This window comes from Dasypus novemcinctus, chromosome 24, assembly GCF_030445035.2.
Source record: "Dasypus novemcinctus isolate mDasNov1 chromosome 24, mDasNov1.1.hap2, whole genome shotgun sequence".
In the NCBI taxonomy this organism is placed as follows: Eukaryota; Metazoa; Chordata; class Mammalia; order Cingulata; family Dasypodidae; genus Dasypus; species Dasypus novemcinctus.
This window is the reverse complement of record NC_080696.1, coordinates 16,603,535-16,734,446: the sequence shown is the minus strand read 5'-3', so window position 1 is coordinate 16,734,446 and position 130,912 is coordinate 16,603,535. Positions and strand designations below refer to the sequence as shown.

Here is a 130,912-nt window from a genome sequence, read left to right as displayed (position 1 = left end):
ATGGCTCATATTTTCTCTTTTATAAAAAAGATTTATTTATCCCCTCCCCTCGTTGTTTACAATTGCTTTCTGCTCTCTGTGCCCATTTGCTCTGTGCTCTCTGTGTCTCCTCATCTTCTATTTAGGAGGCACGGGGTACCAAACCCAGGACCACCCACATGGGAGAGAGGTGCTCAACCACCTGAGCCAACTCGGCTCCCTAGTTTGTTGTGTCTCTCATTGTTTTTCCTTTTTGTGTCTCTTTTGTTGCATCAGCTTGTTGCATCAGCTTGCTGCACCTGCCCACCACACCAGTTTGCCTTCTCCAGGAGGCACCAGGAACCAAACCCAGGACCTACCATGTAGTAGGTGGAAACCCAATACTCGAGCTGCATCTGCTTCCCCATATTTTCTTATCCATTCCACTGGTCTGTGTCTTTTGATTGAAGAGTTTAATCCATTAACATTAAATGTTATTACTGTACAGACAGTTCTTCACCCATTTTGACCTTGGGTTTTATCTGTCTTATTTTATTTTTCATCAATATTTTTATACTTTTGGAAATAATCTTCATTTCTAGACTCTCTTCCAAGCCTCTCTCCTGTCTTTACTTTTCAGGCTGTAGCACTCCCTTTAGTATTTCCTGCAAAGCTGGTTTCTCAGTTTCTGTTTATCTGAGAATATTCTAAACTCACTTTCATTTTTGAAAGACAATCTTGCTGGATATAAGATTCTTGACTGGCAGTTTTTCTCTTGCAGTATCTTAAATATATCATGCCTTGGTTTCTGATGAGAAATCAGCATTTAATTTTATTGGGTGCCCCTTGTATGTGATGAATTGCTTTTCTCCTGCTGCTCTCAGAAGTCTGTCTTTGGCATTTGACATTCTGATTAGTATGTGTCTTGGACTAGGTCTGTTTGGATTTATTCCAATGAGAGTACATTGTACTTCTTGGACATGGATATCTATATCCTTCAATAGGGTTGGAAAAATTTCTACCATAATTTCTTCAAATATTCCTTCTGTCTGTTTTCCCTTATCTTCTCCTTCAGGGACACCCTTGACATGTATATTTGCACATTTCTTGCCTTCATTTAGTTCCCTGAGACCAATTCAATTTTTCCATTCTTTTTTTCATCTGTTCTTTTGTATGTTTGCTTTTGGAGGCCATGTCTTCAAGCCTTCAAAATCTGTTGCCTCCGCAAATCTGCTCTTATATGCCTCCAGTACATTTTTTATTTCATTTACTGACTTTCATTCCCATAAGATCTATTTTTCCATGTATGCTTTCAAATTCTTTGTGCTCACCCAAATTTCTTCTGAATATCCTTAATCTCTTTAGCCATCTCATTGAATTTATTAAGGTGATTTGTTTGAACATCTGTGATTAGTTGTCTTGACTCCTTTATGTCATCTGGGGACTTATCTTTTTCCTTTGACTGGGTCATTCTTTTTGTTTCTTGGTATGGATTGTAATTTTTTGTTGGTGTCTTGGCATCTGGCTTACTAGATGTATTTATTCTGAGTGCAGTTTCTCCGTTTAGTTTAGGGTTTTCGTACCTTTTCTCCCTTACTGGTTGTGTATTAGGAGCCAAGGATGTAGTTGTAAGCAAGAGAAGCTAAAGTTGCCTGCATTGCCCCAGAAATCGATGAAGCTTTTCCCACCTTTCCCCCCTGCTAGGCATAGGGATGGAGCTGCAGCCTTGTGTAGTAATACAAGCTGTGAGGCCAAGAATATCTGTAGTTGCCTGGAGAGGATGATGAAGCTTCACACCTCTTCTTCCCCTGCCTGGGTGGGGATGGAGCTTCAGGTGTGGGTAGCAAACTAAGCCCTTGGGTCAAAATTGACTACAGTTGGCCAAGTAGACTAATGTGGCTCCTGACCCCCTTATTACTTTTTTTTTTTTTTTACTGGCCAATGCCTATTTGTTGAATAAATGTACTACTGGAATAAGAAGTGGCTGAGTCCAGTGTAACATGGGCAGATGGTGGTTATGTGAATGGGTGAAAGGGGAGAACCCAATCCAGGAGCTGGGGCCACGTTGGATGAGGCAGAGCTCTACCCTGCCCTCTGCCATGGACGTCCTTGACGTTCACACCCTCACTGCTCCCATTCTGCAGATGAGAAAACAAAGGCTCAGAAGGGAGAAATCACTGGCCTGAACTCACATACCTCTTCATCTCCCTTGCAGGTGAAGCACAGGGAGGGAAAACCCCAGGATGAGCTTGGTGGGAGGAGGGCGCTCTCCTAAGTTTATTGGGCAACAGGCTGCGGGGGAGGGGGCTGGACAGAGGAGGGTTGGGGTATAAAGATTTAAAAACCTCTAGAGATCTCTGCAGAGGGAGGGTGGGGGATATTTACAAGGAATTGTACAAAGTACCCTGCGCTAGCCTGGAGCAGGAAGCGGGGCTCAAGCATGAGGCAGGGGAATGGCAAGGAAGCTGCCTCTCTGACTCCCACACTCAGCTCCCCCAATTCTCCAGTCTTTAGACCCAGCAACTCCCCCCGCCCCAGCCTAAGGTGTAATTCTCGAGCTATTGTAAGAAATGGAAGGGTTTCCTCAGTTTCCCTCCTGCCCCTGCCCTGCCCCCAAAGTCTCCTCAGTTGTCCCATGGCAGGACGAGTCAGGGGACAAGACCAGCTGGAGGCTCCGGAAGGTGCCAGCTCCCCCTGCCCCCTTATCCCCTCAGTCCTGGAGAAGAGCAGAGGATATTCTCCACCTCCAAATTCTACTTCAAGGAACCAAGGCAATGACAAGGGGAGAATCTCTTCCCTGCCCCTGACCATACTGTAGAAGCAAAGGGGGCAAGAGAGAGGAGGAGACGACCTGGGCCATGGTGCCTCAGAGGTCAAGGTCGTTAGGAATGTGGGTGATGAGGGTACAGAAGGCCAGGGAGGTGCCCTCCATGTGACAGAAGAGAACACCCCCAGGCCCGGCTGGGGCAGCTGGTAGACCTCCACTTTGAAGTGAGACGGGCTCAGACCTGCCCACACCCTCGTGCAGGCAGGCCAGCAGGAATGGCTGTGGGCTGAAGGTGCCTGCAGTTGCCCTGAGAGGCTGAGGAAGTACTGTCCTTTCTGCAAATTAAGGGGTGAAGAGGCACTCAACAAACTAATCTGTGCAGTTGCCCACAGGGGCTAAAGAGCTCCCCTCCTATCCTATTAGGGATCAGGGAAGCTGCTACTGGTGTTTGAGGATCCAGTCTGTGTGGGCTAAAAGTGCCTGCAGTTGCACAGAGAGGCTGAAGAAACACCAGCTCCCTCCTCTCCTATGGGTGGGGGTAGGGATGGAATCAAAGGCACTCAACAAACCAGTCCATGCTGGCTGAGAGCACTTGTAATTGCCCAGAGAGGCCAAGGAAACACAGATCCCCTCCTATACTATTGGGGAGCAAGGATGGAGCCCCAGGTGTCTGGCTTTCCCATCAGTGCTGACTGAAAGCACCTGCAGTTGCCTGGAGAGGCTGGTGCAGATTCCCTCAGCTTCCTCTCTGCTGGAGGTGGGGCTAGGGCCTAGGCTATGGCTGTAATCTGATCTGGGTGAAAAGAAGCCAGTCCCTCCTGTCACTGTGATTTTCAATCAGTCCTGCTTCCCCTCAAGCCAGGGGTGGAGTTAAAATGGTGGCTACCGGCCTCTTTCTGACTTGGACACGTTCCAACTTTAGATGTTCTTAGGGTTATACTTTAGCCAGTCTAATTTATTAATCAGAGCTGAAGTCAGTGCCTGACCATCTCTTCTTCCCCTGTTTTTGGGAAATAGAGTTTCCAACTCCAGCCATGGAATAGCTTCTGAGGTAGCTTGCACCTCCAGTGGAGGATGGGCACTGACTTCCATGGCATGGAGTGCTCTACTCATGAATCTTCACTGCAGATGGTCAGTCTCCTTCTGTTCCTTCAAGGAATTTGCAGTATTCTCTTCTGGTCTCCTGGGCCACCCAAATGGCTGTTTTAGATAGCTCTGTGTGATTGCTATCTGTCCTTAGGACAAGCTGACTCTTGGAGCTTCTCACTCTGCTGCCATCTTGCCCCTTCCTCTTGTTGCATTTCCCTAATGGCTGAAGATGTTGAGCATCTTTTCATGTGCTTATTGTTCATTTGGAGCTTTTCTTTGGAGGAATGTCCACTCAAGTCCTTTGCCCATTTTTCTTCAGTTGTAAGAGTTCTTTTTTTTTTCTGATATAGACCTTCATCAGATATACGATTTGTACCTATTTTCTCCCATTCTTTAGGCTGTTTTCTCACTTTCTTCATAATATATTTTGATGCACAAACGTTTTAAATTTTGATGAAGTTGGATTTATTTTTTGTTGTTGCTTGGGTTTTTGGCATATCTAGGAATCCATTGCCAAATCCAGGGTCATGAAGATTTGCCCCTGTGTTATCTTCTAAGAGTTTTGTGCTTTTAGCTAATATTTAGGTCCTTGATCAATTTTTCATTTTTTATTTATGGTGTGAGGTAGGGGTCCAATCCATCCTTGCTTATGGATATCCACTTTAGCTAGCACAATTTGTTGAAGAGAATATTTTCTCCCTATTGCATGTCCTTAACACCATTGTCAAAAATCAAATGGGTGTAGACATGTGGTCTGCTTCTGGACTTTCAGTTCTATTTCATTGGTCTATATATATCTATCCTTATACAATTACCATACTGTTTTTATTACTGTAGGTTTCTAGTAGGTTTTTAAATCAGGGAGTATGAGTCCTCCAACTTTGTTCTTCTTTTTAAAAATTGTTCGGCTTTTCAAGTCTCCTTGCAACTCTATATGATTTTTTTCCCTTTTAAAAAAAAGACTTATTTATTTATCCTACCCTCCCCACCCCCATTTTCTGCAATCACTGTCTGCTCTCGGGGTCCATTCATCATGTGTTCATCTTTTTAGGATGTACTAGGAACCAATCCTGGGAACTCCCATGTGGGAGGGAGGTGCTCAATAGCTTGAGCCACCTCTGTTCCCTGCTTGTTATGTCTCTCATTGTGTTTCCTCTTTGTGTCTCTTTGTTGAGTCATCTCATTGAATCAGCTTGCCACATCATCGTGTCATGTCAGCTAGCTGTCTTGCTTATCTTCTTTAGGAGGCACCAGGAACTGAACCTGAGACCTCCGTGTGGAAGGTGGGCACCCTTCATGCTTAAGCCATATCTGCTTCTCTCTATATGATTTTGAGGTTAGGTTTTTTAAAATATATTTTTTATTTTTTAAAAACAATACTTAGATTACATAAATGTTACATAAAAAATAAGGGGATTCCCATATACCCTGCTCCCTACACTTCCTACATTTGAGAATAGGTTTTAAATGGAAAATTTTTGAAAACACATTACACATTTGCTTATATCCTTTTTCAGAGCAGTTTTTTTGTTGTTTTGTTTTGTTTTGCTTTGCTTTGCTTTGTTAGGTACTGGAGCTGGGGATTGAACCCAGGACCTCATATGTGGGAAGCCAGTGCTCAACCACTGAGCCACACAGGCTTCTCTGAGGTGGTTTTTTTTTTCTTTTTTCTTTTTTCTTGTTATTTTTTTTTATCTAGGAGGCACCAGGAACCAAACCTGGGACCTCCCATGTGGGAAGCAGGCACTCAACCACTTGAGCCACATCAGCTCTCCTCAGGGCAGTTTTCAAAAATGTATTATTACATAGAATTTTGAAGATATGCAAAAATCATTCAGAGTTGAATGAATTACACCCATCACCCAGTCCTAACAGCCCTCAGCCATGGCCAGTTCTGTCCCTCCACACCACATCCTTCCAGTGTCCCTTACCCCATCTATTTCCACAGCAAATCCCAGACATCACATCACTTCAATTTTAGATGCTTCAGTGGGGAACGGGAGGAAGAGATGAGATGTGGAGGCGTTTTTGGGACGTGGAGTTGTCCTGGATAGTGCTTCATGGACAATTATGGGACACTGTAGATCCCCCCAGGGCCCACTGGATGGAACGTGAGAGAGTCTGGGCTATGATGTGGACCATTGACTATGGGGTGCAGTGATGCTCAGAGATGAACTTACCAGGTGCAATGGATGTATCACGATGATGGGAGAGAGTGTTGCTGTGGGGGGAGTGGGGGGCGGGGGCGGTGGGGTTGAATGGGACCTCATATTTTTTTTTTATTGTAATTAAAAAAATAATAATAAATAAATATTAAAAAAAAATTTTAGATGCTTCAGTATGTTTCTCTAAAAGATAAAATCTTTTTAAACATTAACTACCTACCATTATTACATCTAAAATTAATTTCTTAATATCATCATATATCCAATTGTGTTCAAATTTTTAATTGTATGACAAATTCATATATTTCTAGCAGATTTTTTTTAAAAAATCTAGATTTGAATAAGGACCTCCCATTACCATTATGGTAGGAATTTTAAATGTCCTAGTCTAAAACTTGGCCTTCCATTTCTTTTTTTCTTACAATTTATTTGTTGAAGAATCCTGAATTCTCTTTATCAGAAAAATACATATATATATTTATGCCTTACTTTACAGACAGAGTTCAGAAAAAGGTAACTTTTCCTTGATGCCATGCAATGGTCATTTAAAATATCAGTTACTTCAGTTACTGTTCTCTGCTACAGTCATCCTTTCCATGCCTGACCACATGGAAGTCTTCAGGCTGTTTGAGCTCTGCCCGTGTGCTCTGTCCGTCACTTCTCATGGCCTGCCCATCACAGCCCTCCTCCCCTACCCAGCAATGGGCTGGCAGCTCCCCATCCCGTGAGCCCTCTCCTCGAGCAGGGGTGTGGGGGAGGCTTTCCTTGGGGTCACGCACTGGAGCTTTGGTGCAGGGACTCTGAATCAGTCTTGCTTCTCATGACCTGCTTGCGTTTGCTTTCTCTTGGATGGTGGTTCTGAATAACCCGGATATTTCTCAGAGAGAAATTAGAAAGGAGGCCAACAGCATTGCTTTAATAAATTTCGCGTGTGTTCCATCTTAGATTACGGGCACTGTTTCGTTGTTGTTGTTTTGGAGGTGCCAGGGATTGAACCGAGGACCTCATACATGGTAAGCATGTGTGTCAACCACTTGAGCGGTGTCTGCTCCCTGGGCACTGTTTTGAGACTCTCAAAACCGTAATAGCAAATGTTTATTGAGTGTTTACAGCCTGCCATGCCTGGTTTTAAGTCCTTCACACAGACTCTCTCATTCAATCCCCATATAGAGCCAGACACAAACATACCCTCCAATCCAGCAATTCCTTTCCCAAGCACATCTGTCTAGCCAAGAGAAGCGAGCGCACAGGGCTACGCAGACACGTGCAAGGACGTCCTCAGCAGGTCTGAATGCACTGCAGGCAACCCGGAAACCACCCAACTGCCCGTCAACAGAAGAACGGATAAAGTGGTTCACTCACGCGATGGAATACTTTAGAGCAACGACAACACGTGAAAGAAACGTTCACACCATGAGAATCAGGGTGTGAGGGAATCTCACAGAAGTCACGTTGAGATGAAAGAGGCAGACTCAGCAGGGCGCACACTCGAGGATTCCCTGGGGAATGGCCAGCAGGGGGCAGTCACGCCTGCTCTTGCTCTGGGGTTGATTACGGGGCGTGCTCAGTTGGTGAGATTTCGTTGTGTTGTACACTTTGCTAGGTGCTTATATACCTCAATGAAGTGTCTCAGTGGTAATATATTTAAAACACAAAAAAGGCAGCGGCTACAAAAGACCCGGCATAGCTGTCGTTGGGAGAAGAAGCCAATGGAGTTAGGGGAATACCTCCGGCCCGCTTCTCCAGGGAGGGATCAACCTCCAGGGAGGGTAAGAGCAGGGGAGCACCCCAAGAGTCATCGCGTTCTTGACCCCATCCCGCTCCCCAGAGAGGACCAACCTTCCTTACCACTCAGAGGACAAGGCCTACAAAAGTCGTTGCACTTTTTCACCTAACAAGTGCTCACGCAGCACGACGTGAATATTAATCCCAGCTAATCCTCGTAACAACCCCTCGAGGAAGGTACCAGCCGCATTCCCATTTTTTCAGATGAAGTGACCAAGGCCCAGGGAGGTGGCGACACTTGCCCAAGGCCACCCCCAGTGGGCGGCAGAGGGTCGGAGGGAAGCCAGCCTGGCAGGCGGTCCGGCACCCAGCGGGTAGCGCCCTCCTGCCTCCGAGAGGAGGCCCCAGCAGTCGGGGCGTCCCCGAGCATCTCTGACCTGAGGACACCTCCCGGGTCTCGGCCTGGCTCCAGCCCCTGGCCGCGAGCTGTGGAGGCGCCGCCTGTCGGACTTCGCCCTCTGCGTGTCTAAGCTGGAAATCCTCCCCTTCTCCCTCCCCCGCCACCTCTCCTCCAGAGGGGCGGCTCTCCAAAGCCTGGCGCCGTCCTGACTCCTCGTGCCCCCAGCCCCGTGTAGGGACTTGGCGCACACCCCCAGGGTTCAGTGTGGGCTCCCCGCCTGCAGCTGGGCCACCTCGCAGCACCCGCTGCCTTTCGGAGCCTCAATGCCTTCGTCGTGTTGCTTTTTTTTTAAGATTTATTTTTTATTTTTCTCTCTCCCCTTCCCCGCCCCTGGACCTCCCATGTGGTAGGCGGACGCCCTCACCACTGGGCCGAGTCCGCTTCCCAACGCCTTTGTTTTTAAAATGGGAGAAGCGCTGAGGCTGGCCGGGCGCCTGTGAACCCCTGGCCTGTGGTGAACACTCACTAGACTTGAGGCTCCCCCTGCTCCCCTGCGCAGGCCCTCCGGGTCCCGCTCCTTGGTCTCACTCCCATGGGCCGCTGCCGTCTGTGCCGCTGCTCGGTGCAGGCCACGTTTCCCTCTCCAGGGCGGCTGTGCTCATCTCCAGAGCAGTCTCCTCGGCTCGCCCTTGCCCTCAGGCCACCTCTTCACCCTGCAGCCAGGGGACTTTGAGAATTCCACAAACGGTCCTCTTGCTCCTCGGCTTAACGCTTGTCCGCTAAGTTTTACGCTTCTGGGAAATCAGTCCCTAGGACGCAGAATTGAGAGAATCAGGAGGAGATGGTACATCCCAAATGTAGTGATGGATGCCGAGGACAGGGCTAGGAGCTCCTTGCTCAGCCCTGCAGTGAAATCCTGCAGTCAGAGTAAGCACATAATTAACTTTTAGGTGACAGTAAAATGATTGTTACTTGGGGTGCTGTGATTGGCTACCTGGAAACCCAGGATAATCAACGGGAAAATGAAGATAAATAATAAGATTCAGTCATGTAGCTAATTATAAATTTCATGTACTAGAAAGCAGTGGCTCTTTGATGTGCAAAGAAAATATGATAGAAGAAAAACCCCATTTATAGTACACAGCAACAAGCTACCTAGGAATTAACTCATTAAAAATGAATTTATAGGGAAATGGATGTGACTCAAGTGATAGGGCTTCTGCCTACCATATGGGAGGACCTGGTTTCAATCCCTGGGGCCTCCTGGGGAAAAAGAAGAGAAAGCGTGCCTGCCCAGTGAGCCAGTGCCCACATGGTGAACTGAGTTCCTGGGCATGTGAGTCATGCAGCAAGGTGATGACTCAACAGAAGAGAGACAAAGGGGAGAGTCAAGGTAAAGTGCAGCAGAAACCAGGAACTGAGGTGGCACAGGTGACAGGGAACCTCTCTCCACATCAGAGGTCCCCAGGATCGAATCCCAGTGAATTCTAGAGGAGAGAAAATGAGAATAGAAGACCTAAAGAGAAACATATACAGAATATCACATAGCGAATGGATACAGACAGCAAAAACAGCGGTGGGTGGGGGTAAATCTTTTTTAAAAATGAATTTCTGTGAACCATAACTTTAAAGTGTGAGCAAAAAAAAAAAAAAATCTTAAAAAGACATTTGAATGACTTTCCTGCATATCAGTAGGAAGATCAAATATTCTTTCTCCTTCAATTTATCTAAACGTTTAATGCAATCTCAATGAAAATAACTTTTTAATTAAACAACCTGATTCTAAAGTCCCTATGAACAGTAAAACAATGCAAGAATAGCCAAGAAAATTCTATAAAAGAAAACTAATAAGGGGAACAATATCCCTTCCAAATAATGATATTATAAACTGACTAATGCATTTTAAAAAACAGAAAAGTACCAGAAGATATAATTCCTTCCATTGCTAGAATCACACTAATAGCATGATTCTATAGTAGAATACCAGTAAGTCCATTCTAGTCCATATTTTATTCCCAAATCCTGAGGATTCTGGGATGGTGACTCCACCTCTAATTGAGAGGGGATCTCGATCCCATATGGCTGATGGATGGGACTCTCTTGCTTACAGTTGTAGACTCTCTAGGTTCCTTGGTGTGGTGGTTGTCCACCCTCACCTCCTTGTTAGTTGTCTTGGTTGAGTCCAGTGAACTGGAGAGTAGGTGTTGCAATTCACCTACTCAGGGCCCAGTTGGCACATGGACAGCCCAAAGATTCAAGTCTCTTGGACATACACTTACCAATTCTAGCATCAAGTATAGGTTCAATAAAAGGGACAGAAGAGGCATGTGTAGAGAAGTTACATCTGAGTCCAACTCTGTCACACTTGGGAGCACATCTTCAAAGTAGGGCCTGCTGGCAAGGCACCAAACTCCAGAGCTGTCTGCCTTGACCGTAGGGCCTGGGTGTCTCCATAGCCCTCAGGAACCCCATATGCATATCTACTTTGGCTTTCTATGAGATCCTGCTGAGACGTGCATAAGTGCCACGCCTCTGATAACCTCCCGACTCAGTTTGAAGTCTCTTAGTCATATAAACTCATTTGTCTTTACCACTTCCCCCTTTTATTCGAGATCTTTTTCCAGTTGAGTCACCAGCCCGGCTTGGTAGTAATCCCTCAGTGTCAGGCAGGGAGAGGGAAAAAGAGGTGTAGTATGGGGGCAGTTTGGGGGCTTGGAATTGTCCTGAATGACATTGCAAAGACAGATACAGGACTTTATATATCCCACCATAACCTACAGAATGGAGTGAGAGAGAGTGTGAACTACAAGGTAAACTATAATCCACGCTGTGTGGAAACGCTCCAAAATGTGTTCAGCAATTGCAATGAATGTACCACACTAATGAAAGCAGCTGTTAATGTGGGAAAAGTGGGAGGTGTGGAAAGTGGGGCATATGGGAATCCCCTATATATTTCTATGTAACATTTTATGTAATCTATGTATCTTTTAAAAATAAATAAAAAATATATTTTAAAAAAAGTATCAGAAGAAAATATGATCAATCACCTCCAAAGAGAAGATCTTTCTAAGTATGATGTAATATCCAGAAGACATAAAAGACTGATACATTTGTGTATATAAGATTTATTTAGGGGAAATACCTATTTTTAAAGTTTATAAAAATCACAGACCTGGAAAAACCATTTGCCTCTGGTATAACAATGACCCAATTTTTTTTTTTTTTTTTTTTACTTTACACCAATGTTTATAGCAGTATTATTCACAGTAGCCAAAAGGTGGATGCAACCCACTTGTCCATAGATGATGGCTAAACAGAGTGTGGTATGTGCACACAATGGGAAACTATCCAGCAGTGAAAAAAAGTGAAGTTCTTACACATGCAGCAACGTGAGTGAACTCTGAAAACATTTTTTTAAAAGATTTATTTATTTACTTCTCTCCCCTTCCCCACCCCCCGGTTGTCTGTTCTTTGTATCTATTTGCTGTGTCTTCTTTGTCCGCTTCTGTTGTTGTCAGCAGCACAGGAATCTGTTTCTTTTTGTTGCGTCATCTTGTTGTGTCAGCTCTCTGTGTGCACAGCACCATTCCTGGGCAGGGTGCACTTTCTTTCGCGCTGGGCAGCTCTCCTTTTGGGGCGCACTCCTTGCACGTAGGGCTCCCCTACCCAGGGGACACCCCTGCGTGGCATGGCACTCCTTGCACGCATCAGCACTGCACATGGGCCAGCTGCACACGGGTCAAGGGGGCCCGGGGTTTGAACCACGGACCTCCATGTGGTAGACGGACGCCCTAACCACTGGGCCAAGTCTGCCGCCCCAACTCTGAAAACATTATGCCGAGTGAAATAAGCCAGAGACCAAAGGACAAATATTATAAGATTCCACTTACATGAAATATCTAGAATAAGCAAATCCGTAGAAATAAAGTAGGTTAGAGGTTAGCAGGGACTGGCGTGAGGGGAGAAAAGGGAAGTTATTGCTTAATAGGTACAGAGTTTCCATTTGGGGTAATGAAAAAGTTTTGGTAACAAATGGTGCTGACCGTAGGACAACATTTAAATCACTTAATGCCACTGAACTGTATACTTGAAAATGGTTAAAATGGGAAATTTTGTGTTGTATTTATGTTACCAGATATGGAAAAAAAAAAAAGGTTTAACAAAACAAAACAAAAAAAACCGGATACTCAATATGTCACAGAATCACTGGAACTGTTTAGGGCCTGCAGCCAGGATCGGTGCTCAAAACCCCAGCACAGAACTGCTGCGACTGCGCCTCTCCACGGCCACCTCCATGGGGACCACGTGCCGAGTTTGCCCCGTGGACAAGGCTCCCACGCCGGGTGTGGATGCTGCTACCGGCCCTGGCAGACGTCCGAGGCCCAAGAAGCCCAACGTCTGCACCTTTTGCACGTTAGAGAGAGATCGTTCTGGTCCCTTCCTGGCACCAACAGTTCTATTCCAGATGGCAGTGCCTCTCTCTGGCAGGTCCTAAGTCTTGAAGCTCTCATATTTCCACTTGCTGCCTCCTCTGCAACGGTGTTGCCTTCAACTGGCCTCTTGTGGACTGGAAATGTTTCACGTAACAGCAGCACACCTGTCCAATCTTAACATATAAAGAACTGTTACTTAAAAACAACAAGAGGGAAGTGGTTGTGGTTCAACTGACAGAGCATCCGCCTACCATATGGGAGGCCCAGGGTTCGATCCCCAGGGCCTCATGGCCCATGTGGTGAGCTGGCCCATGCACAGTGCTTCCGCACGCAAGGAGTGTTGTGCCACACAGGGGTGTCCCTGCATAGGGGAGCCCCTGCACAAGGAGGGTACCCCGCAAGGAGAGCCACCCCACGCGAATAAAGCGCAGCCCGCCCAGGAGTGGTGCCGCACACGTGGAGAGCTGATGCAGCAAGGTGATGCAACCAAAAACGCAATACAGTTTCCCAGTGCTGCATGACAAGAGTGCAAGCAGACACAAAAGAATGCACAGTGAATGGACACAGAGAGCAGACAACGGGGGGAAGGGGAGAGAAATAAATAAATCTTAAAAAAAACCAAAAGCAATAACAAGAGCTGGTAAGTATCAATAGTCCAACCATCTGAAAGTAAAATGAGGGAAAGACAGGAACAGGTAGTTTATAAATGAATGAAAAGGTGCTCAACCCAACTTACAATTAAATAAATGGAAATCTAATAAGACAATAAATATATAAAAGGTTGATAATTCATGCTTCTAAAAAGAGTTAAGACCAGTAATTCTTCTTCTAGGGTTTTATCCTACGGATATTCCTGAGGGCAAAAATTGATTAAGAATTTTACAGAGAGTGAAGCAAGTCAGATGCAAACAGACAAATACTGTATGATTGTGCTATTGTGAACAAAAATATTGTGTAAACTCTTGGAGTTAATAACTAGAATATAGGTCACTAGAAAATAGAATGAGGTTAGAGAATGGAACATTGAGGTTTAATCTGTGCAGAATTGATAAAAGGTTTCTCATAAATCTTCGGAAATGGATAGAAATGGTAAAAATGCATCATAGTGCTTGTAATTGGCAGTGCTAATATATGGGTATGATAGTGGTTGAAAGTGAAAGTCTAAAGTACTGTATATTACTAGAAGGAAAGCTAAAAAAAGTAGCATGGTACTGTATAGCATAGCAAAACCTCATATGAAATATAAGTATGGGTAATATTGCATATATAATACTGTTTTTCTTTGAAACAGAACAAATGTATGTTAATGTTCTAAGATATTAATATCAGGCAAAAATACATCAAAGCAAACTATAAGCAGTAATGTGTAGTAATAAGTTAATAATCTTCCATTAAGGGTTAAAAAAAAACTGGAAATATACTAAGTAAAAGAAACTAGACAAAATGTACTACATATTAGACTCCATCAATACAAAATATAAATACAATTAAGAGAGACAGAAACAGAATAGCAGTTATTTATGGCAGGGGAAGGATAGAGAGATTGAGAGGTGGTTATTAAGAAGGAGAGTTTTTTTGGTTTGTTTGTATTTTGGTTTATGTTTATTATTATTATTACTTTTGGAGTAATGAAAGTGCCCTAATATTAATAGTGATGAATGCCCAACTCTGTGATTATACCAAATACCACTGATTGTACCCTTTGGATGGATTGTATATTTTATGAATATGTATCACTATAATGGATTTTTTAAAAAGAATGTTATAGAAACATTGTTTATAATAGCATGATATTGGAAACCATTCAAATGGCCTTTAAAATAAAATTTAGAAAGACTTATTTATTTATTTATTCCCCCCATTGTCTGCTCTCTGTGTCCGTTTACTGTGCATTCTTCTGTGTCTGCTTGTCTTGTCTTTGGGCAACACCAGGATCCAATGCTGGGAGCTTTTGGAGTGGAGAGAGGGGTTCAATCTCTTGCTCCACCTCAGCAACCTGGTCCGCTGCATCTCTTATTATCTCTCCTCTGTGTCCCTTTTTGTTGGGTCATCTTGCTGTGCCAGCTCTCTGCTCGGGCCAGCTTGCCATGCAGGCGGGCCAGCTTGCTTTCACCAGATGGCCCCGGGAACTGAACCCTGGACTTCCCATATGGTAGAAGGGACCCCAATCACTTGAACTACATCTGCTTCCCTCAAATGGCCTTTTAATGGGAGACTGGCCAAGTATACTCCAGAAAAGATGTCATCAAACTTTTTCTTAAAGGTCCAGATAGTAAGTATTTTAGGCTCTGTGGGCCAAGAGGCACAACAGAGGTTATTATGTAGGTACTTAAATAAACCACTTACAATGTGACACTTTAAAAATGTAGAAACTATTCTCAGCTCAGGAACAAAAACAGGCAATGGGTTGGATTTGGATCACAGAATACCAACCTCTGTTCTAGAACATTGACACGAAATGCTCTCCAGGGGATTGTGAAGTATGTCTAAATATTATTGTATGGAAACACGTCCAACACATACATTTTAAAAAGAAAGGGATAGAATAGCAGGCTTCCATTTGCATGAGTTAGTATGGGCATATGTGTATACACAAATATATATGTGTACAGGAAATTTCTGAAGGATACATGAGGAGGGACAGTGGATTTCTTGGATGGCAGGGAAACTTAATTTTTCAATAAAATCACTAGATTTAGAAAGGAAACTAATTTGCCATAATATGGTAAACAGTTTCCAATAATCATGAGTCATCAAAATCCTTTTTGCCACACCAAATTTGTTTCTCCCAAATCCCCTTCCCCCCACCATCACACATAAATATCATACCTACTGATAGAGCCCTATAAACAGGCAGCTTGGGGTGTAGAGAGAAGGATGGATTTCAGCTCCCACTTGCCCCTCAACTGTGCATCTTTGTGTAGTACACGACATGCACAACTGCTCATGGCAGCCCTGCCTGGAGTCACATGTTCCTTACTTAACCATGGACCAAGAAAGAATACATGGCACCTGCTAAAAACAGTTTCCTTAAAAATAAAGGTTTCTTTGAAAATCAATCCCAAAGCTCACAATAGGTAGAAGTAGGCAATATTCAGCTCTTTACAGTCTCTTGGTTTGACTGATTAATGTCCCAAGGTGTTTCATTTCATGGCCGCAATACAGAAGGCTCCATCTCAACTCCCCGCTGTTGGTGGCTGTGATTTTCATAACCATGATGATCTGCAAAGCTTTCTGGCTACCTTAAATGTAATTCTTTCTCTCCAAAGGTCGTAAGAGTTTAGTTAGGTAGGGAGAACTCTTTTGTTCTCCTCTTTCCTTCCTATCAATTGTATCCCCATAACCAAAGCATTGTATTAAGGGCCATAGCCTTTCCAGACCTGATCTGAGGACACTTACATACCAAGATAAGAAGTTATAAGGTCAAAGTGATGTCTGATTTCAAGTAAACAAAGTTCATACCAACTGTTTTTTTTTAAAATGGCCCTGTTTTTTTTTTTTTTTTTAGAATGAAGCATTGTTCAAGCCATTTTACCCCATGCAAAGAATTGCAATTGTTTGTAAGACTCATGGGTTAGGTATTTATTCGTACAAACCTGGAAAACCAAAATGACCTTGCCCTGAATTGGCAAGGGGCGAAGCAAGAAAAAAGTCCTAGTTATCTCAACAGTTGGCTTTCGGTACCTCCCCCAAAGACACATTGGACTGTCTCCCTCGTGGTACAGAGTCCCTGATATGGGTGCTTTATAAAGCCAGGCTATTCTGAAACTCTTTGCCTTTTTCTATGGAATCTAAACAGACCTGTCTTCCCTTTGTAATTAATACATTTTATGTATTAAAAGTGAAAGGAAATGAAATGTAATTAATCTTCTCTTTCTAATTAATAAATATCTTGAGGGACATAGTTGAGACGACGCAAATATCCTGGTTCTCCTCAAACTTTGTTCACTACTTTTCTCTTCCATTAGTGGACCTTGCCTGCAAGAGTTATTACTGTGGTTTTCTCAAGATGATTTTCTATCTTCCCTGTTCCTTCTACATTAACTAACTGGAAGAAAGAGCTGTTCTTTCTCCTGTTTATTTATTTGTTCACTCATTTGCTTGTATCAATATGGACTCATAGGTTTATTTTTATTCTCTAGGTTATAATCCAACATTATTATTTATTGTGTGGCTTAAATTGTTCCAGATTTGACCACTGGGAGCTCTTTCAGGTTGATGCCAGTGGCTTTTGACATGTCCCCACCCTTTTTTAAGGGCTTCCTTACTTTCTAAGACCACAAGATGTTTCAGGTTTATCTTCTGGAAGAGAAGTAAAATTATAATGCTGTCTAATTAATCAGTGAATAAAACAAATTGTGATTATTGCTAGTTACATGACAGAACTAAAATAATACCCCAGACCTCTCAATCACCACAATCTAGAAACTGTAATTAGTTTATTTCTCTCTTTTTTTTTCTTCTTATCTTTCTCCTCTAGGATTCACTGGGATTCGATCCTGGGGACCTCTGATGTGGAGAGATGTTTCCCTGTCAATTGCACCGCCTCAGTTCCTGCTCTCTGCTGCACTTCACTTTGACTCTCCCCTTCGTCTCTCTTTTGCTGCATCATCATCTTGCTGTGTGACTCACTTGCGTGGGCACTGGCCCACCACATGGGGACTCAGTGCTGTGCGGGCACACACATGGGCAGTCAGCTCACCACATGGGCACTCTGCCCACCGTGTGGGCACTTGGCTCACCGCTCGGGCACTCGGCTTGCCACGTGGGCCCTGATTTGCCATGCAGGCATGCTTTCTCTTCTTCTTTTTCACCAGGAGGACCCAGGGATCAAACCTGGGTCATCCCATATGGTAGGTGGAGGCCTTATCACTTGAGCCACAGCCGCTTCCCTGTAATTAGTTTAGATACTACAGTGTTCTTTTACTTTTTTGTTCATTTAAATAATGCCTCCAACGGTACATGGCACATTGTAGGTGCTCAATAAATAAGACTCCTTTGTGCCAATCATGGTGCTCAGTTCTATCTTAGCCCAGTGCATAACTGAACCTCAGTAAATAAAAACCATCACGAAACTTGGCAAAGGAAAAGTCACCTCTCCGAGAAAGCAGGTTCTGCACACTCATGTTTCTTGCTTGGCCTCAGAAGAATTATCCATATGGCCCAATTTGGGTGTCTCTTCTTCTCGGATACTGGAGAAACCAGTTGGAGCACATCTCTGCTCACCTGAGGTCTTAGGCTCAGAACAATCCTGAATTCTGGATCTTAATTACAGAATCAGAATGGGGAAGGTAAGGGAAAAGATGCAGGGCTCAGGGGATTAGAGCAGGAGCCCAAATCTCCACCTCTGGAGGTTGCCCAGCCTGTCCAGCCCATGGGCACAGCCACTCATCTGGCAGGGGTCCCCCCACCGCCAGATCTGCTCAGTCTCAGCCCTAGCATTGTTTCCATCTTAACAGGAAAGAACAAGAAAGCAAAGCAAGGTCCAAGGTCCACAGAGAAAAGGTGGTATTGGAGTGGGAAAAGTGGACATGGTGGCTGATGGGTATGGGGAATGGCAGGAAGAGATGAGATGTGGAGGCGCCTTTGGGACTTGGAGTTGCCCTGGATGGTGCTTTAGGGGCAATCACCGGACATTGTAAATCCTCCCAGGGCCCACTGGATGGAATGGGGGAGAATATGGGCCATGATGTGGACCATTGACCATGGGGTGCAGAGATGCCCAGAGATGTACTTACCAAATGCAATGGATGTGTCATGATGATGGGAGTGAATGTTGCTGGGGGCGGATGGTGGGGTGGGGGTGGTGGGGTTGAATGGGACCTTATATTTTTTTTTAATGTAATATTTTTACAAAATCAATTAAAAAAAAGTGAAAAAAAATGAGTACAAATATACTAAAGAGAAGGAAACAGAATAGCAGCTATCTATGGCAGGGGAAGCATAGCAAGATTCAGAGAGGATGGGTTTTGATTGTTTGTTCTGTTGGCTGGTTTTTTTTTTTTTTAAAAGGTTTATTTTTATTTATTTAATTCCCCTCCCCTCCCCCGGTTGTCTGTTTTCTGTGTCTTTTTGCTGCGTCTTGTTTCTCTGTCTGCTTCTGTTGTCATCAGCGGCACGGGAAGTGTGGGCGGCGCCATTCCTGGGCAGGCTGCTCCCTCCTTCGCGCTGGGCGGCTCTCCTTATGGGTGCGCTCCTTGCGCGTGGGGCTCCCCTACGCGGGGGACACCCCTGCGTGGCAGGGCACTCCTTGCACGCATCAGCACTGCGCATGGGCCAGCTCCACACGGGTCAAGGAGGCCCGGGGCTTGAACCGCGAACCTCCCATGTGGTAGACGGACGCCCTAACCACTGGGCCAAAGTCCGTTTCCCTGTTTTTTGTTTTTTAGTATTGTTGTATTGTTGCTGGAATAATGAAGATACTCTAAGAATGACTGAAGTGTGAATGCACAGCTATGTGACTGTACCAAATACCTTTGATTGTACCCTTTGGATGGATTTATGATTTATTAATATGTATCAATAAAATTGATTTGTTAAAAAGAGAACCTTAAAAAAAAAAAGAAAGCAAAGCAAGGGAACTTAGGTGTTTTTCCCGGCCAGTATTCCCTGGCCCTACAGCCCAGTCAAGGAAAACATATGCTCAAGGAATTGTCTCACTTGGCCAGAATCTGCCACGCTTCAGCTCCGAGGTTTTCTTACTTTGCAAAAAGAGGTGAAGAAGTCAGAGGTCGGTGTAATCCAAGTGCTCAGGGCCCTCGGCCCGCCAACAGCCAGAAGCCAGAAGGTGGAGGCAGGGCACGGTGGGAGCCTGCAGACAAGCCGGGTGGGGTTCAACCAAAAGCAAAGCAAAGGGAAAAAACCCGAAGACTCAGATGAGAGGACTCTCCCCGTGAGTCAGCCTGGGCTTAGGGGTGGCACAAAGCCAGGCAGAGGCAAGATACCACCTACTTCTGGGTCCCTGGAACTGACTGCTTTGGTCCTGTTAGCCAGTAGGAAGCCACAGAGCAAGAACATGAATTCCTAGGATCACGTCACCAAATGTGGTCAAATGTGGAGTTTCTGCTAGGGGTACTATTTTCCCAGTCATCGAGAGAGCCTGCCGCAAAGGAAAGGAAGTATTGTTTTAAATGTTTTGTTGTTCTTTTTCAAATGGAGTTAAAAAGGAGTGTATGAGAACTCGTGTTTCTTTACATCTCTATAATCTTTTATGTCTACAATTCTGGGAAACCGAAACCAGATGAGGTAAATCAATTGAAATCATTGGAGTGTGGGCAGTGCTGGAAGGCTGCAAGCTCACTGTTGTTTGTTGTAAAATTATCTTGGTAAGACAGTCTCCAGGCTCTTTGTGGATACCTTAAAGTCTTCTATTTTCCAAGCAAATTTTCAGGAAGCAATCAGATAAACACATGTGTACATATCCCACCCTCATAATTTATTAGCTATGTGACCTTGGGAAAGTTCCTAAATCTCTCTGAAGCTTTTTTCTTCATCCTTAAAATGAAGCTAATGAAACCTTCCTCCTAGGGCAGTTTAAAGATGAAATGAGATAATGTTTTAAAATGTCTGTTGTGAGTCTCAAACTTGGTGGACCTTCAACAGATGTTGGTTCCTTTCCCAAGAAACATGAAAGAAAACCCTCCCCTTTAACAGACAGCCTGGTATTAGCTTTGACCTGAATCTATTCAGCATAATAAACATTAGGAAGTGTTTAATCTCTGCCCAGATCCCCTGTTTTTGGCCATCCCTCCTTGAGTGTGCTTCCACGGGCTTTCACCTGAGACTCTTCCTTGTAGGACTGCCTTGGGGTTGCTGGAACCACTTTTCCCACACACTCTGGTTACTGGAAGTGTGTGGAAGACTCTGTAGTCCATCCAAGCAGCCCATATCAAAGGCCTGAAGGATGCAGGAATATGACAGACCAATTCCTTTGCCTCAAGTAGGGGAAACTCCAAGCCATGCCTTATTTTCCTTGATCCCCCATGGGATCAAGGTGACGATGGAGGACTTTGCCTGAAATCACACACTTACCTAGCTTCTTTCCTTTCCCTGCTCTGCTTCCTTTGCTCCTATTCCAGACTTCCTAGTGAGCATGTGCTTAATAAATCGCTTGCACTCAAGTCCTAAATTCAGAGTCTGCTTCTGGGGCAACTGAACTAACACACTAAGTGTCTGAATATCTCATGCAGAGATGCCACATGATGAAGAAGTTCTCATGGTCAGAGCTAAAAGAGCTGACCAGACTGTATTCAAATCATTCACTACTTTAACAGCTATAATAATCATAGTAATTACTACTTATTCATGTGCCCAAAATCTGAGTTATGTTCAACTGTAATTCTTATAACTAACCTATAAGTTAGCTAGTTTCATCTTTATGGTAGTTTTAAAAACTGGGAACAAATCATCCTCCCATCAAGAGGTGAGGGCTATGTTCACTTCCCTTGAATCTCACTGCTTTTAGAAAAACCCACTCAATTTTGATAACTTGTCCTTTGATTGCCACGATCTGACCACCCTAGGATACTACTTTCTATGGGAAGCTACCCAACCATGTGTGTTGATTAAACTTAAACTTCATTTCTAGGAGACAGGATTTAGCTAGGTCTTGCTTTTGTATCTAGTCTGACAGTGCCTGCCTTTTGATTGAAGTATTTTTCCATTTACATTTAATGTAATTATTAATATAGTTGGAGTTGGGTCTCCAATTTTAGTATTTTTTGTGTGTCATCTGGCTTTTGTTCCTTGGTTCCTCTTGTCTTGCATTCTTTTGGTTTGATAAAATATTTGATTAGATTTAAATTTTAGGGTCTCATTTTTCTAGGTTATTCCTTGGGTCATTGAGCCCCAAAAGCAAGGCTGTAAATCCTCTTTAATTTTTTTTTAATAGCATGTTTCCTCTACTATCCATGATGATGTTTATGAAGTGAATACCAGGTTGAATTGTATTTTAATCTCAAACAAAATAAGTGAATTTTTCAGAAGTAATTTGTTTGGGAGTTGACTGAAACTAAATTGTGAGTTATTACTATTTAGAAATGCTTCCATTTAATCCACAGAAGGGAGAAGTTACATAAGATAAAACTTTGAGTAAACCTTGGAGAAGGCAACTAAAGCAAATAAAAATGTGGTAAGAACAGGAATTATCACCCACTCTATTGGTACTACAATGTTTTTCAGATTTAATAGCATTTCCCACAATCAGATGGTATATCTATGATATATCTGATTGGGGGAGAGACTGATAAAAATGCTCACTGATACATAACTTGATCTGTTTGCCGTGTATAAAATAAATCAAACTTTGTGACTATGTCTCCCTTACTCTGCCCTCTTACATGGTAGCTGGGACATTGCCACAAAGCTTAGAAGTGTCTAACAAACATTAATTGATTGATCTTTGCAGCTTTAATTTCATTGGATAAAAAGTCAGAATACGTGAAAGAATAATTAATGCAACTTGGTGACTAAGTAAGCATGGAAAAGAAGACAAATGAAAAGAAGGCAATTAGCCTTGCACAGAATTGGTAAAAAGGATGTATGCTAATCTTTGAAATTGAATAGAAAAAGTGAAAGCACAATATAATGTTTGTAACTAGCAGTTCTATTATATGGGTATGACAGTGGTTAAAAGTTCAAGTCTAAGGTCACGTAAATTACTAAAAAGGAAAGCTTACAAATGTAACATGGGACTATGTAGCATAGTAAAACCACATATATAATATGAATATGGGTAATATTGCATATGTAAGACTTTTTCTTTGAAACTGAACAATTGTATGTTAATGTTACAAGACGTTAATATCAGACCAAAAACAACCCCATTATGCTAAGCGAAAGAAACCAGACACAAAGTACAACAAATTGTGTGATTCCATTTATATAAAATGTAAATATAAATCAACTTATAAAGATGAAATTAGACTATTGGTTATGTAGGGCAGAGGAAGTACAGAGGGACTGAGAGATGCCTGCTAAGGGGTGCGGAGTTTTTCTTTTTGGAGTAATGAAATTGCGCTAAAATTTTTTGTGGTGATGAATACACAACACTGTGATTATACTAAAAGCCATTGATTATACACTTTGGGTAGATTGTATGGTGTGTGAATATATCTCAGTAAAACTGCTTTTGGGGAGTGGATGTGGCTCAAGTGGTTGAGGGCACGCTTCCCATACTGGAGGTCCCAGGGTCAGTTCCCAGTGACTCCGCAAAACAAAAACAAACAACAAGCAAACAAACGGGAAAAAAACAACTCAGGAGCCAATGTGGCTCAGTGGTTGGGCACTGTCTTTGAGGTACCAGGGCCGGGGTCAATCCCTGGCCCTGGTACCTCAAAAAAAAAAAAAAAAAACCTGTGTTAAAAAAATAAATAGGGAAATAGATGTGGCCCAAGCAATTGAGCTCCTGCCTACCACATGGGAGATCCCAGGTTCATGTCCTGGCACCTCCTAAAGAAGACGAGCAAGACAGTGAGCTGATGCGATGGGCTGGCATGGCAAGCTGATGCAACAAGAGACACAAGGAGGAAAAACATGATGAGAGACACCACAAAGCAGGGAGTGGAGGTGGCTCAAGTATTAGGTGCCGCTCTCCCACATGTGGGATTCAGGGTTCAGTTCCCAGTGCCTCCTAAAAGGAAGATGAACACACAATGAACAGGCTCAGCAAATGCAAATAACGAGGGAGTGGGGAGAAAGAAATAAATTAAATAAATCTTTGGGAGAAAAAGAACAGAACAGGTATAGTTCAGTGGTTAAGTAACTGCTTTGCATGTTCTGCTTTGCACGTACGAGGTTCTGGGTTCAATCCTGGTACCTCCTAAAATAGATATATAAATAAATAAGCAAGAATAGCCAGAAATAGCAGCTATGTACAGCAGGGGAAGCATAGAGAGATTGAAAGGTGATGAATTTCTTTGTCTGTTTTTTGTTTATTGTTACTATTATTATTGAAATAATGAAAATGCTTTAATAATGACTGAGGTGATGAATGCACAACTATGTGATTATAATAAATACCATTATTGTACACTTAGGAGAGATTGTATGCTTTATTAATATGTACCAATAAAATGGATTTTTTTTTTTTTTAAAGAAGGCAATTAACGTTTATTGGGTTCTGGATACATTCCCAACTAGGTGCTATGAGTCTATAAATTGAGGATAGACACACGGGCCCTGACAGGGAGTTGGGAGTATCAGATGGGAAAGGGCATGTGAAAGCTGTTTGAGAACGATTCATGGGGTAAGTGCTCCATCTTGGTTGGGCCAGAGACTCGGGGAACCGAGTACGCAGGAAACACTGGGGAAAACAGAGAGGCAGGGAAGTACAATGTCTCTATATCCTTATTTGCATTTTGGGCTAAGTACAAGAAATTTTTCACTCACTCAGCAACTGTTTTTGAGCACTATGGCAGTTTGAGATTGTTTTTGTGACTACCAAAAAAAGAGAGAAACATTGTAAACTGGTCTGTTCCTCTAGGTGTGATACCCTTTGATTGTATTGAATTCAAAGGTTTTAAGTTTACTTAATAAAATCAATTTGGGGCTTTGATTCGACTATGTCAGAAGGACATGACTCAAGTTGAGTCCCCGCCCCCTTGGTAGGCTGATATAAATGGACACTCACTCAAGAACACACATGTTTGGGAAGTAGATATGGTTTAAGAGAGTAAGCTCCCACCTACCACATGGGAAGTCCCTAGTTCAGCTTCTGGTGCCTCCTAAAGAAGAAAGCGAGCTGACATGATGGGCAGGTGTGGCAAGCTGATGCAATAAGATAACCCAACAAGAGACACAAGAAGAAAAAACAAAATGAGAGACACAACAAAGCAGGGAATGGAGGTGGCTCAAGCAAGTAGACACCTCCCTCCCACATTGGAAGTCCCAGGTTCAGTTCCTGGTGCCTCCTAAAAAGAAACAATGAAGACAGACACAACAAGTGCAAACAATGAGGGAGTGGGGAGAAATAAATAAATTAAATAAATCCTTAAAAAAAAAAAAGACATGCAGAAGAGGAGAGAACTTGGTCAATTTGGGCCTGCCTTGTGAGAGAAAGAAGACTCAAACAGCTAATGCCCCAGGAAGAGAGATGAGCCATTTGCCTGATAGTTTCAGCCACAGAGAACAGAGCAGCTGAGCAGATGAGAAGGTCCAAGAGCTCAGGCAGAGATCGCCTGCCATCTTGCTTTAACACATGGCAACAGATGTGGCTGAGAAAGCAACCTTGAGTTGGACTCTTTAGGGCCTTGTAACTGGGAGCGTCTACCCTCAATACAAACCCTTTATAAAAGTCAACTGATTTCTGGTAGTTTGAGTCAGCACCCCTTTGGCTAATACAAGCACACTATATGGCAGGCACACTGGTAGGTGCTGGACATGTAACAAGCCCCAAAACTAGCTCTCATGGAGCTGACATTCTGGTGGATTCTTTTATTTCTGGGTATATCCTCCTGTAAAGTCTAGAAACCAGTGTAAACATAGGTCCCTTTCAGACCTTCTTGGGGATTTACTGATTAAAGTATCTTATTCTCAGGTACTCACCCTAGAGCTGGGAAGTCACAGCCTGGCCCCAGCATCTTCCTCTGGGAGGCTCAGTGTCCTTGACCGTGTCCTCAGGGTCAGGTGTTATTTCTGCTTTACAAACAGGGAAATGGTGGTCCCGCAACCTCCCCTGGTCATCCCTGGGATCAATTGGCAGTACCATGCTAAAAATAGTATCTCCTGCTTTCCAGACTGCTTCCATCAGTCTTCAGCAACCAGCATTTTGAAGTAATGATGAATTTAGACTTAATCTTCAAAATCTTGTTGTGGCACTTTGAAAATATAAGAGATGCTGTATTAGTCAGCCAAAGAGGTGCTGATGCAAAATACCAGAAATTGGTTGGTTTTTATATAGGGTATTTATTTGGGGTAGGAGCTTACAGATACCAGGCCATATGGCATAAGTTACTTCCCTCACCAAAGTCCATTTTCATGTGTTGGAGCAAGATGGCTGCCTACATCTGCGAGGGTTCAGGCTTCCTGGGTTCCTCCCTTCCAGGGTCTTACCTCTCTCTGGGTTCAAGGTTCCTTCCTTCCTGGGCTGGATTCTCTTTCCTCTGTGTGCTTACTTCATGGGGCTCCAGCTTAAGGCTACAGCATCAAACTCCAACATCAAAAATCCCAACATCAAAAACCCTCACATCAAAAGCTTCAACTCTGTCCTTGGCTATGGCTTTTATCTGTGAGTCCCCACCAAGCGGTGGGGACTCCATGCCCTAATGACGTGGCCCAATTAAAGCTCTAATGATAACTCAATCACACCCAGTAATAGACCAGATTATAAACATAATCCAATATCTATTTTTGGAATTCATAATGATATCAAACTGCTACAGATGCTAAATTCTTCAGATTCTTTATGAATGCCTGAAGCCCCCATTTCTGTCCAGCCTTGTCATTCCATACTTCCCAGTCCAGGGCTGGGGTCAAGTTGGCCACTTGGGGAGCCAGAGAAGTGAGGCACAGGCAGTGGATCAACATCTGTGACACGTGGCTGCAATGCATATGTGCCCCATAATTTTTTTCTTTTATTTGGCTCACAAATCAGCTCTCTGTTGTATCATATTTTTATATGTCCTGTGTACCTTATATGATGGGTCTCTGAAACCATCATTGTTGTAACCAAGGAGAATGGTTAGTGGCATTATTTGGTCAATTTGTGTTTCTGTGGTTCTGATCATTAGATAACTAAATCCCTTGACAAATGATCACTTGCCAGTTTTCAAAAAGATAGTGGCAGTGAGCTCCTCAAAGTAAGAAAGAATTCGGGCATGATTTTCTTTCTAAACCAGAAGTTGGGTTTAGAAGTTCATTCGCTACTCAGGTGAGGTTGACACTGGACACTTGGTCAACTGTGCAAAGCAAATTCTAGATCTCATCTGATTGCTTTGTCTAGAAAATTCCATAACATTACTGGGGAGTTTGGCATTGGAGCTATTTCTGGATTTGTGTGCGGTTTCCTATGGCACCCCTGTCTTTATAACTTTTTTTTTCAAAGATTTATTTTTTATTTATTTCTCCCCCCCCGCCCCCAGTTGTCTGCTGTGTGTGTCCATTTGTGGTGTGTCCTTCTGTGACCGCTTCTATCCTTATCAGTGGCCAGGGAATCTGTGTTTCTTTTTTTTGCATCACCTTGTTATGTCAGCTCTCCGTGTGTGCAGTGCCATTCCTGGACAGGCTGCTCTTTCTTTCGCGCTGGGCGGCTCTCCTTACGGGGCACACTCCTTGCGCGTGGGGGTCCCCTACGCGGGGGACACCCCTGCATGGCAGGGCACTCCTTGCGCGCATCAGCACTGCGCATGGGCCAGCTGCACATGGGTCAAAGAGGCCCGGGGTTTGAACCGCGGACCTCCCTTGTGGTATACAGACGCCCTAACCACTGGGCCAAGTCCGCTTCCCATGTCCTTATAACTTAAAACAATGTAATGTGGTGTCCTTCCCCAAATCAAAGCTTGGGAGATTAGCAAGATTTCTATGTCAGCTGTGTATTTGTGCATCTCAGGACTCACCTGGTCACTTTGCCTCGAAATATTCTGACTAAAAGTGGTGTGGGGTTTCTGGATTTTCTGGACTTGTGGGAGGATTCTCACAGTATCACTGTCCTTAATGACTTAAGACAATGTCAGTGAGGTGTCCTTCCCCAAGACAGTGTTTCAGGGAAGCAAGATTTACCTTCGAGGTGTGGATTTGTGCTGCTGGCCTTTGAAGACCACATACATGGGCACCCACGCGCACTAACGCTCACACGGGGCAGCGTTTAAAGAATCGCTCTGGCATTTTTGTTTGTTAGTTGGTTTGTTTCTGAAATGTGTATTTGAGGTTTTAGGATTGAGGTTGAGGGGAACTTAAAAAAAAACTTATGTGACAATATAAGCCACCAATACCACATGGATATTTCCCACTTAGCCTAGACTGTGATGAACTTAATGCATGTTTTTAATGATTTATTGCTTGGGGCTTTTTCAGAATTTTCTTCAGCAGTTTTAATTTTCAATTTATTTTTCAATAGATAATAATTGCACATGGTTCTAAGATAAAAGGTATTATCTATGAAACACCTCCTCATCCTGGCCTAAGCCACCCAATTCCCCTCCTGAGAGGTAACCAGTGGTACCACCGTCTTCCCAGAGTTGGGATCGTATCCAGAGATAGTATCATGTTTACATAATTACATGTTGACATGTATGTGTGTGTATGAAATCGTTTCCTACTACTGCTGCTGAAAACAACCCAAGTCTTTTATCCTCCAGTTCCGGAAGTGAGAAATCCAAAATGGGCCCCACTGGGCTAAAGGCCAGGTGTAAGCAGGCTGCTAGCCTCTGGAGGCTCTAGGGAATACCCCGTTTTCTTGCCAATTGTAGCTTCTCAAGACTGCCCATGTTCCTTGACTGATCGCCCCCTTCCACCTTCAAAGCCAGCAACGGCAGGTCCAGGGTTTCTCATGCTTCATCACTGCTCTCCAACCTCCATGCTTGCTTCGCTTGCTCAAGATTACGATTGTGAGGATCATCCTTCTTTTTGTGTATAGCAGTTTGTCCATTCTCATTGCTGAGTATGTTTCATTGTGTGAGTAACTCAATTTATTTACCATTCTCCTTTTGTTGGATGTTCAGGTAGTTTCCAGTTTAGGGTTACTACAGAGCTGTTATGGAGATTCTAGTACGTGTCTTTTGGTGAGTATGTATAATATATACTAGCTACTTGGTGAATATATAGGCAATGTATCTGCTGGATATATATCTAGGAATGTAACTGCAGGGTCATAGGTTTGTGTATGATCAGCTTTGGTAGATACTGCCTCTTTTCCAAAGAGGTTGCACAAATTTATGTTCCCAGTTAGCCGCATGTGAGAGTTCTGGTTGTTCCAATGTCACTTCCTTTTGAAGGATATTTTCATGGGCATAGAATTTTAGATTGAAAGCTATTTTCTTTCAGTACTTAAAGCATTTTCCCATATTTTTATAGACTCTTTTAAAACATAATTGTAAATGATTCCATCTTGTAATATTCACTGTCTCCTGATATTTAGATAATTTTTTCACTGTTATATAGAATGCTGTAATGAAGATCTTAATGCACAAACTTTTACATTATTCATAGTCACAGATTCAATTATTTTTCAGCAAATATTTGCTCCCCTCTCACTTCCCTTGGGGCAGAATATACTTCCATGCCCCAATTACTTTGGGTTTGGCCCTGTAACTTGCTTTGGTCCATGGAATGTTCATGACATGACACAAGATTTCAAATAAGCTTGCTTATTCCACTTACCTGTGAGTGTTCCTGTGATCCTCCAGGAGAAAAGCAAGTCCAGGGTAGCCACAGGTCCAAGGAGAAAGAGGAACCATGTTGGGCAGACTGACCCCAACTGCAGGCTGGAGTCACAGCCAGGTGACCCACAGCTGCAAGCACAACTTCAGCACTGACCTGAAGACCACTGTCGGGAGACAGCTTTCCATGGGTCTCGTGTTTCTGCATGTCTTAGGAGCAAGGCATAACTGCCTTTTGCTCTGAACACTTTTTGTCTTAGTCTGCCAGAGCTGCTGTGACAAATATCACAGACTGGGTTGGCTTGAACAACAAGAATTTGTTAGCATGTGGTTTTGGAAGCTAGAAGTCCAAAATCAAGGCATCAGCAAGGCCATGCTTTTTCTCCAAAGTCTGTAGCATTCTGGGACTGGCTTGCGGCAATCGTTGGGTCTCTGCGTCTCTGCCTCTCATCACACGACTATGTCCTTTACAGAAGGAGAGTTGGAATGACTGTCTCCGGATTTCTTCTGCTTATGAGTATCTCTAGTAATAGAGGTTAAGGCTTACCCCAGTTCAGCTGGGCCTCACCTGAATACAGTCTTAAAATATCCTGTGCACAAAGGAGTCCACATGTTAACTGATAGTAATACATGTTCAAAGAGTGCGAATTGTAATTACAAATGGTCACACATCCACAGGAACCCGCATTAAGATTAAGAACTTGTCTTTCGTGGTGGTACACGACTCGATCTACCACACTTTTCAAGGATGTTTCTATAGCGAACAGCCTTGGAAGGCAGACCTAGTCTCTCCCCCTGGGGCACAGAGCAGACAAGCTTACTGCCCATTATAAAACACTCGGTTGCCCAAGCTCAGTGCTCCTCTCCTCTGATGCAGCCCACTGTCTGTGCAGGAGCCTCCTGACCTATTCACATTGCCCTGTAAGAACTGGGATGTGAGGATCCAGTGCAGATATCGGCACTCTGGCCACTGCTGTCATTTTGAGTAATAAACATCCCTTCATCTTTGACCCAGAAGACTCATTTCTTCTAGCAACTTCCATGAAACTGGTGGGATAACTTGTTAAACCACAAGTAGGATAAAATCTCAGACCCCTTCACAATTTTTGACACCTGTGTGCAAGAAACCTGTTTCTTATGTAATTCACTGAATTTCAGGGCAGTTTGTTATGCGGCATGATTGTGGCAAGAGCTGACCAACAGAGGGGTCATTTCATTAGTATGACTGGCAGACAGTCAAAAGGTGTGACTATATTTAAAGTTCTTGATACATATTTTCAAATATATAAAATATTTGTGTGGATATTTCCTACTGAAATGCTGTGGTCTTCTGTCTCTCCCCTGCTCCTCCCATGTAAGTTTTACCTCCTTGCCTTTTTTTTCCATTTGGTAACAGGACCCAGGAGATGGGGTAAATCTGTGAGTGAATCTGTGAGGCCAGCGGTCTGTTAAATGATATGCACTGTGGGCGGGTCCGTTCCCACAGAAAAACTTTCGGGGGTGTCTTCAGAGGAGCCCTAGTAAACCCACGCCTGCTGAGACCAGCCCGAGATTTACATAATAAATTGGAACTCATTATCTTCTCTCTGGCGCCTTTCTGAGTAATCTCCAGTGCAAGCCTGGTGGAAAGTGCTAGATGAAATGGTTTGCCAGAGCTCAGCCCTGAGGCCAACACTGCATAACCCACTTCAAACAGGACTGCTCTGTGACTGCGCCCGGCTTGGCTGGGAGGGAGCAGGCGGCCTCTCCCTGGGTGGGCCCTTAATTCTCAGAGGCACATCTGCTCTCTCCTCATCTGTCCTCGCTCTTAGAGATCCCAAGTTCAAGCCCACCCCACCTCCCCTCAGCTCAGCCCACAGGGGGCTCTGAGGGGCCAGGAGAAAGGCCAAGGAAACCCCTGGCAGTCAAAGGGGGTTCCACACAGAGAGGACAGCCAAGGCATTTAAACATGCTACATCCATGGAAACCATTTTTTTCCTGTCAGAAGTTTGCCCTGAAGTTACAGCATAGTGTTGTTGATGGAGAGTTTAGAAAACTCAGCAAACTTATTCTGGAAAGGACCGGAGAGGAAATATTTTAGGCTTTGCGGGCCATATTGTCTCTGCTGCAACTACTCGACTCTGCCGTTGTAGTGGAAAGGAACCATAGACAACGCATAAACTGATGGTGTGCCCGTGTTCTAATAAAACTTTATTTACAAAAGCAGGTGGTGGGTAGGTGGTACAGTGTTGGCCTCTGCCTGAAGAGACAGTGTTTAAAAAATGGCTGTTCTGCCCTCAGCTGCTGAGGTAGAAAATATATGCATTTTCTTGCTTTCATTTAACAAACACTTACATAGCACCACTATGTGCCAGGTGTTTGGAAGAGCTTTATAAACATTGACTCATTTAATTATCGCAGTGACCCTAATCCTCTCTCCTCAGAGTTTTATGGGGAGGAAATGGGCTCATGGGTGATGACATGACAAGCTATGGACCAGTGTATTTGGTGATGGCCCCCTCAGCAGGCAGATCCAGAGTCCCCGGTGACCCACGAGGTGGGACTATATAACACGTTAAAAACTGACTTCTGGGCACTCCCTCCCTGGAGAAAGGCCCCACAGCCACATTCCCAGCCAGAGGCCATGGTCTTTCCAGCCGCCTCCCCCCAGGGCACCAGCCTGACGGCCCTCAGCGAGGCCACCGGGCTGAACTGCCGCTGCCCGCAGTCTCTCCCAGCCGAAACCGGAAGGACCGCCCAGGAGAGCCCACCCACCAAATCTCGAGTAGTTGTTTCAAGCCTCTGTGTTTTTGGGTGATTTGTGTGCAGGGTTGTGGTACCCATAGGTGACTGATACAATGCGGTTGTGATAGTGCCCCACCAGTACCTCACAAGAGTTATGGGAAGAATTAAATGAGATGGTCTGTGGGTTAGCTCACTGCCTGGCCAGAGGCAACGCTGCATGAATGTTAGCTCGATAATCTTGGCATGAGGCACTGTGTCCCCCGTGGAAGTCAAAACTATGGTCGCAGCCAAGCTAATTGTGCTAGAAATTGATGCCACCTGAGCTTCCAATCGCTGCTTGTGGGCCACATGGGGCCCTACCCACAGAAACCAGGACCCTGCATAAAATTTCTAGCAAAGCCCTTTTAAAGTTATATCATTAATTGTCATGAACTAGCTGAGAAGGGATGTGTGAAGTTTGGTCGATGTACAGAAACGTTGAACTCACCTGCTAAATGCAAGGCACCTGCCAGCAAGACAGCAGACAGGTTTCAGCAGCCTCTTTGTGTCCAAAGAGACACTTGGGGTGCGGGGCGGGAACTCAACGCCCTACTGACACAAGAGATTTACTTGATTAAATAATCAGGTAAACCTCTGAATCCAATATAATCTCATATACCCAGAGGAAAAGACCAGTTTACAAACATAATTCATTATTTTCTTTTGGAATTCATCAATAATATCAAACTATTACACTTCCTCACAGGCAGCTGGTTTTTAACATTCCCTTGTCATGTGGACCTTCCCAGTCTGCCAAACCAGCAGTGGGGGAGCATCTCCTCACAAGGTGATCATCAGCCTGTGCTACATTCTGTTAGAAGCAAGTCACAGATCCTGCCCACACTCAGGGCGGGGGGTGGTCTCACAAGGGGCGACCACCAGAAGACAGGGGTCTTAGGAGCCACCCTGAAGTCCACCTAGCATACCCACCTTCCCCTTGACACCTGCTCCCTCCCTCTGTCTCCTCAAGGACTGGACTTCACCAGCCTACATCAGTTCTTCTCGGCTGCTTGACCACTGTGATCATACAAACATGCCACAATTTCTCCTTCTTAATATATTAAAAAAAACAATACACCTTGCCCCACATTCCTGTCCAGCTGCCACTGTTTTTCCTAATAGTAAAGCTTCTCAAAGGATTTGTTCATACTCTCTCTAGTTCTTTCGCAATCCCGGGACAGTCAGCCGCCCAGACACGGCTCCATTGCTGTTGCCCCTGCCCAGGGCTACCTGCAGCCTCACCTGGCCAAAGCCAGGGATCCTGTCCTGCAGCCTCACCTGGCTGAAGCCAGGGATCCTGTCCTGCAGCCTCACCTGGCTGAAGCCAGGGATCCTGTCCTGCAGCCTCACCTGGCTGAAGCCAGGGATCCCGTCTCACCTGGCCGCCTGTCCCAGCCCTCACTGTCAACAGCATTTGGCACATGGGGCTGCTTGCGTCTCTGCAAAGCGAACCTCCTGGCTTTTGTTCTACTCGGCCACCTTTGCTGGTTCCCACACATCAGGGCCCAGTCCTTGGACCTTTACTCTGTCAGCTGGCACCCACTCCCTGCCTGAGCCCCCTTCTGGAAGATGCTGGCCTCACATCCAACTGGATGTGAAGTGTGAGCAGTGGCTTGTGGGGATCAGCCTTTCTCCCATTGTGGAACAGTTTTGAGCTCATGGAATTGGTGGGACTACTAGGTGCTGATGGAAATTCTAATTTCAGAAGCAGTTCACAGATTCAGACCAATACAACAAGTTATGTACAAGGATGTTTTTGGCTGCTTTGTTCATAGTGGCAAAAAAACTGGAAACTGCTAGAATACCCTCAACAGGGGGATTGCTGAAGAAAGTGACACTTAGACGCACTGGAATATTACACAGCTCTGTTTCTAAGTAAATCAAGGGAAGAACCAGCAAGATGGCGGTGGAGTAAGGAGCTCCTGGAGTCAGCTCCTGTTACAGGGCAGTTAGCAAACACCCAGAGCTCTCTGGAGCTAGCTGAAGCACCTGTTTGGGGGCTCCAGGAGACCAGAAGAGCATCCTGCAATGTCCTTGGGGGAATGGAAGGAGGAGACTGCCTGTCTGCAGAGAAGATTCATAAGTAGAGGCTCCATGCCCCGGAGGCCAGTGCCCATCCTCCAGTGGAGGCACAACCTGCCTCGGGAGCTGTTCCGCCGCTGGAATTGAAAGCTCCACTTCCCCAAAACAGGGGAGGAAGAGACGGTTGGGCACCAATTTTACCTATGATGAGGAAATTCAGTGGGCTACAGTATGATCCTGAGAACAGCTAAGGTTGGAGCCTGTCCAAGTAGAAAGAGGCTGGGAGCCGCCATCTTAGCTCCGTGTCTGGCACGAGGGGAAGTGGGGCGGACTGAGAATCCCAGTGCTGGTGGGGACCGGCTTCTTCCCATCCAGATCATATTGCAGCTCTAGCTGAGGCCCCAGTGCCACCTCCAGCAGGGAGGAAGCTATGGGGACCTGTGCCAGCCTCTCCGGGAAATTACCGGCCAAGCCATGGAGGCCGGTGATTGTCCTACACTGGTTGCATGAGCCGCCCCAGGAGCTGCTCTGTGATGGGAATTGGAGGCTCCATTTCCCAGAAACAGGGGAGGAGGAGAAATTTGACTGCCGATTTCAGCTACTGATTGGGAGACTTGGCTGCCTAAGAGATAATCCTGGAAACAGCTGAAGTGAGAACCAGCCCAAGTCAGAAAGTGGCCAGTAGCCGCCTTTCTGACTCTACCCCCAGCCTGAGGGGAAGCTGGGCTAACGGGTCTTTCATGCAGATCAGCCTGCAGCCCACCTAGGTTTCAGTGAGGCTGAGGAGCCCTGCACCAGCCTATACAGGTAACTGCAGGGAACTTTGGCTGGCATAGACTAAAAACCAGAAGTCTACCAGGGCAACTGCAGTCATCTTAGGACCTGCACTGCATAGATTGCTGCCCACACCTGCAGCTCCATCCCTGCCCCAGGCAGGGGGGAAAGGGATGTGAAGCTTCATCAGCCTATCTGGACAACTACAGTCGAGGCCTGCACATGGATTATTCCACATCGCTTTGATGCTGTCCCTACCTCTGGCAAAGGAGAAAGTTGGAAGAATGCTTCATTTGTCCCTGGTGCAATGAGAGCAGCTTTAGCCTCCACAGCTTACAGCACCAACTACATGCTTGGCTCCTACTGCATAACCAGCAAGGAGGAAATGATAGGAAGCCCTAAACTAGAAAGAAAAACTGCACCCAGAAAAAATACCCTAGTAAGCCAGATGCGAAGACACCAACAAAAAATTACAATCCACACCAAGAAACAGGAAGCTATGACCCAGTTAAAGGAACAAGATAAGCCTCCAGATGACATAAAGGAGTTGGGACAACTAATTATAGATGTTCAAACAAATCTCCTTAATAAATTCAATGAGATGGCTAAAGAGGTAAAGGATATTAAGAAGACATTGGATGAGCACAAAGAAGAATTTGAAAGCATATGTAGAAAAATAGCAGATCTTATGGGAATGAAAAGTGCAATCAATGAAATTTAAAAAACATTGGAATCATATAATAGCAGATTTGAGGAGGCAAAAGAAAGGATTGGTGAGTTTGAAGAAATCGCCTCTGAAAGTGAACATACAAAAGAAGAGATGAAGAAAAGAATGGAAAAAATTGAACAAGGTCTCAGGGAACTAAATGACAGCAAAAGGTGTGCAAACATATGTGTCATGGGTGTCCCAGAAGGAAAAGAGAAGGGAAAAGGGGCAGAAGGAATATTTAAAGAAATAATGGTAGAAAATTTCCCAACCATATTGAAGTACATAGATATGCCTGTCCAAGAAGCACAATGTACACCCATTTGAAAAAATCCAAATAGACCAAATATCATTAAGACATCAGTTCTACTCAAACTGATATACAGATTTAATGTAATCCCGATAAAAATTCCACCAGCATTCAAGAAAAAATTGAAAACACGATCATTAAATTTATTTGAAGGGTAAGGAATACTGAATAGCCAGAAACATCATAAAAAGGAAAAGTGAACCCTCATCTTCAGACTTTAAATCATAACACCTACCTATAGTGGTAAAAACAACATGGTACTGCCCTAAAGACACACACAAAAGGCCAATGGAACCAAAATATGGTTCAGAAACAGTCCCTCACAGGTATGGTCAAGTGATTGTTGACTAGCCTGTCAAATGCACAGCTCAGGCAGAATAGTCCATTCAACAAATGGTGCTGAAAGAATTGGACACCTATAGCTGAAAGAAGGAAAGAGGACCCCTATCTCACACCTTATCCAAAAACAAACTCAAAAATGGATCAAAAAACTAAAAATAAAAGCAAGAACCATAAAATTTCTAGAAGAAATTACTGGAAAATACCATCAAGACCTGGTGGTAGGTGGTGGATTCTTAAAGGAGATAAGAGAAAAACTGAGGCGTTGGACTTGGCCCAGTGGTTAGGGTGTCGGTATACCACATGGGAGGTCCACGGCTCAAACCCTGGGCCTCCTTGACCCGTGTGGAGCTGGCCCATGCACAGTGCTGATGCGCACAAGGAGTGCCATGCCATGCAGGGATGTCCCCGTGTAGGGGAGCCCCATGCGCAAGGAGTGTGTCCCATAAGGAGAGCCATCCAGCGCGAAAGGAAGTGCAGCCTGTCCAGGAATGGCACTGCACACATGGAGAGCTGACACAACAAGATGATGCAACAAAAAGAAACACAGATTCCCGTGCCGCTGTCAACAACAGAAACGGACAAAGAAGATGCAGCAAATAGACACAGAGAACAGACAACAGGGGTGGCAGGGGAAGGGGAGAGAAATAAATAGATAGATAGATAGATAGATAGATAGATAGATAGATAGATAGATAGATAGATAGATAAGGACTGAGTGGACTACTGATGCTTAGTGTACATAGAAGTTTTAATTAGCTTTACTGTAAAAGTGTGGAAGTGTATAGAGTGGATGGTAACACACAGTAACAGCTAGTTTATAAATGGGGATGCGACTGAAAATGGTAGTCTAGTTATGTAAATGCCAATTGACAGAATGCTTGAGAATAATTGGATAGCACAGTAAACCAAGAGGTGGGTGAGAATTGTGGTTGATGGTGCAGATGCAAGAGTGTCCTCTGTTAACTAGAACAAATGTATATCACTACTGCAGGGTGTTGGGAATGTGGAGAAGCAAGGGAAAAATATAGCTAGAGTGACCTATGGACTGCGGTTAATAGTAATAATATTCTTGCATCTATGCAAAAGATGTACGTGCTGATACTGAGGCAGTATGGAAAATGTGAGCCAAATGTACACTATGGACATGGCAAAAATCAGATGATATTTTACTGTAGCAAATGACACACCACATTGTGGTGTGTTGATGGAGGGGTGTTGTTTGGGAATTCTGTACATGTGCATGATTGTTTTATAAGTTTAAAACTTCTGTCATTAAAAAATATATTTAAAAAAAAATAATAGGGTGGTTTGGGGGAAAACACACCAAATGTAAGATAAGAACTATGATCAGTAGTAAGATTTTGACAGTGTTCTTTCATAATTTGTAACAGACATCTCATGACAATGCAAGGTGTTGGTGGAGAGTTGATGTATGGGACCCCTGTATGATGTTATGCATGTTTGCTTTGTAAGTTCACAATTTTTACAATACACTTGTTTATGTATGTTCATATATAAATGATATAAAGATAATAATAATTGGATTGGTTAGGGGAAAAATACTTTGTTTAGTAGTAATATTTTGACAATGCTCTTTAATCATTAGTTAAAAAGGTTTAGAAACAATGCAAGTTATTGGTGGTAGAGTGAGATGTTATATATGTTTGTTTGATGTTATATATGTTTTGTAAGTTCATAACTATCATACATTTATTATGTATGTTTATGGATGAGGGATCTATTTCAATAAATTTTTAAAAATGATTAGAAAAAAAAGTAAATCTAGTGGAGCGGATGCAGCTCATGCGGTTGAGCCCCCATCTCCCACATGGGAGGTCCCTGGTTTAGTTCCCGGTGACTCCTGAAAAAAACAAAAACAAACAACAAGCAAAACTAACGGAAAAATCAACTCAGGGGAGCCGATGTGGCTCAGTGGTTGAGCACCGGCTTCCCACATATGAGGTCCTGGGGTCAATCCCCAGCCTTCAGTACTCAAAAAAAAGTAAATCTACCTCTTTTGATCTGGAGGGAAGCCTACTACAATGTATTGTTGAGAGAAAATCAAGCCATCCCATAATTAATGCACAGAATGATCCTATTTTTTAAAACAACAAAAGCCCGTCCAACTGCCTAAGTATATGTTTGTTGAGTGTGGAAAACATATGGAAAGATACACACAGAAGGGGGGGTCTTGGCTTTTTCTTTTTTATAATTTGGAATTAATTTCAAAATAAAAGTTGCAAAAATAACAACAGTACAAAGAACACCTGTATTCCCTTTACTTAGATTCTCCAACTGTTAACGTTTTACCCATTAGCTTTCTGATTTGCTCATTCTCTCAATCTCTCTCTCACTACTTCTCTCTCACTTTGTCTACACACACACACACACACACATTTTTCTGACCCATTTGCAGGTAAGTTACATATATTGTTGCAATTTACCCTTAAAAATGCTTCAGCCTGTTTTTCCTAAGAGTGGAGCTCTTCTCTTATGTAGCGGTGGCACCATAGTTGAGTCAGCAAATTTCACATTGATACACAATATGTTCTCTGGTCACATGGGAATTAAACTAGAAATCACTAACACAAAGACATGGAAATTAAATAAGCCAACTCTAAATAACCTATGCGTCAAAGAGGAAGTCACAAAAGAAGTTAGAAATTATTTCAAATTGAATTTGACGCTTTCATTTAATCCACTGCTTCACTTTTCCTGCATGCACCATTTACAATTCCTCATGCCCTCTGCTATGGGACTTTATACTCCCACCCACTGGAGTGGGAGATGGTCACTTCTCCTTCCTGCTGATGATGGCCTGGGACATGGGACTTGCTTTGGCCAAAGGAAAGGGGACAGAAGTGGCAGTGTGCGAATTCCTGACCAAAGCCTTGTGTTTCTCCACACTTTCACATCTCTGTCATTGCCATGCAAAGAGCTTCCCCCTAGTACCTGCTGCCACGCCACCCTGGGGCCCAGAAGGAACACACCTAGAGCAGACCAAACCCAGCAGCTCAAGGAACTAAACCCCGCCGCACACACAGCTTGAATTAGAATGACCCAGCCAAGCCCTGCCAACCTGTAGACACGTGAAAAGAAATACTTATGGTTGTAGACCACTGTGATGATTAGGCTCATGTGTCACCTCAGCCAGGTAATGGTGCCCAGGTTTTTTGGTCAAGCAAGCCTGGGCTAATTGTAATTCAAGGGCATTTCATGGACTTTAATCAGCAGTGAGTTGTTGCATAGATGGCTGGTTACATCTACAATCAACCAAGGAGACTGCCATCAGCAACGAGTGACGCCTCATCTAATCAGTTGAAGGCCTTAAAAAGGAAAGTGATTTCAGCATTCAGAGAGAGAATTCCCAGCTCTACATCAGACAGCCAGTGTCTCCTGGGAACTCATCAAGGACCTTCATTGGAGCCCCTGGTTTGCAGCCTCCCTGTGGAATTTGAACTTGGGCATCCTCACAGTTGCATAAGAGAATTTTATAAAATCTCACACTATTTACAGATGTTTCCTATCTGTTCTGTTTCCATAGAAAACCCTGACTAATACAATCACTGAGATTTTGTATTTGTTTGTTATGAAACCAAACCATAATATAAGTCCCTTATCAGACATATGATTTCCAAATATTTTCTCCCAGGCTAATGGTTGAATTTTCACTTTCTTGATGGCGTCTTTTTTTAAGATTTATTTTATTTATTTATTCCCCCCACCCATTGTTTGTGCTTGCTATCTGCTCTGTGTCTATCCATTGTGTGCTCTCTGTGTCTGCTCATCTTCTTTTTAGGAGACACGGAAACCAAACCCAGGACCTCCCATGTGGGAGGGAAGCACCCAATCATTTGAGCCACCTCTGCTCTCTGCTCATTGTGTCTCCTCGTTACATCATCTTGTTGTGTCAGCTCACTGTCTTGCTCTCTTCTTTAGGAGACACCAGGAACTCAACTGGACCTCCCATGTGGTAAGCAGACACCCAACCAATACAACCAGTCATTACCATATGACCTAACTACAACAATCCTATTTCACAGATGAGGAAACTTGAGGTCAAATAACTTGTCTAATGTCATATAGCTAATAAGTCGTGTGACCTTGGGACATATTGCCTCTAGACTTAGGCTAGGCAAGATGATAGTTCGAGGTGGTGGTGGTTTAAGCCATTTTCAGTCAAAGGTTATATTACTTGTAGCCTAAAGCATTCTGCCTGATGCACCTGCATAGCTTTCTCCCTACCTCACCACTCCCTTCCTCATCTTCTCTAGCCCCAGAGAATCTTGGACTAGCCTGAGGAGAAAGCTTTGCTTTTCCCAAACATTAGTTTATATCTCATTTCTTCTAAGGAAGGTTCAGACTTTTGGACTACAAAAGCCAGTGCATCTGGTTTTCTGTCTGTAGAAATACAGGGAGGAAAAGAGTAACTTCCAAGAGATGCCAAACAAAACGTGGAGAACAAAATTAAATGAAATGCTCCGTCTCCTGCCACCTCAAGGAGAAGAGAAGGTGAGTCCTTTTCCTTATTCACTCGTAGTCAGTCAGCTACCAAGAGCTCAGACAGGCCTCCTGACGCAGAGGAGTTTCTGAAAGTGAGATGAGCCTGAAGGTGAGGTGAGCATCTGCCCAGCTCTGGACCACACACTTCAGGGCAGGGGCTAAGCAAAGGACTTGCGGGGTGGGAGTGTGGGAGACCAAGTGGACAAACATTTTCATTCTTGATTAGTCCCTCGAGCCAGCTGTTCTCAACCTTGGCCATCCATTAGAATCACCTGGGAAGATTTAAAAATCCCCATGCCACATCACACCCCAGACCAGCTCTGTCAATTCCCTTGATGATAGGGCCCAGGTGTCGGGGTTTTGTGCATCCAATGTGCAGCTAAGGTTGAGAATCACACAGGTCCAGCCCCATGTTAGCTGAGTTTCTCAGTAGAGTTTCACTCTACTGAGCGTTACCACCATTATTGGACCTACCAGCTATGTCCTTCACATGATCTTCGCAACACATATTTTAAACAAACGGGGAAACTGAGGCACAGCCACCAAGTGACAGATGCAGGGGTTGAGCCCAGACAGTCTGGTTCCTGGGGCCAGACTCTTCACAGCCACACCACATCCCCATGTGCCCAATGATCTAGAATTAAGAGAAAAAAAGAGAACTCTCTGCATGGTTCCAGAGGGGCCAGGCTGGTGGGATGAGTGAGAAGCCTGCTGTTGACAGCTGGAGGGAGCCGAGCGAAGGGAGCCAGGCTCCTGGGAGGTCGGGCCTGGTGGTCCAGGCTGTCAAGGACTTGTGGAACAGACGAAAGAGGGAGTCAACAGCCCCTTCTCACCAGGGCTCAGAAACGCGCACTGGGCATTTCTTTGGGTTGAAGACCAGCTGGAAAAGAGTCTGCCAGGTCGTCTACCTTTGGGTTGTTTTTGTCTAGGTCTTGGCCCTTTGCTTCCCTTAGCCTCTCCACCCCCATTCATCAGTACTCATGAAATAGACTTTTAAAGGACCCCGTCCTCACAAATTCTCCAAATAGGACCTTAGATTCGGGAGAGGATCACTACTTTTTGTAGAAAGAACTCATAAAAATAAATGAACCTTCTGCACCTCAAAGGAGTTTGTCAAGAAAGTAAAAAGGGAGCCTACACAATGGGAGAAAATATTTGGCAACCATATATCCGATAAGAGACTTATAACTTGCATATATAAAGAACTCCTATATCTTGAAAATAAAAAGATAAACAACCCATTTTAAAAATGGGAAAAAGATTTAAACAGACACTTCTCCAAAGAAGAAATACAAATGGCCAAAAAGCACATGAAAAAAATGCTCCAAATCTTTAGCTATCAGGGAAATGCAAATCAAAACTACAATGAGGGAAACAGACTTTGGCCCAGTGGTTAGGGCGTCCGTCTACCATATGGGAGGTCCGCGGTTCAAACCCCGGGCCTCCTTGACCCGTGTGGAGCTGGCCATGCGTAGTGCTGATGCGCGCAAGGAGTGCCGTGCCACGCAAGGGTGTCCCCCGCATGCGGGAGCCCCACACGCAAGGAGTGCGCCCGTGAGGAAAGCCGCCCAGCGTGAAAAGAAAGAGCAGCCTGCCCAGGAATGGCGCCGCCCACACTTCCCGTGCCGCTGACGACAACAGAAGCGGACAAAGAAACAAGACGCAGCAAATAGACACCAAGAACAGACAACCAGGGGAGAGGGGGGGAATTAAATAAATAAATAAATCTTTAAAACAAAACAAAAAAAACTACAATGAGATACCATCTTACTCCTATAAGATTGGCAGCTATGAAAAAAAACAGAGGAATACAAATGCTGGAGAGGATGTGGAGAAATGGGAACACTCATCCACTGCTGGTGGGAATGCAGAAGGATCCAACCATTCTGGAGGACAGTTTGGCGGTTTCTCAAAAAACTAACCATAGATTTGCCATATGACCCAGCAATTCCACTGCTGGGTATATACCCAGCAGAATCGAAAACAAGGACACAAACTGATATATGCACATCAATGTTCATAGCTGCATTGTTCACTGTCGCCAAAAGTTGGAATCAACCCAAATGCCCTTCAACAGATGAGTGGATCAATAAAATGTGGTATATACATACAATAGAATACTACCCAGCTTTAAGAACAAATACACTACAAACACACGTGATAACATGGATGAATCTTGAGACCCTTATGTTGAGTGAAGCAACCCAGGCATTGAAGGACAAATACTACATGACCTCAATGATATGAAATAAGTAAACCAAGCTGCCTCTGAGAGGTAGAGACTGGAAGATAGGCTTACAGGAAATCGGGGGGTATAGGAAGGATGTAAGCTGACATCTACATGGGTGAAATCTATGATAAGATGGAGGTAAGTATGTGTACAAGGAAGGGATAAAATGGGGGTTACCTTTGGGTGGGGCTGGGGTTTAAGATATATCTAGGGGATTTGACTCTCTGGACTGACAATATGATAGCCAGGCCCTGAGCCTCAACAGACTTCAACTCCTACACTCTGATTTATTGGACTTACCCCACTCAGCTAACATGGAGGTGAAGAATGTCAACCACCACACCATGGAGCCTAGAGTGCCTACAACTGAAAGCAGGAGGATTGCATCCAGCATCCATGTGGAATCTAAGCCCCCTCTTGACATAGATGTGGAATGGACACAACCAAGCCAAGGTCCACAGGAAGGAGGAATACAGTAAGGATTAGACTGGACTTAATGATATTCTATTCATGAACTATTGTGGTTAATAATCGAGAAAATGTGGCAGTGGTGTGGAAAAAGTGGCCATGGTGACTGCTGGGTGCGGGGAATGGGAGGAAGAGATGAGATGTGGAGGCATTTTCGGGACTTGGAGTTGTCCTGTGTGGTGCTGCAGGGACAATTACCGGACACTGTAGATCCTCCCATGGCCCACTGGATGGAACGTTTGAGAGTGTGGGCTATGATGTGGACCATTGACCATGAGTTGCAGCGATGCCCAGAGATGTACTCACCAAATGCAATGGATGTGTCATGATGATGGGGGAGAGTGTGGCTGTGGGGGGAGTGGTGGGGTGGGGGTGGCGGGGGTGAATGGGGACCTCATATTTTTTTAATGTAATATATTTTTTTAAAATTAATAAATAAAAATAAATAAATGAGGAAGGGCAGTGGCTGTGGCTCAATCCATTGGGCTCCCGTCTACCATATGGGAGGCCCTGGGTTCGTGTCCCGGGGCCTCCTTGTGATGCAGGCTCACCTGCACGCCACGGAGAGCCACCTGGCCTGCAAGTGCCGTGGAGAGCCGACTCACCAAAGTGACACAACAGAAAGGAAGACAAGTGAAAACATAGAAGAGTGCAGCAAATGGACGCAGAGAGCAGACAACAAGCAAGCTGCAAGGGGAGGGGGGAAATAAAAATAAATACAGACACAGAAGAATGCACAGGGAATGGACACAGAGAGCAGACAGCAGGCAAGCTTCAAGGGGGAGGGGAATAAAATAAATGAATGAATGAATGAGTGAATGAATGAATGAGGACATTTGCCAAGATCCCCGGATCCCTTGAGATTAACAGGCAAAAAGACATGGACAACTTACAAAAGAGTAAATGCTACCAGAAAACCCGGGGAAATGTTCAACCACACTAGTAATTTTTTAAGTGGAAAATTACTGCCTATTTAATCATTTGCCAAAAAAAAAAAAAGCTTTAAATGGGGGAGGGGAGCCGCTGTAGCTCAGCTGCGGAGCGCCAGCTTCCCATGTGAGGACCCCAGTACCCCCTTTTAAAGAATGCTTTGAATGGTAACACCTAATTTTGGTCGTTTTGAGGTGAGACTGGCTGCCTTGACACATTAACGACAGTATTTTTAAGTTATTGCAATGACTTGAGAAAACAGCAATGAAAATATTCACATCCGGGGACTGAAGAATTCCGCAACTGGCCTCTACCCAGAGGTTTTTTTTTTTTAAAAACCCAAACCCCCAGGGATTCATTAAACCTCACCGCTCTGTTATGTGGAAAATCCGAAATCCAGTTGGCTGGGGAGCCGAACTCAGCCCCAGAGTCGGGGAGGAGGTGGCGCTGCGGTCGCTGGTGGTTTCCGTTCGGCGGCAGGTGGCGCGGGTCGGGCTTTACGCCCCGGAGCAGCGCGCGTCACCGCCCCGCGCGCAAACCCGCCAACCCCGGGCGGCCGGGCAGTCGGGGACTCGGGCCGCGCCGCGCTCCCAGGGCCGGGGGCCCGGGGGCCTTCACTCTCCGTCCCGCTTTGCCCCTTTCTGTCTCAGGCTCTCCAGGAGGCTCGCGGGCCGCCCTGCCTGTCGCCCCCCCCCCGCCCCCCCCGCGCTGCCCCCCCCCGCCGCCCCGCGCTGCCCCCTCAATGCCCCGGGGCGTCCGGGGACAGGGGGCGCCCCCGTCACTGCTGACTCCCAGCGCGGCCGCCTGCCCCGCGCGCCCCCGGCCACACGCCCCGCGCGCTCCGGCTGGGTTGGCCTGGCTTTTGGCATTTTGGTGAGCGACAGTTTTGCCGCAAGTATTGCATTTGCCCGCGCTGGGGGCATGCTCCTCTGTATTTCCCTGGCAGATATGTTTCAAAAGACGAGTGACGTGCTGAGAGAAGAGGTGACTGAAGACACACGATTTCACCCTCTCGGTTGCGCAGAATGCGGGGCTGGTGGCTGGATTCACAGCCTTCTGCTCATTACTTTGTTTGCCGGAGAAGTTGAATTGGAGTAGTAGGAAGTGAAATGGTGTTCTTAATGAAGACATTTAATAATAATAATAATAATAAAACATCTCAAAGGGGTTTTTAAGCTGATCCTATTTAGTTAAAAGATCATCCTGTTTTGAACTCCAGGTCAGGAAAACTAATTATTGGGATCTGATCTGTGAAATAAGCCATTATTTGTCGTTAAAAGGCTTCAAAAGGTTTTCAGTTCCAGTTCAAAGTGCCCAGGCTCTGGGATCTTTGGTCAAGATCCACTTTTCTGTATTTCAGGCATATTAGCAAACCATCCTGAAGCGAAAGACACACATTCTACAAACCAAGACCCAGAGAAAAATACCAACAGGCCAGGTAAGCTGTGGGAACTCTAGGGTAGGATCAAAGTTCAAGTGGATGCAGAGTAGCTCAGCTTCATTAATTTGTTCTAGACTTTCAAGGGCAAGGACATCAAAATATAGAAGAGAATCGAAAAGCACACAACACAGACACAAATGATTCCAAGGCCTTCATGAACTGAAGAAAGAACGATTGCTCGCAGTTTCTGCTCTTTTATATTTCAGTCGGGGACTGGTAGGATTGTTTAAAATAATATGAACTCTGAAATCCATAAAGTTTTGCTAGCCCTACTAAGTTCAGCCTTTGATACTTTATCTCGAAGTGTTTATCAGAGTCCATGAAAAAATTGGAATTTCTTTTTAATAATTTATGTTTTGGATGCAGCCGTGACAAATGGCCGAACAGTATGTAAAGCTGGTGACAATTCAGCTTGGGTGTACAATGCATTTGTTCGTGAATGTGAGTAATATGTTGGCTTGTAGAAAGAAATTGAATGAAATTTTATGCAATTTAATTTTAAAGATGAGCACAATTATTTAGCAAAGAGTTTGTTTTTTTAAAATAAATGCAACGCCACAGCTGGGCTGCTGGACCTTAAGGACTGATCAACTAGAGACACAGCCTTCTTGTGGGTGATTGGGCTTTCCTGAGAAAAGACTCCTTTGTGTGTAGTGTACATTTTTGCTGTGTGGGATACTTTGGGGGGAAAATTCAGCACACCATGGCTATTTTTCTTCCTTTTGTAAAAGATAGAACCTGTTTATTCATTTAGCAGATACAGAAAGTTGGTCTGAAATCAAATATCTTAACCCCAATTCACATTCCCAAGTCACTTAAAGAAAGATGATTTGACAGTGAGGAAAATGATTGAGAAAAGCCAACAGTTCTCTCAGGAATTACATTTTCTCACAGACCATAAAATATTTTTTGCTTAGCAATAATGCAAATGTGATGAATACTTAACGTACATGGTAATGTATATATTTTTTATGACTGACAATTTAAAAAATTGTTTGACTACATAGTAAACACCTTTGATACTAAAAGAAAACAAAATAAAATCAGAAATAAAATAAAAGAATACCTAAGAAAATAAAGCCAATGAAAAAAGCTTATGAAAACCATTTAGCAACTTGAAAAAATGGTTGTAATATTACATGAAGTGATGAAAGTAGGATACAAAACTCATGTCTACCACGATTAAACTATGCTTGAAAAACCAGCTGACAAAAGAATTAGAAGAGAATTCACTAAAAATGAAAGCAATTTCAGAGTGAAAAACTGTTTTTTCCTTTATTTTATTTTTTTAAAAGGTTTATTTTATTTTTATTTCTCTCCCTGCCCCTGTTGTCAGTTCTCTGTGTCCATTCACTGTGTGTTCTGTGTCCACTTGCATTCTTGGCGGCACCAGGAATCCGTGTCTCTTTTTGTTGCGTCATCTTGTTGTGTCAGCTCTCTGTGTGCGTGGCGCCACTCCTGGGAGGGCTGCGCTTTTCACACGGGGTGGCTCTCCTTGCGGGGTGCACTCCTTGCGTGTGGGGCTCCCCTATGTGGGGGACACCCCTGAGTGGCACGGCACTCCTTGCGCGCATCAGCACTGCACATGGGCCAGCTCCACACGGGTCAAGGAGGCCTGGGGTTTGAACCCTGGACCTCCCATGTGGTAGGTGGACCCTCTATCAGTTGAGCCACATCCGCTTCCCCTTTCCTTTATTTCAAAATGTTTCTATATTGTGTTTTAATTTATATACAAAACATTTGAATTTTTTTAAAAAAAAGAAACCCAACTACCTGGCAGTAGGAGGAAGATGGATTGAAAGCATTAAGACCATTAGCAAGGAATGCCCAGTTAGGGTGAGAGAAAGGGCTATGGAGGGGTGGGGTCTGAGACAAGAAATAGGAGGCCAAATGACCTCCTGCTTGGTCAGGAGGGATCCGGGTGGAGTAAACTGTGGCTGAGGATTTTCGCTTGGGCAAGGCATTGACTAGTCAGTGCTCTCTGAGCTAGAAAACTCAGCAAGGGAAGAAGGGCTTTCTTCCTCTGCTCCTCCTCCTTTTCTTTTCTTTTTTAAAAATTAACAGCCTTATTGTGCTATCATTTTCACCCTATAAAATTTGCCCACTTTAAGTGTATGACTCAATGATCTTTAGTATATTTACAAAGTTAAACAGCTATCGCTACAACCTCATTTTAGGACATTTCCAGAAAGAGACCTGGTGCCCAGTTGTAGTCCCTCCCATTCCATCCCCCGGCACGAGGCAATGACTGATCTACCTTCTGTCTCTGCAGAGCTGCCTTGGCTGGGGATTTCTTATAAAAGGAACCGCACATGTGTGTTCTTCTGTGTCTGGCTTCATCCACTGGGCATAACGTTTCTGACGTTCATCCATGCTGTAATAATCAGTGCTGTGTTCCTTTTTTTAAATTTTGCTGAATAGTGTTCCATTCTTTGTACAGACTGCATTTTATTTATACATTTGTCCGTTTTGGACATTTGGGTTGTTTCCTCTTTGGGGCTATTGTGAATAATGCTATGAACATTCATACATAGGTCTTTGTGCAGGTATATGTCTTCATTTCAAAATGTTAAACATAGAATTACCATATGATTCAGCAGTTCCATTTCTAGGTACCTACATTTCTTCATTTGTGCGGGTATATGTCTTCCATTTCTAGGTACCATTTCTAGGTCTTCATGTTACATGAAGTGATAAAAGTGATAACAGTGATAAAAGTACCTAGAAATGGAACTGCTGAATCATATGGTAATTCTATGTTTAACATTTTGAAAAATGGCCAAATTGTTTTCCAATGTGTCTGTATCACTTTATATTCCTACCAGCAATGTATTAGGGTTCTAACTTCTGCCCGGCCTCGCCAACGCTAGTCATGATTTTTTGGTTATAGCTATCCTGGTGAATATGAAGGCACATCTCATTGTGGTTTGATTTGTGTTTTCCTAATGATTAATAATGCTTAGCATCTTTTCATGTGCTTATTGGTCATTTGTATGTCTTCTTTAGAGAAACGTCTATGTAGGTCCTTTGCCCATTTTCTAATTGGGTAGCTTGTCCTATTTATTGAGTTGTAAGAATTCTTTATATATTCTGAATATAAGTTCCTCATCAGATATATGATTTCCAACTATTTTCTCCTAGACTAAGGGTTGAATTTTCACTTTCTTGATGGTGTCTTTTTTTATTAAAGATTTATTTTTTTTTATTTATTCCCCCCCCTCATTGTTTGTGCTTGCTATCTGCTCTCTGTGTCTATCTGTTGTGTGCTGTGTCTGCTTGTCTTTTTAGGAGGCACCGGGAACTGAACCCGGGACCTCCCATGTGGGAGGGAAGCACCCAATCACTTGAGCCACCTCCGCTCCCTGCTTGTTGTGTATCTCGTTGTTTCCTCATTGTGTCTCCTTGTAGTGTCATCTCACCATGCCAGCTCATCCCATCAGCTCACTGTCTTGCTCTCTTCTTTAGGAGACACCAAGAACCAAACCAGGACCTCCCATGTGGTAGGCAGACACCCAAGCACTCAAGCCACATCCGCTTCCTGATGGGGTCTTTTCAAGCATGAAGGTTTTCAATTTTGAGTCTAATTTATCAATTTTTTCTTTTCTTACCTGTGCTTTTGATGTTGTATCTAGGAATCCATTGCCTAACCCAGGATCTTGGAGATTTACTCCTATGTTTTTTCTAAGGGATTTATAGCTTAGCTCTTATATTTAGGTCTGTGATACAGTTTGAGTTAATTTTTTGTACAGTGTGAGCTAAGAGTCATAATTCATTTATTGTATGTCACTATTCAATTGTCCCAGCATATTTGCTGGAAAGACTATTTCTTTCCTATTGATCACTTGATTGTAAATGTAAGGGTTTATTTCTGGGTTCTAAATTTTATTCTGTTCTGTCTTCACTTATGCCATCACCACACCATCATGACTGCTGAAGCTTTGCAGTATTGAAAACACGAAAGTAAGTCCTCCAACTTTGCTTTTGAATTTCTTCTTGAACTTCTCAAGTTGTCTGTTCAACACTAACAAAAGTAGAAATATTTATTGACAAAAGTAAATATAATCAAATGCATCAAATTGTAAAGCGAGTGTGTGCATACGTGTGGTTAACAGTGAAGGTTCTGGAGCAGGTTGCCTGGGTTTGTATACTGGCTCTGCCAGTTACTAGCTGTGAGATTTTGGACAAGTTAATCTCTGTGCCTCAGTTTTAATTGGGAAAAATGAGCATATAACACTACCTGCCTCACTGAGCTGCTGTGAGATTTTAATAAGTTTCTGAGTTAACATGTATAAACCTCTAAGAATAGTGCCGGCCACTTCAGAAACACTCAGTAAATGCTAGGCTTTATTATGATTAGCATTGAGTGCACTTTTAAGACCTTGCATCTCTTTTAATCCAGCAATTATATACTCCTAAGAATATATTCTAAGGAAATAGTCATAGATGTGCATCCAAATCTGCTTTAAGAATGTTTAATGCAATATTGTTTACAATGGAGGGATTAGAAACAAGGTGGATTTGTTAAATTACGGTATACTCATATAAGGAAATCAATTCCATCATTAGCCATGACTCTTGGGAAGAGGACTTGACTCAACGAATAAGAGTGTCCGCCTACCACACGGGAGGTCCGTGGTTCAAACCCTGAGCCTCCTTGACCCGTGTGGAGCTGGCCCAGGCGCAGTGCTGATGCGCGCAAGGAGTGCCGTGCCACGCAGGGGTGTCCCCCACGTAGGGGAACCCCACATTCAAGGAGTCCGCCTGTAAGGAGAGCTGCCCAGCATGAAAGAAAGTCCAGCCTGCCCAGGAGTGGTGCCGCACACATGAAGAGCTGACGCAGCAAAATGACGCAACAAAAAAAGACACAGTTTCCTGTGCCACTGACAAGGATACAAGCAGACACAGAAGAATACGCAGCAAATGGACACAGAAAGCAGACAATCTGGGGGTGGGGTGGGGAGGAGAGAAATAAATTAAAAATAAATAAATCTTTTTTAAAAAAAGTGACTTTTTTGTTTGTTTGTAAGGAGGTATCAGAAATTGAATCCAGGACCTCATACGTGGGAAGCAGGTGCTCAACCACTGAGCTATATCTTCTTCACAATAAGAGTTTATTTTTTCATTGGTTTGTTTATTTTTAGGAGGTGCCTAAATTGAGCCTGGGACCTTGTGTGTGGTAAGCAGGTGCTCAACAACTTGAGTGAATCTACTCCCTAAACATGATGTTTTAAAAACAATGTTTGATAACTTCAAATGGTTTTTGTGATTACTTAAAAAGGTTATAGAGCAAGTTTTACAATATGATCACATTTTAATTTAAAAATTAGTATATGCATAGGAAAAAAAGCATTGGAGAATTTACACCAAATTATTTAAAGTGACTGGCTCTGCTGGGTTGGATAAGACTCTGGTGACAGAAGCCAATTTGAGTTCAAGCAAAAAGAGTAATTTCATATGTAATGTACAGAAAAGGCGAATCTAGAGAGACAGAAAACAGATTTCTGGTTGCTTGGGGCTGGGTTTAGGAATGGGGACTGATGGAAAACCAGAGTGGTAGGGATTTTTGGGGGGTGATGGAAATATTCTAAAACTGGATGGGTGAAGGTTGCACAATTGCATAAATTTACTAAAAATCACTGAATTATACCCTTTAATTAGTCAGTTTTATAGTATGTAAATTATATTTCGGGGGGAGGGTATAATTTACTGTAAGAATGGGATGGGTGCAAAGAGAGGTCTTTCCAGGTCCTGGGAGGAATGGCAGCCAGGCCTTGGGGACCGGCCCCCTGCCAAGCCTGGCTGAGACTGTGTCTTACCCTTCTTGTCCCATTCTTTGCTGAGGACTGGCCCACAAAAAAGGAAAAACCAAAACCATGGTCACCCCAGGACCCCTGCACTCTACCCACCACAGGTACCGTTGCAACCATTCCCTAGTCTGGATGAGTTGTTCACCAGCTATGGGACACCCAGGTCCACCAAAGGGAGACTTCCTGGCTGGGCAGTCGCCATCTGGGAGACAGAATTTGAGGTAGTTTTTCTACATTGGTCCTCTGTGGTTGACTATACTTTGGTGCCCCCAATGGACCACATATCCTGGTATTCACCCTGTGCAGCCCTCCCACGAGGCTCGCGAGCTCAGCCACGTGACTAGCCCTGGTCAAGGGCACGTTAGTGAGCAGGTTGCAAGCTGAAGTTTGATAAGCACTTGCAATCAGGGCTTGACCTTTTGGAATGTTCTTGGAACCCAGCTGCCATGCCAGGAAGCAGTCCCTGCAACCACGTGGAGAGGCCCACCTGGAAGAGAACCGGGCCCTGGGCAGACCAGCTGAGCTCCCAGGTGCTTCCAGCTGACTGCCAGTGCCCCGCTGCCCCAGCCGGCACCATGTGGAGAGCCGTCCAGTAAGCCCACAACATCCCAAGAGAAAAACTGGTGTGATTGTAAGCCACTGGGTTTCATGGTACTTTCTTGCTGAGCAACTGATAACCAAGACATCCGTGATTCTTCCTGTAATCAAAAACGTTCTGGTAAGTGTTGAGATGCACAACCTTTAACACACACTAAGTGATGGCACCAGTGGGCAATCTGGCCATGACCCTCTCCGGTTAGGCTCCTGCAGCAGCAGTGGAGAGGAGGCTATTTGGGGCATTTGCATCTGGAGTGACAGAGGAAAAAACCTACTGACTGAAGTCAGGCTCTCATTTAAGCTTAGAGCACTGCGACATAAAAGACCTGGACCTCGCTGCTCTGGGCATAGGAGCTGCTTCCACAAGGAAGCCTGGAAGGTTTTTTTGCTTCACATCTGGAAGGCCGAAAGGCCATTGTTTGGAGGCTGACACTAGTGTCATATAAATAGGACAGCATATTTTATAGTCTCAATGTATCAGCCCTATGAAATATTTCATTTGCAAAGGGACCCTCCTTCCTTAACCAAAGGATCAAGGTTGACTTTGCTAGAAACGGGCCTGTGGACAGCATGCGATTCCTGAGTGATCCACTGCCAGGAGCTCAGCGTGACATCTGTGGTCCACCTGCCCAAAGCACCCACCATCAGTCTAAGCCTGCGGACACAGCAGCTAGACCCCACGTACTAAGAATTTGGCCTTACCCAGAGAGAGGTCTGGCCTGCGCCCTGGGCTTCTGGGATGTGTTTTTTTTTTTTTTTTAAATAAAGCAAAATAGAGTTTCTATGGCTAAGAGTTTTAAAATGGAGCTGGAGGTCACTCTTGGGCAGGTCTCAGCCGGGTATCACGAGGTGTCAAAGGAAGCAAAGCCTCAAGCAGTGTTCCTCAAAACCCCAAGGACATCCAGACCACACACCGAACCACAAATTAAAGAACTCAGTTAACTCTCTAATCTCAGGGACAACTGGAGTACCAAATACCCACCAACCACAAATGACTCGTCTAATAATCCTTTCCTTTGAAAACACTTGCCTGGAAATGCCAGGACAGGATGCGATAGGGCTGCACATTGAATCTGTGCTCCCTGAATTGCAGTTCTAAGGCCCCCAATAAATGTCTTGGTTGCCTTGCAGCTCAGCGTGTCATTTCTAGGTTGACAGAGGTAATGGGCGTTATAACTGCTGAGAGTGTCTTCGTTTAGAGTGGGAGCCAGCCACACCCATTGGTCTTGGGAACCATTCAGCCGGGAGGCTGAGAGCAAACAGGTAGGCAGGCACTCACGCACTCACGCCTTTGTAATGGAGCCCAGTAAAGACTCTGAACAACAGGGGCTCGGCTGCGCTCCCTGGGTTAACAATATTCAGTGTGTGTCACACGTAGATGCTGAGAGGGCAACGTCTTGACCGTAGAAGACAGGGAAGCTTTGTGTTCGGAACCCACCCGTCCCTGCTCTATGCATCTCTTCCTTTGGCCAGTTGTGATCTGCAAGCTTCTGTAATAAACGGTAACTGCGTATGATGGCATTCAGTGAGCTCTGAGTCCTTGCAGGGAATTAACGAACCTGAGGGTGTTTCTGGGAACCCCCCAATCGAGCAGCTGGTGGCAGGTGAGGGCGGGCTTGGGGACTGTGCCTTTCAGCTTTGCAGTTTGGCTAACCCCAGATAGATCTGAATTCAGGGACAAACTAACCAGCTATTACCCTTCCAAATGTCAGCATTAAGCTCAGGAACTGTTCGTGATAAAGGGAGACTCAATAAAGGGAGACTCAAGAATGGTGACAACTGAATGCAACACTTGATCTTGGATTTATTTGCCTTTGCTAATGGCAGTATTAGGACAACGATTGAAATCTGAACTAAGTCTCTAGATTATGTAACAGGATGGTATCAATGTTAATTTCCCCGATTTGGGTATACTATGATTAGTTAAGAGCATTTCTCACTTTTAAGAAATACACCAAAATATTTAAAGGTAAAAGGGCGTGATAACTGTAACTTATTTTAAATGGTTCAGAAAAAAAAGTGTGTTGAAAGAAAACTGTAACCTTTAAACATTTGGGGAATTGGGGTGAAAGGTATCTGGGAACTCTTTGTACTCTTTTGCAACTTTTTCATTAAATTTGAAATTGTCAAAATTAAAAATAAAAAAATTTAAATCTGTTTAGTGAGTTGTTCCTTCATATCTTTTTCCTAACCACCTAGCTGGCTCTAGAAATTTCCTTTTTCCAGTCTGTATCTGAAGGGGGTTTGCTTCTCCTCGGGCTCACACATCACTCTGAACATCAGGCCCTTTCTCCAGAAAAATGTCCCTCTGGGCCTGATCACACACACTCACTCACCTTTGCATACTGCCATTTCAGACGAGGAGTCCTGAGACCGGCAGAGAAATCCAGACACGCAAAAGCAGCCCCAGGCGGGGAGTGTGATGGGAAGCCTGAGGCGTGGTCTGGGCTCCAGGGCTTACGTGCCCTTGGGGTTTTCCCCCACACTCGGCACACCTCTGCTGAGGGGGTTCCACCCCGCAGCCCCCAGGGCTGACATTTTGAGCATCACTCTTAGAGGACTAGGGAAGGGCATATTACAGCGCTAGCCCAGGGGACAGGCCAGAGGAAGGCACAGCAGGACCAGCTGCCCCGTGGGCCCTGGTCCTGCCCTAGATCCCAAGCAGGAAATGGGGTGGGGTCCCAGGGAAAGTCAGCGTCACCTATGCCTCTTGCTAAACGAGACAAGAAATACTCCCACCTTTCACTTTGTCCAGGACTCCACAAGGAAGCAACAGACAGTCCACAATGGGGGACTTACTACAGGGCCACTGATTTGGCTTCTGTAACAGATCAAGGGCAGAAGAAAAGATGGAGGTGGGGAGAGGGGCTGACTGTAGATTAACAGACTTTGGCAAAAGAACAATTGGGCACGCGTGGGGCCCTGCTTGGATGCTGATAGAAACAAACCAATTTCAAATAGCATTTCTGAAATAATCTGGAAGACTCGGGCATTAGATGATTCAAAATGTTCGTTAGGGGTGATATGAGGCATTCAGGTTAGGTTAAAAAAAAATCCAGGGAAGTGGATTTGGCTCAACAGATCAGAGCATCCGCCTACCACAAGGGGGTCCAGGGTTCATACCCCGGGCCTCCTTGACCCATGTGGAGCTGGCCCATGCGCAGTGCTGATGCGCGCAAGGAGTGCCGTGCCACGCAGGGATGTCCCCCATGTAGAGGAGCTCCACATGCAAGGAGTGCGCCCCATAAGGAGAGCAGCCCAGCATGAAAAAAAGTGCAGCCTGCCCAGGAATGGTACTGCATATAAGGAGAGCCGACACAGCAAGATGATGCAACAAAGAGACACAGATTCCCAGTGCCGCTGACAAGAATATAAGCAGACACAGAAGAACACACAGCAAATGGACACAGAGAGCAGACAACTGGGGGCAGGGAGGGGGGGGTGGGGAAGGGGAGAGAAAAAAAAAATCCATCTGTTTTAGAAACACCTACCTAAGTAGGTAGGTGTGAAATTTTGTCTGGGATTTACTTTAAAATACCTTAAGCAAGAAACAGAGACAAAACTTGACAAAGTCTTGATAACTGTTGTGTACATGATTTAAAAATTGCGTAATTTAAAAATGTAAAACAAAGAGTCAATTAAGGCAGAGCTTATTTCAACTCCTTGAAGTCACGGAGACAAATGCTTCAGATATCCTTTGCAACAACAAATGCTTGATGTAAACAAACATACATATTACACTTTGATGTCCAAGTTTGGAAAATGTTGCTTCAATTTTACTTCATAGGGTTTCAATCCATTTTGTCAACCCTAAATCTTGAAACTCCTTCCCAAAAAAAGAGAAAAGGAAGGAAGGAAGGAAAAGAATAAAGAAAGGAGATAATGTGCTATAAATTCTTCATACAAAGGGAAATGGAGCCTGGACTCAATTTCCCCAGGTAAAAGAATAATGTCCAGATTGCTTTAACATAGGAGCTGGCTCTAAGTACAGCTTCTAGCACAGAGGTTCTTATGGGCCACAGACCTGTGATGGTCAGTTTTGTAGAGAGTGTTCAGCTTTCTTCAGATTCTCCAAGGGATCCATATCTCAAAAAAAGAATGACTGATGTTAATTACAGAGGGTTTGGAAGGGAAGTGGATGTGGCTCAAGTGACTGGGCTCTGTCTACCATATAGGGGGTCCCAGGTTTGGTTTCTGCGGCCTCCTGGTGAAGGTGAGCTGGCCCACGCTGTGAGCTGACTCAACAAGATACAACAAAAAAAGAAGCACAGAGGAAAGACAATGAGACATAACAAAACCAGAGAGCTGAGGTGGCTCAAGTGATTAAATACCTCTATCCCACATCAGTTCCTGGTGCCTCCTAAAGAGAAGATGAGAAAAGGCAAGCAGACACAGAACAATATGCAGCAAATGGACAGAGAGCAGATAGCGCAAGCGGGGGACAGGGGTGGGCGGATAAAAATTTAAAAAAATTTTTTTTAAAGAGTGTTTGGAAACAAACCAACTTGATTAAAGTTCTGGCCATATGTTGTTACAAGGAAAGATTTTTATTTGCAGATATCTGACACTTTGGAAATGCTCTTGCTGGATCCAAAAAATCCTGATTGACAGCCTGATTGACAGAAAATTATCAACGGTTCACCGCTAACCTCCACAAATGCACTAAGCCAGTTAGTCCTATAAAGACACTGTAGATCTTGTCCACAGCTGGCTCCACTTCCCCCACCGCTCCAGCGGGCCACCTCTCCAGGGGCCTGAGCCAGGGAGGGAAACCTAAACAGCAGGCTGCTCGGCCACTCCAATCCCAAACCGACTGCCACAGACCACCGGGAGACCAAGATCGCTGTTCCCAAGTCCCTGTCAGGGAGACGCTAACAAACAGAATAGGTGAAGCAACATGTGGACACAAATGTTTACTGTATTTTTATTTACTGTGACCAAAGTTAGCAAGAGAGACAACAGAACTTCAGTGCCTTAGAAGTCCTGGACTGACAACACAGTTTCCAGGGCTGGGAAAAGGTTGAAATCCCTTTATGTCATCATCTCAAAATCGCCGCTCATCAGCCCGAGGACACAGGGCAACTTCTGTAGGAGAGGCCTAGGGCACCCTTTAAATCAGGTCAGAGCCTCTCACCAAGCGTAGCAACGGAGACCTCTTTTCCGCTTCCAAATGGTCAGGTGGAGAGCAGCTGCAGCGCTCCGTTCTGGCTAACCGCGGAGTCCCAAGACACTGGCTGACGGCCTCCCTGCAGCGTTATGCCGCTGGAGGTCTGCTTTCTACTCACTCCCCTGCCCCCTGCTCTTCTCCCCCCGGTTCAGAGGCTGAAGGACTCTAATCGCAGACAGGATCAGAACCAACCGTGACGTGAGGAACCGCCTCAGGTCTCTGCAAGGACCTGTTCTCTCACAGCGTGTGCGTTTCTCTGTGAAAGAGCCAGAATCGCCTCAGCGTCGGAGCCTCAGAAAGAACGCGTGTTTACACTCCTTACTCTCCAGAGGGTAATATTTATCATAAAAATCTAAGACATATTCTTCAGTCTTGAATCCAAATTTCTGGTACAGCAGCATAGCAGGGTTGCTTGCCGAGACGTGAAGGGTTACATCCTTGCCCATGCAGGTCTGCCAAAAGAGTGGAAAAATACAGGAGGAAAATGAAACGGCCTGAGGGAAAGCGAGTGGGTGAAGAAACTCTTTCAAGCACAGGTAGTTAGTTATGGAAACAGGAGACCTTGGGGCCTGAGGCACTGCAGCAATGGGCAACCGCAGCTTGCTGCTTATCAAAACAGTCACAGGACTAAGGTAGCTGGTGAGATTTGGGTGGGTTTTTGTCTTTGAAGCAAAAGGCCAAGAGGGATATTTTATTCTCAACTTTATTATTTATAATTTCATTTAAATATGCCCAACGTATTAGTATCAAAAACTTCTAACAAGCTTAGAAAAAACAGAACAAGATGAGTTCTCGTTTCTTAAACTAGATATTATTTTGTACATCCCCAAACTTGTAATAATTCTCCTAGAAAAGATGCTAAACTATCTGCACAGATATTAAATATTAAAACTGTAATTCTAAAAACTGCAGACATTCTGAGTCCCCAAGTACCCCTTCAACCTACCCCCCAGAGTTGACCGAATTAGGTTCTCAGAACTGATTTAGAATATGTTTCTCTATATTTAGCAGTAGCCAAACAGAGAGGAAAAGAATAATATTGATATCAACACAAGGTAAGTTCTTAGGTTCTTTAATCAGCTACCCAAAAAGTCATATAAATCATGATCTTGCCTTAATGAGGAAGGCACTGAAATACTGAAGTTGACAGAATCCTTGAGATTTTTTAAAAATATATTTTTATTACAGAAGTTGTGAACTTACAAAACATTCATGCATATGTGTGGAATTCCCATTCAACACCCCTTCACCAACACACCACACTGTTGTGGAATATATACATTATGAGATATCATCATCAGACTATTACCACTACCTATGGTACATAGCATTCATTTGGCATATTTTCTATAATCCCCTATTACATGGTACATTTTTGGCATTGATGAAAGATTATTACAGTATTGATGTTAACTATAGTCCGTAAGTTACATTAATTGTATTTTTCTCGTGCTTCTCCATATTTCTACCACCCTGCAATAGTGACGTACGCCCATTCTAGTTCACAGAAGCACACTCTTGCATTTGTATTATTAACCACAATTCTCATCCACTCTGGGTTCACTGTGATCCTTGAGATTTTGTTGTGGGAAACTGGCTTACCTGTTCCTTACTATAAACCTTATACCTGTTCTATTGTAGATGTTGCAGTTGTTAGATATTACAGTTGCTCCCTATTATCGATGATGTTACAGTTCTAACAGCAAACAGCTGCCTGGTAGTTTCCAATAAATACGAGGTGGAAACTAGGTCAAGGCTCTCAGTTCCAGAAGCTGTGAGTCCCCTGGTCCCATCTTTTATCTCCCCTCTTGTGTGCATCTCTCTCTGGCCATTATTTTGTAAAGTTTTGTGTTGCCTTCCCTTCAAGTAAACCTATTGTGAGCTGATCACAGCAAGATTTAGTTTTTCTTTTTTTGTTTTTTATTTTACCCTTGAGATTTTTTATTTTATCCTTGAGATTTTTTATAGTCAATGATCTCTATTTAAGATCTTCTCTGTCAAAGGCCATCTGACAGTTTTCTCTGCTTAAGTCACATGCTGCATCCAAAGGTATTTTTCAGATTAGAGAACAACTAGTACACAAGGACAAGAGCATGTTAAGAATACATAAAGCAAAAGGGAGCAGATGTGGCTCAAGCAGTTGAGTGCCTGCTTTCCACATGGTAGGTCCCGGGTTCAGTTCCCAGTGCCACCTAAAAAAAAAAAAAGGAAAAAAAAACAACTCAGGGGAGCCGATGTGACTCAGTGGTTGAGCACTGGCTTCCCACATACAAGACCCCGGGTTCAAACTCCAGCACCCAGTACCTCAAAAAAAAAAAAAAGCAAATTTTGTGGGTGCTGTTGGTATTCCTTAAACTGCTAATCTACACAGTCCAACCACAGCCAAGGGGTCAGGTGCTGGTGAGCATCTCCCATATTTGGGCCCTGGGGTTTCTGGATAGGCTGGGGAGCAGGGTATCCACAAACGAAGACAAAGACAAGCCACTCCCTCGCCCACCCAGGAAGCACTCAAGAAGGCCTGACTTCACCGGGCCTCACATCAGGACCCAGGGACACACAGGTTAGACCCTCACCAGTGAAGGAAAAGGCAGGAGATCCTGTAAGCACTCGGCTAGGCTAGCAGGGTGGACAGGAAGTGAGAGGAGTCTGTAGGTGGGGTAGAGCAGAGAAGGGAGGGGCACAAGGAGGCACAGCCAAGAAGGTTGCAGGTGCACAGAGCATCGCCAGGCGGCCCCTGTTAATTGCCAAGTGGGTGACTCACAGAGTCACTGCCTGAGAAGTGAGAAAAAAGCAATTTGTAGGAAGATGGCTCTCAAGGTTCCCACTAACATTTGGGAATTACTGTGCGAGTTTCATTACAAATTGGAAAAACATTTTATCTTCTCTGAAAAACAAATTTTGCCCACATAACATACAATCTCCATACCAAATCAAAGTTATCAAAAACATTCTGGGAAAAAAAAATTCTTGCATGTTTTTCTGATGCTGGTATATAAACATATGGTATAAGGTGATGCAGATATATCGAAGGATGAAATATAACAGACTATTTGAAGGAAGTCTCAGAAGCCTCATGCCAGCTTATACTGTGACAGTAACATTTTAAAAAATCAGCAGTAATAAAATATGGACTAACTACTTATTGATACAGTTTAGCTAAGAGTTGAAAAATACTTAAGAACTGACGCTTGTGTAGTTCCGCTTCCACTTCTCAGAGATGGGACAGGGACAGTTCTCAGAGCAGTGGCAGATACCTACATGGGTGCGTTAGGTCTCATTTGCAGGACTTCCTGATTTTATATATTATCCCTGTTCACAAACTGGTTTTGTTGAAACCTGCATAATAATCTTAGTTTATGTTAGGGGTCAGAGGTTTTCGTCTGTGTGTTTTAAGCCTCATGAATGATGACTGGCTTCTTCCCACTTGGTTTCTGAGGCTGCCGGTCGCCCTGGGCCCTGCTTCGTTCCTCGCCAGGTCTTGCTGGGGAACCCAGAGGCAAATTGGTACATCATGAGCACAGACAACTCACCTGAATCAGGTGATAAATCATGAAAGTCGCGATCCCTGCTCTTCTCCATTCGGGATGGACAAACAGAAATGAAATGTAAGCTTCATTGTATTTCACGTCAGGGACCATGAAACCGAAGGCAATAATGACTTTTTTATAAAGGACAACAACACTGAAGTCTGGATACTGCAGGCACTCAGATAGATCAATGCCTAAAGAAAGAAAACAATCAGACATTCAAACCGTGGTGCCTTTTGCAGGGATGGACACCAAGCTGTTCAGTCTGTACTTAGAGCTATACCTGCATGCTAAAAAGCCCAAACATGAAGACAAAGGTATTACCAGACGTCCCACACATTCGGATCATAAAAATAAAACTGTATTTTAGAAAATATCAATATTAACAAAGTTTTAAGTATGTATGTTAAAAGCAAAGAGGCAGATAGGGTGGGTAATCAAGAGTGCACAGGTTCCAAACTGGATACCCGTGGCTTTGAACTCAGCCTCCTCTCCCAGGCCTGTGATTTAGTTTTTAAATGTCTCAAGGGCGCAGGTTCTGCAATGCTCGGAGGAGCAGACCTAGGGCTCACAGTTGGCCTAAAGGCCCCAACAGTGTTCATATTGTTATTTCTTCACCCAGCACTCATAAAATTTAAATGCTTTGTACAAATGCTACATTTCACAATAAAGAAGTTAAATAAAAAGAGATTCCATGCATAATGTATGGAAGGCACCTAGCACAGGGGCAGGAAGTAGCAGGTGCCTTCAGAATGTTCCTTTCGGTTCTCGTACTGCTCCCAAAAGAATAAGTACAACTCTGCCACCATAGCACTATCACATGATGTCAGACAATAAAGATGGCCCAGCTCTAAACCTGATGAAATCTCATCTAACATCGGAGGACATGGATGGTTTCCTTCACATTGCAAAGTAGCATGGCAAAGTGAATCCACAAAGAACATGTTTTATTTGGCAAATAAAATGTGTCCCTTTAACTGATTGTTTTGGTTTTCTAAGATAATTTGTTAAGGCTAATAAAATGACTAAATTAGATTATATGGGTTCACTCAATCTGAAAGTCCATGATCGGAATATCAGGTTTTGTAAAAACCTTATCCGCACTGATGCTTTCTAGGGAACAGTTGCATAAACAAAGCACCAAGAATTATTAGACAAAAAGCAGAAGTGTCCAAACACGCCCAAGCTACCAGTCTGTTTATCTTTGATAGACATTACCTGGTATCTAAACATATGTAGAAGCAAAACAGGATGAATCTTTTATTCTGGAAGCAGAGACATACAGGGAAGAGAAACAAACAGAAACACTGTTTATTACTTTAATAGCTGGCTTCTTCATCTTAGGAAAGCAAGAGGTATTTGTATTAACATTTCTAAGTTAGTAGAGATAAACTAAATGAAACTACAGGAGCAAAGGTTTTAAGGTCACATGACATACACTAGTTAAACATTACTATAGAGATATGGATCTGCCTAGGTTAGAAGGGGGAACATACCAGGCCAGAAAAACTCATGACACATAGAGTTTATCGTTGGGATGTGGTTTGGCCGAACATAGCAGTAATCGAGAGGTGCGTCGGGCTCAGGCATCCACTGAGGCTCACTCCTGTGCAAGTGGGAACGGATCTGTGACAGGAGCTGTAGTTTGGGTGGCTTTGTTTCGTAATCACGCCTCCAGTAACACAGAAAATAAACAAATTCAACATTACTCCTAGTCATTTGATTCACATAAACTCTCTAATCTGCTTGAAGTTGTAAATGAATTTGTGCAGCTTTATATGGTAGCTAGTTTGAGAATAGCTATGATACTTTCTTGGTTTGGAATTCAAAATTCACGCAATAAACATTCATCAAACCAGACCCCTCTGGACCTGTGAGGAACTCAACTCGGTGCTGGCGAGCTTTTATGAACACGGCGGGTCCCTGGTCACCAGGTGAGGAAGCAGAAACTGCCTCGTCGCTTGCCCCAGGGAGCACTCTGTCACAGGGGTGGATGCACCTCCAGTGCTGGAAGCGCCAGGGACAAGGCGGGCTCTGGGCAGGCTCCCAAGCTGTCTGCCCAGGAACGTGGTGCTGGGCAGCGAGGGCCAGAGCTCACAGAGCTCTCAGGGAAGACACCATCCTCTCAGACAGTGTGAGACACTGCCAGGGCCTTGCCAGGGGACACAGCTTCCAGGGTACTGTCTACACAGTGAGACTCAATGTGGGAAATTGTCCCCAAATCAGTCTAGATACATGCCCTGTGGATATGCCTCTCCCAGTTCTCCCATTTCCTTACTTCACACTAATAAATATATAATTCATTATTATTATTATTTTTAGGAGGTACTGGGGATTGAACTCAGGACCTTGGACATGTGAAGCATGAGTTCAAGCACTGAGCTACATGCACTCCACTAAATATATTCTTTAATAGTTTAAGATGGAACAGTGATTACGATCATCATAGCAAGATCTAAGGGTTAATTTATCCTTCTTTTTTATTTTTCTATCAAACAATCATCTATTCTCCAAAAAAGTACAGTTGAAACAAGCAAAGGATGAAAGTGGTCCTTGAGCAGAGAACTCAATCCTTGTCAATGCCCGTTCACAATTTTGGGGTCTTAATTCACTCCAACAGGGTAACAGAGTGCAGCAACCACAAACATTATCCCTCATGACATCCTCAACATCACACCTCTTCTCTGTATACCTGATATATGGTTTCAAGATCCGAGACGTGTAAGGGCTGACAATACTTTGGTCCACAGCCATATCTTCTGATCCCACCAAACGATACAAAAATTTAGTGGTCTGGTGCCTAAATCCTTTCCTGGATGGTAAGGCAGTCTAGAGGAAAGAAATGCTGGTTATATGTAAATAAAATTACCCAAAGGATTGGTTTAATTTCTACATATAATTAAACTTTATGTCAGAAAACAGGTCTTTTTGCATTACTTATTTGCAAATTTCAAGGCTCAATACAAATCTTTGTGTAAAACTAGATATGAAAAACTAACTCCGGTTGGAATAGTTTAAAATGAAAATAATTTAAAATATTTTAAGGTTAAACAAAATTTTTTAAGTTATTTTTTTAAACATAAGTGAAAGGCAGGACTGAACATTTACAACTCATTTTTTTTTTTGGCTTGCAGGTTCTCTAGGCTTCAATTTAAACGTCCATATTGTGCCTTTAACCCATTCATTAAATATTAACCAACACAAGTATCAAAGGTTAATATTATACGATTACTCTGTTATCCAAAGAGCCATATGGGCCAGTTATTACTGTATGGATTTAAAAAAAAATATGTCTCTATTCAAATGAGTAATCTGACAAAACTGAGACTGACAGAGGTGTTCATTCCTAAAACAAATCGTGAATGCAGAGAGGCCCTGCCAGAAGGTTCAATGAGGCTGTGCCTTTGTCCATCAAGGAAGTCCTCCTAACAGAACTGGTGGGTTTCCCATACTTCATGCACCCTCAAGAGCTGGAAAGCAGAGGTGCTGTCCTTCACTGAGTGCTGCTCCAGGGCCCAGTCATGTTGCAACAGAACGTGTGCAATTAGGGTTTTACAGCAAAGCACTCAGGTGGAAGATTAAAAAGCACATTTATAAAGTGGTTTGGCAAGGGTTGGATGAAGTTTAGAAACCAGAGTTGTTTTTGTAGAATCTGTTTGCTCTTCACCTAGAAAATAACTTTCTTGGAAGAAGACCAAACATTCCTTCTTTTATAATTTACACTCATTTTTCCAAACTGGACACTAAAATTTTCAAAAGCCAACTTCAAAATTCTCCCAGGGCTTTGAAATAAGTTTCAAAGTGAAATTCAAAGAGGTGGTCCATAGTTTCCAAATATGGGCACCAACAATTCTTCCCATCCCTGGGGGAACATATGGCTCCTCCTGTCAAAAGAAAGACTATTTCCTCTCCCCTTAAATCTGGGCTGGCCTTGTCAATGGCTTTGACCAATTAGAAGGTGGCATGGAAGTAACATCCTGGGACTTTTGAGTTCATGCCTTAGGAGAACGGGCGGCTTCCAGCCTCTCCCTCTTGGAGCCCAGCTGCCAGGGAGTCCAGGTTAGACCCCAAAGGACTAGAGGTCACCTGGAGAGAGGCCCTGGAGGAATCAAGGGCATTTGGGGCAGTCTAGCCAAATGCAGTCACGAGTGACCCCAGCCTTCAGCAAGGGGAGTAGAGGCACCACCCAGCTGTGCCAGCCAAGAAACAGAATCAGAAGAAATAGTAAACAGTTACTGGTTTAAGCCACTAGGCTTTCAGGTAGTTTGTAAAGCAGCCACAGGTAAACGCAGCACAAGCTGCTGAACCCCTGGTCCAAGGAACAAGGTGAGCTCTGTGGAACCCCACCATTTCTTCCCATTATTTCTGCCTGAACCACTACCACTGCCTCCTCCTGCTCTCCTGCTGCCATCCTATCCGATATCATCCATTCTCTACACAGAAGACAATTCTTCTAAAAACTGGTAAGTTCACTTACCTTGATCCAGCCTCTTCACTATGTACTGAGAATATAGTCCCAACCCCTTAGCCGTGATCTGCAGGACCCCACCTGATGGGGCCCCTGGCACCTCTGTGGCTCCATCTCCCACCACCCATTCCTCCACCGTCACCTTATTCCAGCCACATATACCAAACTTATTCCTGCCGGAGGGCCTGCACTAGAACTATTCTGCCCCTAAGTTTTTTCAGCCTCAGTCTTCCTTATGACCTGCTCAGAAAAGTTGTCCTTGACAACCCAGTACAAAGAAGGGCCACTGTCCCCATTCCTGCCCTGCACCCCATGGGGCTTTGCTGCCTGCAGTGCACGCGCCTCGCAGGACATCACCTTGTTTGTTGAGTTCCTTAGTTACTGTCATCTCCCTGCTCAAGGACGGACATTCCATAAGGGCAGGGATTCCTTCTGTCTTAATTCACTTCAGAATTTCCAGCTAGAATAGCGCTTGGCACATATTAAGTACTCAATTTACTTAATGTGTGTGTGTTTTTTAAAAAAGATTTATTTATTTATTTATCTCTCTCCCCTCCCCCCCCCCACCCCGGTTGTCTGTTCTTTGTGTCTATTTGCTGCATCTTCTTCTTTTGTCCGCTTCTGTTGTCAGCGGCACCGGAATCTGTGTTTCTTTTTGTTGCGTTGGCTGACACGGGACTGTGTTTCTTTTTGTTGCATCGTCTTGTTGTGTCAGCTCTCTGTGTGGGTGGCACCATTCCTGGGCAGGCTACACTTTCTTTTGGGCTGGGCGGCTCTCCTTACGTGGCGCACTGCTTATGCGTGGGGCTCCCCTACGCGGGGACACCCCTGCATGGCAGGGCACTCCTTGCGCACATCAGCACTGCACATGGGCCAGCTGCACACGGGTCAAGGAGGCCCGGGGTTTGAACTGCGGAACTCCCATGTGGTAGACGGACGCCCTAACCACTGGCCCAAATCTGCTTCCCTTACTTAATGTGTTGAAGGACTAAATGGCTGGCGAAAAAAGCCCCAAAGTCCAATAAGTTTGGAAAATGTTAAATGAATTTTTTTAAACTTCTAGTCTAAACAAAATGGAGAACTAGGTGGGCTACTGGTTCCCATCCCCAAACCCAACTAGGAGATACCACAGAAGTGAGGGGGATAATGAACAACACAAAGGCTGTGAGAGCCCCAAATGACTGCAAGGGGCTGAGTAGCAGTGAGGCATCCAAGAGTAGCCCAGGCCAGATAATAGTTCTGCCTCCAAGACAGGGATGGGGAGAAGCTTCTGGTCAAGCCACTTCCTCTCCCCAGCTCTACTCTGGGGAGATCACTGCCCGTCGACTTGGACAGCCAAGCATCTGCTCAGGAGCCCCAGAGCCTTCCTGAGTTGGAGGGTAGACACCACTCTGGACAGGCCCCGAGCACTCCATAAACCCAGACAGTAACAGCAGAGTGAGGCGAACAGCAGCATCTCGGTCAGAGGTCATGGACGGTTCCCTGAAAGGTTGCCTAATTGTGGGAAAAGGTTGGGAAGTAGTTGAGCCAAGAGCCTTGGACTTTACTAAAATTACCAAGAGAGTCACAACTAGGACCCAGACTTTTGCCTCTCCCCCAGGTCTGTACTGCCAGCAAACACAGCTGACAGACCACAGGAATATGAGATCACAGGAAAAACAAACAAGACCCACAAGTAAGGGATGCAAGAAAATAAAAGGCTAACAAACAAGGCTGTACAGAAAAGGCAAAATTTACCAGACAGACAAGAATTTTTAAAAAGCACAAAAAGTCATCAGAGAAACGCAAATCAAAACCACAATGAGATAGCATTTCACACCCACTAGTTTGGCCATAATCAAGAGATAAGAAGTACTGATGAGGATGTGAAGAAATCTGAGCCCTTATGTTCCCTGGTGGGACAGAAAATGGCACAGCCACTTTGGAAAAAGTGTGGCTGTCCTCAAAAGAAATATACACAGTGTTACCGCTTGACTCAGCAATTCCACTCCTAGGTTTTTGCCCAAAAGAAATGAAAACATGTTTACACAAAAATCTGTACACGAATGTTCATAACAACATTATTCATATAGCCAAAAAGGTGGAAACAATCCATATGTCGATCAACTAAAGAGTGGATAAGTAAAAATGTATACAATGGAATATTATTCAGCACTAAAAAGGAATAATAAAGTACCAACATCCTACAACACGAATGAACCATGAAAACATTACGCTATGTCTAAGAAGCCAGCCACAAAAGGTCATATATAGTGTATGATTCCATTAATATAAAATGTCCAATAGAGACAAAAAGTAGATTAGTGAAGAGATAGGGGAGTTAGTGGTGATAATTAAAGGGTTCCGAGTTTCTTTTAGGGGAAATGATTTCTAAAATTGATTGTGGTAAGAGTTACATAACTGTGAATATACTAAAAACCAATGAAGTATACCCTTTAAATGGGAAAATTGTATGGCATATGAATTATACCTCAATAAAGAGGTTACCAAAAAAAAAAAAAAAGACTCCAAAGTAATGAGGGATTCTGAAAACAGGAATGAGTAGTTATGAAGAAGAACCCATTAGAGATACCAAATATTGAAAACTTGATCACTGAAATAAAGCACTCAAAAATGATGTTAGGGACAAGGCAAGAATCTCTTCAAAAAAGCAAAGAAAATGATGTAAGTAATGGTGTCAACATCCACACATCAGGAGTTCAAAAGGAGAGGGAAAAAAAAGGTGGGAGGGTAATGTTTAAAAAAAGAATGATGCTGTACATGTCTGGTAGACCAAGATGAAGGTGTAGGACATTCCAGGGAGCAGCTCCCTGCAGAATCAATGATCAACTAGCAAAAACTAGCAGAATTATCTACCTCAAAAGTCTGGAAAACAGAGTAATCGGGTGAGTGTCAAGTCAAGAACACAATTCAAAAATGGGAGATGCTTGTGGGGCCTTGCTGGCTGCTCCTCCACCACTGTCCGGTCCGGTGTGGTGGCCGTCTGCACTCTGAATGTGGGCCCTGGCCCTCTTCCAGAGGGAGAGGAGTAACCCCTATGCTCAAATGGGAGTGTCTGTATGTCCCTGCCAAGCTATCTGGTGGAACCGTGAAAGACTGAACTGGGAAATTTGTCTTTTGCTCAAATTCCCAGAATTTGCCCTGCAGAGAGAAGGGCTTGTGGACAGCTGAAGCATTAAGTCAAAGAAGCCTGGGACAAAGGATCACCTGCTTTAAGACACACAACAGAATACCAGGGTATGGTGGAAGGTCTATGTCACAGGGAGTAGAGGGACATTCAGATGTCTGTAAATGAGGGGGATTCCTAGGGCCACGAGCAAGCAAAAGCCATGGAAAAGACACAGGCTCAAAAGAGACAGAAGATCCTACATTTCAGATTCGCCTCGGGCTGATCTTCTCAACAGGAGGGCTAAACTCTGAAAGACAGCACCAGCCAACAGAGAATTAACTTACAAAGACAATGAAAGGTGTTTTTTGGTGTTGGTTGGTTGATTTTTGTTAGCTCCTGACATTCAAGGAAATCTGTCATATCACTAGCTGTATAAAAATTAAGAGAACAGCTCAGGGACTAAACCCTAGAGTTAAAACATTAAAAAATTAAAATATTAAAATGTACGGGGTGCAAAAAAAGGTTACAAAACAGAAAGAAAAGCAAGAAGAGATGGCCCACCCAAAGGAATAATATAAAAACTCATAAATCATCAATGAAGAAGACCAGATGGGAAGAGGATGTGGTTCAATCAGTTGGGCACCTGCCTACCAGAAGGAAAGTCCTTTTGGAGGCTTCGGTTCCCAGTGCCTTCAAAAGAAGAAAAGCAAGACAGCGAGTTAATGTCACAGGCTGGCACGGCAAGCTGGCGCAACCAGATGATGAAACAAGAAGACACAATGAAGAGACACAACGAGAGACACAACAAGCAGTGAGCAGATATGGCTCAAGTGCCTTCCTACATGGGAGGTCCCAAGTTTGGTTCCCAATGCCTCCTAAAAAGAAGATGAGCAGACACAGAGAGCACACAATGAACAGACACAGAGAGCAGACAGCGAGTGCAAACAACAATGGGGGAATGAGGGAGAAATAAAGAAATGAAATAAAACTTAAAAAAACAAAAGCAGACTTTGGACCTAACAAAGGCTTTAAAAAATGAATCATCAAAGTGCTCACAGAGATAAATGAAAACATGGGGAAAAAATTAAAGGATATCAGGAAAATGATCAATGAACAATAAAAGAATTTTAATAAAAGGACAGAAATTTGAAAAAGGAACCAAACAGAAACACTGGAAATGAAAAGCACAATAACTGAAATGAAACTCTCTAAAGGGTTTCAACAGCAGATTGGAGCTGGCAGAAGAAAGAATCAGTGAACCTGAAGACAAGACAATCGAAATGATTCAGGGTGAAGAGCAGAAAGAAAAAGAATGAAAAAAAAAAAAAAAGAAAAGCTAACAGAGCCTAAGAGATCTGTGGGACACCATCAAGCATACTAGTATGTACACTTATGGGTTTCCAGAAGAAGAAAGAAAGGGGCAGAAGGAACATTCAAAGAAATAATGGCAGAAAACTTCCCAAACTTAACAACAACAACAACAACAACAACAAAAACCCATGAATATAAATTTATATATATAGTGGGAATGAACAAACCCCAAAGCATAAACTCAAAGAGAACCATATCCAGACATGTAACAGTCAAACAGTCAAAAGAATCAAAGACAAGAGTACTGAAAGCTACAAGAGAAAAGCAATGTGTTATGTAGAAGGGAGTCCCAATAAGATTAAGTGCCAATTTCTCATCAGAAACCATGAAGGCCAGAAGGTACTAGGGCAAAATATTGCAAATGCTGAAAGTAAACTGCCAACAAAGAATTTTATATCTGGTGAGTCTATCTTTGAAAAATGAGAGCAAAATTAAGACATTCCAAAATAAACAAAAGCTGAGGAATTTTGTCACCACTAGACCTGTCCTACAAGAAAAAGCAAAAGGGAGTTATTCAGACAGAAAGGAAGGGCATTAGACAGTAGACAGAAGCACACAAAAAAATAAAAATCTCAAGTAAAGGTAACCACATGAGTAATTATAAATGTCAGCACTATTTTATTATGTTTTTTGGTCATTTTCACAATAGACCATAATTATATGTCACAAAACAAGTCTCAATAAATTTTAAAATATTCACATTATACAATGTGTCTTCTCTGACCACAATGGAATGAAGCTAGAAATCAGTAACAGAGAGCCAGAAATTTCACAAATATGTGGAAATTAAATAACACAATCTTGGGAAAACGGACTTGGCCCAGTGGTTAGGGCATCCGTCTACCACATGGGAGGTCCGCGGTTCAAACCCCGGGCCTCCTTGACCCATGTGGAGCTGGCCCATGCGCAGTGCTGATGCGCACAAGGAGTGCCCTGCCACCCAGGGGTGTCCCCCACATAGGGGAGCCCCATGCGCAAGGAGTGCGCCCGTGAGGAGAGCCGCCCAGCGTGAAAAGAAAGTGCAGCTTGCCCAGGAATGGCGCCGCCCACACTTCTTGTGCCGCTGATGACAACAGAAGCGGACAAAGAAACAAGACGCAGCAAATAGACACCGAGAACAGACAACTGGGGGAGGGGGGGAAATTAAATAAATAAATCTTTAAAAATAAATAAATAAATAACACAATCTTAAACAACAAATGGGTCAATGAAGAAATCTCAAGTGAAATTAAATAACTATCTCAAGGTGAATGAAAATGAAATTATAACACACCAAAATCATGGGATGCAGCAAAGACTGCTGAGAAGGAAATTTATAGCTCTAAACACCTTCATTTTAAAAGATCTCAAATCAGAGACCTAACTTCACAATTGAAGGGTCATGAAAAAGAACATTGTAAGTCTAATTAATATCACTAGTATACATTTTAAAACGTTAAAATGGGAGACTTTGTTTTATATATAGGTTACCATAAGAAAAAAGAACATATGTGTGTAAGGAGGGAAGGGGGAGTATATGGGAATTCTGCACTTTCTGCTCAATTTTTCTGTAAACACCAAACTGCTCTAAAAAGCCTATTAAAAAGAATGTATAACTTTTTATTTTTAAGATTTTTATTTATATTTCCCTCCCCATGCCCCTGTTGTCGGCGCTCGATGTCTGCTCTGTGTCTGTTCATTGCCTGCTTATCTTCTTTTGTAAGAGGCAGTGGGAACTGAACCTGGGACTACCCATGTGGGAGGGAGGCACCCAATGGCTTGAGCTACCTTTATAGTGAAGAATCAACATTTTACATAAAGGCTCTGACCACAACTCAATTAAAGTAGAAATAATCAGATCAGTTAGGAAAATCTTTAAATTCTTGTGTTTGAAATCTTAAAAAAAAAAAAAATCAATAAAGAATTCTTGGGTTAAATAGGAAATGAGAAAAATTACAAAATGCTCAGTAAAATCACATTATTTCAAAAGTCATGGCAGTGGACTTGGCCCAGTGGTTAGGGTGTCCGTCTACCACATGGGAGGTCCGCGGTTCAAACCCTGGGCCTCCTTGATCCGTGTGGAGCTGGCCCACGTGCAGTGCTGATGTGTGCAAGGAGTGCTGTGCCAGGGGAGCCCCACGCGCAAGGAGTGCGCCCCGTAAGGAGAGCCACCCAGTGCGAAAGAAAGTGCAGCCTGCCCAGGAATGATGCCATACACACAGAGAGCTGACACAACGAGATGATGCAACAAAAAACACAGATTCCCGTACCACTGACAACAATAGAAGTGGACAAAGAAGACGACACAGCAAATAGACACAGAGAGCAGACAACCGGAGTGGGGGGAGGATGGGGAGAGAAATAAATAAATCTTTAAAAAAAAAAAAGTCATGAGGGAAGCAGATGTGGCTCAAGTGATAAGACTTCTGCCTATCATATGGGAAGACCCAGGTTCAATTCCTGAGCCTCCTGGTGAAAAAGAAGAGAAAGCGTGCCTGTGTGGTGAGCCGAGTGCCCACGTGGCAAGCTGAATGCCCACATGGTGAACTGAGTGTACACACAGCGAGCCAAGCACCCACGTGAGTGCTCCATGGTGAGCCAGTGCCTGCGCAGCAAGCTGAGTGACTGTGTGGCGAGCCACTGCCCGTGTGGTGAGCCAGTGCCTGTACAAATGAATCACGCAGCAAGATGATGATATGACAAAAGAGAGGGAGGACCTGGGTTCGATCCCTGGGGCCTCCTGGTGAAAAAGAAGAGAAAGTGTGCCTGCACGGTGACCCAGTGCCTGTGTGAGGGCCAGCGTGGTGAGCAGAAGTGCCTTGACAAGTGAGTCACACAGCAAGATGATAATGCATCAAAAAGAGAGACAAGGGGAGAGTCAAGGTGAAGCCAGTAGAAACCAGGAACTGAGATGGCGCAATTGACAAGGAACCTCTCTCCCCATCAGAGGTCTCCAGGATCCAATCCCAGTGAATCCTAGAGGAAAGAAAATGAGAAGAGAAGACAACACAGACAGCAAAAACAGCAGGACAGGAGGAGGGGAAGGGGGGAAAATAAATGAATCTTTAAAAAAAAAAAAAAGATAAGATTATGCATTGAACAAATGCATTTACAAATGCTCCCCTCTGTAACTGCATTAAAATGATACTAGAGGGACGTGGATGTGGCTCAGCTGATAGAACTTCTGCCCACCATATAGGAGATCCAGGGTTCAATATCCAGGGCCTCCTGGCCCGTGTGGGAAACTGGCCCCGAGTGCTGCCCCACACAGGGGTACCAACCGTGCAAGGAGTGCAGCCCTGTGCAGGAGTGCAGTCTGCCCAGCAGTGGTGCCACCCACATGGAGAGATGACGCAGCAAGATGACGCAACAAAAAAGAGAAACAGAGAAGAGACGATATGAGACACAGCAACTAGGGAGGTGAGGTGGAGCAAGAGAATGATCTCCCACTCCGGAAGGTCCCAGGGTGGGTTCCCAAAGCCGCCTAATGAGAATACAACAGACACACAGTAACACAGAGAACAGACAATGGGGGGGGGGGGGGGGGGAGAAGACACTAGAATTCCAAGTTAAGATGGAGGATTAAATGCAAGGATCCAATTTTACACTCCCCCTCAAAACCCCATTAAAAATAAAGAAACAGACTTAATTTTAAAATAACAACAACAACAACAAAAACAAGCATACAAGAACAGAAAGATCAGGAGAAGAAACAACAGCATCCAGGAAGTATATAGTAATTGCTGGTAATTGTAAAGCCAAAATCCTAAACTGGCATTGAGTAAGGTGAGAACCAAACTGAATTTATACCGCAGGACCCCCCTAAAACCCAGGTGACAGCACCAGATTCCTCTGGAAGTAGAAATAAATGGAGCAGTAATACAAAGACCAGGTTAAAAAGACAAGTGGATAGTAAGATCCTTCGGATCCCTCAATTCCATGCTGCCAGGCGATGGCGCTCTCCCAGCTGGGACCTGGAGGCTCAGTTCCTAGAGAAGGTAACAGAGGTTTCTGGATTGGGCAGCTCAGATGGAGTCAGGGCGAGCACCTGAGGAGCTGAATGCTAAGATCTCTCTTGCCCCACTTGACAAGCAGATTCTGAGACTGAAGTCTCTTCCCTGGGGTCTGATTAGTTCAAGAGGAAAGACCTAAAGCAGGTCCTCAGGAAGGGACTCTGTAATGGCATAAAAGAAATTATATTTGGTGCCTCGTCATCCTGCCTGGCTTAGTCGTAATTCACCTTTTGAGTGAATAACCCAGCTAGCCATGTCCTGGGCATAACATAACTAGTAAGGATGATAGAGCCCCCCCAGCTTCACTGGCCCTTTCACACCACTTGATTTACTAGCGAGGCCTGCATCTCCACCTGGCTTGGGTGATAAGAAGCTTCCTGGGTTTCTCCAAACGGCCCTTCCTGCTGCTGCTTTTCACACTCTGTAGTTTGAAACTTCCAGGCCCCATTATTTAGTGGGTGACCCCTGTCCTCTCTCCAAGCTGCCCCCTGGAGGACATTCACCCCACAAATAACTGCTCTGAGCCTGTCCCACAAGCTGGGGTAGGCCCTGGCAGCCCAGTGGCAAGAAATACCGAGGACCCCACTCCTTCTGCCCATGTTGTTGCCCCATTCCCTGGCATCTCAGCCAGCCCTGCCTGCTGTTCCGCCTGGGACAAGCCATTTTGGTCCAGGGGCACCATAATGACCTGGACCAGACCTCCTCAGGAGGGGCTCACAGAAAATGAAGTCAGAACATGATCTACAAAGACTGTTCAGCTTACCTTCTCCTGGAAGTCATCATCATCAAACAAGAACTACAGCCCTTTTCTTACACAGCCAGGGGTGTGCTGGCCAAGCAGTTTTTTGGATACTAAAAAGTGTATCCACTTTAAAAAGCAGAGGAATGATTAACACTACAGTCAAAGAGCGGCTCCCTGGCGGGGACTGGGAGGTGCACCTGGGGTCTTCTACGGTGACTGTAACACTTATTTCTCACCCAAGAGACAGGTACGTGGGTATTTATTCTACAAATCTCTTCACCTTACCCATACGTTCTAGGCATTCTTCTATATGTACAGCATGTATCACAATTAAAAAGATAAAATACAAGAAAAAAAGAACAAAGAAAAAAAAAGGAAAAAGGCCAGGAAGACGGTGATTTACAAAACTGGGCCTCAGGCAAGTGCAGCCAGGGGAGGCCTGCGGTAAGCTGCAGTAGAGAGTGGGCAGGAAGACTGCGGAGGGTGAGGCCTCAGGGAAGGGGTTCCGCCTCCAGCCACACCCAGCAAATGACCTAGGCCGGTGGCAGACGACTGGATTCTCTGGAGGGCTCAAGGGAGAGATTCCGGATGCAGGAAATCCAAACACAAGTCAAGGCGAGGAAGCTGTGAGAGTGGAAGTGGACACAACGAGCAGGAGGCTCCTGGCCCCACCCATTCGCTCCTAGAACACAGGCAGGCAGGTAACACTTCCCAGGGAAGGAAAGATAGAAAGGAGTGGGGGAAAAAAAGAAAATGAAGAGGATCCAAATAGATCAGAGATAAGTAAAATATAGCCCACACTCCACATCCAGCCCATTGCCTGTTTGAGTAAAGTTTTAATGCAATGGAGGCACACCCATTCATTACATATGTCAATGGCTGCTTTCCCAAGATCTCCACAAAGTTGAGTGGTTGTGAGAGAGACTCTGCAGCCCACAAAGCTGAAAATATTTTCTATCTGCCCCTCACAGAAAAAGACTGCCAACCTCTTGTCTATAGGGTACAACATCCAAATAATATGGGTGTTTTTAAAACAAGAGAGCAGAAGAAATGGGAAACAGGAAATCAAGAACCCTTCCCAGAATTCAAGAAGGAAAATTTCCAAACTGCAAAGGCACACACACGAAATGCCCAGCACTATGAAAGAGAAAAATCCCCACACGTGTACATCATTGAATAATACCAGAACACTGGCAGTAATGAGAAGAACCTACCAGCTTCCAGAGAAGAAGAAAATAGAAAAACGTGCAAAGAATCCAAATAGGCAATTCACAGTTGGAGAAATGTTTAACCTAGCCTGTTATCAAAGAAATGCTCAAAATAAAAAGCAGGATTTCACTCTATGCCCAACAGGTTAGCAAAACCTAAAGGCTAGCAAAGATATGGAGAAATGAGACTGCTCATTCCTGCTGGTGGGAGGGCAGTCTCGAAGTTCTGAATGTATTAATAACTAACTGTTCCCAGGAGTAACTCAGAATGTGGGTTCCACTGAGCAATGCTGGCGCCCACTGATCACGAGGCTGCTGTTTCCACATGCTATCTCCTAGCCACACAGACATTTATACATTTTCAGACCCTCCCTGGCACAGTGACTGGTACACAGCATGTTCTAAACAGATCTGTCAAACAATGGCACAAACCATACACTGCTACCCTCAGACACTGAGAGATACAAAGGGAATTTCTAGGTCATGTCTTGTATGCTGCAGGAGGAAAAATCCCTCGGCTATATTAAGGAGTATCCATATCAAATAATTTCAAAGAATAAAGCCCAGCTTTTTTTCTTTCTCTCTCATTTTCTTCTGTCTTCCAAAATTACTCAGGATTTTAAAAGTCACAGCATAACTGCTATCCACTCCACAGCACTGCCTGCCCCACCCCCGCCCCTGCCCCCGGAGTCCAGAGCACATGGCAACCTTTACCTGGTAGCGGTCGAGGATTCTGAAGTCCTGGCAGGTGGTTCTGTATGTGGCTGGACCGGCTGGAAGCCTGGAAACGCCTCCGTCTTTGGCTCCATAAATCCCGTCAACCAACAGAAGAGCAGCATTAACGACCTGATCCAAGTCAAAAAGTGGTAATCCCCGATCTCTTTTCGCTTGTCTGACAATCAGTTTACGCTTCAGTCTCCGAGCTTCCGGCGTCATAGCAACAGCACTGGGACAAGCTTCCAGCCTCTTCAGGAGCAGCTTTTCCTCGTAGAGGCTCACGGGCGTGTACTTGGGACCTTTCGGTTTCGTGTCCTTCTCCAGTTGAGGTTTCCTCTTTTCTCGAGGCCTTGCTTGCAAAGATGTGTTTGAATCCGAGTCCTCACTGTCAATGTCCATCCTGTCGGGTTTTTCCTCCTCACTCTCCACCTCCTGCTTTATCTGGTCGGGGGCCCTGACCTTCTTTCTGCCCCCAACCACTGTCCCGGAAGCTGCTGCACCAGCAGGGGGTGGGACATACTCCATCCCTGGGTCTATGACTCCATCGCCTTCCACCTCATCATCATCTGTACAGAGAATAGAACAGTGTAATCAAGACAGAGGAAAGAAGCGGCACAGAGCGGCTCAGGCCCACCAGGTGAGAATTACAGCCCATGCCTACAAGAAAAGGCTCAGGAGAGATAAATCCTACCATGAAACAAGGCTTGGGGTGGCATCACATCAGGAATGAGATCTGCTTCTGAAAGCAAGCTGGGCGTGGCTGAGTGAGAGGCTGGTGTTCCAGGGGCAGAGAAGTCCAGAGATGGAGAAGGAGAGGGGCTGGTGAGCGGCGTGCGATCGGAGGAGCTCAAGGAGGAGAAGTCAATCACTTCCCCTTTTTCAAGAATCATGTCTGGCCTGCGGCCTCGGCTTATGAATTTTACAGGGGTAGAAGAAGTGCTCCTGTCGAGAAAGCCAGCCGCTTCCTTCTGGGCTCTTCTAATGTCTTTTGCTTCCTGAGTTCGAGACCTTTTCTCTTTCAATTCCATGGCAGATTCCACAGGATTCCGGCTCACCCGTTTCCTCAGTCCCTCAACAGTAATGATGGGGTCTAAAGTTGGTTTTGAGGCTGCTAGAAAAGAAAAAACATCTAAATTTTTAAACTAGGCTTCTTTTGCTAATTTATTACTCTAAACCTAGTACTATGTTCTACATAAAGAAGATGTAGATGAAGAAGATGTTCAAAGAATGCTCTAAATTAAAATTCTTAACTCTTAACAAGAAAAAAGAAACTATATAGCAAATTTAAGTAAGTACCATATTTCACCTATTGGAATTGGTAAACATTAAAATTTGATAATGTTCAGCAAGAGCATGGGTAGATAGGCATTATCATATCTTGTTGGTAGGCGCCTACCTGGTTAGCTCAGTTGGTAGCGCATGAGACTCTTAATCTCTTATCTTGTTAGTAGGGCATAAATCTTATTACAATTTTTTGCAGGGCAATTTGGACATATCAAATAAAATTGTGAATGTATATGGCCTTTGACACAGCAGTTTTGTTTCTAAAGATTTATTACAAACATATTTGCACATGTACACAAATTTGTATAACTGTAGCACTGTTTAAAGTAACACTAAAGAGTAGAAACAACCAAAATGACCATCAATAGGAAAATGGTTTAGTAAATTATCATACGTATGGTTAAATACAATGAAATAAAAGAAAATAAGGCAGATCTACAAGATGCCCCAGGTATACTGGTAAGTAAAAAAGAAAAAAAAAAAAGGAAAAGAATTATAGTATGATTCCATTTGTCTTTTTAAAAGAAAATAAGAACATGTGTATGTGCTTAAATATGCAGAGAAAATTTCCAAAAAAATTCACAAGAGACAACAATGGTTGTTCTGGGACATGAAACTGTACACAGGGGCAGGTGTGGTGGCAAAACTTGACTTCATACCCTTCAGTACTGGTTTTCTCCAAATATATTTTTGAAAATGTAAAGCTCATTAAAAACTTTTTAGATAAGAGAAAGATCAATACATGATAATAATTTTTTTGTTATTTTTTTAAGTGTGAAAATGGCATTATGGTTGGGTTGTAAAAAAGAAAAGTCTTTATCTCTTAAGAGACTCATCCTGAAATTTTTAAGAATGAAATGTTAATGTCTGGGATTTGCTTTTAAATAATACGGGGAGGTGGGGAGGGAACAGATGTGCCTCAACCAACTGGGCTCCCGTCCACCAGATAGGAGGTCCAGGGTTCAGTGCCCAGGGCCTCCTGGTGGGGGCAAGCTGGTCCATGTGACAAACTGGCCCATGCAGGAATGCACCCCACACAAGAGTGCTGCCCTGCGTGCAAATGCCACCTCGTGCGAGAAAGCCACCCTGTGTAGCGGTGCTGGCCAACACGGAGAGCTGGTGCAGCAAGATGACACAAGAGACACAGAGGAAAGAAAACAAGAAATCATAGCAGAACAAGGGAGCTGAGTGGCACAAGAGAGTACTCGCCTCTCTCCCACTCTGGAAGGTCCCAGGGTTGGTTCCTGAAGCCACCTAATGAGAGTATCAGCAGACACAGAAGAACACACAGGGAATGGACACAGAGAGCAGACAACGGGCGGGGGGGAGGGGCGAAATAAATAAAATAAATCTTAAAAAAACAAAATTCAGGGGGGTGGGGATAGATGGAAGGTTGATGGAAAGTTCCCAGGGGTGTAAATTAAAAAAAAAAAAAGATTGTCAGGAGTTAACTGTTAGAGTGGGATGAAATGGACATGGGAATCAATCATTACTTTATTCTCCCCACTTTTTTATATGTTTAAAATTTTCCATATAAAAAGTTTAAAAACAGTCAAATTGAGAAGAGAGACCTTTCACATATCAAAGGAAATTTAGAGAACTGGTGTCCTCATTAGAAAACAATAAAACACTTTTATACAATACTTACTTACAGCACACCAAAAAAAAAATGTGTAATGATAAACTGCCAAGCAAGCAGCACAAAACACAGCGCTGAGCCATGCCTAGAAAAGCAGGACTGTCTTCTACGCTCACGGAGTTGAAACACTAATGTTCTCCCAACAGTACCTTTTACTTTTAAAGTAGAGGCAGACAGCTTCTCTGCTTCAGGTTTCATCGTCGGGGGCTTGTTTTGAACAAGTTTCCACCATCCTGGTTCTCCAAATTCCTGAGCACCCGAGCGGAAGTACATAGGACTTCCCACACTGAGGCAACCCGCTACAGTGCTCCACCAGGTTGAAGTCTTTTTTCTGAGGAGACCAAGAATTCAAAAATTACTGACTTCTCAATTCAATCATTATATAGAAAATATTCTATGTAGACTCTCTATGACTTGTAGCCTATGATATGCTAAGGAACTTCCAATTTTCCTGGGAACAGAGCCTAAAAGTCAAGAGAAAAGCTCTAGAGTCTGACTGCCTGGCTGTACCACCTTCTGGCAGCCTCAATTTCTTCATCTATAAAATCGGGATAAAAGAATTTACCTCACAGAACTGCTGTAAAGAGTAAATGAAAATGATCCAAACAAAGCAAACAAAATTCTTCTTACCGTGATCATCACGATTATGGAGTTCTACAGATCAGTTTTAACAAATTTGAATTGCTTTTATATGTACACTAGTAAGCACAGCTCTCAAAAAATAAAGCAAACAAACCTAACTCCAAGACTGGGCCTTTGGGGATGGAGGTGACTGACTAGTGCTGGTAAATACTTCATTTTGCCAAAGATGTGGATGCATCCCTCAGTCTGTTCCTATCTGACTTTACATACTGGGTTGGTAATATAATAAACATCACATGATATACTCAACAATCACAGAGTTGAACCTTAGGAGAAAAAAAAAAAAAGGCAAGCATTTCAATGTAACTATATAAGGACACATGTAACAAAATAACAAAATGATGTGTTAAATGCCAACTATTCAAGTTTATGTAAAAATCCTTTTAAAGGCAACTGTTATATTCTACCTTGAAAATATAATAGAAATAAACTCTAATAGGTCTAATAGGTGCAGCACTGTCTGAGATGGGGAGAATGACAATTAGCTTCCACCCCAACCTTTGGGTCCCAGGGCACTTCTCCCACATTCCCACCTTTTGCTAACCTTCCCAAGCCCCTGTTCTCTTGTGCAAAGGTTATGATCAAAAGAGAAACAATTCCCACCTATCACTTCAAAGTCATTCTGCCCAGGGAAGGTTTCCTCTAATTTGCTTATCAAGACTCTAAAAAATACCAAGAAAAAAAAAGAGAAACACCATGTCTCCAATTGAGCAGAAATAAAATTACTTAAAGATCTCCTACACAAGCAATTCTCAATGTCTAGAAGGTCAAAATTATTTTCACAGTGATACTAAGATGGTATTTGCCTTTTTCACTTTCACTTTCTTACAAGTGTGCTGTGGAGTTTCCCAGAGGCTGCATAATATGTGACAGCCAACAGACTGAATGCTAAAGCAGGAATGGGAATCCAACTGTCTATAAGCCAGGCATTTAAAAGATTTGCAAGAAATAGAAACAATAACCATGTTCTTACTGAAATTTTTTTTGGAAAATACATTTTTTCAAAAAATATATTAACATGAGATGGGTTTATTTTTTAAAATGAATTAATAAAGTCTTGAAATTTTCTGTTTTAATTTCTAAAATTTATATAGTGGATTGAATTGTGTCCTGAAAAAAGATAGTTCAAGTCCAAACTCCAGGTTCCTAAGAATGTGACCATGTGTGGAAATAGGGTTTCTGCGGATGAAATCAAGTTAAGATAAAGTCATACCAGATTAGGATGACTGGTATTCTTACAGGAAGAAGAGTTTTAGCAGCCCTAGGAAAGTAATACAGGTTCTGGTACCGGGAAGTGAGGGTTCTACTGAAGCAAATACCTAAAAATGTGGAAGTGGCTTTGAAATTGGGCAAGTGGTAGAGTCTGGAAGAATTCTGAGACACATGATAGGAAAAGCCTTGAAGAGACCACAGGCAGGAATGTGGACATGAACAGCACTGCTGATGAAGAGTCAGAAATAAGTGAGAAGAACCATAGAAAAAGTTCTGTCATCTTAGAGAACACATACATTGTCAGGAACAGAATGTTTCTGGAAACAAGAGCATCTCAGATGGGAATGAGGAACATGTTTTTGGACAATGGAGGAAAGGCAATCCTTGTTATAGATTGGCAGAAAACTTGGCTGAACTGTGTTCTACTGTTGGGTGGGAAGCAGAGTTTATAAGCAATGAACTTGGATATTAGCTGACAATTCCAAGTGAAGTGCTGAAGGAACAGCCTGGTTTCTACTTGCTGCTTAAGAGTAAAATGGGAGAAGTTAGACCCAAATTGAGGAAGGATCTATTAAGCAAAAAGGGATTAGATCTTGATGATTTGGAAAATTCTCAGCCTATCCATATTGCAAAAGATGCCAAAGCATGCTCTAGAGAAGACACCAAGGGTGTGGCTGGACAACTTTTTGTGGGAAAACAGGATTTGAACTACTCTTCATTAATCAAAATTATACCTTCAAGGCCAGGATGGTAAGAACAGATTAAATGATCATCCACATGATGGCAAATAAACTGTAGTAATTAAATTTTCATTTACTTTTTACCTTGTTTCTATACTGGGTAGATAAAGATATTTAGGTTAGTCCCAAATAAACCTTTACACATTTAAACTTTAATAACACATTAAAGAAAAATCTGTAAACATCTGAAAGAAAATGTATTCAAACTTAGAACTTAATTACCCAGTATATTCTTTCCTAGATCTTTGACAAAGGAGAAATGGTTGTCATTGTTAAGAATTTAAAGTAAAACCTATCAATAGAAGAATTTGAATCTTTAGTAGCTATGGAAAAAGCTGAACTTAAATTTAAATGCTCTTTACAGACTGCTGCTTTTGCATGTAATGGTCTTGTTTATGTTCATACAAAGAAAAACTGGACTGTTTGTTCCAAAACACTCCCAGTGTTTCACCTTCAAGCGAGTGGTTTGGGGTGATTTTTCCAATTACTGATGTCGAAAGCAGAGTTCCCAAAGTGAAGGGCAGTGCTAAGATCATTTTAGACAGGAAACTGAGTGATAAGGAATCACAGAGTGATTTTTAATTCTCTCTCACCCCTTCTGGTTAGATCAAAGACAAAGTTTACTGCTTTAATATCTCACTAATACTTGTAGTCTCCCTTTTTAACCAGAAGAAAAAACCTCAGATTGCTATTGATAGTACATAGGCCCTGGCTACAATTTAATAAAACTGTTTTATTTTTAGTGTACTTATTTTCAGTTATATTCTATTTATGGTAAATGATACCAGTTTTCCACTTGGCAGTGTGAAGTTTCTTTTTTTAAAAAAATTGTACTTAAAAAAAAAAGGGGAGGGGATGTTGATTTAAATAGCAAGATTAAGTAAACAGTAATTCAGGTGAAACAAAAATATGGCTAAAACTCACCAGTTTAGTGGTTAAACTACATAAAAGCTGGAAAGCAGTTAATACCTTTCAAAAGAAGTAAAAAAAGCCTTAACTGATGTCTCTCAGAACATGTCTTAGACATGAACAAATGAAACAACTGAACACTTCTGTTAAAATCTGGCAATATCCTTAAAAACAGGCAATTTATATCCAATTTCTTCTAGGAGATAATCCACTAAACAGAGCAGCACTCAAATATCATGAAAACATTCCAAGTTCTAATTTTACCAGTTTTTCCCTTTCTTGTCCCTTATAAATGGGCATATTAAGTTCCATAAATAGTGCTAGATCATTAAACTAAGACAACAGATTTCCTCTCTTTATGAAAAAGAACCAGTTATACTGTCAATTCCTTTCTTAGCATCACTAAATAACTAAAATAACCCCTTTTGGAAAAATGTACTGAATCCATTCTGTTTTTTCCGCAGAGCAAGCCTTCAGAAGGTCGCCCGTCCTTTTGCCTCCCCTCCCTGGGCTCTCAGTACCGGGAGCAAAGCTGTAGCTTCTCCCTCCTTGAGGAAACAGAGGCTGCGGTGAGTTCCGAGGGGGGACGAGCACGAACACCTGCTCTGAGGCGACCAGAAGCTTCCTGGGTCTCCACTGACCCAGTCCTGCGCAGTCATGCCTCCCACACAGGACCTCAGATGGTAACTAACAATCAGAACCGCAAACCAAATCCACCAAGGTAGGACCAAACTCACTAATCCCTGAGAGTTAACAAAAATCTGGTGAGATCCACATGAACTGTCGAAACACACGGTCTCAACGTCGAGGCAACCAGCACCCCCAAATCTGAGGAAGCCAGGAGGAGAGCTCAGCAGCAAAACCAAAGCACCGTTAGAGTAAGAGTAATTAATGACAAACCAGTGCATATTAATGTGCCCACACTTTGCTAAGCACTGTGAATAATACCAAAAGGCATAAAAGTTTCTACCTTCCAGGGTTAATAAGATGCAAATACTAATAATATGAGGCTCTATATAATGAAGACCAATTTAAATGGGTATAATCAATAACTGCTATTCTTTTTCCTCTTCTGACCTCTTATAAATCATTGACTTTGAAAGGATATATTAATCCTTTCTCCTCAAATGAAATAGTAGTTCATACAACTATTATACAGCCCCATATATATATTTTTAAACATTTTAAGAATCTCTTCAAAAACTTCATGCTTTGTAGAAATCAACAGCTCCCTCTGGAAGTAGTTTTCACTTTTGTGTTGATTTTTCATAAGCCATTTCTTATATTTAAAAAAGTAACTTTTCTGGAATGCAAAAATTCTTTGTAATGGTCACAAGTTATTATAGTTCTCTAAAATGACTACATCAGGTTATCTCAAATCTCATATACATCACACCACATCTTCCTTCACATAAAATTTTTAAAAATCACATTACCTATTCCCTAGTAAAAAAGTCCAATGTTTCTCAATAAAAGCACAGATATCTTCTTTCCACCTGAAGTAACCTTGGCGCCCACTTCCTTCCAGAGACAAGTTGTACATTGCCAACATGACAACCTGAAACACAAAGGAAATAAGGACTAGAACAGTGTGATGAGGGATGTTAATCTTTAGGGGGAAGAAGTTTGTTGTTTTATATTCTGAGTAGAGAGAGCAAGGGCATGATAATACCTTGGAATATTCCTAGTACAGCAGTTTACTTTCTATTTTTTATTTCATTATATGACTATCACTAATCTACTAAGTTATGTATGATTGTTTCTTACATGTTACACATGCAGGGCTGATGTGTGGTTGAACAAAGGCTAACAACAGACTACCGCTGTAAGCAGCCACTGTCCTGAGGATCCCTCCCACCCCAAACCCCCTTCCCTGCACAATCCAGCACTAAATAAAGGGTTAAGCAGTGGCCCAGCAGGAGGACTCCAGGGGCCTGCTCCAGTCAGCAGTTTTTGACTGCTTTAATGCTATGCTTCATTAAATATTTTGAAAAATACCCCTGCATATATACACACACACACACACACACACACATATATATACACACACTCTTCTTTCTAAGCTCATGGAGGGCAGAATCCAAAGACTCAGAATTTCAGAGGTGAAAATAATGTTAGAAACCATCTACTCAGTGACGTGGCCATCCTCAGCTGTGGAAAGCTTGCTTAGAATGAAATCGAGGTTAGACAAGGGCAAGGTGCTGAAAGGCCTGTGCCCCACCCACTGAGTGTTCCGAGACATCCCGGCTCAGTCTGAAATCTCCTCATCTAGTTCCACCTTGTTATTTTACACACAAGGAATCCATGGCCCCAAATGGGGAGGGGATCTCCCAAAATAGAAAACAACACATGCGCTTTTTAAATCTTCAATAAAACTGAAAACAGCAAAGAAGAAAGTGAAAGTCATTTGAATTCCCACCATCAAGAAAGACTTTTTGGTAAATGTCCCTTCAGACATTTCTCTTTGCATATATACACATGGATATTTTATGTATGTAATCTCAGGTAAATGGACAAAAACTATACAAGTGGGTCAAAACGTCATTTCCAATGAAACTGCAAAGAGGATGGAGAATTCAAGAAAATATTCCTTAAATAACTCTTCTTTCTATAAGGAGCATCCTGCAGCTGTAGGAGTCTTGTAAACTGCAATCAGTGCCATCAGCATCTGTGTTCCCAGCATTAAATCACCATTGGTTCCACAGGAAGGCCTGTGACAACCTCACTCCAAAGTAATTCTGAGGCTTCTATGAACCAAATTTCTACTTCCCCACTCTTAAACCTCTATTACTTGCAGACAGTCTACCCCACAATTAATCCCAAGAACAGATTTTTCAAATGTCTTCCACTTATTCCTGCATTAGGTCTATATCAGCCAACAAAAGCCTTTCTTTAAACAGTTTATTGGTAAGAACCAAAGAATGAAACTGCTTCATCTCCCCACTCTCAGATGACTATAGTTCCTCAGAAACGTGTATTTACTATTAATCTCTAGGGTAGGTACAGAGTGTCTATTTTATTTCTATACTTTTCTGTATATTTGAAACATTTACTATGTTTAAAAAGTCAAAGATATTCACCTATATATTTGAAAGTAATTTTTTCTACTCTCAATATTTACTGGGCAACTTACATACTCAATATTTGAAGGACATGATTTTCCTTCTCTCCTGGAATGTGGAATTCTTCTAGCTTTCTGCTCTACATGGCCACGACCACACTAGCAGACCGAGCCCATGAGAAGCAAGACCAGGTTTCCCCAGGGCCTAGCTCCGAGCTGGCACAGCCCCAGGAGGCACCTGAGGAAGGTCTGGAAGAACACCTAGAAAACTGGTGAGCACAGACCATGGCACCTTTACCTGGAGACAGGAGAATGAGTCTCTGGGACAAGAATGTAAAAACAAGATGAATTTCAACTCCCAGGTCTTCTCCAGACTTTTGTTAGCTTCCCCTACATATCAAACTGTTCTTCATGAGAATCACTAACAGAGACGAGAGGACACAGAAAGGGGCTGTGACAGGAGGGGGCCTTTCAGTCAGGAGACCAGACTTCTTTGCTGATTTCTATTTTGTAATACAAACAAAATACTATTTGTATTACAAGTATTTCTACTTATTACTGTGGTAAATCAACAAATACAAAGTTTAAGATTTAAAAAGACAGATAACCCACATTCCACTGGGCTAAGTATTTGGAGACATCAATGGAGCCTATTCAAAACCAAGTGATTCTCTTTTTGGGCTTCAGTGAGGGCCTGGCTCATTTTCAGATGCAACGAGAAACACTGGTCAGTAGTTTACTAAGAATCCAGTGTGTGTGATCTCAGCCACCGCAAAAACTTCATCCTACCAGGGCATTATCGACCAAGGTCTTTTGGTAGTGAAAAGAGAATTTTCAAGTGATGGGAGCTGAATTAAATATGCAAATTGAGCCGGTATTATATATTATGAGTAATACCATCAAAAGCCAGCTCATTTTAAAAAAAAGAGCTGAAAATAACAAATTACAATTATTTGCTCTTCTTCCACTTTACAGCTTTTATGAGAAGTTACTTGCAGGCCAAATGCAAATCTGCCTGTGTGTATACACGTCGGCATCATCTACTGCTATTTACTGCTATTGGTCTGCCCCTGCTAGGCACTCTACCCCATGCACAATTTATGAAAAATATCCCCGTCATAATATTCATGACGTGATACCCTCAACACGAACTTCCCTTCATTTTCTACCTATATACTTTCAGACAAGCAAAAAAGACTTCCTGACTTCACTGCTAACAGACTCTACCAGGAAATGTCTTAATAAAGCACTGATAATTGTGTCAACAGTCTAAGATTGCTAAAACAACTGTAATTTACAAGCAATATCATAAGGGACTAAAATGGTATCATCCAAAATCTCTTTCTCAGTAACCTGGTTATTTCCTTCAAAAGTGCTCTGGGAAATTATCTTATTTCTCTGTTTAGTGTCTAGAATAAATATCTAGAATGTCACAGGCCTAGGGGCAGGGGCCTTTGCTGTCTTGCTCAGCTCAGCGGTCTCCAGACCTAGAATGGTGCCTGGTTCAGTATAGTACTCAGTATATGTTTAATGAATGAACATAAAAACCAAGCAAGTTATGTGTAATTCACTTGTTTCTTGAACTTAAAGACTATATACACACTGGTGCCTTGTTAGTATACATATAAATACAAAAACAAAACAAAAATATTAATACAACTGGAAAGCAGTAAAAAGCTATTGTTCAGGCCACAGTTGGCTTGAATTAGAGTGCTGGTTTTGGAGGTTAAAAGGAGATGTAAGTATTAATCAAACAAAAAATATTCGAACTTCTCTACAAAAAATATTCAAACTGAGCTTATATGTAGAAAAGCTAGGCTATGTTGATTTTTGCAATCAGTTACGTTACTTTTTCCAAATCCATTTCCAATGTGGTCATCTTTAGATTTTAAAAATGGTTTTACTGTTCTAAAAATGGCTGCCAGAAAAATGTGAATCTCATTTGCAATTAAAATCAGAGCTTGGTATTACATATAAATGAAATCTTGTGAGATTTTCAAGAATCTCAAATCTAGTTCACTATATTAGCAACAAGTGTTTTTACCAAGAACTCCTTTAGCCACATATTCAATGTATAAATTTCCTTGTGAGATAAAAATTGCCTTTCAAAGCAACAATTCAAAAATTCATATATAAACTTATCGTTCTCTAGATATTTATTTAAACAAATTCGTTTGGGGACCAACCACACGAATTCTTGAAAAGAGCTTTTTACTCACTTGCTGCCATGTCAGCTTCAGCCTTTCAAACTGCTCCTTGCCATCTTCTGAGCAATCGAAACAAGTAAACCTAAAAAAGTTATCACCCTTAAGGTAACTGAGCTGTTCTCTCAGTTGACCTACAGAAAAAAACAAAAAGCCACATCACAGGTTTATCTAGAGCAGAAGATCCCAAAGGATTAATCAATTTATCAACCAGACTTCCCAAGTGTCCCATGCTGTGGTTTTCCTCTATTCAGGCAACCCATGATAGGGGGTGAGGGTGGGGAAGAGAATAGGAAGAGTTTTATTTTAATACCAAGCATGTATCCACAAAGATCTGTGGTTCCTTAACTTTTGAGGAAGGAGCAGCTCTAACTGGACTTGCCAATGGTTATAGTCCTGGCTCCTCTAGCTCAGTCTCCTCACACCGTCAATCAGAAAGTATCTGAGCTCCCGCTACATGCCAGGCACCGGGCTAGGAACTGAGAATGTACAAGACACAACTGCTCTCACCAGGTCACAAACTGTTACGGCCTCTTATGAGAAAATTGGTGATCACGACAGCACCATGGTTCTCCCTCCTCACCAAGCACCAGGATTTCTCAGGCAGTTGGTGTCTTTCCCTTTTTCCAATATGCCTGGGCCCGCCCCAGGAGAAGTGAATCAATCTCTGGGCGCCTGGCCTGGGCCACTGTATTTTTGAAAGTTCCCCAGGTAATGCTGCTGCTCAGCAGACTGAATATACAGTGGCATGTGCTGTGTGCCACAGGGTAATGTGAGGGCACATAAAAGGGCACCTAGCCCTTAGTAGGAACATAGCTGTTCAGAGGGACCTGAAGGATGCCAAGAACTGGCCAGGTGAACAGGGGATGGAAGCAAAGAGGAGTGGAGGCTAAGGAGATGCATATTCCAGGGAGGAAATAAAAATGTGCAAAGTCGGAGAGAAGAAACTTGCCTGTGGAGAATCAGCCTGAATGCAAAGTTCAGTTTATGTTGGAGGTGGGAAGGGTACAAAGGAGAGAGTCTAAGGAATTTAGCAGGGGCCTGATACAGGCTTTGTAAATTACAGTAAGGCAGTTTAAAATTTATCCTGTGAGGGAAAGGGAAAAGCACTCAACTGTTCAGGCAGAACCTTAAATTAATAAGCAGAGAGACTGCTCAGAGTAAATTCTAGGTTTGTTTCCCATGAAAATGTTCCTATTAAGTTGTTGACAGAAAGAGGTGAGTTCATTTTAACAAAAACATTTCCACATACCAGAAAATGACTCACCTCACAATAAAATATATATAAAATTTTCTGACCTAGTTACAAATTCTATGCACAAATAATTCCTCCAATACATCTATCTCTACTAGTCAGTCTCTGCCTATAAGCAAAATCCTGTTTTGGTCAGAATCAGATGACGGCTGGCAAAGTATGCTCCTCGAGAGCTAGGGAGCTGCAAACCTCAAGCGTGCAGCCGTTAATGTGCAGTGTGTGTGCCTGATCAAGAAGGCCAGCAAGACGTGGAAAACAAGACCGGACCTAGAAAAAGGGTACAATACACCTACAACCTGCTAATTCTGACCTCACTTCAGCATATAAGAGCAGTGGTTTTCCATATCAATTATATATTTACAGTAATTTTTATGAACTTGAACTTTTAATTCTACAATGGGGCTAGAATCTGGCCCCAAATCCTTAATAACATGATCCTGTTAAAAAATGTGGCTAATTCTTTAGTAACAAAGGAGTCCCAGTTTTCTAATTTTTTATTGGGCCACCACCAAGAACGTTAATTTAACAAAATGCTAGAGGTTAAGTTATTTTTTATTCAAACAAATGTGTCTACGTTTTATATAAGTTTGTAGCTGCTCAACTAAACTGATCATAATCCTTATCCTTTTATTTAGGTCTATTTTCCATTCGTGTTTCTTCATAGGGTGGGAAAACAAAATTTACAAAGAAATTGACATGGCAAAGGAATCTAGAAGTTCCTTACTGGCCGGTATCCATTTCTGGCATTTGTCACAGAAGTAGGACAGCTGTTCCTCCATCCACGACACGTCCCCTTCATCACTGTTGAGGGAATCCCCGCTGTGATCGTGAGACAAGTCCACGGAGGCCTGGTCCTCCGACTCGACAATCAGCAGGGTCTCCCCCTCCACTTCACCCTCCTCCAGCCCTTCTGAGGTAGAGGTTCTTGTGGCTTCATCATCGTGCCGACTTATCAAACTACTCAGGTGTATGTTACTCTCCATCCCTCCACAAGGGTTCAGAAGTCCTTCCTGGTAACAGTCCCAAACTCTGGACACCAGACTTCAAGGGACTTCAACTCTTGATCTCACAAACTGAACTCTTTGGAACAGCACCAACCCAAACTTCTTTATTCAGACATGCGGGACTTTTAAAGCAGTAATTTAGAAGATCTGCTCCATTGTCCTTATTTGATCAAATGTAAAAGGACAGTGACAAAAGAAAGGCTGATGATTCCACTAAGCTACTCATCAACAATACACACACGCACATTCTCAATAACGTTTGTCCCCTCAATATTTAACATTCATTACAAGTCATGTTTTTTGAGATCCTTTTGTCAATATCATCTTCTTTCTTTCTGCTTCAAGTTGCTCTGTCAAAATAATTTGTTCTCCCAAAAGACGGATGTTTTCTTTTTTCCGAGTTTGCCTCTCAATGTCTCTGATCACTCCATCACGAAGTCTCTAAAAACATAAGAAACAGATTTCAGTCACACCCAGAACAGGTGGTTCCCATCCTTGTGCCTCTAGAATCCAAATAACAGTGTTACCAAAATACACTTAAAACATTCAGATTCCAAATACTAAGAACCCAAATACTATTTTAACTTTCTGTACAGATGTAAAATGTAATAAAGAAACCACCATATTTTAAGGAATTCTTGAACATTTAGTACAAAAAAGTTAGAGATAATTAAAAAACTAGCACAATGTTGAATTTTAAAAGACGTCTAATTGATACATGATGCTTTAACATTTGAAGAGAGTTAATGCAGTAACTGTGAACTACTTTCATGTTAGCAATTATCCTAGCTGAATAGTAAACAAGAGAAAGAGAAAAGAGCAAATTACTAAAATCTAAGCAAATTATAAGGATACAAGAAAGTAAAGAACGTGGCTTCTTCTAATATACGGAGATAAAAAGTAAAAATTTATACAAGTTACTAATCAATTACATAACAGGGAGAAAAGGAAAAAAGATTGCTCTTACCAGAGGAAAAAATAAACACCCATTAATGGTAGTTACTTTGATAAGCACTAAAAAAACAAGCAGAAAATCCCAGAATGTAGTCCTGGTACCTAAGTTGAAAGTTTTGAAACAGTAATTCAGTCATTACTAATGACTAACATTTTATAGTTTATAGGTCATAAAACAATCTAATACATTTTTAACAGTAACTGTAAGAGGTAGAATTACTGGGGTTGGGGCTGGGGGCATGGGTATTTTTAAAAATTATTATATATTTTTTAAAAAGATATATATTTATTTCTTACTCGTGTGGGGGCCCACACTCCGCATGGGCCAGCTCGCCACGCAGGCCAGCTTGCCTTCACCAGGAGGCCCTGGGCATCGAACCCTGGACCTCCTATATGGTAAACAGGAGCCCAACTGCTTGAGCCACATCCATTTCCCTAACATTTTTAAAACTCAACTCAACTAGCACTTACTGGCCTACTTTAATAATATGGGAAAGTTGAGATATTTAAGGGTCCCAGGACTGATAATGCAACTGAAAACCAACTTTCCTGAACCCTATGTCCTTGAAAGATTTCCTCTAATGGAGACAAGAAATGGAGTGGCTTATTCCTGCCCCTTACCCCACATTTCTTCCTGTCCAGTGCTCCTAATACCATGGCAAATTTACACACCGAACCCACTCCCTAGATCCACTGGAATTGTTCTTTCTACACCTTCCCTTCTCAGTCTTTGGCACTCGTCCTCTTGCTTTCCCTCCCATCACCTGCTACCTTCCTCCAAGTCTCAATGTCTGCGCCAAGTGTCTCCTGCATCCTTCCCTTCACCTCCACCCCCGCATCACCTCCCTTAACAACCAACCAAGACCTCTTCACTATTACAACCCCAACATCATGAACATCATGTGTAGTACTGTTTGTTTTGCTGGGTTACTGTGAGAATAAGAGATGATGGATCTAAAGTGTATAGTACAGTGCCTGGCATGTGGCAGAAAGATCAAGAAATAATGGGAAAAAATTAGTCATTATTGTATTTCTTTGCTTCCTTGAACCTTCTGACACAGTCACCCTGCCAATCATACATCTTACTCTTTTCTGCCTTTTAGAAAGCATGCCCATAATGAATGACTGGATATAAAATAAATACAGGTTATCATGGTCAATCTTATTTTCATCTTTAACTTCCAAATATCTCAAAGGAGGGATTCTAAATCTTTCTGTTCTTTCACTAACACAGTAATTTTCAATCCTGGCTCCATGTTAGAATGACCTAGCTCATTTTTAAAGGATAAGGCCAGGTTCCCATCTCCAAGATATTCTTACTTAATAGGTCTGGAGTAAAGCCCAAGCCTTAGATACATTGTAAAAACTCCCCAGGTACATCCCATGAGCAAACAAGGTTCAGAACTAAACTCTAGCCCATCTGTATGCCATACAGTTTGAAAATCACTGGCATCACGGATCTCAGAACTACACCTGACATACCTCTGGATCACCATCTTTTCCTTTTCCTTTTTAGAGGAAGAAGTCTACTTCTTCTATTTTAAGGGCTGTCCCCTCAATCTGTACTTTAATCCCATTTCTTCTATTTCCTCCATGCCCTTTCATCATAATCATCTCATCCCCCTCCTCAAAATTCTTGTACCCACAGCTTCCCCTCCTGATTTCTACAGATTGTGACACTGAGGACAAAGACCTTATCTGCTTCATTTCTGTATATCTAGCACATAGCACAGTCAAATGCCTTGAGAAAGCCATTCTAAAGACTTTTACTCTTGATTCATCCATTTCATTACTTCCATCCTTAGGAAACTAGGTTCAACTCCAATACCGGCCAAGATGTTCTCTCAAAGTTCACCAAAGATCCAGTTGCCCTGTTATGAACTATGTATAGATTCTGGAGTGGCTCTGTTCCTGTATCTTTGTAGTCCTAAAGTGGCCTGCAAGGCACAAAGCGGTCATTCATTAAATGTCTGCCATCTTGAACAAGAAAGGAAATATGAAATCAGAGAGATGGTCAGTACTGATTAGTAAGTCCAGGCTAGTTCCAGACACAGAAGTGCCAAAAAGAATGTTCAAAGGCTGGCATTGCTATTGTTTCTAGAATCTACAGCTTCCATAGCCAATCGTTCCTTTAAAAAAAGAAATTACAAATATCTCACGAAATCTCCTCCGCTAAAGAGAGGCGAGAGCGAGGGGGAGAGGATCCTTTATCACGGGATATAATCATTAGTCCTGAAAACACATTGGTCATTAGCTTTAACCTGGGGTTGGGAAGAGACCGGTAACTGGGTGAGTGCACCTCCAGGGAACACCTCCCCCGACCCAAGTGAGAAGCTGCAAACTTCCGCATCTCGGCAGGGTGGCTGGAATTTTAAATCAGAACCGCTGCCCCCCCCCTCCCCCACCCCCCGCCCGCAAGAACCTGCTTTCGCCGGGAGTGAGACAACTTTTGCCCGGAGGGCCGCGACTCCCGGGCGCCAGGGCCAGGGAGGGGACGGGAGGTCGCGCCGGGCCTCCCGGAGGCACCCGGGCCGCGACGGGCCCTGCAGCGCCCAGAGCGGAGGGGGGCGGCCGGGCCGCAGTCGCGAACGAGCGGGGACGCTGGGCGGCGTCGCGGGAGGCGAGGAGAGGCCGAGGAGGGCAGACTCGAGGAGGCGCAGGGGAACCACGCGGAGACCTGAGGGCCCGAGGCCTCGGCCGCCGCTGCCGCCGCCGCGCGGGCCCCGGAAGGCACGGTCACGTGACACTGACCTGCCGGTCCTGCTGCTGCTTCAGATGCACGCCGGCCACAGTGGCCGCCGTCAGCAGCACCGACAGGCCCAGCACCACCTTTGAGGTCCTCGACATCCCGGCGCCGGCCGGCCTGCTCCCGCCGGCCCCAGGCCCGAGGCAGGGCAGTCACCGAGCGCGCGACGCCCGCAGTCCGGCCCAGGCTCGACCCCTCGAGCGCAGAGCCCTCGCGGTTGGTGTGTCGGCCGCCGCCGCCGCCAGGCATAAGCAATCGAGAGCCGAGCAGCGACGGCGCCCGGCCGGCGGGGAAGCGCGGCTGCCCAGGGCGCCGCTGAGTGGCGGAGCGGCCCCGGCTCCGGAGGGGTCCCCTTTCTACTCTGCGGGGGTGCGGGGGAGGCCAGAACACCCCACTCTAACTCGCCTCGCGGGTGAAGCTCTCCCAATTTAACTTCTAAAGAGCCCGCCCCAGCGCTGGCCCCAGCACCTTGCCAGGAGGCTTTTCTTTTTAAGAAAAATCGGAGCCTGACCCCCGACCCCGCAGCGGCCAGGTGAAGGCAGGTGACCGTGTCTCCAGCGTTTAACTCCACGAGCTGTTAACTCCTGGACAACTCCCACCCCACGTCTCTGAAGCTGTCAAACGCGGCGATCTCCGGGTAGCTCCTCAGTTCCCAGCACCCCCCCAGCCCCACGAGAACATTAAGGGGCTGCATTCAAAGGGGGAGTGGAATTGAGCCTGGGTCAGCCAGGCGCTCAGACGGGACACGGACGGCAAAGGGGTCAGCAAGTGGGAACCTTGCCTCTGCACTCCCCAGGAAGCCTACGCCCTTCCGGGTGCGGGTGTTAGAGAAAAAAAAAGCCTTCTGGCCAAGGAGCGTGCTAACTGGGCAGGGGCACTTCTCCAGTTATGAATATATGAAAACTTATGAGTATATGAAAAATCAGGAAATATAGTCTACTCCTCCTTGCCCATGTGATCCTTAGAAATCACTTTTACACCCTGGAGCCTCAGCTTCCCTTCAGTAAGACAGGGTTCCTGAAGCCCAGGTTACTAGGCTAATAAGGGTGGAATGAAGAAATGTGTTGAAAACTCTGTAGGATGTTATTTTCACTTTTCCCTAAGATAGAATGAGATATGGCCTCCCAGAAACGTTAAAGTACCTGAAAGAGCAGCCAATTTATCATTTAATAATTACTGCCCACTAGAATTCACAGAGAACAAGCTTTTTCCCATGAAAACAATCATGGGTGGTATCCATTAGGCTAGGTCCTGGTTAGCCTCACCCAGGGGTTTTTCAACATTTATCCCTATTTTTGAGGCTTCACTATTCCAGTCTCCCTTATGCAAGCATAAATGGTACAAAGTGAATATCTTTCTTAAGAAATGTAATAAAATAAAAATATGTCATTTTCTCAGCTGGAGGAGGATGTAGCACTAAATTGAAAAAGGGGGTTCCTGCCCTAGACTCTGGAGTGAGAAGCAATTTAATTCAGGGTGTATCTGCATATTTCTCCAAAGGAAAAAAACAACAACTGCTAGACTGCTTTTTACTTGTAATGCACATCAGATTTTATTTTTTTGCTGTTTAAGTCAGTGAGCCTTGAACAAAGCTACATGTTCTTAGAATGGTTGTTAGGGAGTTAGATGGCCTTTACCCCACTTTATGGCTAATTTTCAACTTTTCCTGAGATGTATTTTTATTCTACTTTCTTTAAAAATCCTTTAAGTGTTAAGCTTCAAATAAAAATGGATTATCTCATCAAGTATTTATACACCTAAGCAAAATGTCACATCACTTACTGGATTGTGAGAGAGTGACAGTACCATCAAACACTGAAAAGGATCTATTTTTTTTCCATTAAAATAATTTTCATCTAGCCTAAGTACAGTTTTAAGCAAATACAGTGTGTTTAAATAAAATTTTCCTGGGACGACTTGAAGAATTTCTTACTAATTAATAGAAACAGCGGATTCAAGGTAGCCCCACATTCCTCAAGGAACTCGATGAGTGGGAGAGAGACTGGTAAATTAAGTAATCACAATTAAAAAGACAACAGAAGGAAGCAGACTTGGCCCAGTGGTTAGGGCGTCCGTCTACCACATGGGAGGTCCGCAGTTCAAACCCCAGGCTTCCTTGACCCGTTTGGAGAGCCACCCAGCACGAAAGAAAGTGCAGCCTGCCCAGGAATGGCGCCACCCACACAGAGAAAAGACACAACAAGATGACACAGCAAAAGGAAACACAGATTCCTGTGCCGCTGACAACAACAGAAGCAGACAAAGAAGACATAGCAAATAGACACAGAGAACAGACAACCGGGGTGGGGGTGAAGGGGAGAGAAATAAATAAATAGATCTTTAAAAAAAAAAAAAGACAACAGAGACAGTTGACAAGTAGCAATTAACTGTTACCCAAATTTAGTGTGGAGTCTACTGCTCCAGACTCGGTGTCACCCAAGGAGAAGATTCTCCTGAAATAATCACAATATAAATAAAGTAAGTACCAGCAGAACTCCTAATTCAAGTGGAAAAAACATTGAGGCCTACTTATCCACCAGGAAGGTAAAAACTCACTTTATAATGCTAACAAAAACGTAGTGATCACATTCAGGTGCCAGGCATATTTTTAAGTTGTTTATATGCATCACATCATTTAATCTTCACAGTGATGCTATGAAGTAGGTGCTGTCATTCCCATTTTATAGATAAGGAAACTGAGGCTCGGCAAGGTACAACCAGAAAATTATAGAGCTGGGCGACTAAATTAGTTTCACTCTTGTTTTCAAAAGATATAAAAGATCAAATTCACCTGGGTTAAGTGCTTAAAATAGGGAACCTATTACTTTAGTCAGTCAATACAAGAGACTGCATCCCTAGTATCATGCAATTTTTGGCTACTTAAAAAACAGGAGAGAGACATCACTAGACACAAAGACAAAAGAGGGGAGAGTGGGAGAAATAGAACAGGAAAACCAACAGAAACGTCCAGTAGGTTCTGAAGTCATGGCATATGCTTCCCAGGGTTGCTGCCTTGAAAATGGACTTCAGAGAGACATGCCCTATTTGTCAGGACCCTGTGAAATTCTGTTTTCAGGTCTTCAATATCTCCTCTTGAACAGGAGCGCCACAGTGGCCCTCCTGTGAGATATTGTTCTCAGAATTTGGCTGCTGAGCCAAGCTCTGTAGCAAGAAAATGGTGGGAAGCCAGACTTCTGACTCCACTCAGCAGCTCACTTGCCGCTTGATTTAGGGACAATCCATTGTCTTTCTGCATCTTCCGCCTCTTTCCTGTGCTGGCTGAGCCGATGAAGAATCTGATTATAGCAAAGTCAGGTATGTAGCAATAATTGATCTTGTAGCACTCCAGCCAGTGGGGTTCTCCAGTGAGCCATAAGGCATGGACTCCTTCACCCTGAGGGAGGGGAGTGGGGATGGCAGGGAGAGGGGGCCTGTCACTACTGGTGCTGGCCATGGCCCTGAATCCCTGTGTTCACATATTTTGGAAACGTCTGTCCGTTTGCAGCTGGGTGGGCCTTGGTGACCTCCAAGCCAGCGGCAGGAGGATCTCACTAATGACGCCTTCTGTGAGCTTTGTGACAGTCTGAAGTTCTTTTATGAATCCCAAAAAGAAAAAGATTGTGTTCTTAAACGAATCTATAGCTGTGGGGGTGGTACCCTTTCATAGCATTAGATTCACTGTAGATCACTTGATCAGATTACTTTTGATTGGACCATATCAGTGAAGTGTGACTCAGGTCGAGTCTCCGCCCTCTTGCTGGGTCTGATATAAACAGAGACACAGAGATACACACGCAGAGAAAGGCAGCTGCCATTTTTGAACCTGCCATGTGAGGGAAGACTCCAGGTCTGCCTACAGCTGCAGAAAGGCAGAACTTTCCCAAGAGACTGATAGAGAAGACCTGGAAAAAGACAAGCCCTGTACCTGGTTGCCCACAGCTGAGCTCCAGGAGATGGTGGATTCTGGAGGGGAAAGCAGGGACCTGGGCAGAGATCAGCTGCCATATTCACCACGTGGCAGGACACCAGGACCACCAGTAGCTGACTTGGCGAGAAAGCATCTCTGATGGTGCCTTGATTTGGACATTTCCTGGCCTGACCTCAGAACTGTAAGCTTTTACCCTAAATAAAATCCCCATGAGAAAAGCCAACCCATTTCTGGTACTGTGCATCGGCAGCCCTTTGGCAAACTTCATCATGAAGTTTTCTTTATGAAGAAAAGCTTCGGGAAATGGACTTTGGCCCAGTGGTTAGGGCGTCCGTCTACCACATGGGAGGTCCGCGGTTCAAGCCCCGGGTCTCCTTGACCCGTGTGGAGCTGGCCTAAGCGCAGTGCTGATGCGCGCAAGGAGTGCCCTGCCACCCAGGGGTGTCCCCGGCGTAGGGGAGCCCCACACGCAAGGAGTGCGCCCATAAGGAGAGCCGCCCAGCGCGAAGGAGGGAGCAGCCTGCCGAGGAATGGCGCCGCCCACACTTCCCGTGCCGCTGACGACAACAGAAGCGGACAAAGAAACAAGACGCAGCAAAAAGACACAGAAGACAGACAACCGGGGGAGGGGAGGGGAATTAAATAAATAAAAATAAATCTTTAAAAAAAAAAAAAAAAGAAAAGAAAAGCTTCATCTTATTTGGAAATACTTGGTGAGACTAAGCCCTTTTGTGTTCAAAATTCATTCCCATTATCAGAGTTTAACAATGTCAACATCGCCATTGTTAGTGAAAGAAAAGGTCTGTTAGATCTTCTACATATAATTTCAACTGCTATAAAATTTTAAATTGTTGTTAAAAAGAATGAATTTAACTGACAATACCTTGTGTTGGCAAAGATATGGACCAGCTGGCACTCTCGGTACTCCTGGTGGGAGTGTCAACTGGGACCACTTCGGCGGTGTCTGCTAGAGCTGAATGTGTGCGTACCCCAAGACCAGCCGCTTTGCCCCAGATACGTGCCAAGCAGAGCTGCACGCGAGTGTGCGCCAAAAGATGTGTATGCAAGTGTGCAGAGCCACAAGATCCCAAAGGGCAAAACCAGGGAGCCACCTGTGTGGGCTTCCGAGGGCTGCCGTAACAAAGTACCACAAACTGGGAGGCTCAAATAACTGAAACGTAGCCCAAAATCCAGTTTCGGCAGGGCCACGCTCCCTCCAAAGGCTCTAGGGAAGAACCCTCCCTTGCCTCTCCCAGCTTCTGCTGAGTTCCAGCAACCCTTGACAGTCCGTGTTTTACAGCTGCTTCTCTCCAATCTCTGCCTCCACTGGCACACGGAAGTCTCCTCTCTGTGTCCAAACCTCCCTCCTCTTCTAAGGACACCAGTCATTGGGTTAGGGTCCCTGATCCAGTATGACCTCATCCTAGCTTGATTACATCTACACAGGCCAGGTTTCCAAATAAGATCACACTCACAGGACCCAGGGGTTTTGAGTGGACAGGGTTCAACCCATAACACCCCCAAGTATCTATGAGTAGGGGAATGGACAGATAAACTGTGGAGTTTTCATATGGTTAGATACTATTGTACAGTCTTGAGAATGAATGAACTGTTGCTCCATGAAGCAGTATGTGAATTAATCTCACAATGTTGGGAGAAAGAAACAAGGCACTTCTTCTAGAAGACTACATGTACATAAATTCCACTTACAGAGGAGGGTGGACTTGGCTCAATGGATAGGGGGCGTCTGCCTACCACATGGAAGGTCCAAGGTTCAAACCCAGGGCCTTCTGACCCGTGTGGAGCTGGCCCATTAGCAGTGCTGATGCGCGCAAGGAGTGCTGTGCCATGCAGGGGTGGCCCCCGCATAGGGGAGCCCCACGTGCAAGGAGCGCATCCCATAAGGAGAGCTGCCCAGCACGAAAGAAAGTTCAGCCTGCCCAGGAGTGGCACTGCACACACAGAGAGCTGACTTGGCAAGATGACGCAACAAAAAAAGAGACACAGATTCCCAGTGCCACTGACAAGAACAGAAGCAGACACAGAAGAACACACAGTGAATGGACATAGAGAACTGACAACTGGGTCGGGGGAGGGGGGAAGGGGGAAGAGGAGAGATATAAATAAAAATAAATCTTTAAAAAAAAAATTCCCCTTACAGAAGTCAGGATGGCAGTTACCTGGGGGGTACAGGGGTCATTTGCTGAGAAAAGGTATGGATGAGGAGTCTAGGGCGCTGGGTTCACTCTGTTTCTCAGCCTGGGTGCCACACTGGAGGCTTGTGAAAACTAATTGAGGGGCACACTTATGTTTCATGTTCATATCTGTATGTGTCATATGTTTCAATACAAAATCTCACTTGAAAAATGAACAGAGAAAAAAGGACTATTTTTTCTTCCCTTCTCATGCCAAGAGAGTTTGTTCCCCATGACGATTATCAAGAATTGAAGATATTCCCATGAAAAATGTCTTGATCAGGAACTGTGTGCAGATAAGTTAAATACCTGATAGAAAAAAGTTAGACACAGAGAAAAAGCTCTAATTTTTCATCTAAAAAGATAAATCACAGGCATGTTTATAAGGAAGTTTTACACAAATTCAATATTTAAGTATTCTCATAGTTATATAGTATTTGTTTTCTTTTTCTGTATAAGTTTATCACATAAAGAAAATATAAATAATTATTTTCCATCAACTCCATTTAGAAATACACAAGGTCCCTCCAGCTGAATCAGGGAGCTATGCAAATAGCATCCCTTTTTATGTTTACCAGCATGGGACAAAGATGAGGAAGCATGGCTGATTTAACACAATTTGCTTTCTAGGCCAGAACTTCTGAACTTGTGTTTCTGCCTCTATTCGGGTGTCTTGGTGACCTAAGATCACATCAGCTACCCACCCTCTCAGTGTTGCCCTGAGTGGCAGCTGCCCTCCTCAAGGGAGGAGACGAGGGATGTTCTAGCCGTAGCTTCCTTTCCATTAATGTCAGTTTTGATGGGAGCTTGAGAAGGGTGCATGGTGACATTGGAATAGGAGGCCCCAGGAGTAACCTTGCTCTAACTCAGGTGTTCTGGGAGCCTGGTGGCCCTTGCTGGGTTGTACTTAAATCTTGAAGCCCCTTAGAAATTCATTGTTTGTAATGGTAATTCTCCTGCGTGAAATCCCTGGGAGGCATAACCACTGCACTTCCGTCAGAGTGAACTTACTTTCTAAGGCAAGCTTGGTGGTTCTTCAGAAAGTAATGGGGAGTAGATGTAGCTTAAGTGGTTGAGCGCCTGCTTCCCATGTACAAGGTCCCGGGTTCAATCCCCAGCCCTGCTACCTAAAAAAACACAAAACAAACAAACAAACAAGAACCTGCAAAAAAGTTTGGTGGTTCTTCAGAAAGTTAAACACAGAATTACCATATGTTCAGGCAATTCCACTTCTAGGTATACCCCAAAGAATTGAAAGCAGGAATTCAGATACTTACAAACCAACATTCATAGCAGCATCACTCACAATGCCCAAAAAGTGGGAGCAACCCTCTTTCAACAGCTGAATGGATAAACAAAATGTGATATATCCATATACTGGAATATTATTCAGCCATAAAAAGGAGTAACATGCTAATACATGGCTACAGCATGGATGAATTTTGAAGATACCATGCTGGGTGAAAGAAGCCTGACACAAAAGGACAAATATTGTATGACTTCATTTGTATGAAATACCTACAATAAGCAACTTCATAGAGACAAAAAAAGTAGATTACAGTTTACCATGAGCTGGAAGAGAAGGGGGAAAGAGATTGGAGAGTTATTGCTTAATGGGTACAAAGTTTCTATTTGGGGTGATGGAAAGGTTTGGTGATAAAGTTGTACTCGTCTGCCAAAGGGGTGCTGATGCAAAGTACCACAAATCTGTTGACTTTTATAAAGGGTATTTATTTGGGGTGAAACTTACAGTCCCAGGGCAGTGGAAAGTCCAGCTCAAGTTATCATAATAGGTATTCCTCACAAAGTCAGCTGCCACAGCTTGAAGCAAGATGGCGGGCGAGCTCTGAGGTTTCAGCCTTCCCCTCTGGGTTTCCTCTCTCAGGCTCAGCTGCTCTGCTTCTTCCCAGTTTCAGCTGCAGGCTGGCTTAGGGCTTGTCCCTTAGGGCTTCCTATAGTAGTCTCAGCTGTCCCTCTGTCTTCACATGGTCAGCTGTAAGCGATCAGGCAAAATGGCACATCCCAGGGCCTTGGTTGTGTGAGAGACACCTCAGCTGAATTTAATGCAATCAAAGGATATCACACCCAGAGGAACAGATTAGTTTACAAACATAATCTTTCTCTTTTTGGGATTCATAGAAGAAGCTCAAGCTGCCACAGAGATGGAGATAGTAGCACAACATTGTGAATTATGTATCTGCAGGTGGTTTAAATGGGACATTTTGTGTTGTATATATGTTACCACAATAAAAATATAAAAAACAAAACAACAATAACAATGAAACTTCTCTGTGGTTCCCCACTGCCTATGGGTTAAAAAACCCTGAATTTTTCAGAATAACTTATGGCCCCCTGCACACCACTTCAGCCTCCTTTAAGCAAAAGGTAACGTCTGAAAGAACAATTGGAAATCAGGAGCTTGGAGAAGAATCAGGAAACGAAAACGAAGTGGAGGTGAGCACAGACATCTCCCTGTGTTTGAACAACGTGGTCACACAGTGCTTGTTCCATATTCACCCACCCAAGGGCGGGGACTTCAGAAACAATGCATTCCCCACCGAGTGTATAATTTGGCTGTGCTGTGTGGGCTGAATCGGGGCCAGGTCCTTGCCGCTGTTATGGAATGTCTGGGATTCAAAGTCATTTCTGTCCTAGGGAATCTTGACCATTGGTACCCGAGAGAGAAGGATTAATAGGGAAGAAAAGGTTTAACGTGGAGTAGATGGTGGACGCGAATGTCGCAGGTGAGGGCAGAAGCACAGGACGGTGGTAACCGAAAGGCTGTGTAGGGTGGGGCTGAGAAAGGAAGGCAGGAGGCCGGGAGGGGGACGTGTGTTTAGGAAGAAGGTGGAGGGTGTCAGCTAATTGGCACCATTGACTGATTTTTGTGTAAATGTTTCAGTCTCAGCTATAAATGATTGTGGAAACGTCGTGCCACATGGCACCCTGCGTAGCACCACAAGACTATTAGAAAAGTAAACAAGGAGCCCTGCCTTGTGCGTGGCCCCTTGGTGGGTTTTACTGGCAGTTCCCGCTTTTTCAGGGTCAAGTTCCAGCCATCAGCATAGAAGGCCAAAGTCACAAAAGGTGAAAATTACCCTTGAAAATCCCTTAGGAAGGTGGCATGCTAGAGACAAATAGACTTCCTCTCAGTAAGTCCATCACAGCTGGTTTTCCCTGCAGCACTGGAACAGACCACTGTTAATTCAAACGGAACACCAGGTGATGTAGTTGTCTTGGGTTTATAGCTCACTTGATCCAAAAAACAAAAACCATGCACCTGAGTCAGAAAGGTACTGCTGCAGGTTGGGTTCCCAGGAGGCAGCCTCTGGGGTGGAGAGCAGCTTGCAGGAGGTGCAGTGGGAGGGCTTTGGGGAAACGCACCTGTGAAAGGGAAGGGACAGGAGGACAGGTAGAGAGAGAAGTGGCGCGGCCTCAGTGGAAAGCTCAGGGAACCCCGGGGGGAGTTCTGGAGATAGCATGACCTTTCTGATCTGACCTGAGCTGAGCTGAGTGGACTTGGCTTCTATAGCCCTCCGTCCATCAGCCACTGGATGCACCATCCCATGGAGTGGACACTACCCTGTGTGAGGCAGTTCTGTCCAGGAGCAGCAGGAGTGAGCTCTTCATTCCAGTAGGGTGGGGTTTCTCAGCTTTGCCACCACTGACGTCGGAGAATTCTTGGTTGTAGGCGGCTGTCCTATGCATTGTCTGATGTTTAGCAGTATTCCTGACCTCTACCCACTAGCTGCCAGTAGCATTTCCTGCAGCTGTGACAGCCAAAAAATGTCTTCAGACATTGCCAAATGCCCCTCATTGAGCACTGGAACTACTAGTTGTGAGATGTGTGCACTTAGCTACCTGTTCCTCAGTTTCCTCATCTGTAAAATGGGCCAATAAGAGTGCCGTCTCTATAAGCTTTTGTAGAGAATAAAATGAGTTCATTTGTATAAAAAACTTATGTCAGGGGTTCTGAGAGGCACCTTAGAGCCCAGAGATGCCCAGAGAATGAGAGTTGGATAGGGGCTAAGGAAACCTCAGGTGCCATCTCCCCTCTCTCCCCCATCAAAGGGCTTAGCTCGTTGAGAGAAAGGACAACAGATTTTCAGCACCATTTAGGTTGGTATTTGTTTTAGACTGCTAGGCTGCCAAAATCCAATACCAGAAATGGGTTGGCTTTTACAGTAGGTATTTATTAGTTTATAAGTTTACAGTTTTGAGGCTAAGAAGACCCCCAGATCAAGGCACCATCAGGCACGCTGTCTCCCTGAAGACGCGCTGCTGGTGATCGGGACTCCTCTCTCATTGAGCAAGGTGGCGGCAACTTCTGGTCTCTCCTTTCTATTCCGGCTTTCATTGCTTTAACTTCTGGCTTCCTCGGGCTTCCACTCTCTCCTGTGGCTTTTCTTTCTCCCATGTGGCTTTTCTCTGTGTCTCTCTCCATATTCATCCTGTTTATAAAGGACTTCAGTAAGAGTCCAGAAGAGGACTAAGCCCCACCTGGGCCGTGCCCTACTGAAGTATCTAATCAAAAGGCGCCACCTGCCATAGGTTACACCCACAGGAGAGGATTAGCCCTAAGGACGTGATTTTCTGAGCTCTGTAAAAGTCTCAGCCTACTGCAGTATTTTTCTCTTTCACTCCTAGCATCAAATTAATGTTGAAGTTGCATAAATGTGTGTATAATACATCTCAAATGTAAATGCTTAGTCCTTGTCTTCAAGCAACTAACCTAAAAGGGAAAATGAAAGAAAAAGAAAAGAAAACAAACAAAAATCATGGAAATAAACTATTCGTTTATGGTTGATATTGAAATTTTTTTCTGCTTTTCGAAATTAAATCTATTGTGTTTTTCAGTTGTCTCAAGAGCATAATAATAATGGTATCTTCCTCAAATTGCATCCTCCAAATCCTGCCAGCCTTCTCAAAAAGGCAGGCGCTGTAGTAGGCTGAATAATGGCCTACCCCCAAAATAGCCATGACCTCCTCCCCAAACCTGTGAATGATACCAGAACTGTGAGAGAATAAATTTCTCTTGCTTTAAACCACCACGTTTGTGGTGATTTGTTATAGCAGCCACAGGAAACTAATGCAGACCCTTCCGCATAAGGGTTGCTAGATATCTGGATAGATGCCTGTGCAAACCCCTTGTTGCTATGGTGAGAAACGAAGCAGGCTCAGCAGAGCTTGTGTTAGTACAGGGTTCTGAACTTCCCTCATCATATTAAGGCAGCATTAATCTTTTTTATTCATCATCCCAGACACACACATACATATACACAGAGACTTTGTTTTCCTAATCATCTGCGTGATATATATTTTTTTATTTATTTCTCCCCACTCCCTCGTTGTTTTGCACTTCTGGTGTCTGTTCATCTTCCTTATTTCTTTTGGAGGCATCAGGAACTGAACCCAGGGCCTCTGATGTGGGAGGGAGGCACCTAATGGCTTGAGACACCACTGTTCCCTGCTTTGTGTATCTCTTATTATGTTTTTCTTCCTGTGTCTCTTGCGTCATCTCGTTGCATCAGCTTGTCATGCCTGCCCGTTGTGTCAGCTTGCTGTCTTGTTCATCTTCTTTAGAAGGCGCTGGGAATATCTGCTCCCTGCTTTGTTGTGTCTTTCATTATGTTTTTCTTCCTGTGTCTCTTGTTGCCTCGTCATGTTGTGTCAGCTTGCCGTGCATGCCCATCATGCCAGCTCACTGTCTTCTTTAGGAGGCACTGGGAACCAAACCATAGACCTCCCATGTGGTAGGTGGGGGCTCAATCGCTTGAGCCACATCTGCTTTCCCATGTGTGATATTTTTTAATAAAAGTTTTATTGAAATATAATTCACATTTCATAAAAAAGAGTATACAATTCCATGGCTTTCAATATGTTCAGAGTCAAGCAACCATCACCACATTCAATTTTAGAACATTTTTATTACCCCCAAAAGAAACCCTGTATCCATGAGCAGTCATCCCTCATTACCCTCCCCTCAGTCCCTGGTAATCACTAATCTGCTTCCTGTCACTATGGACATTTTATGTTAATGAAATCATACAGCATGTGGTTCTTTTGTGACTGGCTTCTTTCATTTAGTGTGATGTTTTCAAGGTTCATCCATGTGGCATGTATCAGAACTTCATTTCTTTATACTGCTGAGTCGAAACCCATTGTATAGACATAACACATTTTGTTTAGTTGTTCATTAGTTGAAGAACATTTAAGTGGTTTCCACCTTTACGCTGTTATGAATAACACGGCTATGAGCATTCACGTAACAACATTCATTGTGTGGACATGTGTTTTCATTCTTCTCGGAGGAGTGGAATTGACAGCTCTTATGGTAATTCCATATTTAACTTTTTGAGGAACTGCTAAATTGTTTTCCAAAGTGGCTACACTGTTTTACAATCCCACCAGCTAGAATTGAGGGTTCCAATTCTCCACACACACTCAACATTCGTTATTTTCTTTTAGTCATCCAAGTGGATGTGAAGTAGTAGTTTTGATTTTTTTATTTCCCAAGTGACTGTGATGTTGAGCATCTTTTCAGGTAATTGTCAGACATTTGTTAAATCTTCTTTTAAAGAAATGTCTATTCAAATCCTTTGCCCATTTTAAAATTGGGTTTTTTTAAAATTAAGTTGTAAGTTTTTCATATAATCTAAATATAAGTCCCTTAGATAAATATTCTGCAAATATTTTCTCCCATTCTTTGGGTTGTTTTGTAAAGATAAAATAGTTAATTTATATAAATTACTTATGTCAGGGGTTCTGAGAGGCACATTAGAACCCAGAGGTACCCAAAGAATGAGAAGTGGATAGCGGTCAAGGAAATTCCCTTTAATTTCCCTCTGAAATTTCCATTTGCCCGTTGAAGTACAAAATTTTTAAACTTTTGATCAAGTCCAATTGATCTATTTTTTCTTTCATTGCTTGTGCTTTTAGTGTCATATCTAAAAAATCATTGCCTAACAGATCATAAAAATTTACCTCAATATTTTCTTCTATGAGTTTTACAGTTTTATTCTTACACTTAGGTTTATCGTTTTAGCCTTATCTGTTTATGATCTATTTGGGGTTATTTTTTATATGGTATAAGGTGAGAGTCTAACTTCTGGTTGTTGTAGAACCATTTGTTGAAAAGGCTATTCTTTCCCCATTGAATTGTCTTGCCCCCCTGCATGACATTTTTAAAAAAGATTTTGTTTATTTATCCATCTATTTATTTATCCCTCTCCCCCCCCATTGCCTGCTCTCTGTGTCCATTCACTGTGTTTTTCTGTGTCTGCTTGTCTTCTCTTTAGATGGCACCATGAGCCAATCCTGGGACCTTCCAGAGTAGGAGAGAGGTGCTTGATCCTTTGTGCCACCTCAGCTTCTGGCTCTCCTGTGTCTCTTATTGTCTCTCCTTTATGTCTCTTTTTGTTGCATCATCTTTCTGCGCCAGCTCTCTGCTCTGGCCAGCTTGCCGCACAGGACAGCTCTCCTCTCAGGCCAGCTTGCCTTTACCAGGAGGCCCTGGGAATCTAACCCAGAACTTTCCATATGGTAGTTGGGAGCCCAATTGCTTGAGCCTTATCCACTTCCCAGACCCCCCATGACATTTTAATACCATAGATATACTGTACACCTGTTACATGCTATGGGCCTTTGACAGTTCACAAAACATTGTAATATCTAAGTTTCTGGCTCACTTGAAGAGGATATTGCCGCTGTTGAGAATAAATGCAATAAGGAAGGAACAGTGTTCTCCTTTTTCAGTATGGTAGTTTGAGACTGTATGTACACCAGAGACTCATGTCCTTGAAACTGGTCCATTCCCGTAGGTGTGACCCTAACGTAGGAGGGACTGTTTGATTAGATTACTTCAGTAAGCAAGACCTATTAGGGTCTTAATCATCTTCCTGAAGTCCTTTATAAATAAGATGGATACAAAGAAGGGGCCACAGAGACAGAAAAACCCAGAAGCTGAGAGAGAAGGCCCCAGAAGCCAGAAACTGAAATCCACGGAACACAGAAGCAGAGAGAAAGCCGCGAAGCAGGAAGCTGTGGGCCATGGAGCCCCGAGGAGAAGGGGGAGCCCCAGCAGATGCCTCCACGTGAGAGAGGAGTCCAGGATCGCTGAAGCCGGGCTTTGGGGAGAAAAAGTATCACTTGATGAAGCCTTGCTTTCAACATTTTTCTCCGCCTCAAAACTGTAATCTTTTAGTCTAATAAATCCCCATTTAAAAGCCAGCCCATGGGAAACAGATGTGGCTCAAGTGATTGGGCTTCCGTCTACCACATGGGAGGACCCAGGCTCAGTCCCCGGGGCCTCCTGGTAAAGGTGTGCCTACGCGGCGAGCCAGGCCTGCGCGGTGAGCTAGTGCCCACGGGGTGAGCCAGGCCTGCGTGGCGAGCCAGTGCCCACGGGGTGAGCTGGGCCTGCGCGGCGAGCCATGCAGTAAGATGATGACACAATAAAGAGAGACAAAGAGGAGAGTCAATGCAAAATATAACAGAAACCAGGAACTGGGGTGGCACAAGTGACAGGGAACCTCTCTCCACATTGGACATCCCCAGGATCGAACCCAGTGAATCCTAGAGGAGAAAACAAGAAGAGAAGACAAAAAATAAAAGAGAGAAATAGACACAGAAGACCACACAGTGAATGGACACAGACAGCAAAAACAGCAGGGTGGGGGGGATAGGGCAGGAAAAAAAAAGCCAACTCACATCTGGAATATTGCTTGATAGCTTTTAGCAAATGAAATACTCAGATTATATTAGTGGAGATGGTTTCAGAGAAAAATACCTTAACTTCAGAAAGGGGTGTTGAAAGAACAAATTAAATTAAAAAGGTAGTGATGGGAAGTCTGGAGTCAGTACTGTAGATCTGAAGTCACCATGAAAAGAATATTTAAGTCTGTTTCCTGCTTCTAAGAAGGATCCACTTTAAATGGTACCTCCTTTAGAGATCCTGGTAACTCTTGTTCTCTGCTTTTAAAAACTCTTGTTTACACCAAAGAACAAACTCTTAGTATTATTTGTTCTGCTATGTTTCTGTCATTTTCAGTTTTTCTTTTTTTCTTAGGTTTATTTTGTTATTAAGTTTCTTTGGTTTGAGGTTTCATTCATTCATTTTTATTAGTTTTTATTATTATATGTATTTAAGTCTATGAATTTTCCTTTGAGCTCTGCTTTGTCCATAACTAGTTTCTATACATGTTTTGAACTTAATTTTGATCAGCTCTTTGACTATTTTAATTCAAGAGTTATTTAAGGGAAGAGGATTTGACTCAAGTGATAGAGCCTCCACCTACTATATGCGAGGACCCAGGTTCGATCCCTGGCCTCCCAGTGAAAAAGAAGAAGAGAAAGCATGTCTGCACAGTGAGCCAGTGCTCACGTGGCAAGCCAGTGCCCGTGTGGCAAACTGAGTGCCCATGCGGTGAGCCAGTGCCCATGCAAGTGAGTCATGCAGCAAGATGATGATGCAACAAAAAAGAGACAAAGGGGAGAGTCAAGGTGAAGCACAGCAGAGACCAGGAGCTGAGGTGGCACAGCTAATAGGGAACCTCTGTCCACGTCAGAGGTCCCTAGGATCGAATCTCAATGAATCCTAGAGGAGAAAAAATGAGAAGACAAAAAAAAAAAAAAAAGAGAGAGAGAGAGAGAGAGAAAGAGAAATAGTTACAGAAGATCACACAGTGAATTGATACAGACAGCAAAAACAGCAGGGTGGGGGAGGGGAAGGGAGGAAATAAAATTTAAAAATAAGTCTTTTTTTGAAAAAGTTATTTAAGGGGCTTTGATATAGCTCAGTAGTTGAGCACCTGCTTCCCATGTACAAGGTCCTGGGTTAAATCCCTAGTACCTCCTTTAAAAAAAAACAAAGTCCCTCCGAATAAACTGTGAAGCTACATTTAAAGAAAGAATTATTTAAGGAGGAACTTTAAATTTTCTAGGTGTCTGCTTTTTTTGTTTAGATTTATTATGAATTTCTAGTTATACTACACTGATTGAGAATGTTTTTTGTACAGTTTCTATTATCTTGAAATGTACAGATTGTAAATAAATTTAATTCTCCTACTGGTAAAGTGTTTCTGCATAAATAGTCTTCTATTTCTTAAGAGTTTGTTTTTTGAATGTTAATGTTATGTTTTGTGATTCTTACATATGTGTAGCCATTAGAGTCTCATTTTGTATTGCATACTTAAGCATGAAAAAAAAATACCCTTCTCCATTTAGTTTTGGTTTCAAATTCAACTTTGTCCATATTAAGATAGGGACCAGGCTTTTTTCATTCTTTTTTAAAATTTTTTTAAAAGATTTATTTATTTATTTATTTAATTCCCCCCCTTCCCCGGTTGTCTGTTCTCTGTGTCTGTTTGCTGCGTCTTGTTTCTTTGTCCGCTTCTGTTGTCATCAGCGGCACGGGAAGTGTGGGCTACGCATTTCCTGGGCAGGCTGCACTTTCTTTCGCGCTGGGCGGCTCTCCTTATGGGGCGTACTCCTTGCGGGGTGCACTCCTTGCGCGTGGGGCTCCCCTACGCGGGGGACACCCCTGCGTGGCAGGGCACTCCCTGTGCGCATCAGCACTGCGCATGGGCCAGCTCCACACGGGTCAAGGAGGCCCGGGGTTTGAACCGTGGACCTCCCATGTAGTAGAGGGACACCCTAACCACTGGGCCAAGTCCATTTCCCACTTTTTTCATTCTTCACATTTGCCCAATAGTCTTTCAAAAAAAAAAAAATTATTTTTATTTATTTATTTGCCTGCCCCCTCACTGTTTGCACTTGCTGTCTGCTCTCTGTGTCCATTTGCTGCCTGTTCTCTGTGTTGATTTCACTGTGCTCTCTGTGTCTGCTCATCTCTTTAGGAGGCTCTGGGAACCAAACCTGGGACCTCCCACATGGGAGAGAGGTACTCAATTGCTTGAGCCACCTCTGCTCCCTGCTTTGTTGTGTCTCTCATTGTGTTTTCTCTTTGTGTCTCCTTGTTGCATCATCTTGTTGCTCAGTTTACCATGCCAAACTGTCATCTTGCTCATCTTTTCCAGGAGGCACCAGGAACCGAAACTGGGAGGTCTCATGTAGTAGGCAGGAACTCAATTGCTTGAGCCACATCCAATTCCCTGCTCAATAAAAATTTTCCCTTCCTTTTATTAACAAGCTTTTTCAGTCATTTTGTTTCAGAATCTCTGGCATATTCCATTTGGTTAACTGTTACTTTGGAATCCAATCAGAGAGCCTTTTTATTTTAAAGGGTGACTGTATTTATTGATATGATGTATGGTTGGTCTTAGTTATACTTCTTAATATTTTTATATATTTATATTTTACTATAATGTTTTTGTGATTTTTAAATTTGATTTGTATACTCTGATATTAGGAAGGTTTGTATTCTGTTCTATTAATGACTTATGTAATATACTATAGCTTTATATAAACTCTTGGTCCTTCATTTATCTTTTTTTTTTTTGTCTTTATTTATTTTTTTAATGTTACATTAAAAAAAATATGAGGTCCCCACATACCCCCCCTCACCCCACTCCTCCCCCCATAACAACAACCTCCTCCATCATCATGAGACATTCATTGCACTTGGTGAATACATCTCTGAGCACCGCTGCACCTCATGGTCAGTGGTCCACACCATAGCCCACACTCTCCCACAGTCCACCCAGTGGGCCATGGAGGACATACAATGTCATGGAGGACATACAGCACCAACCAGGACAACTCCAACCCTCAAAAATGCCCCCACATCACATCTCTTCCTCCCACTCCCTACCCCCAGCAGCCACCATGGCCACCTTCATTTATCTTGAGAGTATGTTAGGATAAAAACTAAACTGCAGAAACAAAGAAACTAAAAAATTCAGTGACTCAAACTGAATTGACATTTATTTGTTTGCAGTGTAACACACCATAGTGCATTGCTGAGCTGTCCTCCAGAAAGTCATCCAGTCTAGCAGGGCAGCTCTGACATTCTCTAAAGCATTACTGTTATCTGCAAAGTCAAAGGTGCTTCATCCAGCTGCCAGGAAGAGGAAAGGATGTGGAAAAACCATGTACTGGTAGTAGCACACTTTCCTTCTGCTCCTGGTTCAATGGCCAAATCTTAGTAGCATGGCCACACCTAACTACAGAGAGGGCTGGGAACTGTAGTCTAGATGATCACTTGCCCAGCTACAGCTCCATTGCTGTAGAAGAAGGCAAGACCAGGTTTTGGTGGGAAATAGTTCCTATGGAGTATTTTTTTTTTCTGTTTCTTTATTTTTTTATATAACCATTTTTTAAAAAGTTTTATTTACTTTATTTATTTATCTTTAATTTATCCCCACTCTTCCCCCAGATGGTTCTCTCATTTGTCTGCTTATTGTTTGCTCTCCTTCTCCAGGAGGCACTGGGAACTCTGACATGTGAGGCAAGTGCCCAACAGCCTGAGCCTCATCTACTCCCCATGGGCTGCAATGCCTGCTGGCTTGTGGCATCTGCTCATTTAGATGTCTGTTCATTGCAGCAGTGCAAAGTCTAGCTCATTGTGGTGAGTGCAGCATCTGGCTTGTTACAGTGGGTGTGACATCTGCTTGTCTTCTTTAGGAGGCAAACAGGACCTCCCGTGTGGTAGGCAGGTGCTCAACTGGCTAAACCACGTCCACTTCCCTATTTTTTTAAATTGCCTTTATTATTTAGAACAGATTTGGACTTAAAGAAAATTTGAGCAGATAGTATAGAGGGTTCCCATATACATTCCCATGGTTTCCCCTGTCATGAGCATCTTTTATTAGTAGGGTTCATTTGTTACAATTAATGCACTAATATTGATACATCACTATTAACTGAAGTCCATAGTTCATTCAGACTTCTTAGTGTGTTTTTTAAATTTATTATTATTATTTTTAATCTAATGTTCCTTTTCTGTTCCAGGATCCCATCCAGGGCACCACATGACATTTAGTGATCATGTCACCTTCAGCACCTCTTGGCTGTGACCTTGACAGTTTTGAGGAGTACTGGCAGGGATTTTGGAGAATATCCCTCAGGTGGGATTATCTTAGGTTTTCTTCATTCTTGGATTTGCGAGAAGACCACAGAGGTAAAGTGCTGTTTTCCTTATTATTATTTTTTTTTAATGTGAATTATCTTTTTTTTGGTCTTTATTTATTTTTTTATTTTACATTAAAAAAATATGAGGTCCTCATATACCACCCACCCCCCTCACACCACTCCTCCCCCCATTGCAACAATCTCCATCATCATGAGACATTCATTGCATTTGGTGAATACATCTCTGGGCACCACTGCATCTTATGGTCAGTGGTCCACACCATAGCCCACACTCTTCCACGTTCCATCCAGCGGGCCATGGGAGGACATACAATGTCCAGTAACTGTCCCTGCAGCATCACCCAGGACAACTCCAAGTCCCGAAAACACCTCCACATCTCATCTCTTCCTCCCATTCCCCACATCCAGCAGCCACCATGGCCACTTTCTCCACACCAATGCCAAATTTTCTTCCATTACTAATCACAATAATTCATAAATAGAATATCAGTAAGTCCACTCTAATCCATATTCTATTCCTCTATCCTGTGGACCTTGGAATGGTTGTGTCCACTCCACATCTATATCAAGAGGGGACTTAGATTCCACATGGATGCTGGATGCAATTCTCCTGCTTTCAGTTGTAGGCACTCTTGGCTCCCTGGTGTGGTGGCTGACCTTCTTCACCTCCATGTTAGCTGAGTGGGGTAAGTCCAATAAACCAGAGTGTAGGAGCTGAAGTCTGTTGAGGCTCAGGGCCTGGCTATCACGTGGTCAGTCCAGAGATTCAGGTCCCCTGGGTATACATTAAACCCCAGCACCAACTATAGTTCTGTTAAAAGTAACAGGAGAAGCTTGTGAAAAAAGATCACATCTGAGTCCAGCTCCATCACACAGAAACACAAACTCCAAAGTAGGACCAACTGACATGGCACTGAACTCCATCTGCCATGATCATAGAACCTGTGGGTCTCTGTAGCCCTCAGAAGAACCAATACCTGGGGTTGTGTCTACTTTTATCTGTCCCTGGGACTCTGCTGAGGTGTGCGTAAGGGCAAACCCTCTGACAACCTCCTGGCTCTTTTTGGAGACTCATAGCCATATAAACTCACTTGTCATTTCCATTTCCCCCTTTTGTTCAGGTCAAAAAGCATTTTTAACTCCTGGTATTATATGTAGACTGAGATATTCTGCTGGTCCGAGTTGACTCTTTTATTCAAGGTCATTTTCTAGTTACATCATCAGCTGGTACTTGGTAGTAATCCCTCGGCATCAAGGAGGCTCATTCTGGGAGTCATGTCCCATGCTGGGGTGAAGGCAACATATTTACATGCTGAGTTTGGCTTCAACACTGGCCACATTTGAGCAACACGGAGGCTCTCAGGAGGTAACTCTTTTTTTTTTTTTTTTTTTATTAATTTTTTTATTTTTTATTGACTTTGTAATAATATTACATTAAAAATATATATGTGAGGTCCCATTCAACCCCACCTCCCCCCTCCCCCCCCCCAACAACACTCGTTCCCATCATCATGACACATCCATTGGATTTGGTAAGTACATCTTTGGGCACCTCTGCACCTCATATACATTGGTTCACATCATGGCCCATACTCTCCTCTATTCCATCATGTAGGCCCTGTGAGGATTTACAATGTCCGGTGATTACCTCTGAAGCACCATCCAGGGCAGCTCCATGTCCCGAAGACGCCTCCACCTCTCATCTCTTCCTGCCTTTCCCCATACCCTTTGTCCATTATGTCCACTTTTCCCAATCCAATGCCACCTCTTCTATGTGGACACTGGATTGGTTGTGTCCATTGCACCTTTATGTCAAGAGGAGGCTCAGATTCCACCTGGATGCTGGATGCAATAGGAGGTAACTCTTAGGCACCCTGCAGCTCTGGGCCTTGTTCTTATTTCAGGTGCACAGGCTCACAAGCACAGTCATTAGTATCAAGGGCTCAACTTGCTTATCTTGTCAGTGCATATGACCACCATAATTTATCACTGCTGATGCCGATCACCTGGTTGAGATAGCACTTGCTGGGATTCTTCACTGTAAAGTTATTCTTTTTTCCTCCTTTTGGTGCTGAACTTTTTGGAAGGAAGTCGCTATGCTTAACCCACACTTACATGGTTGGGGAAAGGGGGGAGTTATGCTCCTCTTCCCATAAGGTGAAGTAGCTACATAATTTGGAATTCTACTGCCTGGAAGATTTGTCTCTTCTCCCCCGTTTTAAAATTTATCCCATCATTCATTTATATTAGTATGGATGCATGGATATTTATTTATACTTTGGGTTATAAACCAATACTGCTTTTTTGTTGTTGCTCAAATCATTTCAGATTTGGCTATTGGGAGCTCTTTCAGTTGGCTCCTGTGTGCCCTTGACCTACCCCAGCATTGTAGGTTCATGGTTGTTGTTTTTTGTTTTAAATTTTTAGCACTTCCTTACCTTCTGGCACTATAAGATGCTCCAGGCCCATAATGTATGTTTCCTGCCCCAGTCATAGACTCAAAAATTTCTCCAAGGAGCTCTGGTTCCTTTCATTGGAGAATGGTATTAGAAACAAGATCTGGGCACTAAATGTGTTCATTGTTTATGGGTGGTTGTTTCTTTTAGACCCTCTCAGCTGATGGAGCGAATAAATATATCTGTATACCAACCTGTATGTACACATATCTACAAATATTCTTATATGTGACATCTCTATATTAAGTTAAGCTTGAGGTTGTTACATTTATAGTACGGTTAGACTCTCTTGTCACAACCTGCATTCTTTTCTGGGATCTTCCTGACAATATTTTTGGCTTCTTTCTATAAATATGAGAGAATTAGCATATATCCACTCTCCCCACTACCCAATTGTAGTGAATTCCGCTGTTTTTATTCTTTACATTTTTAAATATATTTAAACCTCTGTGTTTGATGTATCAGCTTTAAGTGATAGTTTCTGGCTGTCAGCTCTAGGCCTGAAGGAAATCGGCAAACCTACCCTACCTCCTGCTTTCTCTTTCCCTTTCAACTTTTGTCTTTTATTAGTTATGTCATTCCTTCCCTGTCAGAGTTTTAAAATATTTACATTCAGTGCTGCAATCAAAATGCCTATATTTGTTTTAACCTTAGTCCCACATTTAAATGATTTAAGTGGGTTCAATACTCCTTCCATCTTTTCGGTGTCATTTCTTCATTTGTCCCCAATTAGTGTCTTTAAGAAAGGAGTATAGAAATTATATTTTGTGAGTTCTTGTATTGTATGATAGGAAGTGGTAAGGAAAAGCAGGGTAGGAAGACTGGGAGTACCAGTGGAGAGTGGGGATGAGGAGTCAGATTGTGATTATAAAATGATGGTCAGAGTAGGCAGTGTTGAGAATGTGTTATTTGAGCAAAGAGTTGAAGGAGTGGAGGGAGTTGGCTACATGGATGTGATGGTTAGGTTCATGTGGGAACTTGACCAGGCTATGGTGTCCAGCTGTTTGGTCAAGCAAGCACGGGCCTAACTGCTACTGTGAGGACATATGGTGGACTTAAATCATCAGTGAGATGACCGCATCTATGGCTGATTGCATCCAGTCAACAATCTCATTGTGTTCAGCAATGAAAGATGTCTTGTCTAATCAGTTGAAGGCTTTGAAAGGAGAACTTATGAATTCACCAGTCAGAAGAGAGAATTTCCACCCCTACATCTGTCAGCCAACTTCTCCTGGGGAATTCGGTGGAAACCTTCATGGGGTTCCCAACTTGCAGCCTGCCCTACAGAATTTGGACCTGTGTGTGCCCACAGGTGTGTGAGATAACTTCATAAAATTTCATAATATTTACAGATATCACCTGTCAGTTTTGTATCCCTAGAGAACTCTAACTAATACATTGGGTATCTGGGAGAATTGTGTTCCAGACAGTGGAACAGCCACTGCAAAGTCCCCGAGGAAGGAGCATGCCCAGCAAGAAGGGCAGTGCAGCTAAAGTGGAGTGGTCAGCATAGAGGATGATATGAGACGGTCAGTCAGAGAGCTGATTGTGGGGCCAGATCATTTAGGACCTTATAGAGTGTGGCAAGGATTTGGGCTTTTACTCTGAATTAAATGGGCACCATTGCAGGGTTTTGAGAAGAGGGCTGACTCGATCTGATTTCCTGTTTTAAAATATCACTCTGGCAATTGGTTCAGGAATAGCATGTAGGGAGTAGGGGTAGAAGCAGAAAGTCCAGTTAGGAGGCTCTTTCAGTAATCCAGGCATTATAAGGCAGTGGCTTGCTCCAGGGTGTCAGCAGTGGAAATAATGAGAAGCATGGGCCTTCTAGACATGTTTTGGAGATGGAACCATAATTTTTTTTTTTTAAAGATTTATTTATTTATTTAATTTCCCCCCCTCCCCTGGTTGTCTGTTCTTGGTGTCTATTTGCTGCGTCTTGTTTCTTTGTCCGCTTCTGTTGTCGTCAGCGGCACGGGAAGTGTGGGCGGCGCCATTCCTGGGCAGGCTGCTCTTTCTTTTCACGCTGGGTGGCTCTCCTCACGGGCGCACTCCTTGCGCGTGGGGCTCCCCCACATGGGGGACACCCTTGCGTGGCACGGCACTCCTTGCGCACATCAGCACTGCGCTTGGCCAGCTCCACACGGGTCAAGGAGGCCCGGGGTTTGAACCGCGGACCTCCCATATGGTAGACTGGACGCCCTAACCACTGGGCCAAAGTCCGTTTCCCGGAACCATAATATTTGCTAATGGATTGGATATGGCAAATAAGAGAGCGCCAAGGATGTCACTAAGGATTTTGGCTTGAGAAATTGGAAGGATGAAGTCACCGTCCACTGAGATGGGAAAGAGTGTGGGTGCACAAACTTGGGGGGAAAGATCAGTGATTCACCTTGTACAGGTTAAGTGTGAAGCATGTATTATACAGCTAAGTGGAAATGCTGAGTAAGCATTTGGATACACATGTCTGAAACTTAAGATCAAAATATGGATTGGGTATAGAAATTTGGAAATCGTTATATACATGGAATTTGAAGCCAGGAGGACACATGGCATCACCAAGGGAATATGTATAAATACAGAAGGAGACCTAGGACAGAGTTCTAGAACACTTCAGTATTAAGTGGTTGAGAAGAAGAGGAGGAGCCAGCAAAGGAAACTGAGAGAGTGGCCAAGATACTGGCTTTCCCAAAAGCCAGTGAAGAAGGAGAGGTGATCAGCCGTCAAAAGCTAATGGTTCAAGGAAGAGGGCAAAGACTGCTCCTGGATCTCTCAATGTGGTGATTATTGGAAATCATGAAAAGAGCTGTTTCAGGGGGTTTCCTGTGAGGGTGAAAGCAAGACTGGAGTGGGTTGAAGAGCAAATGAGGAAAGAATTTGAGATAATAGGTACAGACAATTTGTTAGGGGAGTGGGGCTGCAAAGTAAAGACAGAGGTGGTGGATTGTGGGGAAAGTGACATTAGGAGAAATTTTTTGCTTTGTTTTGTTTTGTTTTTTTAAGATGAGAGCAACAACAGCACGTGTTTGGCCCAGATGTAGATGATTCCTGCAGAGAGGGAAATTTTGATGATGTGGGGAAGGGATGGATGGATTGCTGGAGAGATTTCTTTGAGTGAGCAAGACAGGATGGGGTCTGATGCACAAGGAGCTGTGTTGGCTTTTGAAAAGAGCATGAATAGTAACTATAGCACCTGTGGTAACCAGGTATGTGGATTCACATGTGGAAGATGGACCAATGAGGCACTGGGAGACCAGAGAAGCTCTAAGATGTTTCTGGTCAGAAGCAAGTCTTCAGTTGAGAGTAAAGGTGAAAAGGAGGTATTGGCTGTTTAAGGAGAAGGGAGAAGGTGTGAAACAGTTGCTTAGGAGACTAATGGAGTGAATAAACAAGAACAGTATAATATGATTGCCGGGAAGCATGAGAGATCCAACAAAGCTCTTAACAAGCATTTAAAGTCAGCTCCAGGGAAGCAGGCCCCAATGAGGTGAAGAGGAGAATCTAACCCATGCTGAGTTCTTGCCACCTAAGTATGTTTATGTGAGATGAGGTAAGAGAGTGAAAGGTGAGATCATAATGATTGGTCATGGAAAGTAAGCTGGATTAGGATGTGGGATAGGAAAAGAGAAATGGTGAAAAAGTGAGAAGATTAGTGGTTTGTATGTTCTAGTGGGTCAAACAAATTTTGGAGATACAATAAGATTCCGTTCAGAGTTGGAATCAATGAAATGGAGGTGATGGTGCAGAAGCAGTTACTGGCAATGACAAGCTCTAGGCAATGCACCTCGAACCATTTGCGGTGATGAACCAGGTGTTTTTCTCCCCCCCACCCCACCCCATCCAACCTGTTGCAAACCTAATATATATACACACATTACTAGATGTGATCATTTGAATTTGGTGAACCTCCCCCCAAAATTATGTTTTTTTAACTAATCCATTCCTATGAGTGTGAGAACCTTTGATTGCTTTAGACTCCGTTAAGGGATCTTGATTAGATTACTTTTGATTGGACTATATCAGTGAGGGGTAACTCAGGTTGGGTCTCTGCCCCCTTTGCTGAATCTGATATAAATAGCGACAGAGAGAGACACATACAGAGAAAGGAAGCTGCCATTTTGATCCTGCCATAGGACAGCGAGGACTGCAAGGAGATAGAGAAGCCATGAGAGACTCAGAGCAGTCCTGGAAGCTGGAATCAGCAGAGCACAGAGGCATAGAAAGAGGTCCCCAAGAAGCAGGACTCATGGAGCAGCTCAAGGCTGAATAGACAAGCCATATACCTGATCGCCCACAGTTGGTCTCTGGGAGATAGTGAGCCCGGAGGGGAATGCAGTGACCTCAGCCAAGACCAGCAGACCCACCATCTTGCCTTGCCATGTGGCAGGATGCCAGGATCACCTGAAGCTGACTTAGGTGAGAAAGCATCTCTGATGGTGCCTTGATTTGGACATTTTTACAGACTTGGAACTGTAAGCTTTTGTCCCTAATAAATTTCCCATTATAAAAGCCAACCCACTTCTGGTACTTTATATCAGCAGCCCTTTGGCAAACTAAGATACTAGATTAATAGATTCTCTTGTTCAGAACCTCCAGGAACAAGCTTCTAGTACATTCCTGAGGCTGGGCAGAAGGAGTTGATGGGCAGCATGGCGTGGCAGGGAGTCCCTAGGAGAGCCTTACACAAATGTCCATGTTATATGCCCCCAATCTTATCTCCTGAGGCAGATTCTGTTTTCCAAAGAGATACATTAACATATAAACCACTCCACATGCTCTTCCTAAAAACTGATTTTTTGACAGACTTCCATTGAGAGATGGGGGTTGCATTCCTTCCTCTTGAACCTGGGTGGAACTTTGTTGCTGCCTTGACCAACAGAATGCAGTGGAAGTGATGCTCAGTGACTTCCAAGCTAGGTCTTGGAAGGCAATAAGATTTCATTCTGCTCCTTCCTCTTTCCTGGGATGCTTGCCCGTGGAACCCAGCAGTGAGGAAGGTTAGGCTGCTTCAAGAGCACACATATGAGTGCTCTGGATAGAAGGCATCATCAACCGCCAGACGTGAGTGAAGGAGACTTCACATGTTGAATCTTCCAGGTGAGGCTCCAGACATGGTGGGACAGAGGGAAGCCATCCTCACAGTGCCCTCTGTGAATTCCTGCCCTACTGAGACTGTGGAAAGTGAAAATTACATTTGTTTTAAGCCCCTAAATTTTGGGGGAATTTCTTACTCAGCAATAGATTACTAACATTGCTTGTCTTCAACAATCCCTTGTGCCTCCAGTTTATGATACTTTCCAAAATTCTAGTGTAAAAATCAGCTTCCTTCTTTTTCCTCCCCCTGCCGACCTTCTTCTTCCTCCCCCACCATTGTGGCAGGTTTGGTTTCATCTTCCTCTGATCTACTAAGTCTCTTTGCACTTGTTCATCTACTTTCCATCCTCCAAAATTGTGTTGACATCTCTCATTTACATGCTGTCACTTCTCCTGCTCTCTCTATCCTTGTAGGATCTGCTTGGTGTTGTTTTTAATCCCTAACGGTTATTTTAGTGGGTATTCTGGGGATAAATGTATGTGCAAACTACTCATGTTTAACCTAAAGTCTTGTCTCTGTAATGGAGTAGCGCCCAAGGTGATATAATCCTTTTCTTGCAACATCCTCTCATTGAATTTTGTGACATGAGACTGAAGTAAACCCCAGCTAGTTTAAGAGAGAAACACACACACACACACAAAGAATTAAAGGAGAAGTTGAATAACTGAGACATAGGAAGGGAAGAAGGCAGAACATCTCTACTTTTGGATAGGGCAGTGCTGTCCAAGAGAGAGAATGTGAACCACAGATGTCTTTTTTTTTTTAATCTCCCAGTACTGGGGCCGGGGATTGAACCCAGAACCTCGTATGTGGGAAGCTGGTGCTTTACCACTCGAGCTTTATTGGCTCCCTAGGTTTTTTTTTCTCTAACACTTGGCAGTTGCCTTTTTTTAAAAATTAAATTTAAAAAAAATTTTTGTACTTTTATTGGCAATGTACATTAAAAACAAATACACACAGACCAGATGTTTTACCAGATTCTATGTACAGACTGGGTATCATTTTAAATTTCCTAGTAGTCATATAAAAAATGCAAGAAAGAAAAAGGAACAGGTGAAATTAGTTTTCATACATTTGTTTGGCCCAATATATCCAAAATATTTCCCTTTCAATGTGTATTCAATATTAAAACTTATCAATAAGTATATTACCTTCTGTTTCTTGTGCTAAGTCCTAAAATCAGTGTGTATTTTATACCTGCAGCACAACTCAATCACAGCAGGCACAATTCAAGGACTCAGTAGGAGTATCTGACTAGGGGATAACATTGAACAATCAGGCATGGAAAATAATCGCTATTGCCCTTCTGTGTCCCCGTGTTCCAAGTATCAGATTTTCAGGAGAGAGGATCTTGTTGCTGGACCCATCAGCAAGGCCAGGGGGCTTGATGTAATATGACCTAGCCACCGGCCGCCATCTGGAGTATCAGACAAGGTAGAGTTCTAAGTCAGGCAGCCACTCCAAGAGGGGATCCAGACTCCACTCACATGTTAACATTTAGCCACCCATTGCAATATTGTGTATTTCACATAGCTCCCCCAAATCAGAAAATACAAGGTGGTATTAGTGAAAAGTTCCCCTCCACTTATATCGTCATCCTAACTCCCATGGGTAATCTCTTAGTTCTTCACGAATCTTTCCAGAGTTTGCTAAATCTGGGTAAGCAAATACTAATATTTCCTTCCTTTTTACCAAAAAGTTGGCAAAGTACACCCATTGCAATGGCTTTTAATGATTTCACGTTTACTATTGTCAGTTCTGTTCTTGGTGTACTTGAAGGAATTTTTTAAAATTATCATGGTCATGTGTAGTTTATTTAATTCTTGTATTATTGTTAATTAGTATTTAATTTGCCACACCTGTAGGTCTCTTCACTCCTGTCATTTTAAACTCTAGGATAAGGCTGTATCTTATTTATTAGATTTTTTATAGTACTACATCTATCACAGTGGTCAGTAAAAGTCTGCTGAATTGAAAAAGATAATGAGCAGATCTGTGCTGAATAAATGAATTATTACTGGGAAAATGTATGTGCCATCTATCCTTTTCTGACTGTAATCAATTTCTTAACCACTGTTGTTGTTTTTTTAATCATACTTTAAAAAGCAGTTGTCCTAGTTTCTTTCTGTTTAGAATGATTTTTGCATTTTAAGGACAGGCCAACGCTTAGGAGCTTGGAAAAAGATTCCGTGTGTAAAAATCATTTCAGGACGTCATTCAAACCTGACATATGTAAATAACCTCCTCAAACAAATGAGTCAAAGTTTGGTGATTTTCTTACATTTTTATTTGGAAACTATGTGAGAACACGGAGGCATAAGACAAAGCCGGCATAAATCAGACTAAGGTGGGGACAAAAAGAACAATGTGTTCCCAGAGAGCTCAGTTAGCAGCTGAGTGGCACACGAAACCCTCTCCTCCTCTGATCATTGGGGTATGAATTCTGAGCTGTGCCTTTTTACAGTTCAAAAGCAAGGTTTTGCTTTAGAAGTGGTCTGAAGCAAGTGAGGAGTCCTCTTCCAATCCCATGGTGGTCGTAGAGGAACTTTTAAACACCTTTTTCCTCTTGAGAAAAAGGGCCATTTCTTCTCCTGCAGCTGCGTGTTCACCCAGCAGGACAAAACATAACCCCGTCTTTAGTGGATTCCACATCTCATCGCCTCCTTTGGTATCGACGACAAATATTTAACAAGGGCAGGGACCACGTCTGTGTTCCTGCGTCCCCAGAGCCTAGCTCGGTGCCCAGCCATGTTTGCGGTGCTCCTGTTTCAGCACTTTGTGCACCACCACCTAGACCTATATAAGACAGACTTAAGTGTTGTTGTTTAAATTTAAGCATTTTTTAAAATGGGTATTACTTACATAGTAAAGGTATAACTCTTAAGTGTACAGCGCAATGAATTTTTACAAATTAATGAACTCACGAAACTACCACCCAGAAGAGGCTCCTCTCCGTGCCCCCGTCCGGTCATGACCCCGATGGCACTGTCTTGGGCTGGCTTTGCCTGCTTTTGAACATTAGGAAATGGAATCATAGCGTTTCTTCTTTCGTTCTTTGTTCGATGCGTATCATAGCGTTTTGCCCTGTGTTGTAACTGTCAGTTTGCCTGTTTATTTTGTCCACGATATTGGAAGCTTCTTGAGATTGGGGGCTGGGTTTTATCTCTGTGCTCCCAGAACTAGCACAGCGACTGGAATATACCATACGTGTCTGTGGCAAGCAGAGAGGCCTGGAGCGATGGGTGTGAAAGTTAAATTGCAACATTGGGAACCTGCCTGCCTTAAGGCAGGGGCGCTGGGCTCTGCTACCACCTGTGTGGACCCTGGGCTGAGACCACCCAATGTGCACGTGTGTGGAGGGGAAGGGGCAGCTCGAACCACCCAAGGGCAAGCGCTGGAGAAAGTTGGCAGGTGTGCGCTGTTAGCGACAGCACCTGCAGCAGCTGTGCCCTGACAGTAAAAGGGACCCCCAGGGATCTGCACACGGCACCAGCAGCAGCCAGAAGATGCTCTTTCCATGATTTAAGACAAACCTGAAGGTCTAATTTTCCCACCCACCGTCCAGACTGGGATCACGCTGGGCCGGGACTTCACTGGAACCACGTTGAGGTTTGGCTTTTCCTTTGTCCCATGCTGCTCCTCTCTACCCCTTCCAGGTTTCTCCTGAAAGCAGCTCCTCAACACATCCCCTGTGCACATTTTAAGCTTTGCTTCTGGAGAACTGACCCAGGACACCTTTGCAGCATCCGTCTTCTCCATCTTCCTTCCCCAAAGGCTCTGCTCAGTGGAGAGGCTGTCCAGTTGGATAGACCTTTGACTGCAACCAACAGAACCCCCGTAAGCAGTGGTTTGAACAAAAGTGTGTATATGGGACTGTGTTTTCTAAGCAACTTCAGCCTCCACATACCAAGTCCCCCTTTAATTGTAGGTTTCCAGGCAGAACTAGGAGACAAATGAAATTACTCTTAACCATCCCACTCAGTCTCCAGCACCCCTCTGTCCAGTTGTTTCCTTCTTCTAGTTACTTTTCTCCACATGACCTCTGGATGCTCACTCTAGTCATTTTCAAACAGTACCCCGGAGAATTTTCAGATTCCTGGGGTGCTTCAAAGACGAAAGTAATATTTTCCGCCAAATAGAAAACAATTAAATCCTGAGGTTTTTTATCACTGGGCAAATTAGTAACTAGGCAGTTATTGATTCTAGAGGGCCAGCCCCAGGCTCTGAATGAGCTACGGGGGTTTAAAAATATGAATAAGGTATTGGCCTTTCTTTTAAAGACTTCGAGGGCACACGGATCATAGCATTTTTTTATCCCCCTCCCCTTCGTGGCTTTTTGCTTGCTGTCTGCTCTCTGTGTCCATTAGCTGTGCGTTCTTCTGTGTCTGTATTTACTTATTTTATTTCCCCTCCCCCCTTGCAGCTTGCTTGCTATCTGCTCTCTGTGTCCATTTGCTGTGCACTCTTCTGTGTGTTTTTTTTTGCTTGTCACACACTTTTTGTTGGGTCACCTTGCTGAGTTGACTCTCCAGGGGCTTGAGGGCTGGCGGCTCTCCGCGGCGTGCGGGCCAGCCTGCCTTCACAAGGAGGCCCTGGGACGTGAACCCAGGGTCCCCATATGGTAGATGGGAGCCCAACTGATTGAGCCACAGCCACGTACCTGTATCATAGCATTTTGCCCTCTTTATTGTAATTGTCAGTTTACCTGTTTATTTTGTTCACAACATTGGAAGCTTCTTGAGGTCAGAGGTTGGTTTTTATCTCTGTGCACCCAGAACTAGCACAGTGACTGCAATATACCATACGTGTTTGTGGAAAGCAGAATGGCCCAGAGAGATGAAGTGAGAATACAGACAGAGAGAGAGAGAGGAAGGTGGGGTAGCTTCAAGATGGCGGCTAAGTTTTCCACAGTTGTCTCTTCTGAGAGGTGGAGTCTATTTCCACTCCTCTAAATCTGAACTGATATTTGATTTGCCTTGGCCAGTAGATGCAGCAGAAGTGATGGTGTGCCAGCTCCAGGTGGATGTCTTCAGAAGACCCTGGGGGAAGTCAGCCCCCTGAGATTGCCAGCTGTGAGGAAATCCAAGATAACAACATGGAGAGGCCATGTGGGCGGGAGCTAAGGAACCCAGAACTGAGGCCCAGACATATGAACCCAGTTGAATAATTCCGGCCAGACCTCAGCTATTTGGGCTATTGGAGCCGAAGCCCAAGACATCATGGAACAGAGACAAGCCCCTCCCACTGTGCCCCGATCGAGGTAATGACCCGCAAAATCCATGTTCAAAGAAGACATTGTTTTAAGCCACTGTGTATTGGGATGGTCCATTACACAGCAGTAGATAATCTGAAACAGGAGGTATTTCACCATCAAAAGGACAATTTATTGTTTCATCACTCCCAGGAGTTTTTGTTCTTTTTAAGAGATGCCTGTAGGAAACAGCAATTCTTAATGCAAAATAAAAGTTGTAATTGTGGTGATATTTTTGGGCAGAGAGAATATTTCTGAAACATTCCTCATAATCCTACCAAGGGTAAGGCATGCCTTTGTTGATAATGTTGGCTATCTCCATCAGGGCTGGGAGGGATGCTGCAGAATCCAATGCTTATGTTGAAATTCATTTATCTACTATAGTCATGGGGTTAAGTTAAATTACTGAAGTGGGTCTATCATGGGACACAGAGAATGGTGACAATGGATGGATTAGAAGCCACCAGCACTCAACTCCAGCAGCGATGGTCATGTGGGAACTTGGGCCTTTTATTGCCAGATCATCCTTTTTTTTTTCCCCCCAGAAGCAAATATCTAGATTTTTATATGAAATCTCCAAATTTTTTATCTGGACAGTTGGGCTACCAATTTGAGCTCCCTGGTCTGTGAGCTCAGAGCACTGGGCAAGGCATCATACTTATCATAAATTGCAATTTTGTCTCCCCAGGTATCCTGTGACTTTTGAGAATGAAAGTTGGTTTGCCTCTGTGCTTTCCAGTAAAGGCATAAAGTCATATTTAGTGCTTGAAGTTCTAAATGTTGGTTGGGATTTGGAGCAACCAGAATTCTCACATACTGCTCATGGGTACATGATTTATTACAACCACTTTGGAGAACAGTTTGTCAATAACTACTGAGGCTAAATACACACCTCCCTATCCCTATGACCCAATAATGCCATTCCAAAGTCAATACTCAGATAAATGCAAATATATGTACACTAAATCACATGAATTAGAATGTTCACTATTAGGAATAGCCAAATACCAGGGAAAAAACAAATGTCTTTCTGTGGTAGAATGTGGACATTCATCAGTGGATTATTGCACAGCAATGAGAAAAAAAAAAACAATTGAAATGTGTTGTATGTCAACAACATAGATAAATCTCACCAAAAAAAAAGATGAGTGAAAGAATCTGACACAGATGAGTGCATACTATGATATATGGTGAGAATTTCAGGTTTTCCCCATTTCCATCAACACGTAATATATAAGCTTCAAAAACAGGCAAAACTAATTTGAGAACATAGAAGGTGTGAGAGTAGTTACCCTAGCAAGAAGAGTGTGACTAAATGGGATGGGACAAGTGATGGTATAGGAGCTGTATGTACCCCCAGAAAAACAGTTTCTAGAACTGAATCCATTCCTGTGGGTGTGAACCCGCTGTAAGTAGGGCCTTTTGATGAGGCTACTTCAGCTAAGGTGAGGCCCGCCGCAGTCCGGAGGGGTCTTAATCCTATGACTGGAGGCCTTTATAAGAGGAAGGAAACTCAGGCAGAGAGAGAGAGCGCCTCAGAGGGAGCAGCCAGAAGCTGAACATCAACGGAACCCAGAAGAGAAGGGAGGAACCAGGAGACACTGCCAAGTGCTGTGTCAAGTGACAAGTCAAGGGCCAAGGATCACGGCAACCAGCCCCAGAACTTCAAAGTCTACAGAGAGAAAGCATTGCCTTGATTTCTACTTCTATCTTAGCCTCAAAACCGTGCACTAATAAATGACCACCGTTGAAGCCAGCCCACTACATGGTGTTTGCTGGAGCAGCCAAGGGCCCAAGGGAACTCTGGGGTACTGGCCGTGTTTTATTTCTCGTCTGTGGGCTGGTCACACGAATGTGTTCACTTTGTGAATTCACAGAGCTATGTACCTTTGAACTGTTCACTTTTCTGTATTTATGTTGGTATTAGTTTTCTAGAGCTGTTGTAACAAATTACCACTAACTTGGTGACTTAAAGCAGAAATTTTCTGCCCCGGGTGATCTAAGCCCCCTCTCAACTGCAAGCATCACCATCCCCAAATCCTCAAGACTGCAGAATGAACAAACATGTGGGGAGAATGCAACTATACACTAAAGTAGACTTAGTATTCAAAATCTAAAAATGTAGCCCTTGCTTCTTTAACCTGGGTCCTAACGTGAAGACAACATCAACATGGAGTAAGCCTCCAGCTTATCTGGGATGGCTGTGTATCATAAGAAAGAACTAAGTTGTCTTTTTTTTTTTTAAAGTTTCTAGAAAATTTGGGAAGTCCTCCCAGATATAGTCTCCGTCTTCCTGGATAGGTGGCCACCTGTGATGGTTAGGCTAATGCATCCAATCAGCCGGGTAATTGTGCCCAGTTGTGTGGTCAAGCAAACACTGGGATAATTGTAATACGATGGCACTTCATGGGCTTTACTCATTAGGTAGTTGATTGTATATATGGCTGATTATATCTACAATCAACTGAGGAGACTGTCATCAGCAGTGAGTATCATCCAATCTGTTGAAGGCCTTAAAAGGAGAAGTGATTTCAGCATTCAGAGAAAGAGTCCCCATCCTTACTTCAGCTAGCCAGTGTCTCCTGGGAAATTCAATGAGGACCTTCATCTGAGCACTTGCAGCCTGCCCTGGTGGATTTGGACTTGTGTGTCCTTATGGCCACATGAGACAATTTTATAAAATCTCATGCTATTTACAGATAGCTCCTGTCAGTTCTGTTTCCCCAGAGAACCCTGACTAATACACCGCCTAACTAGAAATTTTCTCCCAGCCTCAAATATTGGGTTAATGGGAAGTAGGCAGAAGTGAGTGACATGAGCAACTTCTTGGTTTTTTCCAGCTTCCCAACAAACCACTTTCTCAGCCACTGGAATGTAGACATGGCAGGAGCCCACCTTTGACCGTGTAGACAAGAATAACATCCGAAGGGACAGCAGAGCTACAAAAGGGGAGAGAAATAAATTTAAGAATACAAATAAATCTAACAAACTCTTGGGCCTGGAGGACTCAGAGGGAGACTGGGGCTGAGCACTGTGTGTGGTAACAAGCCCTCCAGGGGATTCCAATGCATGCTCAAATATGAGAACAGTGGCTTAGAGGCATGAGCAACTTTTATACAGGGACGGAGAGTAAATATTTAGGCTTTGCTGGTCTTTTGAGTTTCTCAGTTCTGCTGTTGGAGTGCAGTAGTCATGGATAATATGGACAGGAGTGGGCCTGTGGGGATTTGGCCTAAATGGTGAGGTAGGAAAGGGAGACAACTGAGCGGAGTGGAGGAGGATCAGTGGAAAATTACCATCAGATAGTCCCTAACTGCTGGGAGAAGCACCCGCCCAAGGCCTGATGCCAGAAGATTACGGGTGACAGGAGGTCCACCTGCCCTGGACAGGTCCCACCAAATTATAGTTCTTAATCCCTCTTTTGCATAAGGCAGAACCAATGAGGATGTTGGAAGCTCATTTACAGGGAGGGAGAAGTGGGGGAGGGCAGCCTTAGTAAAGCAGCACCCCTAGCCTCAGCAGGCGCGGCTCTCAGTGCGGATTTTCGCTTTACATTAAATTCCCTTGCGATGATCTGACCAGTCCTTGAATTCTTTTTCATGACTGTCAAGAACCCTCCTACCCTAGACTGAGGTCTTTCTCCAAGACCTTCCAGGGCCTCTCTGACCACGGTGGGTCTTAGAGAATCTGGTAAATGCTTAGAGTAGAAGACAATTGCCAAGCAAAACAATTTTCTCATTTTTCAGAAGGACAATGTCACGTGAGTGTCTCCCTTCCTTCTAGTCGGTTGTTTTTTTTTTCTCCCCTTCCCCCACCCCTGTCCCCATTATCTGTTCTCTGTGTCTATTCGCTGTGTGTTCTTCTGTGACCGCTTCTATCCTTAGCAGCAGCACCAGGAATCTGTTTCTTTTTGTTGTGTCAGCTCTCCGTGTGTGCAGCACCATTCCTGGGCAGGCTGCACTTTCTTTCACGCTGGGCGGCTCTCCTTACGGGGCGCACTCCTTGTGCATGGGGCTCCCCTACGCGGGGGACACCCCTGCGTGGCACGGCACTCCTTGCACGCATCAGCACTGCGCATGGGCCAGCTCCACACGGGTCAAGGAGACCCGGGGTTTGAACCGCGGACCTCCCATGTAGTAGACGGACGCCCTAACCACTGGGCCAAGTCTGCTTCCCAATATTTGGTTTTTGTTTGTTTGTTTTAGAAGGTGCTGGGGATTGTACCCAGTACCTCACACATGGGAAGCAGGTGCTCAACCACTGAGCTACAACCACTCACCTGAGTTTATTTTTAATTATTTTACTGTGGTCTGTTTCCTTCCTTCTTGGTGTCTTCTTTATGGCTCTTTCCCCCTCTCTTTGGCTCTCTCTCTCTTTCTGGCTTCACAAAAATTTTGAAAGGCTTCCCTCCCCCCTTTTTTTTTTAATACAGGAGAGTGATATGCATGACTTAGGAATTAGCTGATCCTTGTAACTTGGACATGTGAAGAAACTCCCTAGTAAACCATTGGGTTCTAAGTCATTTTTAAAAGGTAATCTTTTAAACTTTAGTTTTTACTTTATTTCAGATGTGTGTTTTTGTTAAGAGTTTATTGTTGAGTTTGAAACTATCTAAGGGTCCTAGTCTCTAAAAATGGGGGCTTAAAACTTTCTGATTTTTAACATTAATTTTATTTTTAGAGCAATTTTAGTTTTACAGAAAAATTGAGGCAATAATGAAGAGAGTTCCCATACACCCTGTGCCCAGTTTCCCTTATTATTAGCGTCTTACATTTGTGTGGTACCTTCATTACAATTGATGAACCAATATTGATACAGTATTATCATTAACTGAAGTCCATACTTTATTCAGATTTCCTGTTTTTTGTTTTGTTTTGTTTTTATTGTTGACATTACTTTAATATCTCTCTGAATTTTCAGTCAGCCTTAAGGTGATCTCAGAATGCTGTGTTAGTTTCCCACAATGTATTCTTTTTCTTTTTAATCAATTTATTTTTTAAAGATACACAGAGCACACAAAACTCCTGGGGTTTTTAATCTAATATCCTTTCTCTGTTCCAGGGTCCCATCCAGGACACCACATTACATTTAGCTCTTGCCTCTTTTGGCTCCTTTTGGCCGTGACAGTTTCTCATATCATCCTTGTTTTTGATGACGTTGGCAGTTTTGAGGAACACTGGCCAGGTGTTTTGTTAAAGTGCCATTTTCATCCCGTCTCCAAGGGTGCATAATAGCAACATGAG

At 43.6% G+C, this 130,912-nt stretch overlaps 1 protein-coding gene and 1 long non-coding RNA gene across 9 annotated transcripts; one reads left to right on the top strand and one right to left on the bottom strand.

Moving 5' to 3' along the window:
• Positions 1–44,033: 44,033 nt before the first annotated feature.
• LOC101445429 (uncharacterized) lies at positions 44,034–50,322 on the top strand. Of its 2 annotated transcripts, none has more exons than XR_011647291.1 (5): positions 44,034–44,092; positions 45,259–45,336; positions 45,414–45,555; positions 49,276–49,299; positions 49,906–50,322. It is a non-coding gene; the product is annotated as an uncharacterized lncRNA (long non-coding RNA). The 2 variants fall into 2 exon arrangements; XR_188720.5 differs by lacking the exon at positions 44,034–44,092 and adding an exon at positions 44,344–44,771.
• A 6,321-nt stretch (positions 50,323–56,643) lies between these two features.
• KAT14 (lysine acetyltransferase 14) lies at positions 56,644–93,783 on the bottom strand. Of its 7 annotated transcripts, XM_071211567.1 has the most exons (13): positions 93,700–93,782; positions 92,742–92,885; positions 90,962–91,050; positions 89,715–90,435; positions 87,751–87,869; positions 83,907–84,028; positions 79,117–79,298; positions 76,736–77,155; positions 76,042–76,610; positions 63,130–63,266; positions 61,934–62,109; positions 60,441–60,631; positions 56,644–57,362 (listed from the first exon to the last, which is right to left on the bottom strand). In XM_071211567.1, exons 4-13 carry the CDS (start codon positions 89,971–89,973, stop codon positions 57,189–57,191), a joined length of 2,349 nt encoding a protein of 782 aa, XP_071067668.1. In that variant the 5' UTR covers positions 89,974–90,435; positions 90,962–91,050; positions 92,742–92,885; positions 93,700–93,782; the 3' UTR covers positions 56,644–57,188. The 7 variants fall into 7 exon arrangements, with proteins under 7 accessions (XP_071067668.1, XP_071067667.1, XP_071067670.1 ...); XM_071211566.1 differs by having other exon boundaries at positions 90,962–92,885; XM_071211569.1 differs by having other exon boundaries at positions 76,736–77,152; positions 90,962–92,885.
• Between the last annotated feature and the right edge of the window lie 37,129 nt (positions 93,784–130,912).

Bases quoted from the DNA above. Each gene is read 5' to 3' on its own strand.
- KAT14 (XM_071211566.1), bottom strand. From the start codon at position 89,973: ATGGAGAGTAACATACACCTGAGTAGTTTGATAAGTCGGCACGATGAT. The intron at 63,267-76,041 runs GTAAAGGTTGCC...TCTTTCCTCTAG, and splicing joins GAATCCTCGACCGCTACCAG to ACTGCCTTACCATCCAGGAA. The intron at 57,363-60,440 runs GTGAGTTGTCTG...CTCTTTTGGCAG, and splicing joins TGATTTATCACCTGATTCAG to ACCTGCATGGGCAAGGATGT.